This window comes from Dendrobates tinctorius, unplaced genomic scaffold (assembly GCF_039654945.1).
Source record: "Dendrobates tinctorius isolate UK_male_01 unplaced genomic scaffold, ASM3965494v1 ptg000231l, whole genome shotgun sequence".
In the NCBI taxonomy this organism is placed as follows: Eukaryota; Metazoa; Chordata; class Amphibia; order Anura; family Dendrobatidae; genus Dendrobates; species Dendrobates tinctorius.
The window spans coordinates 24,685,675-24,829,853 of record NW_027361898.1 but is presented as its reverse complement, the minus strand read 5'-3'; the positions used below and the strand labels follow the sequence as shown (position 1 = coordinate 24,829,853).

Genomic DNA, 144,179 nt, shown 5'->3' with positions numbered 1-144,179 from the left:
CAATTCTAATTAGTGCGTTTTCCCACTCTGTTTCACTACTGACCAGAAGTCCCTGTTTCAGAAAGTGGTAGGACTTTCATGAGGAACACTACACAGAAGTCAAGGGGTCTTGTAGCAGAAGTCCTAATTGGGCCTACCACATAAAAAAATAATAATACCCACATAAAAGCATATGTAAGGAGGTGGCAGGGACCCTCATGTGCTTCCTCTCTCCTTAACACTGAGCACATGTGTCAACTGCGGCACCCTGACAAGTTATTCATGTTCACTAATGCTAATGTAATGTGCGGTTCATTAATGTGTGTCATGTATTGCAATGTGATGCATTTGTTACATACTGTGTGTAAGCTTGAGACAGTATAGGAACACAGGGGGATTAGAATAGAGTGGGCATGTAGAAATAGCAGGAACGCGGGATGCAGTGACGAGCAGGAGGTGGAGTGTCACGTGCCCAGTCCTGAGTGACGCGGCCCGCAGGCCCGTAACTAATACAACAGGACGTGGCACGTGTAAATGTCCTGTGTGACACGACTCGCAGGCCGGTAACTGATACAACAAGACACGGGGAAAAGGGGAAACAGATACAACGGTGGGCCCTGCGATAGGGAAAGGGGACTTGGAGACTTCCTGCACTCCCCTGAGTCAGTGTCCCTAACACTCCTAGCGTTCCCTATGCCGCTTCCGCACCAGGCAACATTCAGGAACCTGTGACCCTAGCACACCCTACACCTATCCCTTGCTAGGGAGCTGGGTGGTGCAGGCACTGGCCCCACTGCTGCACTAATACACACCAACACAAACAGGGAACACAACTTAGCTTTACCCTGTTGCACTTGCTCCTGGCAACAGAGTCCACCATCAGAATGTAGCTTTCAGGAATAGCTGCCACCCCTCTGTCAGAGCGACATGGAAATCTTCTCTGACCGTGTCCAACACCTGGGTGCCACTTTAGCAACAGCGTCCAGCGCTAGACTGCCACCTTGGAGCCACAGAGTCCTGCACCCGAGTGCAACTGTCCAGCAACCGTGTCCGGCACCTGAGTGCAGCTTTCCAGTGACAGAGTCCAGCAAGCTGAGTGCAGCTCTACACCATAGCTGCCATTCCACCAAGCTTTGCAGGCATTCTTCACTGGCACCATAGCTGCCACTCCACCATGCCTTCCAAGAACTCCTTGCTGACACCATAGCTGCCACTCCAGGACTCTCTTCCAGCTCCTTCCTTCACCCAGGCTTGCTTGAAACTGAGCACTAATAATATCACCAACGTGAGTGAGCACTACAGACACACCTTTATTGAGGAAACACACCTGTTAGTGATTCCCGTGCAGTTACACTCACCATCACCGGGGCAAACTAGAACCAAAAATACAGTGCAATGACCAAAATGGCCACCGGGGGCAAAAACTATCAAAAACACCAGTGCAATGACCATACTGGCCACCGGGGGCAAAAACTATCAAAAACACCAGTGCAATGACCATACTGGCCACTGGGGGCAAAAACTGTCTCCAAGCACAGAGAAAAAAAAGGTTATCAGTGCTTTTAACTGACATGATCCAGCAACGGTCATGACATAGAGCAAGAGTTAAAGAATTTATTACAGGAGACACTCCACGCAGGGAGAAAAAGAGTTAAGAGGGGAGTTCAAACTGAGTATTGTAACAGGGTAAGAACTAATGCTTATGTAACAGGTAAACTTATCAGTCTGATGGCTTCCGGGCAGAGGAAACTTGTAATCCCATGGTGGTGCCGCAAGTGACGTGTGAAGTCTCTGGCCTGATCCTAAAGAAAGTTGAGGCACTGTCTCCTGACAGAAGTGGCATATCCTGGTTCTGCTAGGCGAGGTCCTGCATTCCTGGGGCGACATACATGGTGGGAAGTAGTCTGTGGCACCACCGGAGTGTGACTCAGTTGAGTGGCGGAAGCAGGGGTGAAGTTACCCGGCTCTGATTCACCTGGTGAAACTTAGACAGCGCCCTCGGCAGTCAGTGGGTCAGCGCAAGATGAATTCTCGGTGACAGGGGTGAACGGGCACACAGGTATGAGTTGCTCCCAGTCAGTGTGCTCATGGGCTGGGGAGCTGCAGCGTGGGCCTGGATTATCGCGTAGCTCCATGGAGAGTGAATCAACCTTCTCCTGCTGAGTGCTGTCTTCCCGCCAAGTGTCCAGCTTTCCTGCGCACAGTCTCTTTTATCTCTGTCACGCCCTACAGTCAAGTGCAACGGTCCATCCAGGTCAGAAAGCTTTCCCCCAGCAACAGTGGTGACAGCCCCAATAGTTCCCGAACTGACACGAGAGAAGTACCACCAGCTCGGTCCATCTTCCTACAGGCACATTAGAGATAGAGGCTAGGATAGATAAGAGTGTTGGTTTAGGCACAGGCAGCAAGGAATTAAGTAGATGGAGAGGCACAGAGCAGAGCAGCACAGAGCAGGGAAATATAGGAGAGACACTTCCTGTTTAGAATCAGATGCACGGCAGTCTGCCCAAGGGGCAGAACACATACAGTGAGACTGCAAATGGCAGTAAGGGGCCCCCCGGCTGAAGAATAGTGCAGTCGGGCACCAGCTCAACAGGACCATCCCCAAGAAGGATCCAGGGTCTGGAGCAGGAGCAGCTGATATGGCATAGCGGGCACCATTCCCTATTGGAACTGGACAAGTGGCTGACAGTGAGCTGGTGATGCTGAAGGTACAGATAGAACATGGACTGTCCAAAGAAACTGCCCATATGGCAGAGGAAGGGAAATTACAGGACACGTGGCCCTGTGTGAACTGTGCTGCTGATGTGAAGAATGCAGATCATAAGATGTATCTGTGTTTGAACTGTGCTGCCTGTGAGATGAATATACTGCTGTCTAGCAAAATTCATCTGTTGGAAAAAGACCTCGTCTCTGAAGTGATTTGTGGAGCCGACATGGCAGCAGCTGAGGGGAATTTGACAGAGCCTATGAGTGTGCTCTGGTGCATGCTGCACGTGCAGTACAAGGGACTTTATCTTTTCATGTACAAGGTGCCGGGGTGCTCACTGCCTGTTGCTTAGTGAACTACAGTACCCCTCGCAAAGTATGATATCCCCACAGTGATCCCCAACACAGCATGATAGCCTGGATACAGCCCTCCCTACAATATGATCGCCCCCACAAAGCCATCAATGCAGTATGATTCCACTCCATACAGTATAGTAGCTCTCAATACAGTATAGTGGCCCTCCATAAAGTAGACCTACACACAATATGCTAAGGAAGAAGAACGGCACTCCTGTATAGCTTCTAGATGCATGGATAGGGTCCCAACCCCTTACGTATAAAAAGTCCAAGAATCAATCTCTCAATCTGGTGAATTTCTTTACAGCGTGAAGAAAGTGTACAAAACATTTCAGTCATTAGAACTTGATCAGTGATACTCTGAATGGTTCAAATAGATTCAGAGAGATTCACACATATAGCATATGCGTATCCGGCCCTTTTTGTTTCAAGCATAAGCTTGTGTCTGAGGATGAAGTGAGCTTATGGCAGTCTGCAGGGTGGCGACTCCTTTTGCTTAAAAAACCAGGCCCCCAAACAACTCTCCACACAATATAATGGGCCCCACACAGCCCTCCACACTGTATAGTGACATGCATACAGTATAATTGCCCCCATTAGCCCTCCAAACACTATAATGACCCCCACATAGCTGTCCAAACAATATAATAGTTCCCACCGGTCCTCCAAAGAGTATAATGTCCCCACACAGCCCACCAAACAGTGTAATGGCCACCACAGAGCCCTCCAAGCAGTATAATTTGCCTCAACACTGCCCTGCAAACAGTATAATTGTCCCCACACAGATCTCTAAACAGTATAATTGGCCGAAGCACAGTCCTTCAAACAATATAATAGCTTCCACATAGCCCTCCAAATAATATAATGCCCCCACCCCGTACAGCCCTCCTAACACTATAATGGCCATCACATAGCCCTCCAAACAGTATATTTGGCCTCCACACAGCCATCCAAACAGTATAATGGCCTTCACATAGCCCTCCAAACACTACAACTGACCCCAGTACAACCCTCCAAACAATATAATAGCCCTCACACAGCCATCCAAACAGCATAATGGCCCAAATAACACTCAAAATAGTATGATGACCCCTCCAAATAGTATAATAGTACAGCAAATAGTATGATGACTCCCCAAATGGTCCTCCAAAAAGTATGATGACCCCCTCAAATAGCCCTCTAATTAATATAAATGGCCTCCACACAGCCCTCCAAACAGTCCTCTCCCCACTCCCATCATCCCGTCATTGTCCACTGCCACATCTCATCATTGTCCTCTCCCACATCTCATCATTGTCCTCTCCTCCACACTCATTATTATCCACTCCCTACTCCAATCTTGTCCTCTTCCCACTTCCATCATTGTTCTCTTCCCACTGCCTTCATTTTCCTCTCCCCACTCCCATCACTGTCCTCTACAGACTCCCATCACTGTTTTCTACACACTCCCATCACTGTCCTCTACCTACTCCATCACTTTCCTCTACACACTCCCATCACTGTTTCTACACACTCCCATCACTGTCCTTTCCCCACTCCCATCACTGTCCTCTCCCCACTCTCATCACTGTCCTCTCACCACTCCCACCACTGCCCTCTCGCCACTCCCACCACTGTCCTCTCCCCAGTCCCATCACTGTCCTCTCCCCACTCCCATCACTGTCATCTTCCCACTCCCATCGCTGTTCTCTCCCCACTTCCATTGCTGTTTCTACCAAATCCCATCACTGTCCTCTACCCACTCCCATCACTGTCCTTTTCCTACTCCCATCATTGTCCTCTCCCCAGTCCAAACACTGTCCTCTCCCTGTCACGCAGTGACTGTTTGTGATTAGGGAAAGGGGCACTGAAGTGTGCCTAGGACTGGGACCCTAATTATCCCTGCAGTGAATTGACACGTAAGAAAGACAGGGATAACAGAAAGCAACAAACATACAAAAAACACCAAAGGTAGAGAGGTATATAGGGAGGAATAGGAATGTACCAACCAAATGGGAATAGGACAATGAAGAAAGCATACACCCAAAAACAGCACACAAAAATCTCCAGTAGCAACAACTATCTCCGATTCAGCACAGCATCTCCAATGAGCTAGGAAGCACAGCTTTCACTGGCAAGGAAGAGATTTTATAGGAATAGGAAATGACCAGGTCAGAAAGAGCTGTGAGATGAAGCTTCAAGTTTCTAACCAGCATAGAAAGAGTCGTTCACTTCTTCAACACCAAAGAAAACTAAATCCATTTAATATGAAACACAAACACATTGGCTAAATGGAAAATCTGCAATTCACAACGCATAGTGACTTTCTAACTCGAGATCTCCCAGAAGGACATGACCCTCTCATAACACTCCCCACTCCCATCACTGTCCTCTCAACTCCCATCACTGTCCTCTAGCCATTCCCATCAATGTCCTCTCCTCAGTCCATCCAGGTCCTTACCCCACTCCCATTGTTGCCCTCTCCCCAGTCCCATCACTGTCGTCTCCACACTCCCATCACTGTCCTCTCCCCACTCTCTTCACTGTCCTCTGCCCAGTGTATTTGAAAAAAAAACTCACCTCTCCATCCATTCCCCTGCCACATCAATTCATTCTTCTTCATCACCAACTGTCACAATCCATTTTTGGATCTGTGGCAGATCTGGCTTCTCACATTAAAACTTTTTTCATTTCAGGCCAGCAGTTTTTCCCTGCTTGCGAGCTGGTGTTACTGCAGTGCTGCTGGGTCAGCTGATGTTGCTGGTGACCACTCCCACATCCTTTAAAAGGTCACCTGATGCATCAGCTGACTGTTGGTGATACAGGTCCTTTCTGGAGACCAGCCTAGCAGAAACGACTCTCTGGTGCCTGCCACGTTTGGTGTTAAGAGTCCTGTTGATATCTGCAGTGTGGAGATTTGCAGCGGTGCATAAAAGCTAAAAACCCTGGTGTGGGGCCAATTGATGGGGCCATTCACCTTGGGCTATCATATTCTGTGTGGGGGCCATTAAAGGTGTTTTGTGGTAGGTGAGAACATTAACCCCTTAATGTCCAATGACGTGCACAGTATGTCATCAGACATCTCCCCTGCTTTGATGAGGGCTCTGGCGCTGAGCCCGCATCAAAGCCGGGACATGTCAGCTGTTATGAACAGCTGACATGTGCCCGCAATAGGCGCGAGCAGAATCGCTGTCCGCCTGCGCCTATTAACTAGTTAAATCCCACTGTCAAAGCTGACAGCGGGCATTTAAATAGCATTTCCGGCCGCCGGGCCGGAAATGACCTCATCGCCGACCCCTGTCACGTGATCAGGGGTCGGCGTCATGTTGCCTAGACAATCAGAGGTCTCTATGAGACCTCTATGGTTGTTCCAGGCATATGGCTTTCAGTGCCACCTGGTGGTTGGCGCCGAAAGCACAGCAGTAAATCTGCTACATATGGGCGATCTGCTCATCTCCCATATGTAACAGAGCCGATCGAGTTGCACATGCTTCTAGCCTCTTATGGAGGCTATTGAAGCATGCCAAAAGTAAAAAAAAAAAAAATGTTTAAAAATAAAAAAAATTAAAAAAACCTAAAAATTCAAATCACCCCCCTTTCGCCCCAATCAAAATAAAACAGTAAAAAAAAATCCCACATACACATATTAGGTATCGCCGCGTTCAGAATCGCCTGATCTATCAATAAAAGAAAGCATTAACCCGATCGCTAAACGGCATAGCGAGAAAAAAATTCAAAACGCAAGAATTACGTTTTTTTGGTCGCCAAGACATTGCATTAAAATGCAATAACGGGCAATCAAAAGAACGAATCTGCACAAAAGTGTGTGGTGCAGTGACCGCTGTGTCCGCTAGGGGGCGCTGTGTGGGTGTCCCAGGACAGCCGTATAAGCATTTCCAATACCCTGATAGGTGTAGGATACTGAAAGATCATAATGATCAGCAGAGGTACTGCTGAGTAGTACGTTCCGTTACAATGTGTCAGGGAAGCCTGTGTGTTGCTGTGTGCAGTAGGACCTTGGGTGAGGTCATAGTCATGTGATCACCTGTGGGTGTGGTTATGGACCATATAAGGTACCTGAGGTCTGGTCACATGGGGGTGAATGCTGGGACCTGATTGGTCCAGTTTGGAAGGTCCCGTGAGGAGAAGGATCGCCTCACTAACAGCACGTGTGGACGCTGTGACTAATGGCGATGTGTGCCTGACCGTTCCCAGGGAGAGGGAAGGAACGTTTGCAGTGTAAAGCAGCATGCAAGGTAACCCGGAGACGGGACTGCAACTGAGAGACTGTATAGCCTTCTGGCTAGATGAAGCACAGCCTGTGTGACTAGGAGGGCTATAGAGGAGCAGAGCTCCAGTGTGAAGATACCCTGCTGGCTGCTATAAGACTGTTGCATGTTACTGCTGGAGGTTTATGAAGGATGAATAAACCTCATGGACTATGATTTGTTGAAAATCCTGTGCCGGATGTGTTTTTGATCGCTGCAAGCGAGAACCCCCTACTTACATGACAGCGCTAATTCACAAATGGTGGAGAATTGCTAAGGGCAATATAGTAGCCTTGTTGCTGGGGGCAACGGAAAAGGACTGCAAAAAAAAAAAAACTTTGTTGCTAAGGGCTGCGGTTCCAACAGCACATGTTGCAGTGCTGGCAACGCTGAGCCAGGAGGGCTGACTGTTGTGGAAGCCGTATACTGACAGCAGCTATGAAAGAGACTGGTGATTGCTAGGGTGCCTCTGCGGATAAGAGGTACCCGAGGACCTGTGTGGTTGACACAGGTAACGACAGGTGTTCGTTGTTGTACTGACCTGGATCAGTGAGCAACGTCCTGGAGGGTCAGTGTTGGGAGGTTCTGGGAGAGGAATCGGATCCCTGGAACACGTGATATGACCTTGGACCTGGTGAGGCCGGTGTGTTGGGAGACCCTGGGAGGAGGGTTGGCTCCCTGAATAGCACTCGGTGTGCCCTGTGTGTTGGACGGTCTCAGGCGGAGACGGTACATCCTGAATAGCGCACAGACAAGATACGTGAGTTTTTTGGAGGTTTTCGTGCATGTGTTTTTTCTTTTTTCCTCTGCAAAACCTGAAGGTGCTTGCTGTGGCTCAGTGGGGTCACGAAGGTCTCGCAGCACAGGGACCTGGTGTTTTCCTTTTTTGGGATCTCCTCTTTGAGCATTGGTAGCAGACGCTGTCTGTCTACACCATCCTGCTGCAGCTTTTTTGCATGTGACTAAGCGGATACAGTAGTTGTGGCTTTACACAACTATAAAGGGTGAGTACCCTGTATTATTTCTTTATACCCATTATACTTGCACTGGTAAGGCCCTATGGGAGTGCTTTTGTGGTTTTTTTTATCTTCGAGGGTGACAAGCGGCTTCCGGTAACCCGGCGGGGTTACGAAGGGGACAAGCGGCTTCCAGTGGATCAGCGGGTCCACGAAGATGGCGCAGCAGGAGCTGCAGTGACACCAGCCGCTGTGTGTGCGTGAACAGCAGCCGGTGGTGCCGGTGATCGGTGACAGCAGGAGCTGTGGTGGTGCCAACAGACTTGTGTGGTATCGTAAAAAAAAAAAAAAAAAACTGTACTGTGTGAACTGTGGCATAAGAAGTTCTGCAGAACGGACATGGGGAAATCTCGCAAGGGGGCGGTGACCCAAATTGGTGTGGTAACCCAAAAGGGGGCGGTGACCCAAATCGGGGTGGTAACCCAAAAGGGGGTGGAGTCCCAAATTGGCACGGTAACCCAAAAAGGGGTGGCGTCCCGGGATTGGGCGGCAACCCAAAGTGGGGTGGTGGTCCAGAAAGGGGCCAAGTTTGAAGAAATGACAGCACTGGATGACTCAGTGGGTATGTCTAGAGTACTGCAGTGTGTGTATGACTTGGTCAGAATGTGGGATATCCTTTCCGGATAGTGACGATGGGCCGCAGGTGTGTACTGTGATGCTGCATCGGGAAGGAGTCCCTGGTAGGCTGGACTCAAGGAGTCAGGTGACTCTGACAGGAACTCCGCTCGTTTTATCTCTGACCGAGAAAAACGTCAGAGTTCGCTGGGTCCATGGGGTCGTTGTGAATTATAAAGTGGACAGAGTCCTGATTGAGATGACAAAGGGGGAGTGCCAAGGTGGTAGTATGCCACCAAACTTAGTGCATACCTTTGAGAGGCGCCGGGACTTTGTCAAATTTACAGATGTGGGGCAGGACGATAGAGACGTTTCTACTGTAGGGCTAGCAGACACTGAGACGCTGACGCCTCCTAACGTGGACAGGCCAGACGTAAGGGCGACCGGAGAAAGAATTGCATTAGACGAATTTACTGAACTGACGTCACCTGAAGCTTACCACAGTGTGAATGAGAATGGTGTGGCAAACAAAAAGAGCGGAGCTGACACACGGATAGAGAGTGTCTTGGGGGTTCACCGTACGGTGTGGTGTGACTGTGACGTGTTGTTGCCAGTAGCCACCACTAGGACAGAATCTAATGCTGTGCTGACTGAAACTCGTGACAGGACTGGTGGTAACCTGATCGAGAAGATAACGGGAATAGAAACACAGTCAGAGGGTAACCGGGGGGTTCACTCGACTGATAGGACTGACTCAGTGGTACCCTTTGACGATATAATTAAAGAATTAGTGGTGCGACACGTGCTGGTCAAAAGAGAACAAGATCAGGAGATACAACTAATAAAAGAGACAGTGGAAGAACATGTCAAACAAGAGAGAATCTTGAGACAATTGGCCGAGCACAAGGTGGAGGGGCTCGAGAAAGAAGTCTTGGAGCTCAGAGGTCACCTGTCCACCTGGCAAAGTGTGAACAAGAGCCTTAAGGAAGAGATGGAGGAACTCAGAGGAGTAGCAGAAGGTCTTCTGCGGGAGAAGAGCTTGGACGGAGATGTGCAACGGCTGGGTCTGAGTGATAACAAGACGGAACTGCCGGTACCTATCTTGGCAAAGGCTCGCGAAGAGATAAAATCTCCTGAAGTTGGTGAACAAAGAGCCGAAGAAGACAGTCACCCGGTCGGGTCAACTTTAGTGAGGGAAGTGTCCGTGGTAAAGCCAGAGTCTTCTGTCCAGGAAGAGAGCTAGACCACGACCTTCAAATCTGTGATCGAGGTACCCGAAGACATGCAAGAAGCCTGTGCGGAGGAAGGTGTACATGAGGCTTTCAAAGAGGCGGTCAAAGCGTGTGCGGTGCACTGGGCACCTGAGAATTGGCAGTTGGTGGTAGTATCAGCCAGGGAAGATACATCAAACAGAGTAGCTGTCCTGAAAGAGATGCATTTGCAGTGTCTACGTGTCAAACAATTGGTTAGGCAGAGTAATATGAAGGCTCCTCGACGCCTAGAGATAGCAAGAGAGGCTATGGATCGGTTAGGTTTGAGGAAAGATGTGGTTCCGGTACCCAAAGCTCTGATTGGGAGAATCATTGGAAGGTCCGGGAAGGTAATGCAAGACCTTGTGAATATCTCCGGTGTGGTGAGGGTGAGGATCCCTCCTGATGATGAAGCCCAGGTATCCAGGGAAGTGGCTAGGATTTCCATCATGGTGGTTGGCTACGTGGAAAGCCTGAGAGACTTTCGGATGCTCGTGGAGTACCTGCAAGAAATTGAGCAGTTAAGGCTGGACCGTCGGCGAATTAATAAAGAAATACAGAATACCAGGTGGCGGCCGCCTCCAACCCAAGATGTAAGGACCAGAACGGTTCCTCCAAGAAGTGACATGGCAGGTGGCAGAAGAGTGTCAGCAAGTGGTAGTTCGACTGGCAGGATGACGTTGAAAGACCATAGCTCCTGTGAGACGCTGACTAAGTCAGACTCAGACCAGACAGCAGGCTCTACTTAGACTTATGACCGCACCAACCGAGAGAGACGGTCAGTGAGAGAAAGATCAGGTGACGAAGCGTACTGCAGACAGGTGGAGACTAGAGAATGTCTGATGACGCAGACAAACCGTGACTGGAGGGTCAAAGACAATGACCAGTATTATGACCGCTGGGAGCGGGGAAGGCCTAACGTAGAGATGAGGCCGTATGACAAATGGAGATGGGTCTCTCGACCTGGTGGGCAAGGTGTAGTGAATGTCCAGTCTCGAGAGCCGGGGGTTATGCTGTGTGTTCAACCCCACAGGTTTGAACATAGGGGGGAGGTATGTGGTGCAGTGACCACTGTGTCCGCTAGGGGGCGCTGTGTGGGTGTCCCAGGACAGCCATATAAGCATTTCCATTACCCTGATAGGTGTAGGATACTGAAAGATCATAATGATCAGCAGAGGTACTGCTGAGTAGTACGTTCCGTTACAATGTGTCAGGGAAGCCTGTGTGTTGCTGTGTGCAATAGGACCTTGGGTGAGGTCATAGTCATGTGATCTCCTGTGGGTGTGGTTATGGACCATATAAGGTACCTGAGGTCTGGTCACATGTGGGTGAATGCTGGGACCTGATTGGTCCAGTTTGGAAGGTCCCGTGAGGAGAAGGATCTCCTCACTAACAGCACGTGTGGACACTGTGACTAATGGCGATGTGTGCCTGACCGTTCCCAGGGAGAGGGAAGGAACGTTTGCAGTGTAAAGCAACATGCAAGGTAACCCGGAGACGGGACTGCAACTGAGAGACTGTATAGCCTGCTGGCTAGATGAAGCACAGCCTGTGTGGCTAGGAGGGCTATAGGGGAGCAGAGCTCCGGTGGGAAGATACCCTGCTGTCTGCTATAAGACTGTTGCATATTACTGCTGGAGGTTTATGAAGGATGAATAAACCTCATGGACTATGATTTGTTGAAAATCCTGTGCCGGATGTGTTTTTTGATCGCTGCAAGCGAGAACCCCCTACTTACATGACAACGCTAACTCACAAGTGGTATCATTAAAAACATCAGCCCGGCGTGGAAAAAATAAGCCCTCACCCGACCCCAGATCATGAAAAATGGAGACACTACGAGTCTCGGAAAATTGCGCAATTTTTTTTTTTTTTTTCTTAGCAAACTTTGGAATTTTGTTTCACCACTTAGATAAAAGAGGACATAGACATGTTTGGTGTCTATGAACTCGTAATGACCTGGAGAATCATAATGTCAGGTCAGATTTAGCATCTAGTGAACCTAGCAAAAAAGCCAAGCAAAAAACAAGTGTGGGATTGCACTTTTTTTGGCAATTTCACCGCACTTGGAATTTTTTTCCCGTTTTCGAGTACACGACATGGTAGAACCAATGGTGTCATTTAAAAGTACAACTCATCCCGCAAAAAATAAGCCCTCACATGGCCAAATAGACGTAAAAGTAAAAAAGTTATGGCTCTGGAAAGAAGGGGAGAGAAAAATGAAAATGCAAAACCAAAAATACCCCTGGTCATTAAGGAGTTTCAGCGGGTGCACTATTTCTGTGTACGTGCCAAAATATGCATCCCTCTTCTTGTCTGCGTCTATATGCAGTCATCCCACCTACTCTGCAGATTTTTTTTATTTTGTGGTTTGGGTGTGGGTGTAGTTTGGACTTTTTCTATGGGACTTAATGATTTCTTTATACACTCCTGGTTGCACTGCCCGTATTTACATTCCTGATTTGTGCTGCCGATTATTTTTTGTTTTTTAAGAGATGTTGCGCCTTTTTAACACATTGTAATATTAGGAGTAAAAAGTGACTCATTGTGAACTTCATTAGAGCCTATTGCCCTATCCGTAATGTTTTTTCACACATTTATGGGTGCTACTGAAATGAAAATGAACCAGAAAAACACCATATCGGTTCAGCTCGATGGAAAATCAAGTTCAAGCTGGTGCTTTTCAAATATGTCTATTGCCCTGGTACGTGCCCAACACTAGTCAATAGAACAATTTTTTTTTTTCTTTAATCACAAATGTTTAAACCAACGAGTGGTTACCTGATCCGCTATTAAATAAATTGTCTGCTCAGTTCTCTTTTGAGGCAATCAGACCGTGGGACCAAGCTACTTCATCAGGATGACACGAAGCAGATTTAGTCCCTGGATTAATCTAGATATTGGTTGGCTACGCCTAGCACCTGTTTAGGACTCTGAGCTCATTGAGAAAGGAGTGAATTTACTTTGTGCAGTGTCAGAACTAACTTGCATTATACTATCCAGAAAGCTCCCACCCCTCCAATGCAGAACAGGGAGAAAAAAAGGTGTAAGAATGAGAAGGGGCCAAGGGAACCAGCAACTATGGTATTGCCTGCCAAGTGTAAAATAAGAACAGCGCAGAACCACAGACATTGTATTTAATTAGCCACTAATGCTTTTACTTGGCTTCAAGATGACATTTAGGAAGTAAGGGCCGCTTGTTTGTGATTGCTGAGTGGCTGTGAGACCATACGTGATTAGGAGGTACAATATCAGTGATGGAAGTGTTAAGGTATGAAGGCAGTGACTACTATAACTTCAGCAATTTTGTGCTGCTAAGGTATTTTACAGACTTAAAAATATGGTCACTATAATATTTTTGGGATCGGATGGGCAACTTTTTTCCATTGGGTTGTGATCAGTGATCATAAGATTGTTTCTATTACTTATGATTATCACTACAGTCATAGCATTTTATCTTGTAGAGAGTTTTCCATGAATGACAATGCAGAAATGCAATCAGTTATTTATGACCCAAAAGAGTTTCAATCAATAAAATGCTATTATGACCAAAAATCTTTATATTAAATGCCAGCCAATCTTAATTTTCAGACAAATCAGAGGGGAATGTCCTTCTTTTATGTAAATTCTACCAATGTTATTTACTGTGTGCATCAATTCTCAATCATTTTCAAACTCTGTTAGGGTACAAGAACAATGACCTAGAGTCCTCAAAGTAATTTTTTGAAAAAGTTGCTAAATTTTTGGCGTTTTCATGCCAGTTTTTCCCAGCTTTGCCAAACTGGATGGAGATGAGGAAAGATGAAAGTTTGGCTAGGGCCGTTACACCACTTACAAAGCTTGCCTAAGGCCTCCTTCACAAATCTGTATTTCCAGTACTTGTGGTATGCAGATATCCGTGTTTTTCATGGACCCTGTATCCATACAAAATAAATAGAGACATGTCCGTTTTTTTTCCGGCTGCACAGATGACAGGAGCCAATACAAGTCTAAGTCCATGAAGAATACATACAGCACACAGATGGCATCAGTGTACAATCCGTGTGCTCTCTGTGTTTAACATTGTAAAGTATAGGAGAAGCTTTGTCAATTAATTCTTTCTTTAAACTGACACAGGGATGACACACTCATTCAAAACACTGATTTATTTTATTTATTTTACTCATTTATATAGCGCCATTAATTCCACAGCGCTTTACAGACATTATTTAATTAGCTACTGACGACACCAGTAGCGCATTTTCACTCATATGTTTAAACACAGACATGGAAGGAGGCCTTATTCATGTGTCTTTCCCTATGACAAAAATTCTTATTCCAGTCAGCAACTGGAGTAAGATTTCTCACGTGGTGTACGGAGACGCACACTACTCATCAAACGCTCGAGATTGATGAACAGGCTTGCATTGTCTTCATAAATCCGGAGCTTCTAGTTCTACCGCGCCATCTCATCAAGACCAGAGAGAAAAATCGCAGTTTTTAGTGAATCGAGGACAAAACCTTTTATATCAAGCCTAGGGTTCATTCACCATTCATCCATTTTTCACTAATCCATTCTTAAAAGTCAAAGGATAAATAAAAGTACAGACATATTACCTACTTCAGTTTTTAAACAATGTTTGAAAGAAAATGAAGACAAAACAAATGACACATGAGAGAAACAAATAAATGGATGTAAAAATAGCAACGGATGTGTGAATGTAGCCTTAGGTGACAATTAGCACACAAGTATGAGGACAGTGCTAGTTTCCCAGATAAATACTGAATGTACCCTCTTATATCCTTAGATTCTAGAATTAATGGGGTTGTCCAAACTTGGGAGAAAAATCTACAGTGACAGCATATTGCCGAATCATGTCAGCATGAGACGCGCACACTGTCTCAATTCTCTGATATTGGGAATGATGACAGTGTGCGCCCTACATACTGTCATGATTCAGCAGTCGGCAGTGACTTACATATCACAAACTTTTGGCCCAAGGAAGGACAACTCTTTTAAAATAGAAAAGATGTGTCATAAACCTCACATGTAAAGCGCCATGGAATAAATGGCGCTATAATAATATTTCTCCTTCTTACTTCTGCCGCGGTTCATGCGCAGGCGTACTTTATCTGCCCTGTTAAGGGCAGAGTAAAGTACTGCAGTGCGCAGGCGCCGGGAAAGGTCAGAGAGGTCCGGGGCCTGCACACTGCAGTACTTTACTCTGCCCTCGACAGGACAGATAAAGTACGCCTGCGCAGGAGCCAAGGCAGAAGTAAGAAGGCGGACGTCATCGTATGAAGATGGGAGGCGCCGGACCCGACCGCGACACCCACCGCACCCGACCCTGCCCCCTGTGAGTATAATCTAACTTGTTTTTCTTATCTTTCAGGTTACATCAATGGGCTTATCTACAGCATTATAGAATGCTGTAGATAAGCCCCTGATGGTGGCTGCAGCTCATACAGCAAAAATGGGGTGACAGATTCCCTTTAAACACCTTACCCTGGCTCAGAAGTATATAGCATTCAGCAGGCGGCTGCCTCCTAGATGAGCCTTTAGAAGCACTTTTCAGCAAAAATATCATTACAAAGCAATCTGTTACACAAATATGCTATTTAAGAATTTTGCCCTTTGAATAAATAAAGAAAAAAGAATGCCGTCCACTGTGAATAGCATTGCGAATACACATTGCTGTTATTCGTGTTGCATTAGATTGCAAAAATATGTTGTCGCTCCATAAATAAATGAAGATAGCAGAAGTAATGACATGAGATTTGTAAGCTGCAGCACACCTGGCAGCAGTATAATGCTCGCTCCCTGTGGATAGGCTGCTCTTTATCTTAGGCAGTTATTCCACACAGATGCCGAGGGCTGCAGTAGTAGACAGCACACACCCTACATTATAAGTCTCTGTTTGTGCCACATTGGGTAGTTGTTAGCCATTGGATACAAAATGATCAAACATCATCTGCATGGTTTATTTTTTATGTTTTAAATTAGGCTTAAGACTCCATTAACTGCACACTGGGCAGTTGTTCAAAGCTCCGCAGGGCCCTGTATCAGTACTTTTATGTTATTAGTTTTTAGTATTGCTTAGGTAACGTTTGTTGAGCTCTATTAAGTTGGCTCGTTTTACTGCCTTTAACTCATTGTGCACCACTTGCAAGATTTCCACATTTCAGAAAGGGAGGATTTTCATAAAGAGGTTAGTTATGTTAACTCTTATCACTGAAAATTGGATTGGAGGCTGAAATGTAAAAGAAAATAAGCATAATCTCAAAAGTCATCTTAAAAGAAAAGTTAAATTGTGAGCTCAAGAGCTTGAGTTTTCAAATTGATTGTTAATGCTTCTCAGTTTTGTAAGATGAACTTCTATTTATGTCTGTTTCACGCGTCTTGATATTTCCAGTAATGTAAAAACAGGTACCGGAGATATTCGTGTCCGTGTGTCCGTTAGCACTGTTTCCCAGCGCCGGGTGCTGAAGATGGCTCTCATCACTCTCCTCTGCTGGCGAACAGTGCAAGCAGGGGAGAAGGATGAGAGTTATATTCAACTGATAATAGCGACAGCAGTCGGCGGCTGATGGGACTATTACTCCCATCAGACTACACCTGCTGCCACTAATACCATTGAGAGCAGTCAGTGGCTGATGGGAGTATTCATCAGCCAGCACCTGCGCAATAAATAAATACAAAATCTGACATGAGTTTTCCAGTATTTTCTATAACCAGACAGGCAAAATTGACAGCTGGGGGTTGTTGTCAGCTTCAGCAAGGCTAGTTATCAAGAATAGAGGCACCCTCACACTCTTTTTTTTAATTATTCAAATAATTAAAAATCAGCATGGCTTTCCCCCCATTTTTGACAACCAGACAAACTAAAATTGACAGCTAGGGGCTAGTATTCTCAGGCTGGTAAAGGGCCATGGATATTGAGCTCCCAGCCTAAAAATACCAGCCCGCAGCTGCCCAGAAAAGGCACATCTATTAGATGCGCCAATTCTGGTGCTTTACCCGGCTCTTCCCACTTGCCCTGTAGCAGTGGCAGGTAGGGTTCATATTTGTGGGTTTGATGTCACCAGATGATACAAAGGTGATTTCAACCCCACAAATATGAACCCCACTTGTCGTTGTCCTTAAGGAACATTAAGTTCAAGGTTCCCTCTTGGAAACTGGGTCCCAGGTTCACCAGTCCTTATAAGATTGTGACAGTCGTCAATCCCATAGTATTCTGCCTTGTTTTGCCACCCACTTTTAGGATCCACAGAGTGTTTCATCAATATCTGCTCAAAAAATAAGCTGTGTACTTTGTACCATCACCGCTACCCCAATCTCCAGTCATTGTGGATGGAAATTTGGAATTTCAGATAGCTAAGATAGTTGATTTTTGCTTAGTTCATTAGTCGGTTCAGTATCTTGTACACTGGAAGGGATATTGTCCTGAAGAGAGGATGTGAGTACCAACTTCTGATGTCCATGCAGCCAAGCTGATATGATCTTTTCACGTGGCAACAAACTGATAAACCCATTATTGAGGTTCCAGAGGTCCCTCATAGAAGGGGGTTACTATCATGGGTTTACTGCAACAGAGGAGCCAGAAGACCGCAGCATCTGATTTCTCCTACTCCTGCACCGATTAGAAGCACTTCACCTTCATATTAAACAGTGCAAGTTTCTTTTAGTAGTGCAGGGGTTAATCTGCTCAGTTGAGAGCTCCTGGAAGCTTTCCTGCACTAAGACTCAGCTGTCACTGTTAGCCACTCCCATCTCCTAAATAATCTGGGTCCTGGTTACCACTCATTGTCAGAGTTAACTTTTGCTGCATGGCAGAAGGTTGTTGGCGGTTGTTATTTGAGAAGGCGTTTGGTGGATTTTTCTGTGGCTGTTGCTAGGTTTTTGAGTGTGTTATAATTCCTCTTCTCCTATTTTGGTTTAACCCCATCTTCCTCTCTACAATGCATTCCTCTGTTGTCTGAGTATATTTGTACGATTGGTATTTTTCATTATCCCTGTTTGTTTTACCTTGTTAGTCTGATTGGTGTATTACGGTACCCTACTACTCCCCTCTTATCTTGGTGGGGGAAGGGTGGTACAAAATGAAGGTTGATTCAGGAGCTAAGGCAATGTACATGGCCCAGGAGTCTTCACCATCAGAAGTAATCCAGGGAACAGGGCGAGCTAGGGCACCTGACAACAGTCATGACAAGTTCATTGTGCAGACAATAACTGTATTTTTGGTCCTAGTGCTGTCCTTGGAAAAAGTGTGTACAGCACTCAAACCAATGTTATTCAATGGAACAGTGCAGATGAGCGATTTTTTTCACTTACTGAATCTGTGTGTGAAAATAATGGCAGCGTGCTCTAGTTTCTTCCATTAATCAGATGAGTCTCTATGGATGCACAAAAAAATCGGATGCCACATGGAGCCAGAGAACAACATCTAATTTTACAGATACATCGAAATTATGTAACAAAGGAAACTGTAAATGGTTGTGTAAATGATTAATAACTGCTCCTGTAAAAAAAAATTAACTTCTGATTTTCTCTGAAAAAAATGCATCTATAATTGCATTGGTATTTTTCCAGAAAGCTCTGTATGTAAAACCACACTTAGCGCATGTGCACATGGTGTTATTTAGAAGCCAACGCAGCCTCCAAGTTTTCCTAACCAAAGTCACACCAGGAAAACACCATCAGTTATTTTCCTGAAGTGACTTTGCTGGCAGCTTTGCCTTCATTCCTGCGCTGGTGGCTTTCACTCTATTCAGTATAGAGAATGATAATGTCACTTATTTTAACCCCTTCACCAACTTGGGATTTTCCATTTTTGCGTTTCCATTTATTCGCTCCCCTTCTTTTCAGAGCCATAACTTTTTTATTTTCCGTCAATATGGCCATGTCAGGGCTTGATTTTTGCGGCACAAGTTGTACTTTGGAACGGCGCCATTGGTTTTACCATGTAGTGTACTGGACAACTTTCAAATCCAGTTTTCCAGGGCTTCAACTATAAGCGCCAACTGCGCCACTGACAGTAGGGTAACATGACCATAGCCTATGACTTATGAAGGACAAAAGTCAAACCATTTAAGCCATTAATGTACATTTTATTTTTAACGTAAATATCCATGAACATTTATGGAGGGTTTCTATTTCCTCAAGTGATAATAGTAATGACAATTGTTTCATTTCACCTTTTACCTTCTACACATAAACTGTGTTTTCAGTCACTCTTAATAATGAGTCTTTCCATTTAGCAATGTTCAAGTTGTTTGTGTGGCATCACACAACTTTGTTTTACTAAGCATTTCTTTACTTTTTTGCTCCAACAATGAAAATTCCCTGGGAAGTAAACTGAATTACTAGAACCTTCCAGGCATTTCCTTCCATGTTCGCGGGAGGTCCTCACTACTTCAATGGAGACTTTTGCAATGAATTTGTTTTGGTTAATTGTGGCAAATAAGATTTTGTTTTCTTGCTGCTTCTCAAATGGATTTGAATTAATATATTGTGAATAAGTAAGTTACAATGTATTGATTTTCACACTATCTTTTTTAACTTTTTTTTAATTTGCACCTATTAACTGCGCATGATATTCTGTTTAAAACAACTTATAACAACCTGCACTTGGGTACTTAATTACTAGAGGGGGAGATTTTGTTGATGAGTATCCAATCAGAAAATTTGCATTTTTTTTTTTACAGTATCAGTAAAGTAGATGAGATTTTATTCAATCTTATCCACGTTCTGTATGTAACATTTGCATAGAATCTGCATAGTAATTGACATGGGGTGAAGGTTTTACAGATGTGGCAGTGGGAACTACTATGGAGTTGCTGTTCACTACTCACTAGACATAACTAATGACATCAGCAACACTTTGCTATTAACCATCAAGTTGCAATTTGTCGAAATCTACAACATTTCAATTTATGTTAAGGATTTTCACTGCAAATGTTGAGGATTTTTGGATATCTCCAAATTCTCTGTACAACTTCGAAAAGAAAAAAAACACAAAGTGCTAGAAGTTTCTCTTCAACATCCATCTTGCAAGAGCAAGTATATTTGAAAGTACAGAAAAATAAAACACAGTATTCAGCCCAATCAGGCAACACTTACTGAGTCTATCTAGAAGATCCTCATCAGCTCCAAACCTCTAAAGCATCACTGGATGGTGGAGAGAGAGAAGGTTTCAACGTGTAATATGTCGGGCGGCACGGTGGCTCAGTGGTTAGCCTGGGTTTAAATCCCACCAAGGACAACATCTGCAAGGAGTTTGTATGTTCTCCCTGTGTTTGTGTGGGTTTCCTCCGGGCACTCCAGTTTCCTCCCACATTCCAAAGACATACTGATAGGGAATTTAGATTGTGAGCCCCATTGGGGACAGTGATGATAATGTGTGCAAACTGTAAAGTGCTGCGGAATATGTTAGCGCTATATAAAAATAAAGATTATTATTATATAACACGTCATCTTGATACTGTTATACCGTGATGACTCCGGAGTGGACTCTCTGGGTCGTGGCACCCACCTTCCCTCGGCGAGCTGGCCTAGTGAAGACCACCCCCTATACAGGGAGTGTCAGGGGCAAGCCCAAGGGGGTAAGATACCACGACTGCTGGAACCAGGTGGCTGGCTCACAGGAGACAGGAAGGAGTGTGTTTGCAGGATGCAACGGAGAGTGAACTGGAGACAGGAGAGTGCAAAGCGTGGTCTCAGGAATACGCAGGGTATAGGGCCATACAGAGTATGTACACGGGAGTGCGCTAGATACTGAACCGTGCAAGGCGGGTGTACGAGAACACGTGTGATGCGTATGGGAGAGCACGCCCGGGAGCGGGCAGAGCAGGATGCGTGCAAGGAAGCACACCAAAGAAAGGGACAGACATGGCACAGAGCAGAGCATAGGTACAGAGCAGGTGCCAGGAGGCACGGCAGAGAAAAGCACAGAGACAGGGCAAAAGGCAGAGGACCCGCGTATAGCCCGCAGCCAAGCAAGGACCGAAGCGACCAAGCCAGGAAGCACAACAATAATCAGGCACCTCCCACAGGGGGAGGTAGCCTGATATAACACATGATCACCTGGACTTCCGGGTCAGGTCCTCCAGGACATAGAGAGGATGAGACCAGAGACAGAGCTGAGAAGAGCGCGCGTGCACACAGGAGCGCAGCGCAACCATGGAACTATGTGCGAGAGGTGCGCATAGGCACCCATCAAGACCCCGGAGTGGGCGCGGCACTGGAAGAGGTGACGTTGGACCCGAGGCCCTGCCCCCAGGTGAAAGCGGCGTGACAGATACAATCTTCAGGTCTGAAGAAAGGCATGTCCCTGAAAAGTTGTATCAAGATAGCATGTTGTGTTATGCGTTAAATCTTTTTCCTCTATCTCCACCATGCAACAATGCTTTAGAGGTTTGAGCTGATGAGGATCTTCTATAAGGGGCTCGTGCACATGACATATTTTTGGTCCGAGTGTGATCCGACAAAACATGGTATTGCATTCGAACCAATGTTATTCTATGGACTGTGCAAATATCCAATTTTTTTCTTTGGACGCTGCCCATCCAGGAAAAAAATCACAGCATGCACGAGATGGATTCAGTTATTGGATCATACTTGGCCATGCAAGTCAATGAGTGTGAAAATCATTGGACTGCACTCGGATTACACAATGGAGAAGATGGAGAATTTTTTCCATTTTCTCTTCATCCGAGAAAATCGGATTACACTGTGCTCCCACTCTGATCAAACTTTCATTAGAGTTTGATCAGAGTGTGATTAACACAATCAGCCCAATTCTCTCAGATGAGAGCAAATACGCTGGTGTGACCATAGCCAAAGACTCAGTAATTGTTGCCTCATCAAGGTGAATTTGGATTAAATTACCATTGAAGAGAAACTTTTATCGCCTTGTGTTTTTCTTCTTCTTTGGGTTTCGTTTGCAATCTGTCCCATTCATAAATGACAGGCAGCAGCCAGTTTAAGAAGAGGATATCTGGTTCTGATTTGAGACACGGACAAAACTTGTGAATGAGTCCGTGAACACTTGGACAGCACACTAATGGCAATCTAGATCCATGTTAAAGATGTCTGCTTTGCACTGACTGGAGAATCTTGAGAAACCTCCATCAGGTTTTTGCTGCATATGAGAAATTGATGGTAAAAGTTGACACGCCGACCAAACACTGATAAAGTCAGCGAACTAATAGAGATCCATCTTTTTTTCATGTGCAACAAAAAGCAGATGTCTGAATGAGGTCTCAGTATGAACATCGAGTAAGAGATTGATGTGTTCATATAGTTCCACATTTTGTGTTCTGTAAATTTTTCTTTTATCTGCTACACTGAAGCAATATTTCCAAGGTTTCCATGATTATGATGTCTGTAAAGTGCTGTGGAAATTAATGGGGCTATATAACAGAGTAAAATAAATCAAGTAAAGCAAGCGAGGAGTGGCTAATGGATGCCACAATATAGTTATATGGTTAGGAGAAAAGGAAGTTCCAGCACTCGTCTTCAAAAATATAAAATCTGAATCCTATATTTCATAAGATTAAAATCCAATATGATAAAAAAAATCCTAGTAGATAAGAGTGGCCTTATTACCCTAAACGTTTCGTACTGATATTACTAAATGGGTCTTAATCATAGCTATAGCATATCTTCAGCCACGACAAAGAACCATTTAATAATATTGGTTCAAAACGCATGGCCTCATAAGGCCACTCATTTCTACTTGGATTTCTTTTCATCATATTGGACTTTAATCTTATGAAATAAAGCATTCAATATGTTTTATCTTTGAAGACGAGAGCAGGAACTTATTTTTTTTTATAGACACAATCTATTTGCCCACTGGCTGGTATGGCTTTAAATACATAGTGCTCTTCACTGAAAAACAAAAGAGTCTAGAGAGAATTATCTCATATATCAATGATAAATTATAAAGCATCCATGCACCCTTTAAAGGGAACCTGACATCTTATACATGATGCCTGATCCATGCACAGCATATATCAGAGACAGGCTAAATGTCTTGTGCCATATATGGCCGCAGAAGAACATACATTAATAGCCAGCTGGGAACCAAGCTGCACAGGAGTCTAGTCGAACAGGCAGGTCCTTCGCAGCTTCTCCTTGCCCGCTGCACTAGAGTAACAGGTGTCTACCTGCATGCATCTATAGGGAGGGACCTGTCACTCTAAGGGAGCGGGCGGTGAGATGCAGCAGAGAACCCGCCTGTCCAACTAGTCTCACATTGAAAATGCATTTTGTGGACAATGGACTCCCTTTAAAGTACATTTTTCTCTGAAGCAGCATTTTAAAGACGAGTATACATGACTAAAAGTATGCAGCCAGTGTCTAATATATACTGTCTGTGGACTGGGCATCATGTGTCAGTAGTCAGGTTCCCTTTAACCCCTTTACTCCCAAGGGTGGTTTGCATGTTAATGCCCAGGCCAATTTTGACAATTCTGACCACTGTCCCTTTATGAGGTAATAACTCTGGAACGCTTCCATGGATCCCGGTGATTCTGACAATGTTTTCTCGTGACATATTGTACTTCATGTTAGTGGTAAAATTTCATTCATATAATTATTTGTAAAAAAAAATGGAAATTTGGCAAAAATTTTGAAAATTTCACAATTTTCTAACTTTGAATTTTTATGCTCTTAAATCACAGAGATACGGCACTCAAAAAACAAACTTGAGTAACATTTCCCACATGTTTACTTTACATCAGCACAATTTGGGAACCAAAATTTTTTTTTGTTAGGAAGTTATAAGGGTTAAAAGTTGACCAGCGATTTCTCATTTTTACAACACCATTTTATTTTTAGGGAACACATCACATTTGAAGTCACTTTAAGGGGTCTATATGATAGAAAATACCCAAAGTGACACCAATCTAAAAACTGCACCCCCCAAGGTGCTCAAAACCACATTCAAGAAGTTTATTAACCCTTCAGGTGCTTCACAGGAATTTTTTGAATGTTTAAAAAAATAAACGAATTTTTTTTTCACAAAAAAAATTACTTCAGGTTCAATTTTTTTATTTTACCAAGGGTAACAGGAGAAATTGGACTGGAAAAGTTATTTAGCAATTTGTCCTGAGTACGTCAATACCTGATATGTGGGGGGGAAACCACTGTTTCGGCGCATGGCAGACCTCAGAAGGGAAGGAGCGCCGTTTGACTTTTTCACTGCAAAATTAGCTGGAATTCAGATCGGATGCCATGTCAAGTTTGGAGAGCTCCTGATGTGCCTAAACAGTGGAAACCCCCCACAAGTGACACCATTTTGAAAACTAGACCCCCCAAGGAACTAGCATTTGTTCCGTTTTTTGCCAGATCCGGCGAAAACATGGTGTCCGGCGGCCAGACAGAACGCATACTGTAATGTTTTTTTGTCCGGCGTGGATGCGGCGCTCCCGGCACTGTGTCACAATGAAAGCGAATGAGGACTTCCGGCCACCGGATCAGTCTTTCGCCTGATCCGGCCACCGCTTTCCGGCATTTTCCCTCTGCGCATGCCCGGATCTCTCGCTCTCTCCTTACCCCGTTCAGCACTGCGCAACTTCGTTTCATCCTCAGTGCGACTCATCATGCCCATAACAGAGCGCCGGAACTTCAAACGCATCTCTCTCCGATGCATCCGTTCTGGGCCGCTTCCGGCACTCCGGCTTTTCGCCGCACGCCGCCGGAATAGCAAAAACGGATGTGTAAAAGTAGCCTAACTCTAACCCTAGTCCTAACCCTAGCCCTAATGGGAAAATGGAAATAAATACTTTTTTTTTATTTTATTATTTTTCCCTAACTAAGGGGGTGATAACAGGGGGTTTGATTTACTATTTATAGCGGGTTTTTTTTTTTGGTAGCTGTCGCACGCTAAAAGACGCTTTTTATTGTAAAAATAGTTTATGCATCACCACATTTTGAGAGCTATAGTTTTTCCATATTTTGACCCACCGAGTCATGTGAGGTCTTATTTTTTGCGGGACGAGTTGACGTTTTTATTGGTACCATTTTCAGGCGCGTGACATTTTGTAATCGCTTTTAATTTTGGGACGCAGAATTTTTTTTATAAATTATTTTTACACTTTTTTTTAACTTTATTACAATGTCCCAGGGGGGACATAACTGTCATGTGACAGATCGCTGATCTGTCACATCACAGATCGCTGTGACAGATCAGCGATCTGTCACAGGCAGTGCTGCAGGCTTCCACACAGGGAAGGAGGCCCCCGCAGCAGCGCTGCACATTGCGCTGCTGCGGGAGTCTCAGGGAAGCACGGAGGGAGCCCCCTCCATCCTGATGCTTCCCTATACCCCCGGTACACTGCGATCATGTTTGATCGCAGTGTGCCTGGGGTTAACGTGTCGGGGGCGGTCCGTGACCGCCCCTGACACATAGTGCCGTGTGTCATCTGTGATAATCAGCTGACACCCAGCCGCGATCAACTGCGCTCCCACCGTGAGCACAGCAAATCGTGCTAGACATGCTATTCCGTCCTTGGGACTTGGGTCCCAGGTCACATGGACGGAATAGTACGTCTAATGTAGAAAAGGGGTTAATAAATGTCGTCTCTCCTGCTGTTGTTACATTGTTTGAAACTCCCTTATCTTATAAATAACTATATTGTCACCATTTGGCAGCTCCAAGAAGAAACAGAATTGTGAATCATAAATAGTAATTATTATTACTAATAATAATGCACTGCAAATCACATTATGTTGAAATAAAAATCAAATGAAGCCTACAACCTTAGAGAAACTAATAAACTATGGAATTACATTAAGTTAGCAATTCATATACATAACTATTAACCAACACACTCCCTTTATAAGCGGGAGGAATTCAGGTAATGAGAAGAGGAAATGAAATCCCCGGCAGCTGCTGTGTTCACACTGTCACCCGAGTGCAAGCATTGCTTACAACACCTTTATTCTGTGATGAGAGAGCTGCAGTCTGTTATCCCAGTAATTCTCTACAATGCTGCTCTCCTATTACATCTAAAACATGTCTATAATTAAATAATAGTTAAATGTTCAGAAACTGTTCACAATTCCTTTGCTTAATAAATTCAGGCTACCACAAAAGGTGTAGTTCAATTTAATTAGTCGTCTAAACCTCCGTCACAGGGAAGATCTCAGCATGAACTCAGAGAGAATTCCAACATTTCAAGGTGGCATTTAGAACAGTTGGAAAAAAAAAATGAGACCTAAGAGGCAGAGATGGGCAAAAAGATTTGCAGGACCCTGACGTTGTACGAGACCTCGAAATCACTTGAGTCACCAAAGATGTCGACATTCAAGTGCTAGCCGAGGAATTTCATACTGTCCTGGTCAATGTGGGCACCAGACCAGGGTCCTACAAATATTTTTGCTCAACTCTAGTAAGAAAACGTAACCAACCAGGGCCATGGGTTTCTGTACATGACTTGTGATTGGACCTATGTAAAATAGCTGTTCATGGTAACTTGGCAACTTTTAATAAGCTTTCATGGAGTGACTTTGTCCAAGCCACTCCATCTATCAATTCCCAAAGAAACTCTGTCCTTCACCTTTTAAACTCTTACAGGAATTTTGACTTACGCAGGGTTCCCAAGGTTGAGTCTATAGAGAGACTGATGGCCACTGTATCGCCCTGGAAAAGAAGAGTCTTTTAAGTCAAGTAAAAACTAGAGAGATCAGAAAACTAAGAATTAACAGGAAGAGGAAAGCCCAAAACAATTTGAAGTCAGCGACTGGATAACACACAGGAACCAGGCAGCAATGGTACGAGAACAGAATCTGAAAGCATGGAAGCTAGAGGATTATATAGCAAGTAGTGAGGCCCTGTCCATCCTTTAGAGAAGAGAGTTAATGAGAAAATAATGTGAGCAAGTCCGGTAATACTAGACAAGACTGCATCATTGTCACCTTGCATTGTCGGCACAAAAAAGTGTGGTGCCACCATCCGGTGACAGAGCAGGTACAGGCATGGATGTTACAGTTCAGCTTTGTCATGCACACATGCACTCTGTACATACACATTCATATTCCCATTAGGCACACACACATATATATAGAATTCTGTATATGTACATACAAATACCTTATACCACAAATGTACATGATATGCATGTATATACCTATATATAGTCATGGTCGAAAGTGTTGGCACCCCTGAAATTGTTCCAGAAAATGAATACTATAATATGTATTTCACCCAGAAAATGATTGCAATTACACGTTTTTTTATATGCATGTTTATTTCCTTTGTGTGTATTGGAACAACACAAAAAAAACAGACAATAAAAGGCAAATTGGACATAATTTCACACAAGACCCCAAAAATGGCCCAGACAAACGTGTTGGCGCCTTTCCAAAATTGTGGGTAAACAACGTTCAAATTCACCTGTGGCAGGTAACAGTTGTGGCCAATATGAAAATCACACCTGAAACCAGATTAAAAGGGGAACAGATGACTCAAGCTTTGCATTGTTTGTCTGTGTGTGCCACACTAAGCATTGAGAACTGAAGACTTGAGAGCCAAAATTGTTGAACAATATCAACAATATCAAGGTTATAAGTACATCTCCAGAGATCTTGATGTTCCTTTGTCCATGGTGCACAATCAAGAAGTTTACAGCCCATGGCGCTGTAGTTAATCTCCTTGAATGTGGACAGCAGAGAAAAAAATTGATAAAGGTTGCAACGCAGGATAGTTCAGATGGTGGATAAGCAGCCTCAATCAAGTTCTAAATAAATTCAAGCTGTCCTGCAGGTTCAGGGTGCATCAGTGTTAGTGTAAGCTATCCTTCAACATTTGAATGAAATAAAACTCTATGGTAGGAGACCCAGGAGGACCCCATTGCTGACACAGACATAAAAAGGAGTAGATGACAGTACAGAGCTGGAACACAGGGGACAGGGGTGGAGTAAGACTGTAGACTGGAACGTGGAGGGACTGAAGTGTACATGACAAGACAGAGCTGGAACACAGGGGACAGGAATGGAGTAAGACAGTAGAGTGGAACGTTGAGGGATGGCTGGAGCAGGAACACAGGAGACAGGATTAGAGGAGGACAGAAGGACTGGAGCAGGATGGAACAGGAACACTGGAGGCAGGACTGGAGTAGGATGGCAGGACTGGAGCAGGATGGAACAGGAACACCGGAGGCAGGACTGGAGTAGGATGGCAGGAGAGGAGCAGGATGGAACAGGAACACTGGAGGCAGGACTACAGAATACAGCAGGGATCTTGGATAACAGGACTGAGAGGCTGCTGCAGAGAGCAGACAAGTACGGGACTGCAGGACTGCAGAGAGCACATGATGAAGCGAGGCCCAGTGTGCTAGGAAACACAACGATCAGGCGTCTCCCTCAGGGGGAAGCGGCCCGATATGCCCGTCTGGTCTGCCATTGGTCAGGGGGTGCTTCCGGGTCAGGGCATAGCCGGAGCACAAGAAGCAGAAGGGAGGCGCACTTGTCAGAGGTGACCGCCGTGGCTGACGGGCGGCGAGGGGCTGCGGCGTGGGAGCGATGGCCGGGTGAGTATGCAGAGACTGCGTGACAGTACCCCCTCCCCTAAGCCGCCCTCCCTGGAGATTAACAAGAAATTACTTGAGGATACGACGAGCATTGATATTCTCCCGAGGTTCCCAGGATCTCTCCTCAGGACCAAAGCCCTTCCAGGCAACAAGAAAAAATGTCCTACCTCTAACCTTCTTCATGGCGATAATGTCCTCTACTTCAAAGACATCATCGGCACCCAGTGGCTGAGGACCGGAATCAGGCAAGGAGTGGAAGCGATTCAGCACCACAGGTTTCAGGAGAGAGACGTGGAAGGTGTTCGGGACCCGGAGCGAAGCAGGCAACCTCAATTTGTAGGCGACTTCATTGATACGTCCAAGAATTTCAAACGGACCGATGTAGCGTGGCCCCAACTTGTAGGAAGGCAGTTTCAACCGGATGAATTTGAACGAGAGCCAGACCTTGTCCCCAACACGATAGGGTGGAGGATCCAATCTCTTCTTGTTGGCATAATTCTTCATCCGATCAGCGGACTTCTTGAGAGACGTGTTGGTCTCGGCTCAAATCTTGGAATATTCGGAGGACAAACCGTTGGACACGGGTACCTCGGAGGCAGGGGTTATCGGAAGGGGAACACCAGGATGTCTGCCGAACACAATGAAAAACGGAGACTTGGCCGAGGACTCGCCAGCATGGTTGTTGTAAGCGAACTCTGCCCAGGGAAGTAAGTCAACCCAATCATTCTGGTGGGCGTTGGAGAAATGACGTAGGTACCCAGTCAACGTCTGGTTGGTACGCTCCACCTGCCTGTTGGACTGTAGGCCGAGGAGAAGTCAAGGGCAACGTTCATGAGTTTACAAAGTGATCGCCAGAACTTGGAGGTGAACTGAACCCCTCGGTCTGACACAATGCGTTGAGGTAGTCCATGGAGTCTGAAAATTTGATGGATGAAGACTTTGGCCAGCTATGGAGCCGAGGGGAGACCGGGCAGAGGGACAAAGTGGTCAATCTTGGAAAAACGATCCACCACCACCAAGATGACTGTGCAGCCAGAAAAACAGGGTAGGTCGGTGATGAAATCCAAGGCGATGTTCTCCCAAGGAACCGCAGGGACGGGCAACGGTAGCAACAAGCCCAAGCCGGACGGAGGTCTTCGTGGCACTTTGTTTTTTGCACAGGATGGACAAGCCACAAAATTGAGTACATCTTGGCGAAGCATGGGCCACCAGTAGTGACACGTGATAAGATCCAGGGTCTTCTTAGTCCCAGCATGGCCGGCCAGTTTGGAGGAGTGCCCCCATAGGAGGACTTTTCGCTTGAGGTTCTCAGGCACAATCGTTTTGCCAGGAGGAGGAGCAAGCCAGTTCACTGGAGCCACTGTGATGATCCTAGTGGGGTCAATGATATGCGAGGGTTCCTCCATGGTTTTGAGTGGCTGGAAGACCCTGGACAGAGCGTCGGCTTTGGTATTTTTGTTGCTGGGACGGAAACGGAGCTCGAAGTCAAATCGGGCGAAAAACAAGGACCATCTGGCCTGACGAGGATTGAGTCTCTGGGCAGACTGGAGATAGGCCAGATTCTTGTGATCCGAGATGACAAAGGGATGGACAGATCCTTCCAGGAGGTGACGCCACTCCTCCAAGGCCAACTTGATGGCCAGAAGTTCCTGGTCGCCGATCGAGTAGTTACACTCGGATGGAGAAAAGGCCTTCGAGAAGAAGCCACAAGGGTGCAGACGACCGGAGGCAGATCTCTGGGACAATACTGCCCCGGCACCTGTCGAGGAAGCGTCCACCTCGAGTACAAAAGGTCGGTTGCTCTCCAGGCGATTCAGGACCGGAGCTGTGGAGAAAGCCCGTTTTAGGGTCAGAAATGCCTCTTCAGCCTCCGGAGGCCAATCCTTGGGAGTAGTCCCTTTACGGGTGAGAGCAGAAATAGGTCTTGTGATTGCGGAAAAGTGAGATGAACTGCCGATAATAATTGGCGAATCTGAGAAATCGTTGTATAGCCCTTACCCCGATGGGGCGTGGCCATTTGAGAATGGCAGACTTCTTCTCGGGGTCCATCCTTAGTCCAGCGTCGAAGATAATGCATCCCAGAAATGGCAGGGAGGTCTGTTCAAAGAGACATTTCTCAATTTTCACATACAGGCGGTTTTCCCAAATACGCTGTAACACCAAGCAGACACTCTTTCTGTGGGACGAGAGATCCGGCGAGAAGACGAGGATGTCATCCAAGTACACGACCACACAGGAGTACAAGAGGTCCCGGAAGATCTCATTGACGAACTCTTGAAACACTGCAGGAGCATTGGAGAGACCAAAGGGCATGATCAGGTACTCGTAATGGCCATCTCGAGTGTTGAAGGCCGTCTTCCACTCGTCTCCAGTGCTGATACGGACCAGACTATAGGCTCCTCAGCTTGGAGAAGACCCGGGCTCTTCTGAGATGGTCAAACAGCTCCGAAATGAGTGGAGGAGGGTACCTGTTCTTGATGGTACTTTCATTCAAGCCCCTATAGTCAATGCACGGCCGTAGAGTTCCGTCCTTTTTGACGAAGAAAAACCTGGCTCCCGCGGGTGACGAGATTTCCATATAAATCCTTTGGCAAGGTTCTCATGGACGTGTTCGGACATAGCTGTGGTCTGAGCAGGAGACAGGGGGTAGATTCTGCCCCTTGGGGGGGTTGAACCAGGGACAAGTTCAATTGGGCAGTCAAAAGGCCGGTGTGGAGGAAGGACCTCCACTTCCTTCTTATCAAAGACAGCGGCGTAGGAACTGTAGCCTGGAGGGAGACCCGGAAGGTCTGGGGGAGACCGGGGAGCGGCCGTCAGGCGGATAGGAGTCAGACAGTGAGCTTGACACGGGTGCCCCCAGCAGAGTATCTCCCTAGAATACCAGTCGAGAACAGGCTGATGAGTCCTTAACTATGGGAGACTGAGTAGAATGGCGTGGGAGAGCTTAGGCAAAACGTAAAAGGCTATCTTCTCTCAATGTAAGGCACCAACATGCAACTCCACTTCTTCAGTGACCAAGGTGATGGTCACCTGTCGCTGTTTGCCATCCACCGCGGCAGTCTGGAGAGGGTTAGATAGAGCAACCATGGGAATTTGGTATTTGTCCACCTCTTCTGGCCGAATGAAGTTACCTGCCGAGCCCGAATCCAGGTAGGCCACCTCGGACCCACGTCTCTCCCCTGAAACCAGGAGCACAGAAATAGTAAGAGGTTGAGAGGGATCATCGTCACCTAGGGAGGCCTCTCTTACCTGACCTAGGCAGAGGAGTTTCCCTGTCTCCTAGGACTGGTGCGGATATAGTGCGATGAAGCTCCGCAATAAAGGCACAGACCTTGTGCCCGCCTCTCTTGCTGACGCAACTTGGACAAGTTGAGGTCTATCTGCATGGGCTCGACCGAGGAGGAAGAAGAAGACCCGGCTGCACAAGGACTGGCAGAACTGGTGAAAAAGGGAGCTGGCCTGGTGGATCTCCTGTCTCTCGCTGACTCCCGAGCGCGCTCCTGGAAGCCTAGACCAATGCGGGTCGACAGCGAGATAAGGTCCTCTAAGGTGGGCGGGGTATCTCGACATGCGAGTTCATCTTTTATTCTGCCTGAAAGACCGCGCCAGAACGCCCCTACCAAAGCCGTGTTATTCCAGCCGAGCTCGGAGGAGGTGCGAAAGCGGATAGCGTACTGACCATCCATGAGAGAACCCTGATGTAGGTTAAAGAGTGATTCGGTGAGAGCAGCTAACCAACCCGGCTCATCGAAGGCCCTGCAAAAAGTATCCAAGAAAACCGGAAGACTTGAGACAACGGAATCGTCACGTTCCCAGAGGGGATTCAACCAGGACAGGGCCTCTCCCTCCAGATGGGACCTATTGAAGGCTACTTTGGCCCGGTCAAAGGGATATTGCTGCGGCAACCATTCAAAGTGGAGGCTACACTGATTTAAGAACCCCCATGCAGAGCTTAGGATCCCCAGTGAAGCGAGGCGGTTTGGCGAGTCGGGGCGTCGGGAGATCTGTAGGAGCGGAGGGAGGAGTCAAAGCTGCGGCGGCAGAGTGTATGGCTGACAAGCGGCTATCAAAGGAGCCCATGTGAGACAAAATATGGGCTTGAGTATCTTGTTGCTCCTGTTGAAGACTGGCCAGTAAAGTGGCAGTTCCAGGATTGGCCACCTGCAGGGCCGACAAACGGGTGTCCATAGACTTCATGACAGACATAATGCATCCCTGATTCTCCCACAGGAAGAGTAACTCTTTCTGGGTAGCAGCAGTAGTACCGGCGGAGTCCATGGCCTGATCGTACTGTTAGCGTGGCTGGTCTGGAGCTGGAATCTCCAGGAGTGGACCCTCTGGACCGTGGCACCGAGGGGCCCCAGGCAAACTGCCAGGTGAAACCGACCCCTATAGAGGGACCGTTAGGAGCAGACCCAGGGGTTCGAGTACTACAGTAGCTGGTACCGAGAGGGGTGGCTCAGGATGGACTGGAGTAGGATTGTGGGACTGAAGAGTAGATGACAGTACAGAGCTGGAACACAGGGGACAGGAGTGGAGTAAGACTGTAGACTGGAACGTGGAGGGACTGAAGTGTACATGACAAGACAGAGTTGGAACACAGGGGACAGGAATGGAGTAAGACAGTAGAGTGGAACGTGGAGGGATGGCTGGAGCAGGAACACAGGAGACAGGATTAGAGGACGGAAGGACTGGAGCAGGATGAACTGGATCACCGGAGGCAGGGCTGGTGTAGGACTGAATGGTTGGAGCAGGATGGAACAGGAACACCGGAGGCAGGACTGGAGTAGGATGGCAGGAGTGGAGCAGGATGGAAAGGAACACTGGAGGCAGGACTGGAGTAGGACGGCAGGACTGGAGCAGGATGGAACAGGAATACCAGAGGCAGGACTGGAGTAGGACGGCAGGACTGGAGCAGGATGGAACAGGAATACCAGAGGCAGGACTGGAGTAGGACGGCAAGAGTGGAGCAGGATGGAACAGGAACACTGGAGGCAGGACTGGAGTAGGACGGCAGGACTGGAGCAGGATGGAACAGGAATACCAGAGGCAGGACTGGAGTAGGGAGGCACGGCCGCGGCCTATGGCGCATGCACATTGCCTGCAAAGACGCCGCCGGCCGTGCGCCTGTCAGAGGTGACCGCTGTGGCTGTCGGGCGGCGGGGGGCTGTGGCGTGGGAGCGATGGCCAGGTGAGTATGCAGAGACGGTGTGACAGGAGCCCTGTGTGTACAAAGCGTACAGAGCTGAGCCGTGTGTTTACGGAGCGGAGCCATGTGTGTACGAGGTGTATGGAGCAAAGCCGCAGGTGTACAAGGTTTACGGAGCAGAGCCATGTGTGTACAAGGTGTACAGAGCAGAGCCGCATGTGTAAAAGGTTTACGGAGTGGAGCCATGTGTGTACTGAGTGGAGCCGTGTGTGTGCGAGGTGTACAGAGCGAAGCCATGTGTACGAGGCATACAAAGCGGAACCGTGTGTGTGTATGAGGTGTACGGAGCCATGCATGTACAAGGTGTATGATGGGGAGCATTCATACCTCCCAACCGTCCCAGATTTTGAGAGTATGCCCCACTGCCCCGACCGGGAGCTTATTATTCCCACGGACACAGGAGTGTACGGTGGAGCCCCGAGGAGCACTTGAAAACTCCCACGTGACATTCCATCGGAAGTGACATGCTGGAAGCTGACCAGAGGAGATTGTGATGGAACCATGGAGACACTTCAGAGAATGCTTCAGATCATCACCATGTCCTCCTCAGACAGCGGGATCGCCTTGAACTCGGGGATGTCGGCCATGTGAGTGGATCATGATATGTCCTGCACCAGGAGGCTCACGTGGGCACTACAATGTGAGCCGGGCTGGTATAGTATCTTTATAGAATCTTTCTTTCCTTGTCTTTTTCTCTTTCTTTCTTTCTCTGTTCTCTTTCTTTCTTTCACTTTCTGTTTTTTCTTTCCCCTCTTTCTTTCTCTCTCACTTTGTTCTTTCTTTCTTTCTTTCCCCTTTCTTTTTTTTCTCTCTTTGTTCTTTTTCACCTGTTTTTTTTTCTCTCGCTGTTCTTTCTTTCTCCTCCTTCTTTCTCTCTCCCTTTCAGATCTTTCTTTCTCTCTCCCTCTCTGTTCTCTCTTTCCCCTCTTTCTATTTTTCTCCCTGTTCTTTTTCTGTCCCCTCTTTCTTTCTCTCTGTTCTTTCTTTCTCTCTTTTTCTTTTTTCTCAGTACCAGTCAGTGTGCCCACAGTACCAGCCACTGTACCCTCAGTATCAGTCAGTGTGATCAGCAGTGCTAAATGGGTGTGGTTGGGGCGTGGATATGGGTGTGACTAGTTGTGAAATGGGTGTGGTCGGGCGGCCGGTAACCAGTCATCATAGTTGAAGTCATCTGTTTCCATCAACTTTGTTATATGTGGGCAGTGGGCACCTCTAGTAAGGTGGGCATGAGAAGGCGGGTCTTGTCACCTCTGCCTCACACATAAGTTACTATTAGGTTTACTTTATTCCTGCCACATTTCTTTCTTGGCCTACTGAGAGAAATGTTTTGACCAGTTGAAAGTTATACAACCTGAGGATTGTGCATGTGTTTGCTGCCCGCATGTAGTAATATGTGTGTATATACAGTATATATACTGTATATATTTACTTACTCCGACCACTATTTAAACCCTGCCCCTCCGACCGCCGTCCACTTTCCCATGCTTCTGCTCCAATCCTGGGGTCTTTTTTGGTCCCCCCTTGGCCCTCCACATGCTTAACATCTGGGATATGACTAACATTGCGCAATGTGCGCTGTTGTGAACTCATTTTCTGGTCTGCCCCTGGTTTCTGGTGAGGGAACTGTTTGTGCTGACAGAGGAGCTGTGAGTTCTCTTTCCGGGCTCCCTCTGGTGGTGGCAGGAGGTAATGAAGCTGATCTAATTAACAGAGACCTGCTACCTGATAATGAGGATGACGATTGGACATCTGGAGTCTCAGACTGGATTTAAGACAGCCAACTCCCTATTCCCATGCTGGTGATTTTTTCCTGCCTCCTGAGGTCTTGGTTTCCAGCTCAGTTCCTGTCTCCTCAAGCTAAGTTTTCTCTGCTAATGTTCACATTTGGTTTGGTTTTGTCTATTCAGTTTTTGTGTGGTCAGCCAGACCCGGCTGGGGCTGTGCTGAATTTCCACTCTTATGTTACTGTATGCACCAGTTTGCTTTTTGTCCCTTATTAGACTGACCTCTTTTTGCTCTGTTCTCAGAATATGCCAGAGTGCTGATATAGTAGGTGAAGTCTAGTGACTTCAGGGGTTTTTTTGCTATCAGAAGTGTTGGACATATTTTGCAGGGTTTTTTGGCGTGATTGCAGACAGTATCTTTCCTTTCCTGTCCTTTCTAGTTAGTGTGGGCCCCATCGTTTTCTCAGCCTATTTTCCTACCTGTGTTTGTGCTTTCATCTTGTTTCACTGTCAATGCATGTGTGGGGGCTGTCTATTCCTTTGGGGTCTGCTCTGGGGCAGTTTAGATTTCCCCTTTTTCCTTGCTTTAGGCTTATTTAGTCTCCCGGCTGTGACGAGGCATCTAGAATCATCATAGGTACACTCCACGGCTGCTGTTAGTTGTGTGGTTAGGATCAGGGGTCTGCAATCCATGTAGTTACCAACCTCTCTGGTTTTCTGTCACTTAGCTTGGTTTTGTTTTCCTCCTCGGTGACCCAATCATAACAGTGCGCTTGTTCGTCGCCAGATGCAGCGTCGTGTCCAGTGTGTGAGGAGACGGCGACTTGTCTGTGGCGTTAACCCCTCTGCTGACATGTTGGACACAGCCTGTGACGAGGAGCATCTCTTCCTGTGTATCCTGCCACAGGCTGCACATTGGAGGCTGCTTCTATCTGAGGAAGTTCATGAAGCAGAAGCCTCTGTGTGACTCATGTGAAGTAACTTGTCTGACAGGTCATGGGTCCAGGTCAGCAGGTGATTGCAGACTATTAGCTGGTTTCGATGTTAGGTACAGGTGAGTGAGGACTAGATGTTGGGTGGAAGCCTTCCAGTATTTATAAGGCCTTGTGCACACGCTGAGTATTTGGTGAGTTTTTACCTCATTATTTATAAGGCCTCTTGCACATGCTGAGTATTTGGTGAGTTTTTCACTCAGTATTTGTAAGGCCTCATGGACACGCTGAGCATCTGGTGTTTTTTACCTCAGTATTTGTGAGGCCTCGTGCACATGTTGCGTATTTGCAGAGTTTTTTTACCTTAGTATTTAACCCCTTCCCGCCCCTTGACGCACCGTATGCGTCATGAAAACGAGTTACTTCCCGACCCCGTCACATGACCGGGGGGGCCACAGAGTCTGAACAGCCCGGGGCCCTGGCTACCCTTAATCCACCCCTGGCCCCCATATATGCATTCTGGCCCCCTCATATATATCCATCCTGCCCCCTCCATATAGCCATCCTACTCCCAATATATCCATCCTTGCCCCCTCCCCCCCATTTGTGTATCCATCATGGCCCCCTTCCCCCATATGTGAATCCATCCTGGCCCCCTTCCCCAGCCTTGCAGCACTGGAGTCCTGGGTTCGAATCCCACCAAGGACATATGCAAGGAGTTTGTATGTTCTCCCCGTGTTTGCGTGGATTTCCTCCGGGTACTCCGGTTTCCTCCCACACTCCAAAGACATACTGATAGGGAATTTAGATTGTGAACCCCAACGGGGACAGTGATGATAATGTGTGCAAACTGTAAAGCGCTACGGAATATGTTAGCGCTATAAAAAAATAAAGATTATAAAAATAAAGATTATTATCCATCCTGGCCCCCTTCCTCCGTATGTAAATCCATCCTGGCCCCCTTCCCCCGTATGTGTATCCATCCTGTGCCCCCACCCCCATATGTGAATCCATCCTGGGCCCCCACCCCCATATGTGCATCCATCCTGGGCCCCCACCCCCATATGTACATCCATCCTTGCCCCCTTCCCCCATATGTATATCCATCCTGGCCCCTTCCTCCCATATGAGAAAGAGAAGAAAAAAAACCTTGTTCTTACCTGCCTGTGCTCCCGGCGGTGGCGTCCTCCTCCTCTGCAGGTCCGGCGTGCTCATACTAAAATGGTCACCGACATAGCAGAGGCCAGTGAATGTGTGCGCCCGTCGCATGACACTGGCGTCATACGCCGGGCGCACACTTGCCAGTATCCATGTGGACGCGCGCCGCAGCGGTTCAGGTAATGAACACTGCGTGCGCGCGCCCCTGCACATACACGGCCTGTGCTTTTAAGGGACCCGTGCTCCTAAAAACCACAGACTTTTTTTTCTTCTCTCCTTCTCCTCCTCTCCTTCCCACCACAGCCAAGGGCCCACCGTGGGAATCCCCGGTACCCCACCAGGCCAGCCCGACCCTGAGTCCAGATATAAATACTATTGAACAGTTGTAGAGAGATCTTAAAATTGCTGTTGGGAGAAGGCACCTTCAAATATGAGAGACCTGGAGCAGTTTGCAAAAGAAAAGTGGTTCAAAATTCCAGTTGAGAGGTGTAATACGCTGCTTGATGCTGAAAGGGAGCATTTGATTGCAGTTATTTATTCCAAAAAGTGTGTAACCAAATATTAAGATGAGAGTGCAAACAATTTTGTCAAGCCCATTTTTGGGGGTTTGCGTGAAATTATGTTCAATATGCTTTTTTTCCTCTTTTTTTTTTTTGTTCCAATACACACAAGGGAAATAAATGTGTATAACAAAACATTTAATTGTAGTAATTCTCTGGGAGAAATACTTAATTTTCTGGAACAATTTCAAGGGTGCCAACACTTTCGGCCATGACTGTATGTATTTTACACCTTCTTAGTACTCAACTTGTTACTAGAGTTGAGCGATACCGTCCGATACTTCAAAGTATCGGATCGGAATGGATCGGCAGATCTTAAAAAAAAAAGTATCGGTATCGCCGATTCCGATACCGGAAGTACCATTCAAGTCTATGGGACTTCCGGTATCGGAATAAGAAAAACCCTGTTTTTGCCTTGTACAGCCTCTCTGGGGTCTGTACGGGCCTTTCGGGGGGCTGTGCCGGCCTGCCAGGGGGTCTGTGCAGGCTCCGGTGGTCTGTGCCGGCCTGCCGGGGGGCTGTGCCGGCCTGCCGGTGGTCTGTGCAGGCTCCGGTGGGCTGTGCCGGCCTGCCGGGGGGCTGTGCCGGCCTGCCGGTGGTCTGTGCAGGCTCCGGTGGGCTGTGCCGGCCTGCCGGGGGGCTGTGCCGGCCTGCCGGTGGTCTGTGCAGGCTCCGGTGGTCTGTGCCGGCCTGCCGGGAGGCTGTGCCGGCCTGCCGGAGGGCTGTGCAGGCTTCGGGGGTCTGTGCAGGCATCGTCCGATGGGACTACAAGTCCCATCGGGCGATGCCTGCTACCATGACAGTGATTGACACATTAGCCAATGATGGGACAGTAGTAGTCCCATCATCCGGCTAATGTGTTGAATGTAAAAAAAAAAAAAATTACATGCTACATACATACAACATGCATGCTACATACTACATACATGCTACATTCATACTACATATATACTACATGCAACATACATACTACATATATACTACATGCATGCAACATGCATACTACATATATACTACATGCTACATACATACTACATATATGCTACATACATACTACATGCATGCTACATACATACTGCATGCTACATACATACTACATGCTACATATATGCTACATACATACTACATATATACTACATGCATGCTACATATATACATACTGCATGCTACATACATACTACATGCTACATACATACCACATATATACTACATACATACTACATGCTACATACATACCACATACATACTACATACATACTACATACATACTACATGCATGCTACATGCTACATACATAACACATATATACTACATGCATGCTACATACATACTACATGCTACATACATACCACATACATACTACATACATACTACATGCATGCTACATACATACTACATGCTACATACATACTACATATATACTACATGCATGCTACATACATGCTACATACATACTACATATATACTACATGCATGCTACATACATACTGCATGCTACATGCATACTACATACATACATACATACCACATATATACTACATACATACTACATGCATGCTACATACATACTACATGCTACATACATACCACATATATACTACATACATACTACATACAATACATTCATACAATACATACATAGACATACAGTACATATAACATAGAGTAACATACTTACCAATACTTGTCACATTGTTCCCCGAAGCCATTGTCTTTTACGGAATAAATATTAACATAACAAACCACAAAAATACTCACCCACGATCCGAAGCAGTCCACGAGTGTGTCCCACGACGATCTTGGGTAGAGAACTGCAGCATTAGCTGATGGCTGCCGTTCTCTACGGGCTGCAGGAATCCAATGACGGAAGGTAGGTATCCTTCCGCACTGTATTCCTCCGCCACTTAAAAAAAAAAAAAGTCCCTAGTCTCACTTTATGCCATTGCTGTGTGGGAATTTCCCACGCAGCAATGGCATAAAGTGAGACTAGGGACTTTTTTTTTTTTAAGTGGCGGAGGAATACAGTGCGGAAGGATACCTACCTTCCGTCACTGGATTCCTGCAGCCCGTAGAGAACGGCAGCATCAGCTGATGCTGCAGTTCTCTACCCAAGATCATCATGGGACACACTCGTGGACTGCTTCGGATCGTGGGTGAGTATTTTTGTGGTTTGTTATGTTAATATTTATTCCGTAAAAGACAATGGCTTCGGGGAACAATGTGACAAGTATTGGTAAGTATGTTACTCTATGTTATATGTACAGTATGTCTATGTATGTATTGTATGAATGTATTGTATGTAGTATGTATGTAGTATATATGTGGTATGTATGTAGCATGTAGTATATATGTGGTATGTATGTAGTATGTAGTATGTATGTAGCATGCAGTATGTATGTAGCATGCATGTAGTATATATGTAGTATGTATGTAGCATGTATGTAGTATGTATGTGGTATGTATGTAGCATGCATGTAGTATGTATGTAGTATATATGTAGTATGTATGTAGCATGCATGTAGTATATATGTAGTATGTATGTAGCATGTAGTATGTATGTAGTATGTATGTAGTATGTATGTGGTATGTATGTAGTATGTATGTAGCATGCATGTACTATATATGTGTTATGTATGTAGCATGCATGTAGTATGTATGTAGTATGTATGTAGTATGTATGTGGTATGTATGTAGCATGCATGTAGTATGTATGTAGCATGTATGTAGTATGTATGTAGTATGTATGTAGTATGTATGTAGCATGCAGTATGTATGTAGCATGTATGTAGCATGTATGTATGTAGTATGTATGTAGTATATATGCAGTATGTATGTAGCATGTAGTATGTATGTAGCATGCATGCAGTATATATGTAGTATGTATGTAGTATGCATGTAGTATGTATGTAGTATGTATGTAGTATGTATGTAGCATGTAGTATGTATGTAGCATGCATGTAGTATATATGTAGCATGCATGTAGTATGTATGTAGTATGTATGTAGTATATATGTAGTATGTATGTAGCATGTAGTATGTATGTAGCATGCATGTAGTATGTATGTAGTATATATGTGGTATGTATGTAGTATGTATGTAGCATGTATGTAGTATATATGTGGTATGTATGTATGTAGCATGCATGTAGTATGTATGTAGCATGCATGTAGTATGTATGTAGCATGCATGTAGTATGTATGTAGTATGTATGTAGTATATATGTAGTATGTATGTAGCATGTAGTATGTATGTAGCATGCATGTAGTATGTATGTAGTATGTATGTAGCATGCATGTAGTATGTATGTAGTATTTTTTTTTTTTTTTTTTTTTTTAACATTTAACACATTAGCCGGATGATGGGACTACTACTGTCCTATCATTGGCTAATGTGTCAATCACTGTCATGGTAGCAGGCATCGCCAGATGGGACTTATAGTCCCATCGGACGATGCTTGCACAGACCCCCGGACATCAGCACAGCCCCCCGGCAGGCCGGCACAGCCCCCCGGCAGGCCGGTACAGACCCCCACAGGGTGCACAGACCACCGGCAGGCCGGCACAGCCCCCCGGCAGGCCGGTACAGACCCCGGGCAGTCCACACAGCCCCCCGGCAGGCCGGCAGAGACCCCCGGAAGGCCCGAAATGACGGCGCATCATGATGCGCACACACCGCGCATCATGATGACGTCAGGCTGTCAATCAACTTTGAACTTCCGATTCCGATGCCGACTTCCGATATTGAAAAGATATCGGAAGTCGGTATCGGAATTCCGATACAGCAAGTATCGGCCGATACCCGATACTTGCGGTATCGGAATGCTCAACACTACTTGTTACACTTACTCCCTGGTGTTAGACATGGCTTGGACAATCCCTTAAATGTGTAAAAATGTTGTGAATGCAATATATAGAGACTTACATGAGTAAATGTTCTTATCTTATGACTTTACTGTTTAGATCTCTATAGTGTTTTGTGAATTTAAATTTACAGCTTGAATTGGTAAAACAACACGGTTAGAGAAGATAATTGCTTAATTGGTGCCCTGCTTACATTATGGAGCTTACATAGCTGCTTCACGACAGGGCATAGAATCATAGAAGCTACATTCCCAAATAAAATAATCAAAAGGTCCATTTACAGGGACTGACCGGTGACACCATACAACTGCAGATCGGTAAACCTTTACTGATTGGTGGTTGTTTAAATGTAGGTTAATCCTGAAGACAAAAGTAAACTGTGCGTACTGAGCAATACGTACTACATAAGCCTTGTCTGAGCAGTCAGGGTCAGTATCGTGTAGGTAAGGCTGGTTTCACACTTACGTTTTTTTGCGCTGTTTTTTAGCGCAAAAAAAGCATGCGTTTTTTTCCCCATACTTTAACATGGGTGCGCATAGGTGCGCATACACATGTGTTTGTAAGCGTTTGTATGCACATGCGGTTTTTTGTAGGGTGCACAAAATGCATCCTGTTGCATTTTTTGTGCGTCCGACTTGCCCCCAAAAAAACGCATGCGCACGCAATGAGTTTTTTTTACAGCAAAACACCCATTATTGTCTATGGGTGCGCATTGTAATGCGCACATATGTGCAAAAAAAGCATGCTTTTTTAAAAAAAAACGCACCAAAACCCGCAAAAACGCACACAAATGCATGATGCTTTTTTTCATGCGTTTGTGTGTGCAAAAAACGCACAGCAAAAAAAGTAAGTGTGAAAAGTAAGTGTGAAAGTAACGTAATGAATAACAAAAATTGAGTGTGTGTATATATTAAAAAAGAAAACTCATAATGCTGACGTGTTTCTGGCAAAATAACCATTGATCTAACCTTGATTATTCCAATGGCAACTATCATGCTGCTGACATACAGGTTGGTGCAGGCTCCACAAGATGGCTGCACAGTGGAAACAGGACTGTACCTAAACAAAGCTTGACCTGCAGTGCAGTAGCAAGACTACCATAGGTGGCAGCAGAGTAGTCGATCAAGCCGGGTCAAAGCCTAGACTGTAGCGCAGTACCAAAGGAATAAGCAAACTCACAGTCAGGGACAAGCCAGAGAATCAGCAACAGTCGGAAGCGGATAAGACAAATACAAAAAACAGAAGCAGGTCAGGATGCAAGCAAAGTCAAAACCAAGGAGTCAGCACACTAAAGGGAAACACTGAGTCAGGACGGGAATAGGGGAAAACAGAAACAAGGGATCAGATAGCAAATGTAGAAGGACCAATCAGTCAGCTACTGCAGTCCTAGGCAGGAACTATAACCGACATCACTGGCCGGAAGCAGCAGCAATAAATAGCAAACTTGAATCCAGACTGAGGCTGAAAGAGGTTAACCCCTTCATGACCAGACCGGGAAAAAGGGAATACAGGACTCCAACCCTGGTCTAGATCATGACAGTACCCTCCTCTCAAGAGGGGCCACAGGACCCCAGGTTTCCCAGGATACCGCACATGAAATGCCTGAACCAATCAATCAGCATGAACTGATCGTGCCGGGACCCAGGATCGATCCCCAGGACTGTAGCCCCTCCAATGGACAAAATACTGCAGGGAACTGCGGACCATGCGCAAATCCACAATCTGTTCCCCCTTATACTCCATCTGCCCATCCACAGAAACCGGAGGCGGAGGGGATGGAGACCCTTCAGAGGAAGGTACGAATTACTTCAGGAGAGACTTGTGGAACACATTGGGGATCCGCTGCAACGGATGTAGACGTAGGCAAAAGACAACTGGATTGACAACCTCAATAATAATAATAATAAATTTTATTTCTATAATAAATTTTATTTCTATAGTGCCGACATTTTCCGCAGCACTTTACATTTCAGAGGGGACTTGTACAGACAATAGACATTACAGCATAACAATAATCACATAGATTATAACAAATACCAAGAGGAATGAGGGCCCTGCTCGCAAGCTTACAGTCTATGAGGAAAGAGGTAGACACGAAAGGTGGGTGGTAACAGTTGCCCTGATTGTATGGACCAGCCATAATGTTAAGTGTGTAACAGTACAGACACAGAGGGCTAATGGATGCATAAAGCATGTGGGAACATGATGCGGGGAACCTGGTTATGGTAAAACTTTTGGCTGTGCCACACAGGGATAGATTAGGTTAATTTGTTGAGGCGATAGGCCAGTCTGAATAAATGCATTTTCAGGGCATGCTTAAAATTGTGGGGATTGGGGACTAATCGCATTGACCTGGGAAGTGCATTCCAAAGAATTGGCGCAGCACGTGTAAAGTCTTGGAGACGGGAGTGGGAGGTTCTGATTATTGAGGATGCTAACCTCAGGTAATCAGCAGAATGGAGGGCCCGGGTAGGGTGGTATAGTGAAACAAGGGAGAAGATGTAGGGTGGTGCTGAGCCATGGAGGGCTTTGTGGGTGTGGGTAATAAGTTTATACTGAATTCTGGAGTGGATGGGTAGCCAGTGTAATGACTGGCACAAGGTAGAGGCATCGGTGTAATGATTGGTGAGGAATATGATCCTGGCTGCAGCTTTCAAGACAGATTGGAGAGGCGAGAGTTTGGTAAGAGGGAGACCGATTAGAAGAGAGTTACAATAGTCGAGACGAGAATGAATAAGAGAAACAGTAAGAGTTTTTGGAGAGTCAAAAGTAAGAAAAGGTCGAATTCTAGAAATGTTTTTGAGGTACAGATGACAAGAGCGAGCCAGTGATCAAATGTGCGGGGCAAAGGAAAGCTCGGAGTCAAGTATGACCCCAAGATAGCGGGCATGTTGCTGGGGAGTAATAGTGGAACTACACACAGAAATGGCAATGTCGGGTATAGGTACATTAGTATAGGGAGGAAACATAAGGAGTTCAGTAAACAGGTTCAGTTTCAGATATAGTGAGGACATGATGTTAGATGCAGCGTTTAGACAATCACCGGTGTTTTCTAGAAAGGCTGTCGTGATGTCAGGAGAGGAAGCGTATAATTGGGTGTCATCAGCATAGAGATGGTACTGGAAACCAAATCTACTGATTGTTTGACCAATAGGGGCAGTGTACAAGGAGAAGAGGAGGGGGCCTATAACCGATCCTTGAGGAACCCCAACAGTAAGGGGAAGGTGAGAGGAGGAGGAACCGGCAAAAGATACAGTAAAGGAGCGGCCAGAGAGATAGGAGGAGAACCAGGAGAGAACGGTGTCCTTGAGGCCAATGGAATCGAGCATAGTGAGGAGGAGCTGATGATCCACAGTATCGAATGCTGCAGAGAGATCCAAGACAATTAGCATGGAGTAATGACCATTTGATTTAGCTGTTAGTAGATCATTAGAGACTTTAGTGAGGGCAGTTTCAGTAGAGTGTAAAGAGCGGAAACCGGATTGGAGAGGGTCGAGAAGAGAGTTATCAAAGAGATGACGGATAAGATGGGAGTGGACCAGGCGTTCCAGGAGTTTAGAGATGAAGGGAAGATTAGAGACAGGTCTAGAGTTAGCGGCACACTTTTGGGCAAGGGATGTTTTTTTAAGTAGTGGATGTATGATGGCATGCTTAAATGAGGGAAAGATACCAGAAGAGAGAGAGAGAGGTTAAATATTTTAGTTAGGTGAGGGGTGACAGCAGAGGAAAGGGACTGGAGGAGATGTGACGGAAATGGGTCTCTGGTGCAAGTGGTTGGGCGAGAAGATGCAAGGAGCCTGCTTACTTCTTCTTCTGTGACTGGTTCAAAATCAGAGAGTGAGCTTGATGCAGTGGGGGAGGGAGGATGGTGCATGGTATGAGGTGACTGGGAGATAATTTCCTGTCGGATCTGGTCAATTTTTTCTTTGAAGTAATTGGCCAGATCGTCAGCTCGGAGCTCCGTGGTTGGGGCCTGTACTCTTGGGTTGAGTAGAGAATGAAAAGTGTCAAAGAGACGTTTTGGGTTATTGGACAGTGAGGTGATGAGGGTGTTGAAATAGGTTTGTTTGGAGAGGTGAAGGGCAGCGTTGTATGTTCTAAGCATAAACTTATAATGGATGAAATCTTCGTGTAGATTGGATTTTCTCCAGACGTTCGGCGCACCTGGAGCACTGCTGCAGGAAACGTGTTTGCAGGGTGTGCCAGGGTTGTCGCCGTCTGTGTTGTGATGTTCTATTTATAGGGGGGGCAAATTCATCCAGGGCACTTTGAAGTGTTTTATTGTAATGCTTCAATGCAGATTCAGGACATGAGAGGGAGGAGATAGGGGCCAATGAAGACTGCAAGTTCTTCATAAGTTTCTGGGTGAAAATGGCCTGTATGTTTCTATAAGTATGGACAGTGGGGGTGATCTGAGCAGCCTGGCAGTTCTCAATAACCTCATAAGGACCTATAAACCTGGGAGTCAGCTTAGCGGAAGGAACTTTCAGCCGAATGTTCTTGGTAAACAACCATACCTTATCTCCCACCAGGAACATGGGTCCTGTAGAACGTCGCTTATCCGCAAACTGTTTGTTTGCCCTGAGCTTCCCCAATGTTCCTCTGGACCTCCCTCCATACCTCCCTCAGCCTCTGAATGACCAAATCAGCCCCAGGACAAACCGATTCCTTCCTGGAAAACTCACCAAAATGGGGATGAAAGCCATAATTACAAAAGAATGGAGAGGTACCCGTGGACTGATTAATACGATTATTAAAGGCAAACTCAGCCACTGGTAGTAAAGAACACCAATCATCCTGCTGGGACGTGGCAAGACACCGCAAAATTTGTTCAAGAGACTGATTGGTCCTCTCCATCTGACCATTGGTTTCGGGATGATAGGCCGAGGAGAAGGCCAAAGTAATACGTAACCTTTTAAAAAAGACCTTCAATATTTGGACACAAATTGTACCCTCCTATTTGAAACCGCATTCAAAGACACACCATGCAATCGCACCACATGCTCAACAAACAGCCTAGAAAGAGTTTCAGCATTAGGCAGTCCCACTAAAGGTACAAAATGCACCTGTTTATTGAATCTATCCACCACCACCCAGACCACAGTTTTTTTGGAAGGAGGGGGATCAGTGATAAATTCCATGGATAAATGAGTCCAAGGTAACAAATAGACACAAACACAGCAAGATCAGAGGACATAGAGGACCACCAAAACAGCCTAGCAATAGCTTTTTGAGTGGCTGAGATTCAAGGATGCCCATTAAGAGCAGAATCGTGGAACTTCTGGAGCACCCTCAACCGGTACTGAACCGGAACAAAGAGCTTGTTGTCAGGTAATGACAGAGGAGCAAGAGACTGAGCCTCACGAATCTCCCACTCCAACTCTGAGGACACCCCAGCAATGATCACCCCATGCTGAAGAATGGAGGAAGGAGGTACGGGAGGTGATATCGGATCCAAGCTGCGAGATAAGGCATCCGCCTTTACATTCTTGGAACCTGGCCGACAGATTAGAAAAATTAAAGCGTGAAAGAAAAGTGACCACCTCGCCTGTCTGGGAGTCAAATGTTTGGCGGACTCAATATAAGACAGATTTTCCTGGTCTGTAATCACCATGAACTGATGAACAGCCCCCTCCAAAAAAGTGCCTCCATTCTTCAAAGGCCAACTTAATAGCTAAAAGCTCCCCATTCAGCAGGAGAGAATTTTTTCGAGAAGAAGGCACAGTGCCTCAGGTTAGTCAAAGTGGCGGGTCCTTGGGAAAACATCGCCCTCACCCCCACCTCCGATGCATTCACCTCAACGATGAACGGTTTAGACGGATCAGGCTGGACCAAAACAGGGACAGACATAAAGAATTTCTTTAATAAAGCAAACGCCTCCACAGCCGATGACCAGTTTTTGATATCAGCACCATTACAAGTCAGATCAGTGAGGGGCTTGACCACCTGTGAAAACCCCTTAATAAATTTCCTATAATAATTTGTAAACCCCAAAAAACGTTGAACACCCTTTACGTTTCTGTGTTGCACCCAGTTCACAATGGCCTGTACCTTCCCAAGGTCCATACAAAACCCCTTGTCAGACAGAATTAACCCCAGAAAGGACAATTCTTGGACAAAAAATGTGCATTTTTCAGGTTTAGCAAAAAGTGAAATTCTCACGTAACCTCTGGAGAACCGCACGTAGATGATACATGTGAACATGTTTGTTTGATGAGAACACGAGGATATCATTCAAATACACTACCATAAAGCAACCAATAAAATACATGGTTAATGAAATTCTGAAAAACACATGGTGCATTAGTAAGACCAAATGGCATAATCAAATTCTCAAATAACCCTTTAGAAGTGAGAAATGCTGTTTTCAACTCATCCCTCTCCCGAATACGGATAAGATTATATACCCCCTGAGGTCCAATTTAGAAAACCATTTGGCCCCTGACAATTGGCTGTATAAATCAGGGATGAGCGCGACCGGGGTAGGTGTTTCTCACTGTGGTCTTGTTCCATTCTCGAAAATCGAGGCACGGGCACAAATCCCTATTTTTATTTTTTACAAAAAAGAATCCAGCCACCACAGGAGAGACAGAGGGATGGATGTGGCCTTTACACAGGTTTTCAGAAATATACTCTTTGTTAGTGGTTCGCTCCAGGCCAGAGAGGTTGTACAGACGGGCCTTGGGCAATTTAGCACCCGGAATCAGATTTATAGTACAATCAAAATGGCGGTGTGGTGGTAAGACCTCAGACTCCTTTTCAGAAAAAAAATCCTCAATCCTTCAGGTACTCCGGAATACCTTCCAGATTAACTGATGATACAAGTACAGTAGTAAGGCAACTTCTACTATAATTAGGACCCCATTTAACAAGGTCTCGAGATTCCCAGTCTATCACAGGATTATCCAACTGTAACCAGGAGAACTCCAACACCAGTCCCGCAGGCAGATTGTCTAGAACAAAACATGAAATACGTTCCTGGTGCAAGGAACATGAATAGGAGTCTCCAGACTAACTGTCCCTAACTTACACTTGGTCACCAAGTTAGAATCAATAAAGTTCATGGACGACCCACAGTCCATGAAAGCAGAAGTGGGCATGCAGCAACTCCCACAACTAAGTTCCACTTCCAACAATACTTTAGAAAATGAGGAAAAAGGTACCTGAGAGTTTGGGTGACCTCCATGACAATCACACAGCTTCAGCCGCTTGTTAGTCGGTGGGCAGGAGGGGCAGTCCTTTTTCCAATGTCTGCAGTAAAAGCACAGCTTTCCTTCACATCACCGTCTCCTCTCCTTCTCCTTGAGGTTGCTGGCCCCCACCTCCATAGGTTCAAATGGTGGCAAAACAACAGGAATTGCAGGAAGTAACGGAACCTCTTGCTGTGTAACACCTCTCCCTTAGCCTCCGATCCATACAGATAGCCTGAGTCATAGCCTCCTCCAATGAGCTGGGTGGTGGATGGAGAGCCAGAGAATCCTTCAGGTGATCCAACAGTCCTCTTCTGACATCTCAGCACAGAGTCATCCTAGCCCAGGACACCTCAGTGGACCATCGATGGAACTCGAAGCAATTCCATTCAGCCGAGAGCTTCCAATGAAAGAGACTCATGATTGTGTCCTCTGCCACTCTGACCTGGTCAGGATCATCAAAAATAAGTCCTAAAGCCTCAAAGAACTTATCTACAGCCACACGTTCAGGGGCAGAAGCAGGCAAAAGAGAAAGCCCACGATTTAGGTCTCTCCTGAAGTAAGGAAATTATTATCCCCACCCGCTGACTCTCATCTCCAGATGATCAGGGTCTCAGAGAAAAAAATAGCTTGCAAATCTCCTTAAACTTACAGAACTTCTCCTTTTCTCCGGGGAAGGTATTTGGGAGCCTGACCGTAGGTTCAGGAGATTGCAATGAGACATTAACAATGTTAGAGTGCTTACAGACAGACTGGGAAGAAAATCTCTGCAAAGATTTTAGCGAGTCAGAAAGTTAGCTTTGCAGGTGGTTATGAGACGAGGCCAAGGCCCTATATTCCACAGACAAATCCAGCATCATTTGTGTCAGACTATGCATTTGATCTGCCAATGTATGGAGCGGATCCATAGAAAGCAGAGCAGAGAAAAAAAAACTAGCTGTTTCTGGTCGGTTATAAGATCATGCTGCTGCGATGCAGGTTGGTGCAGGCTCCACAAGATGACAGTAGAGTGGAATGAGGACTGCACCTAAACAAAGCTTGGCCTGCAGTGCAGCAGAAAGGCTACCACAGGTGGCAGCAGAGTAGTCGAACTAGCCGGGTCAAAACCTAGACTGTAGGTGCAGTACCAAAGGAATAAGCAAACTCACAGTCAGGCACAAGTCGGAGAATCAGCAACGGTCAGAAGTGGATAAGACAAAGACAAAAGACAGAAGCAGGTCAGGATGCAAGCCAAGTCAAAACCAGGGAGTCAGGACACTAAAAGGAAACACTGAGTCAGGATAAGAATAGGGGAGAAAAGAGACACGGGATCAGATAGCAAACGTAGCAGGACCAATCACAGCAATCAGAATCAGCTACAGCAGTCCTAGGCAGGAACTATAACAGACATCACAGGCAGGAAGCAGCAGCAATAAATGGCAAACCTGAATCCAGACTGAGACTGAGAAAGGTTATCCCCTTCATGACCAGACCGGGAAAAGGGGAAACAGGACCCCAAACCCAGTCTGGATCATGACAACAACTATGCAGAATATGTGCACATTCCGTTATAACGTTATCATTGCTTATACAAAACATATGAAGCACAGTTGTAACAATTATGTAGGTACAAAGGAATCTGATAGCGTGGGATAAAACCAGTCTGAGAACAAAGCTGCAGCAAAAAGATGTATTTCAACAAAACAGAAATGCAAACAGAACTAACACAGATACTCCTGCAATTGAAACGAGGTGCTCAGCACAATATAGTAAATCACAGCAAACTGAATAGTGGAGCGAGACCGCTAATATGAACCAGTCCAGCAAGGATATGAAGCAGGAGTGCACAAGAACTTAAATGAGGAAGTCCATTAAAGATATGAGTGGGTATGCACACAGTACTTAAACAAGGGAGTCCAGCAATATCTTGATCACACATGTGTATGGCACTTGTTTGTGGGAGTCCAATAATACGTAGAAGAAGACAGGGGAAGGTCTCTAAAGGTACCTTTAAGGGCTGACAAGTCCCGCTCAAGTCCCACACCACAGCCCAACAGAGGTAGTCCAGAAGATATAAAGAAGTTACACTTCTTACTGACCGCAGCAGCTTCTGAGGCGAGAGACAGCACCCATGTATTCCGGTCAATAGGCAACCCCGGTCAGGATCCAGGAGCACACAGAAAATGGAATGCAGCTGAACGAGGCAAGGCAGACCACCGAGTAACGAGCTGTAAGGGTATGACAAAAATGTTATGGTACTGCTACACTTATAGTGTATTACAACTCATATGGAAGGGTATTGCTATACCTACTGGTGTATTACCTTAGAAGTTAAATCTCTAATGTGTATATGTCTTTATGTATACTGTCATATATCTTGTTGCTGCTATTTACAAAGGTTGTGCACTGTGGTTTATAGGGAGAGCATAGTACCTTCATTTGGCCCAAGATGGGGGCTTTTTAGTACACACTGTTCCCAGTATAGTGTAGAATGTAAGTAAATGGTTAAGCACATAGAAGAGGCTGCCGGAAGTTAAGGTTAGAGAGGAACGGAAGTTAGTTCAGACGAGGCCAGGGTGCCCGAAGTGTCCACATGGGCTATAGGCCCAGGTCGGCTCGGCAGCCACGCAACTTTAAGTAACTGCAGCCCACATTATCCACGGCCACTGGGCATCATTGCAGTGGGCCAGTACAGGAGAAGGAAGATGTGGCGACTCATAGCCTGGGGGGATGCATTTAGGGCAGGAGTCGGTTGGAGTGAGGAACTGAAGGAAGTTGGAGCTTGGAAGGGAACAGTACAGAGAGGCAAGATGCTTTACAGGAGACAACCAAACCGGGTGGCTGATGAATTCATGTCTGGTGCGAAGCAGGCAGAAGGATCATGGCGGGGTTAGGCCAGGAACAATCTGGGGTGCAATCTAAGATGGTCCGGTCTGGATGTGTGCCGCACAGAAACATCAGCGAAGTAGGGAAGGATGAGGAAACAAGTGAAGTTGAATGTGAATTCCATGATGTGCCAGCTCTGGATATAATGTGTGAAGCTTTCAGTAAAGAAAACATTCAAGTTATCCTGGACTGTGTCTCTATTACTGGGGGTCGCCTGGAAGAAGGGTCATCACTGCCTGGGAAGCACCCAGGGGGACCTGAACCTGGAGATGCAGGTACGCTGAGAAGTGGAATACAGTTTTCTGTGAGGGAAGGTCGGGACACAGATGTTTCAGTGTCTCTGGCCATGACTACAGTCCTGGCATCCCCTTACAGAGCAGCAGTAGCAGGGAGTTCACCAGCACAACAGGCAGAAGCTCCAGAGCCAACAGCACAAAATACTCAGGCAAGGAGGAACACATGACCCGGACTTAAATAACAGGACAGACAGGAAGTTCCATGACAAGGCGAGATACAAGACTCCATCTTGGATAAGGACAAACAGGCTCAAAAGGGAAATCCAGAATCATTAGAGCAGTGGAATAAGATAGCACTATATAAGCAAAGCATAATAAATATGACCAATACATTCTAATACGTGTTTTGTCAATCAATCAATCAATAGAACCTAGTGGTATGTGATTGGTCCCTAAGTCAGATCCACATGGGGTTGTCTTCTGCTGGACTTTCTGCTGGTACTTTAGTAGGCAAATCTGAACCTGACAATTACTAATATGAAAGAAATATTTTCATGTGAGATTAATCCTTACATCCAATTAAATATCTGTCTTGTTCAGTCATGTTACTATTAATAAAAGTATTGTTTTTGCAAATTGATCATGCTAAGCTCTATACTTACAGTCATCATCGAAAGTGTTGGCACACTTTAAATTGTTCCAGAAAATGAAGTATTTCTGCCAGACAATTATTGCAATTACACGTTTTGTTATATACATGTTTTTTTTCCTTTGTGTGTATTGGAACAGTACAAAAAAAACAGAGAAAAAAGGCAAATGGGACATACTTGTGGGGAATACTTATTTATTCTGAGCACTGTATATCCAAATGACACCCAAATCTACCTCTTTGTTCCAGATGTCACCTCTCTACTATTCAGAATACCAGAGTATCTATCAGTTATCTTCCTCCTTCTTTTCATCATGCTTTCTTAAACTTAATGTGGGCATAATCAAACTCATCATCTTTCCTCCATTCCACTCAACTTCCCTACTTAATCTAAACATCATAATAAATTTTATCATACTTTCCCCTGTCTCACACATCTGCCGTCTCAGTGAAACCCTTGACTCTGCCCTGTGCTCCAAACTGCACATACAAACCAGTACCTACCTGCCCATCCTTTCACAGGCTTCCAATTTCCCAGAGAATCTAGTTTAAATTACTAAATGAATTTCCAGGCCCTCAATGATCTATCGCCTCTACACATTTCCGAACAAATTGTCACAGCGATAACTCGCATGTGTTCCCTGCGCTTTGTTACTGCTTGCATTCGCTGCTCTGCTCCTTCCTGTGTCAGGCTGCCATGCTGAGTCCCATGGGCGTACCCAGGATACAAACTAGTGGGGGGGGGCAAGCCATGGTCATTCAGGTTGTAAAATTTTAGAATGAAAAAGGTAAATGAAACTGTTCCATACAGTATGATGAGCCCCATACCCGTATATACATCATCACCAGCCCCAGCCCACTGAGCCCAGCACCTGTATATAGATCAGCCTAAGCCCACTGAGCCCAGCACCACCTATATATATCATTACCATTCCCAGCCCACTGAGCACAGCACCACCTATATATACACATCACCAGGTCAAGACCCAGCCCACTGAGCCCAGCACCACCTGTATATACATCATCACCAGGTCCAGCCCCAGCCCAGTGAGCTCAGCACCACCTGTATATACATCATCACCAGGTCCAGCCCACTGAGCCGCCCAGCACCACCTGTATATACATCATCACCAGGTCCAGCCCCAGCCCACTGAGCCCAGAACCACCTGTACATCATCACCAGGTTCAGCCCCAGGTAACAGAGCCCAGCACCACCTGTATATACATCATCCCAGCTACAGCCAACCCCCAGCCCAACCTGTATATACATCATCCCAGCCCCAGCCCACTAAGCCCAGCACCTGTATATATATCACCAGCACAAGCCCAGAGCCAAGCACCTGTATATACATCATCACCAGCCCCGGCCCACTGAGCCCAGCACCTGTATATACATCATCACCAGCCTCAGCCCACTAAGCCCAGCACCTGTATATACATTATCACCAGACCCAACCCACTGAGCCCAGTACCTGTATATACATTATCATAAGCCCCAGCCCACTGAGCCCAGCACCGGTATATACATCATCACCTGCCCCAGCCCACTGAGCCCAGCACCACCTGTATTTATCATCAGCAGCCCCAGCCCACTGAGCCCAGCACCTGTATATACATCATCACCAGCCCCAGCCCACGAAGCCCAGAACCTGTATATACATCAGCCCAGCCACAGTCAGCCCCTGTATACATCAGCCCAGCCAGCCCCTGTATACACATCAGCCCAGCCAGCCCCCAGCCTCTGTATACAACAGCCCAGCCAGCCCCCAACCACTGTATACATCAGCCCAGCCAGCCCCCAGCCCCTGTATACATCAGCCCAGCCAGCCCCCAGCCCCTGTATACATCAACCCAGCCAGCCCCTGTATACATCAGCCCAGCCAGCCCCTGTATACATCAGCCCAACCAGCCCCTGTATACATCAGCCCAGCCCCAGACCCCAGCTCAAAACCTGTCCTGTCTCCTGACACTGTAGATTGCCTCAGGAGCACCCGGGTACACTCCTCCAGGTGCCTGAGTCACTGACCTGAAACGTTCAGGTTCAGCGAGCGGCGTGCTGCAGCCAGGGGCAGGAGACAGGGAGAGCAGAGCACTCTCTCTCCAGCCACAAAGAACGTCCTGACATTCTTATTAACCCCCTATGTACAGGGAACCCAGGTCACTGCGCGCACTTGTAAAGCCTCCGGCACCATGCCCCAAGATTTAAAGGGCCGGCGGCAGGATAGGTGTGCAGCGCGCCACTGCTTCTGGGGGGGGGCAGCTGCCCCATGGTGGGTACGCCCATGCTGAGTCCACAAGCAGCACTTCCAATTCTGCTGCTTATTCATGCTGTTTCAACCTGGATATAGGGTGGTGCAGCCAGATCCTGCAGGAATTTTACCCTGCTGTGACCTGCAGTGGGATATACTAGGTTGCTTCTCCTCCTGTTCCCTGCCTGAACTTAGGTTCCTGTTTGTCTCCGGAATTCAGTCAGTGTATTTTCTTATCTCAACTTCCTAGTTATTGACCTGTCTCCTTTACCTGTTCTGTCAGACCTCTCCATTCCTGTCCCTGGCTTTGTACAGTGAGTCTGAGTTACCTGTCCCTACCTCTGATCATCTGACTACACTTTTGTCTCACCCTCCTGTACTTCCCATACCTGCTCTGACCCGTGGGTCTGCTGCTGCAGGTCCAGGGACTGCCCTGGAGTGACACCTGGCAACTGCCTGTGGCCAAGTCTATGTTCACCACCAGAGCCTCTAGCAAAAACCAAGTACTCACGCCCCTGCAGAGTAAGCCCTAATCTTCTGATGTCTTCCTACATGAAATCTTGTGTCACTAGACCTCTTTTTCTCATCCACTCTCGCTCATTCCTCACCCATTTGCCTCCAAGATTTTCCTGAGTATCCCCCACCCTCTGGAATTCAGTACTTCAACACATCCAATTATCTCCTACATTTGTAAAAGATAGATGCAACATGAAAATGCATTTCTTCAAGAGAGCCTACAGCAATGACCCCGCTGCCACCTCACCACCACGAGTTATGCCAACCCCGACCTACATTCTTTTTCCCCATTAACCTGTAGAGTGTAAGTCTGAGAGGGAAGTCCTCTCACTCTCTGTGCCAGTCTGTCAATTTCTTTAATTTTATGTATGTTATATATAACTCTAGTGACATTTAAAGAGTCATGGAATTTATGGTGCTTTGAAAATAATAATAATAATGATATAACATGGATCCCAGGATGCAACATTGGTTCACAATTTCTACTTTTTATCCAACCCCTGTGTAATGCTATAGATAATTATGCATAACTACAACTAAAGGAGTTGAATTCTACACAGCACATTTATTTTAAAAGTTGGCTGTTTTTTATGTATCTATGCTTTCCAAGTATAGTTGCCCTACATGAGAAGAGAATGGGTTAAAGAATTGAAGGTGTGGTGTACCGGAGATCACAATAGGACATGGTGTACTCATTGCTAATTATAGTAAAACTTTTCCTACCTATTTTTAGCATGTTATGTGCCAGTTAGAATTGTTTACATACCTGCCTCACCTTTACTCTTTCCCAGCACATGGTCTGCTCCTTCTGAAAACTTCCATATATTGTTTTGCTTTTACAACACCTATTTTGGACAACAAACTATTTCATCAGATCACCAAACAAATTTAAATATTAGACAAAGAATCATAGAATCATAGAATGTTACCATTGGAAAGGACCTCAAGGGTCATCGTGTTCAACCCCCTGCAAAATGCAGCTCAGGATTCACAAAATCATCGCAGACAGATGTCTGTCCAGCCTCTGTCGCCACCTCTTGTGGCAGTCTGTTCCACTCATTGATCACCCTCACTGTCAAAAAGTTTTTTTCTATCATCTAATCTGTATCTTCTCCCTTTCAGTTTAATTCCATTGCTTCTCCTGTTTTCATGTGCAAATGAAAATAATGATGATCCCTCTACACTGTGATATCCCTTCAGATATTTGTAGACAGCTATTAAGTCTCCATTTAGCCTTCTTTTTTGCAAGCTATACATTTCCAGATCCTTTAACCATTCCTGGGAGAATTTACTTTGCAGTCCACTCAGTAACCTGGTAGCTCTTCTCTGAATTTGCTCCAGTTTTAAATGAGGTGCCCAACACTGGACACAGTATTCTAGATGAGGCCTGACCAATGAGGAGTAGAGAAGGATATTACTTCATGTGATCTAGACACTATGCTTCTCTTAATACATCATAGAACTCTGTTTGCCTTTTTTGCTGCTGCATCACACTGTTGACTCGTGCAGTCTGTGATCTTTTAGTATATCCAAGTTTTTTTCACACGTGCTGTTGCTCAGTTATATTCTTCCCATTCTCTAGATGTTATTGTTGTTAGCTTTGCCCAGGTGTAGAATCTTGCATTTCTCCCTGTTAAATACCATTCTATTAGTCATTGCCCATTGGTCAAGCTTATCTAGATCCTTGGATAACACAAGTAAGCACAAAATTCAGTTTTTAAATGGTCTTTATTAATAAGGGAAAAGGAAATCCAAACCTACAGGGTCCTGTGTGAAAAAGTGATCTTTCCCCTTAAAACAAAAATTAACTGTATTTTATCACATCTTTGGGAAGCTGAGTTCAAATTCCCTAGCCACACCCAGGACTCATTATTGCTACACTTGTTCTAAATCAAGAAATTACTTAAAGAGGACCAGCCTTACAAAATGAAGTAGACCAAAAGTTCCTCAAAACCTAGACATCATGCTGCGATCCTAACAAATTCTGGAACAAATGAGAAACAAACTAATTGGGATATATTAGTCTAGAGAAGATTATAAAGCCATTTCTAAAGCTTTGAACACCAGTGAAGAACAGTGAGAGCCATTATCCACAAATGGCGAAAACATGGAACAGTGGTGAACCTTTCCAGGAGTGGCTGGCCCACCAAAATTACCCCAAGAGCACATCGATGAGTCATCCAAGAGAATTACAAATTGCCAGATGGCAAATAAACCCTAACTTCACAGTGTCTATATTGCTTAGTTAATGTCCAGACTATTGGTATTGGCCTCAGGGGGTATTATTCCTCCCTTCACAGTGAAATTGTGAGCAATTTCACTGTCTAATGACCTTTCATGGGGGTAAGCATTATTTAATGCTTCCCCTCTCAGTGGAATTCCAGTGAACAGTTTCCCTTACTGATTAACCTTTGTTGGGGTATTATTCAATGCTACCCCATGTGTAAAAACTTATCCCTAGGGGATTGAGACTGAATAAAAGACCTACCTTCATCTACTCAGACACTTTCAGATTAGAGTGGGAGCAGATTCTTACACAAAGTTCTTTCAAATTAATGGAGTTGATTATTAAATATGAGGAACTGGAGATGACTTGTGTTAAAGAAGAGATCACTAAGATGCAGACTTCTCTGAACAAACACAATAATGTGAAAGACTTTGACAAATTTAATTCAAGAATGGAAAAAAATCTTTCCAAACTGGAAGAATATATTGCAGATATAAAACGCAGTAAATTCACAAGAGACAAACGCGACTTTGAATTGAACCAGGTCTATTCCTGGAAGAAAAGCCGTCCTTTTCAAGAAGGTAAAAAACGATATCAGCATGGTTTTTCAGGCTTTCACCATAGAGATCGCAGGGTCAGCTTCACCAGGTCTCATGATTCAACAGTGTCTTCCAGTTCTAATCTGAATACGTCAGAAGAGTTCTTAGATGCTTCCTTCAACACTAATCATTCTGAGGATATCCGTAGTGATGGAATTATCGTAAGGAGATCAAAAAACGACGGAGAAGAGCGGGGAGGAAACATAAAAAGAAACTACCATTTCAGAAACAGGAGGAGATATCAACATGCCCTGTAATAAATCTTTCAAGCTATATCCTATCAGAAGCTCATATGACTCTCTTGAGCAAAGGCTTGGGATTTAGTCCAGTCAACAAATTTGATATTTATCAGACTCTTCTAGATGTGAATAAGTTTGCCAGAAATTTAACTTTGAAATGTCATTTTGACTACCAGTCCACCTCTTCAGAGACCTTGTCACTGTCTGGATCTACAAATATTCCTGAGTTAATTTTTCCCTATGGAAATTTTTCTTTTAAAGATCTTATAGGCTATTCCACTCTTAGAGACTTACAATCACATTCCTTACCAAAAAATAGGACTTTAAATGATCTCTTTAAAATGCCCAATCCAGGGTTTTATCCAGTTCAGTCCAGACCTGCTATTCTAGATATATTCCAAGAACTAATAGAGAAAGATTTAGTGGAGCTTGATAAAATAACAGAAATGACATATGACAATTTAACAGCACAAGAGAGAGCAGCTATGAAAGAGTTAAAAGATAATGCTGACATTCTGGTGAGACAGGCAGATAAAGGGGGTGGAGTAGTCGTGCTTAATGCTGGTCTGTATTATTCAGAAAATCTGCGCATTTTGAATGATTCTGCTACCTATTCCAAGATTTCTAGTGATCCCACGTCTAAATTTCAGTGTGATTTGTCAAAATTATTAAACGATGGTTTAGTCACAGGGGCCATAACACAGAAAATTTATGATTATGTTAATATCAAGAACCCTGTGATTCCCATTTATCATGCGTTTCCTAAAATCCACAAGGATTTGTTCCCCCCCCCTTTAGAACTATAATTTCGGGGATAGGGTCTTTTTCAGAGAAATTGGCAGAGTGGGTTGATCATTACCTACAACCTTTGGTCATTGATCTTCCAGGATATATCAGAGACACCAAAATGTTAATCTCTGCCTTGGATGATTATCATTGGTCACCAGAATATTCATGGATTACCTGTGATGTGGTGGGTTTATACCCGTCCATACCACATAATGTGATTATCTCTAGTCTCACATTCTTTTTGGACAAATATAGCACATATGTGATAGAAATTCAATCCTTCATTGTGGATGCAGTTTCCTTTCTTCTCTCACATAATTATTTTTCATTTGATGGAATTTTTTTCTTACAAAAACAAGGAGTAAGTATGGGGGGCAAATGTTCCCCAGCTTTAGCTAATATTACAGTAGCTGTTTGGGAAGAGAAATATATCTTATGTAACAATAATCCCTTTTCACAAAATATACAACTATATGGTCGCTTTATAGATGACCTGATTTTGATTTGGAAGGGAGACATCTCAGGGATTACTGATTTCATTAGCTATATTAATATGAATGACTTTAATCTTTCATTTACATTTACGGTGTCAGATTTTTCTATTAATTATCTGGATGTGACTTTGTCTGTGAATTCTGACAGCCAAAAGGTCTGCGTTTTTCCTTTCAGAAAACCCACAGATACAAATTCAATTTTACAAGCTTATTCTTGTCACCCCAAGCACGTGGTTAAAAACATTCCAGTGGGAGAATTAATTAGGTTAAAAAGAAATTGTAGTTCACCTATAATATTTGCTAAAGAATCAAACAAAACCCTTTCTAGACTTAAGGACAGAGGATATGCTAATTGGATGCTAAGGAAAGCTGATAATATTGTCAGCAGGATCCATAGACACACCCTGCGGAATGAATCTCCTTTGAGCCTTGTACACACTGGAGTTACTGCTAACAAGAAAAAGAATCGCACACGGGCCCCCTGTAACAATCATGATCGTCTTATAGTTAGTTTTTCTACCATGTACAGTCCACAATTCAATAAGATAACGGACATTGTCAAAAAATATTTACCTATTTTACACAATGATAATAAACTTGGTCAAATTCTGGACAATACCCAGATACGATACATAGCCAGGAAAGCTCCTGCTTTGAGCGATATCTTATCCCCCAGTCTGTTTATCAGTAATAGGAGAACTAAAAATAATACTTGGTTGTCATATAAAGGCTTTTCCAAATGTGGACATCATCCCTGTAAAGTCTGCAACTATGTGGTTAAAACCAGCAGATTCACTTCTAGTGTTACTGGCATATCATACCCTATTCAGTCTCACATAAATTGTAATTCAGAAGGAGTAGTATATGTTATTGAATGCGTTTTTTGTAACCTACAATATGTAGGCTGCACAATAGGACCTCTTAAAAAGAGAATTAGGAAACACTTGTCAGAAGCTACTAGTAGCAATTATAATATTTCAGCAGTTTCTTATCATTGTAAAACTGTTCATGGAGGTAAAACTGATAGCCTCAAAATTATAGCAATAGAGAAAGTCTATAGATCTACTAGGGGAGGTGATTTCAGGAGAAAATTATTAAATCGTGAATCCTTTTGGATTTTTAAATTAAATACAAGAGTACCATTAGGTCTGAACAAACGACTTGATTTAATATTGCAATTAGATTGATATTTTCTTCTGTATATTTACATTCTACTTAGTCCTATTCTATTCTGGTTATTCTGATAATTTTTGTGATTGTTATTATATTCTTATGATATCTTTTTATTAGTTTTTTTTTTTTTTTTTTTTTTTTTTTCCTGTTTTTCCGACTAGTTTTTGTTTCAGCTCCACATTAGGCTGAGTGTTTGCAAGAGTTAACTGGTAGGGATACTCCCTATTTTCATTAATTCTTTTGTCCAACACCTGTGATTTACTAGTTTTTGTACTATTTGTAGTCGTCAGTATTGGTCTAGTGTGAACCATGAGTAAGACCCTCTAGGTCGAAACGCGTTGGTTGGAGACCACCAGAGACCCCATCTGCCTGTATGTCCTTATCCACACTTTTTTCTGTTCGATTTTAAGAATTTACAATAAATGATGTATTTTTAACTGAAGTCCAGCGCTGGAGATTCCATCCTTTATTTTGCCCCATGTGTAAGGCATATCATGTAGTATTTGGACATTACCCTCATAGTATTCATTTGAACAACGCTTGGCATAGAGACTGACTGCTCTAAAATATTAAACAGTTGCCTCCCCAACATATATTGCCATTGCTGGCTTCTTCAGGGAAATGCGGCTGCAAATTATTGTTACTCAAACAATCCTGAAGGAGAATGTCCGATCATCTATTCATGGCCTCTAGTTGAAGTACCCTAGGGTTATGCAGCAGGGCAGTGATCCAAAACATACCAGCAAGTCCACCTCTGAATGGCTTAAGAAAACCAAAGTTAAGACTTTGTAGTGGCCTAGTCAAAGTTTTGATCTTAATCCAATTGAGATGCTGTGGCATGACTTAAAAAAGGAAGTTCATGCTTGGAAAGCCTCCAAAGTGGCTGAATTACAACAATTCTGCAAAATTCCTCCAGAGAGTTGTGAAAGACTCATTGCCAGTTATTGCAAACACTTGAAAGCAGTTGTTGCTGCTACGGGTGACCCAATCAGTTATAAGGTTTAGGGGGCAATCACTTTTTCACACAGGACACTGTAGGTTTGGATTTCTTTTTCCCTTAATAATAAAGACCTTCATTTAAAACCTGTGTTTTTTTTACTTGTGTTATCTTCGTCTAATATTTACATTTGACTGATCTGAAACATTTAAGTTTGACAAACATGCAAAAGAATAGGAAATCAGGAAGGGGCAAATACTTTCACACAACTGCACATGTTGGGTGTATTGTATCACATTGATAATGAGTTTTAACAAATAAAAGCAGCAGTAGATGTGTGTTTTATACTTTCCTTCTATATACATGGATCAGAATATTAATGTTCATGTCCCTGATGAGTGGGGTGTTACATTCCTTTGAAAGGACATTAGAATAATTCCAGTGCATTATTCCAATACAAGGTAAGATATGTGATGAGACACAAGTCTCGAAAGTGAAGTATGTCCAAGCTCCTGGAAAAATAACTGGATTAGAAGTAAAATTTTCTTTTTCCACTTCTGTGAACAGCATACATAGACTATGAATTATAACTTCAAGATACCTGTTTATTATGCTTAGTGTAGGCAGCCATGCTTCTGGATATTTAAAGGGAACCAGGCAGTTCAGAAATTCTGTACAATTTATTGGTTGCATTAACGGTGAAAGGATATCCGAACTTCATGAATGGACTAAAATCTTCAAGTTTATTTCAGGAAAAAAAAATGTAGACAGGACAGGTCAGTCATCAAAACTAACACGTTTCGACCAGACTGTCTTGATGATGGTTCATAGTGATAGTTTTCAATGTACTTCATAACCCTGCTTGACATTGATCAATCATAAGCAGACAACAACCCATTGGAGAAAGAGCACAGCCTTACCATAGCTTAGAGCAGGATTCTCAGAGTCACATTTATACAGACAGCCAGCGAGATGTTAGTCAGATTTGCTCTACTCCCAGCACTTTCTAATCATGCAAGAGGTTACGCCAGGAGAGAAGTGCTGTAGCATTACATCTCACACACTGGGAAACCTACCCTAAGCTATGGTGGGTTATGTTCTTTCTCAAGTGTATTGCTGGCTACTTATGATTGGTTAGTGGCTTACAGGGGAAGAGGTAAACATACCCTCAGTGAAAACTCTCTAATAGCACCCACTTGGACTTAAATATATATATATATATATATATATATATATATATATACAGTATATATATATATTATTCCTCTCTGCAGCTACTATTACATCATGTATCCAGTTCAACAAAAAAAATTGGTGAAATATCCTCTTTTAGGGTGCAAACAGATGGCACTATAACTCGTGCGAGGATCACATCACAATCCTCGGACTGGCCATCTGCTCTCCTGAACTGAGCGTGACAGCTACATATAACTACGTCACGCTCAGATCAAGAGAGGTGATGGGCTAGTCCTGCAGTGCGATGCAATCCTTGCACAAGTTATACAGCCATCTGTCTGCGCCATAAGTCTTCAATTATATAGTGAATTACTTACATCCAGCTTTATTTTGCAGCTATTATGACATATTATTGGATCTACATAGCTCGATTACAAATTAATTTCTCAGATATAGATGATTGATTGATTATTGCATAATTAGTATGAAAGATGAAGCTAATGTAGTTTCGTATTACCAGTCCTGTGCCCTACAATTAATTAATTTGTAAAATGAAGCCTGTAATGTTACGTTACTTGGGCCTCATTCAGATGTCTGTATTTCACCTACGTGTTTTATCCATGTTTTCACAGCTAGAATAAGTACTCATTAGCCACGTGTACACTTTAGAGTATTTTGTGAGTTTTTTACATTAGCTTTTGTCAGCCAAAACCAAGAGAGAAACAATCAGCGCAAAAGTATAATAGAAACACGTCACCACTTCCGTATTTATCGCCCACTCCTGGTTTTGGTTACAAATACTGATGTAAAATACTGACCGAATACTGAACGTGTGAACATGGCATATATGGTGAGATTGACATGTCATATTTGCAGATCAGGCTTACCCTTTCAAGTGAATGGGGTCATAAAAAATGGTTAGCACTCAGAAACCAACCACATTATCTGAGTGCTGTCCGTTTTGGACTTGGAAGGTAAAATTATTTTATATTCTTTTAGCCTTTGAAAGAGAAGCATGCCACACTGATGGTAAACATGGACACCAACCAAAAGTGTAAAATGGTCTGTATTTTCTAATGTGTTGGGGAAAAAACAGACGTCTTAATGAGGCATCATATTGTTTCAAGTCTTGGACATTTTCTTCTTCCAGTGGACCAAAAACGATCATATGGGCTTTCTTTTAATATCCACAATAAGTAAGACTCTACTTTGAAGTGACCATTCCAGCTAAATTCCCAGCACAAACTCTACTTATGAGCGTAGACAAAGATTTTCTTTTATCCAAGATACTTTTCCTTGTAGAAATGTGACCACATCAAACTATGAAGATAAACAGCAAGGGAAAGACAGGACACTGAGCTCCCTCGAGTTACCGGCTAATTTCATTACCAGTATTGAGTAATTTTACTGCTCACCGACAGTTGGATGAAAAAGAGTTCGGATTTCCTGTGCAAGCAAGATTTTGGTAATAGACGGAGACACTTCACAGATGCGTTAACCCAAATTCTGAGTTTTGAGGACTTTGCATGTAGCCAACATTTGAGCCTAATCCCTCAGCAGCTGCTCAAATCTTCTAGTGACATTGATTTTCAATGCACAGCAGTAAAATTAATACATTTACCTCAGATTTTGCAGACTCATATTTTACCCTGGTGAAATTAAAAACAAAATTTGTTTCTGAAACTTGGTATTAACCCCTCACAGACAAAGGGACAGCATGTAACATGTAGTACAACTACATAGGACTAGGCGTAAATAAGAAAACAGAGATGTGTATCTTATATCTTGAGTCCGTTGTATTAAAAAAAGTGCATTACAAAAATATGTGTTATTATATCTGCTACAATGAAAGAAACTCAGTAAGATCCTTAAACTGACACTCAATAGTCCAGAAAATCTTAGGCTTCGTTCACACATTGCAGCAACGATGTGGGGTTTTTTTTTCCCGCAATTGATTTGCTGCAATTTTCCAAAATTTTGTGATTGTGGCAAAAAATGCAACACGTTTGCAATAAGTGAGCAAAGCCTTAAGCTATGTGCACACGCTGCGGTTTTTGCTGTGGATCCGCTGCGGTTTTGGCCGCTGCGGATCCGCAGCAGTTCTGCAGACAGTGTACAGTAGCATGTTAGTCTATGTGATTTACATTCTGCTGTGCACATGCTGCGGATTTTTAACTGCGGAAAAGCTGCGGTTTTGAAATCGCAGAAAGAAATGACATGGCACTTCTTTTCTGCGGATTCTGCTGCGGTTTACCATCTCCTCCATGGTAGACGTGATAAACCGCAGGGCAATCCGCAGGTCATTTTACCTGTGGTTTTACCTGAGGATCCGCAGATACAAATCCGCGGGTGAATCCGCAGCGTGTGCACATAGCCTTAAAGTGTCCATGCCCATTAGAGCAATAGCGATTTTGTCGGGACTGGTCAATTATTTCATGTGTATTGGGGCCTCTCGACTCTCCCCTAAATTCATGAGAAGTACAGACATTTTAAATTTCTCAAGGGAGATAAGCTGCCAGTAAATCTGATCGGCAGAAGCTTCCTCACTCAAACTTACTAAGCATGCTCAGTGGAACTGGATGTGGGGTCAAAAGAAATAGTTTTGGACAAATGACAGCTATTGAAAGTGTATGGTCAACTTTGGGGAGTGCACACACATTGATGTTACATTCTGTCAAGTCATCTTAATTCTCCACAAATCATTAGATGAAAGGGGTATTCTCATTGCCAAAATCCCTTCCCAATATGTAGTTAGTGTAATAATAATAAAAGTAGCAAATACCTCTTATTAGAAATGTAGTATAGTTCTTCTGATTCACTATGTCTCTTACCACATGTGTAGGGATTTGCAGTTTTTTGGTATCCATGGTTATGACCACTTATATAGTGAAGGTTAGTTAGTTGTTAGTGCAGCATCCTACCTAGGAAATGCACCCCTGTTGATGACCAAAAACTTCTTATTTTCACTAAAAGTGATGGTGAAGCAGAGACTGATTTCTTTACGAAATAAAGGGGACTAGATATCTTCCATCAAGTGCAGAGCATCATTTCACTAAAGGCAATATTAGACAGTTGGTACAGCTTTAATTGTGGTGACATTGTGGGTTATGGTTAAACTAGTGACAAAATGCACAATTGGTGGAGAAGGACTCCATCTATGGAGAATTGGTTGAACTTGATGGACCTAGGTCTTTTTTCAACCTATGTTAAAATGTGACTTAGACATGTTGGATTTGAGTTTCAACACAAGTGTATGGCAGGAAGCACGTTCCTTGGGCACAAATAAGACATAACAAAATGAAGGAAGAGTACGGAAAGCAGTAGATTAGAATGATGATCAGGACAATGACCAAGCACTACTTGGGGATGTGGCCTGGCTAACAGAAAGATGATTAAGAAGCAGGGCAGCTTGAGCCTTGCTTAAATTGCTGATCGGTTTGCTTTTCCCATGAAACCAGGTGTGAGGGACTAAAAAGATGTCTCTCCACTCCTGAAATGTGGCCCCATCCCATTGGGGTTCCACAGGATCATTGTTTTCCTTCAATTAAACTCCAGGAACAAGCCCTTTGAAGCTCTGTGATTAGCAATTAGCACAAGGGTGTGAGCTCTAGTGCAGCTACAGCCAAACTGGATTCCTTTGTCTAATTCAAGCACCACAGGTCACAGCAAGGCTCTGAGTTATTGAATCTGGAAAATGACCTATAGTAACAAAATGCAACATCTCTGAGCCTAGCCAAGCACATTCTCGAAACCGGCATTCCTTCCCCCACACACCTGTGCCCGGCAACCACCTGTAGCCCTCTGCGTTATGGAGTTATGAAGCATAGCTACCATGAATTACATATGGTAGGCGTATTTGGTCTCAATGCGGGATGGCTTCTACATTATTTTGATCAAAATTATGTTAACTAAATACCCTTATTATTACTATTATTACTACCTTCATGCAATTTTTGCAATATATTTTTTTTACTTTTTTATTCCAGGATATTTGTTTTGTGTTTTGCTTTTGGTTTTCTCTGTGTAAAGGTCATGTGTTCATATGCAATTACATTTTGCATGCACATTAATTTACTTTTTCTGCTCAGACCCAGTTTCTCATTTGTTTCATTGTGCATTCTGTGCATATAAGGGTGTGACCGCCCTGTTTCTGAGTTGGAAAATCCATCCTGTCTGGCCTATACTATTACTGGTGGTTCAGTCCCTCTGTCCTTGTTCACATTCACGTCACTTGACAAGTGGAAAGGTTTTAAATACAAGAGTTAGGACTGTCCCACAAGGGTTGCCGTGACGTGGCAGGATGGCTTCTACATTATTTTGATCAAAATTATGTTAACTAAATACCCTTATTATTACTATTATTACTACCTTCATGCAATTTTTGCAATATATTTTTTTTACTTTTTTATTCCAGGATATTTGTTTTGTGTTTTGCTTTTGGTTTTCTCTGTGTAAAGGTCATGTGTTCATATGCAATTACATTTTGCATGCACATTAATTTACTTTTTCTGCTCAGACCCAGTTTCTCATGAATTACATACGGTAGGCGTATTTGGTCTCAATGCGCAGATAAAATCCAGCAGAATCCTGTGGCACCGCTGCCATTCCATTCAGAGCTTCGGGCGGGAAGTTATGAGCCTCCACGGTTCTGGACAGAGAATCATACTCTCAGATATGGGAGGAGAGAGGCTACACAAGCCCAGGGATGGTCACAGAGTGTGAGAGGGAGCAGTCTAGGAGATAAGAGGCAAATCCTCATTTTGAGCTTAGTTTCCTACTGGCAGGAGGATCCGTTACCAGATGCGGCCAGGAAAGCCGGTAACTAAGATTTGGACCTGTGATCCACAAGCACCTCCCTGTGGTCACATGCTACATAACACGGTAATTTCAGCCTATCTATACCCTATCCTTGTACTACACTATTGATTGTAGACCTGTATATTGTTCTGTAAATATATGCCTGTATATTTCCAGTGCGCCTTTCAGCGATTAAATATAAAATTAATCTTGAGCTGCTCTTTTATCTCGATGCATGAATCCATTGGTTATTATAAGCTACCCAGGTTGGTTTCTGATATAAGCCTGCTGATGGACGGGCTTATTTCAATCGAGGAACTGGTGGCAGCAGACTGTACTGTTTTAGTGAGGAACTCTGGCATTGATGGCTGGGAGGTTTATATATATATATATATTCCCAGCCTGGACTGGTCATATATATCCCCCCTCACTGGGAGCGCCTCAATAACTCGTACCTATAAGGGAAGCCTTTCCGGTGACTATTTGCCCTCGGTGTAGTTCCCTGAATGACCTGGGACAAGTGGTGGTGTCAGAGAGCCGATCCCTGCTGGGTCCTTCTCTCCCCTTCCCCGAGGTGAGTGAAGTCGACACCCCCTTCCCCTGTGCGATCCGTCTCAGATTAGTGGTAGTGGTTGGATATTATGGGATAATAGTGTGCGTGGGATCCCTACACCCAGACACTAAGGACTAAAGGTACTGTCACACTTAGCGATGTACCAGCGATCCCGACCAGCGATATGACGCGGTCAGGATCGCTGGTACATCGCTAAGTGGTCACTAGTGAGCTGCCACACAGGCAGATCTCACCAGCGACATCGCTGGGGACGGGGGTCGCTACTTACCTGTCACACCAGGCGATCCTGCGTCCTCCCGCCCGGCTCCACGCGTCGCTCGTCCTCACAGCAGGAAGCGCCGCAGGAAGCTGACAACGAGAAACGGTCCTGAACGTTCTCGCGCGATCAGCGATAACCAGCGGGGGAGCCGGTCGTAGGTAAGTATCACACATAGCAATATCGCTAGCAATATCGCTATAACGTCACTAGTTATAGCGATATTGCTAGCGATATCTCTTAGTGTGACATGCCCTTAACAGCAGTAAATTTTGTTTAAGGGGTCTTAAGATCAGCTCAGCACTAGACAGTCTGAGTGCAAGTACCGTAGAGGTGTGGGTGCTCGGGTTGCCACTGTGTCCATGACCGAGGACTGAAAAGACTGGCTGCAAGCACTCGAAGTCCGACAAGAATGAGGGCTGCGGAGCTAGCCCGTAATGCAGAGAATGACTGTACTGGTTCCTACGAAGGGGTGAACCGGGGGGGTCCCACACAGGTTCCCCAAGTGTCTCACAGCCAGTGAACTCCACTAAGCTATGTCTCCTAGCTATTGTATAAGAGGATTATCACACCTCAAGAAGATTGATAGTGGATCTCTAGCATGGGACAATAGGATTGTAAGAATATGTAGGGTATGAGTGGATCTGTTCCAAATAATAGGTTATAAAAGCAGTATAACCTTATAGTTGGTAAAGTATAAGGTAAATTTTTTTTTACTCAAAGCTAATGTTGCAATTTTACTCTGTTTTCATCAGTTTAGCTCCAGCATTAAGTCAAATTTAAATAACCGAATGCCATCTCTTTTTTTAAATTCGGCCCAACATTTTGTTCTGATTATTTTCTTTCTGTGTCATTATAGACATAAAATATCAAGTTTCCCTATTTAATTTTATTTAAATGATATAAATGATAGGCGGTATAATTTATTTAAACTATATATATATATATATATATATATATATATATATATATATATATATATATCTGGCTTCTAATTAGGTGATCACCTGAACCAAATCTTATTTTACGAAAGAAAGTATAAAAAACCCTGCTGTGGCGTTCACAATCCTCTTGCAATAGGACTAGCTGGATGGCAAAACAAGTGCTAGTAATATCCCAAAAGTAATAGGAATGAAAAAGTAACTTTTAACCATGCCAAAGGAGTTAAAAAGAAAAGTCTTGAGTGAGGAAAAGAAGGGCTCAATTCTGGCTTTACTAGCAGATGGATACAGTGAGCGTCATGTTGCCTCCATCCTTAAAATTTCCAAGACAGCAGTACATTACAACAAGGTCAAGCATGTGGGGTATCAGGGTACTCAGGACAAATTGGACAACAACTTTTGGGGTCCAATTTCTCCTGGTACCCTTGGGAAAATAAAAAAAATTGGTGACTAAAAGATCATGTTTTCGGAAAAAATACGATTTTTTTATTTTCACGCCCGGGCGTTATAAACTTCTGTGAAGCACTGGAGGGGTCAAAGTGCTCACCACACATCTAGATAAGTTCCTTGGGGGGTCTAGTTTCCAAAATGGTGTCATTTGTGGGGGGTTTTCACTGTTTTGGTACATCAGGGGTTCTCCAAACGCGACATGGTGTCCAATCTCAATTCCAGCCAAAAACGTCAAATGGCGCTGCTTCCCTTCCGAGCTCAGCCATGCACCCAAATAGTGGTTTACCCCCACATGTGGGGTATCAGCGTACTCAGGACAAATTACACAATAACTTTTAGGGTCCTGTTACCCTTGGGAAAATAAAAATTGGGGGTGAAAAGATCATTTTTGTGGAAAAAATATGATATTTTAATTGTACCGCTGTACGTTATAAACTTCTGTGAAGCCCTTGTGGGTTCAAAGTTCTCACCACACATCTAGATAAGTTCCTTGGGGGGTCTAGTTTCCAAAACAGGGTCACTTGTGGGGGGTTTCCACTGTTTAGGTACATCAGGGGCTCTCCAAACGTGACATGGCGTCCGATCAGAATTCCAGCCAATTTTGCATTGAAAAAGTCAAACGGCGCTCCTTCCCTTCTGAGCTCAGCCATGCGCCGAAACAGTGGTCCCCCCACATATCAGGTATCAGCGTACTCAGGACAAATTGCACAATAAATTTTGCAGTCCAATTTCTCCTGTTACCCTTGGTAAAATAAAAAAATTGAACCTGAAGTATTTTTTTTGTGAAAAAAAGTTAAATGTTCATTTTTTTTTAAATATTCAAAAAATTCCTGTGACGCACCTAAAGGGTTAATAAACTTTTTGAATGTGGTTTTGAGCACCTTAAGGGGTGCAGTTTTTAGAATGGTGTCACTTTTGGGTATTTTCTATCATATAGACCCCTCAAAGTGGCTTCAAATGTGATGTGGTCCGTAAAAATAAAATGGTGTTGCAAAAATGAGAAATCGCTGGTCAATTTTTAACCCTTATAACTTCCTAACAATAAAAAAATGTTGGTTCCAAAAATGTGCTGATGTAAAGTAAACATGTGGAAAATGTTACTTATCAAGTTTTTTGTGTGCCACATCTCTGTGATTTAAGGGCATAAAAATTCAAAGTTGGAAAATTGCGATATTTTCAAAATTTTCGCCAAATTTCCGTTTGTTTCACAAATAAGCGCAAGTTATTTGAATGAAATTTTACCACTATCATGAAGTACAATATGTCACGAGAAAACAATGGCAGAATCACCGGGATCCGTGGAAGCGTTTCAGAGTTATTACCTCATAAAGGGACAGTGGTCAGAATTGTAAAAAATGGCCTGGTCATTAACGTGCAAACCACCCTTGGGGCTTAAGGGGGTAAAAAAAAGCCAACACTTGCAACGAGACATTATATTGGAGTTTATGAATGTAAAATTTGACTAGTAAAACAAAAGAATTGATTGTAAAATGCACATTTTGTAAGATATAGTACAGTCACTTGTGACAAGGAGACATAAAATCTAACTAAACCTTTTGAATTTAAATTTTCTTTTTCTGTAAAAAAAAAAATATTGTCACTGCTTTCTAGTGCTTTAATGAAGAAAAAAATGTGTATTTCAAAATGCAGCAGGCTAGATGCCAGCTGCTCCATATCACAGATAAATTACACTGAAGTCTGGCACTGTTGTTGGCACCTCCCCTTCCTTTCTTGCTCTCTGTCAATTGAATCTCTCATCTTCCTCAGGGTTGCAGTTGTATAACACTTTACTGTCTGGAGTCTTTATTTAATGTTTTAGGGCATACTCTTCCTGTCTCTATTGCTGAGATTTGAGTTCTGATGTCTTCTCACTATCATAAATCCTCTTAAAATGGCTGCTGCATTAACTGCCTCGACTTTTACTGGGGCTATGATAGTCCATCCAGATTGGCTGTGCTATACCATGTGATATGATCACTGCGAAGCATTGCAGGGAACCCCACATCCATGCCTGAGTTTATATAAGCTTCCTGTGGCTAATGCAATCTTCTGCAATGTGTAAAATGAAGTCAAGCATTTTTTTAAATTGAATCACAAATAGTTCAAATTAGCTGGGACCTGTACATTTCCTAACATCTGAATTTAACGCCTGCGTTCCCATAGACTATAATGTGTTATTTTGGCGCATTCCGTGCACATTCCGTGCGCATGCGTCTTTTTGACACAGGTTAGACAGACCAAAAATGCAACAGGTTGCGTCCGGCGCACCTAGGCGCACACTCAAAAAAAATGCATGCGCACGAAAACGCATACAAACACGTGCAAATGCTAGACCATGCGCCCCCATGTTAAACATAGGGCACATGGCGCATGTGCACGGACGCGCACGATGCGCTGCGCTAAAAAACGCTAATGTGAAACCAGCCTAACAGGGGAAAACCTTTGTTTTTTCATATTTTTCTTTGTGCTTCAGAACTTATGTTGTTTCATTAAAAAAACTGAATTGAGCTAGCAATGAACTGAGCTTGTTTGCTGCTACTGGTTATTGTTGTACTTACCTGTAAGTCCTTTTTAAATCCATTGTCTTATATCTTCCTTTACGCTGTAAGCATAGCATAGTACGGAGGGGATACAATCTCAGGGACCTGGGCTATATTTGTGCTTAGGGGAGGGAGACACCAGAGTTCTATTCCCTCTGTGATGTCTTTACAGTTGTTACAATGTGTTGTATGTATAAGTTAAATATGGTCAAAATTAGTAACTGGTCCAGTAACTTTGGTGAAACAGACCATGAGTTACATGACAGCTGCAATGGCATCTGCCATGTAACAGTCCGAGGCCACATGCACATTAGATTTTATGAAACTTTTGTGAAAGATATGGAGTGAAAAAAGTTATATAGGTCAAGCACAATGTATACTGCTGAGGCTGGTTCAATAAACTGTGCAGTATTGAATTTACAGCTGTTTCTTATGGCTCATTTCACTAAATGTTGGGTTTACACGATAAATTGTTACTCCCACTGTAATGTTACATTTAATGTTAAATCAGAGTGTACTTTAGGATCTCGGGTTGTGAACAGGGACTCTACCATTATTGCCGAGTTTGCCATCCAAGCTCCTTATAGAGAGAAAAGAGCAGATACTATTCCCCTAGTGCTAGTCACCATTTAACACAAAGTCTCAGATTCTATGTAGCATTTTTTATCTTAGTTCACTCTTTAGGGAATCAGACTAATCACCTTGATGCACTCTGATAGGTGCAGATGAGGTCTCTCGGACCCCCGACCAGCCAAGAATAAGCTGATTTCAGCACCAGCCACTAGAGACATGCAGGCCACATGAACACATTCACTCTCCATTCTACAGACATATCCAGGGTACGTGCACACAGCGACAGTTACACGTCGGTGCAGGCAATAGGATTTCAAAGCAAAGCCCCTTGAGGAAAACGCAGTCTCTTGCAGTAGTTCTTGCTCCGGCTCAGACTTTGTACTCTCAGCATAGTGCGCGGGTGGCTTTAGAGCCGCTCAAAGAATGAATATTTCTTCTCTTAACCGCTTCAGGGTTTCTGAACCCTGAAACAGTTAAAAGAAGCGACATGAGCTGAAACCTATGCACAACCATGTCGATTTGACCTTGCAGAGCTATATGTTCATTTTATGTGGCGCTTTTGCAGCGCTGTTTCACATCATGTGCCACATGACCTCACATGGCATATTTTGTTCGCTATATGCATTGGTAATTGTACACCAAAAAGCGTTAAAAACCCGGAAGACACGAAATTCCTTCCATTATTCTTTTTTCTTTATTTAGATTCCACTCCTGATTTTGTCCTGGAAAAAACTATTTTAAATGTATTCACGGGAAGGTGTCCGAAAGCAAATGGAAAGTTTAAGCAGTTTCTGCTCTACTAATGCCTACGAATAAAACTAATCTGTTGAGCGGTTTATGATGTATTGGATTAACATGCCAGGAAATCCTAGAATGGGGGACACCTCTTTAACATTTGGGCCACTAGTTATTGCCATATTGGAGTCTACTCTGATGATTGCTACTTGCACCAACATTTATACCAATGAAGAGTTGTAGCAATGACAATCCCAGACGGAAATTGCTAACAGCTCGACCGTTGTCTGATGTAAGGGATTAGATTATTTTTTCTATTTACACACAGCAATTATTACTAGAATCAGACATGTAAGCCAAGTCTCAGTCCTCTTTCAGACGCCCAACTTTATTCACTAACACAAAAAAAAAATGGAACGAGCGTCATCAGTGTTTTGTATCCGAGTTTCATCAGTATTTGGTCGGTGTCAGTTTTTACCATCAGAGTTTCATCACATATGGTTGAATAAATGTCTAAGTTTCTCCTTTACATCACGATGTTAATCATGGACAGCACACGGACTGTACACTGATGTCAGCACACAGACAGCGCTTGGCGCTAGAACCAGTGTTATTCATTTGGGCTGTTCAGATGAGACTTTTATTTTTTACGTACGCATATGTGAAGAGATTGCAGCATGCACTAGTTTGTCCCATATGTCGGATGGAGCTCACCTATTGAAGTCTATGGTTATGTAAAAAAAAAATGCATCTCGTACGGATCATTCGTACAGCATCAGATTTTTACAGATACATTACTTTACATAGGAAACTGTATTTGTTCTTAATAACTGCTGATGTATAAAAACAGATGCCTTATGGGTGACATTTGAGAGAAAAATCGACCATTTTTTCTGGACAAAAATTTGGACAATTTTTATATTCTCCTGTGAACTTAACCTGAGAAATATACTAGAAATAGTCCAGAAATCGGTCAGACGGTAAGACTAACCACTGCTTTCTTACTTTACTTGTTTTTTTTTTTACTCTGCTCTTTAACCATGCTCATATTTGCCATCACCGTTTTTGCTACACTAATCTTCACTCTCCTTCGCTAACCCCAAACCCCTGCACCCTCGAACCAAATAACTATCTCGCCCTCTCTCTTACCACCCCACCCCACCTTATCTGCAGACATACTCCTTAACCTCAGACCTCTCCTACTAACATACAATACAAGACGATCACTCTCCTTCACCCACCTGCTCTCCCTTTCTCTGCTTTTTCTCACTGTTGGTGACATATTCCCCAATCCTGGCCCCGCCTGCCTCATACATCCCATTAATCCTCACCCCTATCTTTCTCACACTAATAGAAACTACCGCAATTCCTCACACTTAAAACCTGTGCCACTGACCCCCTCCCTCCCGCACCCTCTTTCTGGAGCACTTTGGAATGCTCGCTCCATCTGCAATAAGCTCCACGTGATCCATGACCTCTTTACCTCCTGCAACCTTTCCTTCCTGGCCCTCACTGAGACCTGATCATTTCAGCCCTAACCCATCTCTTCAACCTATCTCTAACTTCTGATACCTTCCCATCTGCCTTCAAACATGTCACCATAACACCCATCCTCAAAAAATGAAACCTTGACCCAACTGCTATGCCCAGCTATCGCCCCATATCACTGCTCCCGTTTGATTCTAAACTCCTTGAACAGCATGTCCATGCTCAACTTTCCTCCCACCTCTCATCTAACTCCTTCCTTGACATCCTGCAATCTGGCTTCTGCCCCCACCACTCCACTGAAACTGCCCTGACCAAAATTACTAATGACTTACTCACAGCCAAAGCTAACAGACAGTTCTCCATCCTCCTCCTTCTTGACCTGTCCTCTGCCTTTGACACAGTTGACCACTGCCTACTGCTACAGATTCTTTCTTTCCTTGGCATCAAAGACCTTGCCCTGTCCTGGATTTCCTCATACCTTTCTGACCGCAAATTCAGCGTTTCCCACTCCCACACTACCTCCTCATCCCGCCCCCTCTCTGTTGGAGATCCCCAAGGCTCTGTCCTGGGGCCCCTACTTTTTTCCATCTATTCTCTTGGCCTAGGACAACTCATAAAGTCCCATGGCTTCCAGTACCACCTGTATGCAGATGACAATCAGATCTACCTCTTTGGCCCAGATGTCACCTCTCTGCTGTCCAGAATCCCGGAATGTCTATCAGCCACATCCTCCTTTTTCACCTCTCGCTTCCTAAAACTCAACGTAGACAAAACTAAACTCATTATCTTTCCTCCATCTCACGTATCTTCCCTGACTGATCTATCTATTATGGTAAACGGCATCACACTCTCTCCAGCACGTGAAATCCGCTGCCTCGGAGTAACTCTCGACTCTGCCCTGTCCTTCAAACCACACGTCCAATCTCTTGCCACGTCCTGTCGCCTCCAACTCAAAAATATTTCCAGAATCTGTCCCTTCCTCAGTCCTCAATCTACTAAAACTCTTGTACATGCCCTCATCATCTCCCACCTTGACTACTGCAACACTCTCCTCTGTGGCCTCCCTGCTAACTCTCTTGCACCACTCCAGTCTGTCCTCAATTCTGCTGCCCGACTAATCCACCTCTCTCCTCGCTCCTCCTGTCTCCCCCTCTGCAAATCCCTCCTTTGGCTCCCAATTTCCCAACGAATCCAGTTCAAACTACTAACACTGACCTACAAAGCCATCCACAACTTTTCCCCTCCCTATATCCCTTAACTAATCTCCCAATATCTTCCCTCACGTAATCTTCGATCCTCCCAAGAACACCAACTACTCTCCTCCACACTTATTCGTTCCTCACACAACCGCCTCCAAGATTTCTCCCGAATATCCCCTATCCTCTGGAATGCTATGCCTCAACACGTCCGATTATCCACCACCCTTGAATCCTTCAAACGGAACCTGAAAACCCATCTTTTCAAGAAAGCTTACAGGCTGCAATGACCATTCTGCCGCCTCACCGCCGCCTCATCAGCACCAAAGCTGCTGCACCCCCGACCTTCTGTCTCTTCCCCACTATCCCGTAGAATGTAAGTCCGCAAGGACAGGGTCCCTTCCCCTCTGTACCAGTCTGTCATTGTAAATTTGTTTACTGTTAACGATATCTATAACTTTGTATGTAGCCCCCTTCTCATGTACAGCACCATGGAATTAATGGCGCTATATAGATAAATAATAATAATAGCAACCTAAGGCTGGGTTCACACATGCGAGGAACACGGCCGAGTCTCGCATGTTAATACCCAGCGCTGCTGCCGGCACTCAGATCGGAGTGTGCGGCCGCATAGCAATACATCATGGAGCCGCACGCTCAGCTCCTGAGTGCCGGCGGCAGTGCCGGGTATTAACATGCGAGACTCGGCCGTATTCCTCACATATGTGATTCCGGCCTAAGGCCGGCAGCAGACGGGCATTAGAAAACTCATGCCAGTCACCTCTACAAACTACAGACATGACTGGTGTGCATGAGTGCAGCTCTGCGTGCTCTTCTGGATCTCGGATAAGGGCCTCAGCTGCCGCCATTTACACACACTATTCGTGTCCATAAATTGGACCAAAGTAGAGCATGTATCGATTTGTTTTCTCACGGGCAGTTGGATCGAGAGAACAATCGCTCAACTGAAAAACCCTATGTGACGTTCATGTGATATCTGATCGAAAATCCTATCCTTCTTGTCCGATTATGCCCGTCTGCGCCAGCCTGAACAGTGATCAGATACTGAGAATTCAGGCACAGCAGCTCAGATCATAGGAAGTAGAAACGAGGTCCTCAAAATGAGATTTTATACAAGTGCAACCTGACAACATTAAGAAATTCTCTCCTGGATGTGGGTGTAGAGAAATGCAAAGTTCAGCATGTAAATGACATTTCCCCAGTCTAAGGAATGTTCTGTGACTCCTCCCTAGAGACAAAGGGGCCTGCCCTTCTGTCTGAGTTTTGCATATGGGCAGACACCTGATTGCTTCAGGACCCGAGCAGTTCCCAAAAGCGCCGAGGAAGACAAACCTTCTCCAGCAGAGCAGTCTCCTCCGCACACAGGCAGCTCCTACAAGACGCCTGCAGGTGACGCAGCCAACACATGAACAACAGCGCCGTCTAGTGGCCGCATCCTCATCTCGCACTCACTGGTAAGATTATGTGCTAGTTGCTGAGAGTGCAGCGAATAAATGGGGGGTGGGTGCTGATTGCACTAAGTCTTCTACACTACACAGCAAACACACAATGTGCAGAAATACAGCACACATGGTATTGTAAGGGGCATCAAGCACACAAGTCCTGAATGAGGATCTGCTGTAATGAGTAATGACCATGTGTAGAATTGGAGTCAGAATAGTTTCTTCTCCCCATAGGCTTATCACTTGGGATCAATCAGGCACATTATCTGTCTCAGTTTTCCTTCTGTCCTCAGTCTCTTTCTTGAGTTTCTCCAGACAGCTGCAGTCCCAGCCACAGTATCACAGGGCACAAATGATCTGGGGGAAACACCTGTTCTCAGCATGAAAAAGGTGGACAGGCTTCAATCTGTCTCATATATACAGTGTATAATATATATATATATATATATATATACTCTTTCTAGCAAGCCATCAAGTCATGAACTGTGCTCTATGATTGTCCCTATTGCATGCACTTGCCCTGTGCCCTATGATTGTCCCTATTGCATGCACTTGCCCTGTGCCCTATGATTGTCCCCATTGCCTTGCACTTGCCCTGTGCCCTATGATTGTCCCTATTGCCTTGCACTTGCCCTGTGCCCTATGATTGTCCCTATTGCATGCACTTGCCCTGTGCCCTATGATTGTCCCTATTGCATGCACTTGGCCTGTGCCCTATGATTGTCCCTATTGCATGCACTTGCCCTGTGCCCTATGATTGTCCCTATTGCATGCACTTGCCCTGTGCCCTATGATTGTCCCTATTGCATGCACTTGCCCTGTGCCCTGATTGTCCCCATTGCCTTGCACTTGCCCTGTGCCCTATGATTGTCCCTATTGCCTTGCACTTGCCCTGTGCCCTATGATTGTCCCTATTGCATGCACTTGCCCTGTGCCCTATGATTGTCCCTATTGCATGCACTTGCCCTGTGCCCTATGATTGTCCCTATTGCATGCACTTGGCCTGTGCCCTATGATTGTCCCCATTGCCTTGCACTTGCCCTGTGCTCTATGATTGTCCCCATTGCCTTGCACTTGCCCTGTGCCCTATGATTGTCCCCATTGCCTTGCACTTGCCCTGTGCTCTATGATTGTCCCCATTGCCTTGCACTTGCCCTGTGCCCTATGATTGTCCCCATTGCCTTGCACTTGCCCTGTGCTCTATGATTGTCCCCATTGCCTTGCACTTGCCCTGTGCTCTATGATTGTCCCCATTGCCTTGCACTTGCCCTGTGCTCTATGATTGTCCCCATTGCCTTGCACTTGCCCTGTGCTCTATGATTGTCCCCATTGCCTTGCACTTGCCCTGTGCCCTATGATTGTCCGCATTGCCTTGCACTTGCCCTGTGCTCTATGATTGTCCCCATTGCCTTGCACTTGCCCTGTGCTCTGTGATTGTCCCCAATGCCTTGCACTTGCCCTGTGCTCTGTGATTGTCCCCATTGCCTTGCACTTGCCCTGTGCTCTATGATTGTCCCCATTGCCTTGCACTTGCCCTGTGCCCTATGATTGTCCCCATTGCCTTGCACTTGCCCTGTGCTCTATGATTGTCCCCATTGCCTTGCACTTGCCCTGTGCCCTATGATTGTCCGCATTGCCTTGCACTTGCCCTGTGCTCTATGATTGTCCCCATTGCCTTGCACTTGCCCTGTGCTCTGTGATTGTCCCCAATGCCTTGCACTTGCCCTGTGCTCTGTGATTGTCCCCATTGCCTTGCACTTGCCCTGTGCTCTATGATTGTCCCCATTGCCTTGCACTTGCCCTGTGCCCTATGATTGTCCCCATTGCCTTGCACTTGCCCTGTGCCCTGATTGTCCCCATTGCCTTGCACTTGCCCTGTGCCCTATGATTGTCCCCATTGCCTTGCACTTGCCCTGTGCTCTGTGATTGTCCCCATTGCCTTGCACTTGCCCTGTGCTCTATGATTGTCCCCATTGCCTTGCACTTGCCCTGTGCCCTATGATTGTCCGCATTGCCTTGCACTTGCCCTGTGCTCTATGATTGTCCCCATTGCCTTGCACTTGCCCTGTGCTCTGTGATTGTCCCCAATGCCTTGCACTTGCCCTGTGCTCTGTGATTGTCCCCATTGCCTTGCACTTGCCCTGTGCTCTATGATTGTCCCCATTGCCTTGCACTTGCCCTGTGCCCTATGATTGTCCCCATTGCCTTGCACTTGCCCTGTGCCCTGATTGTCCCCATTGCCTTGCACTTGCCCTGTGCCCTATGATTGTCCCCATTGCCTTGCACTTGCCCTGTGCCCTATGATTGTCCCCATTGCCTTGCACTTGCCCTGTGCTCTGTGATTGTCCCCATTGCCTTGCACTTGCCCTGTGCTCTATGATTCTCCCCATTGCGTTGCACTTGCCCTGTGCCCGGCAGTGGTGAGGCTCATCAGATGCTGGCAGTGGTGAGGCTCATCAGATGCTGGCAGTGTGTGAACAGGCACCTATGTGCAGTGTGTGAGTGCATGCTGGTGTGTGTACAACACTCAGGTCACACACACACACACACTCATGATTTCATCAGGGACTTTGCCAGAATCTGTTCTGCCTCACTGCCATGTGCACATTTTTCCTTTCTTATAATAAAGGAGGGAGTGCAACATTTTTTTTCCTTCAAAAAGAACTAAATGGATCAGAGGGGAAAAAAAAAGCTTTAGCCAGGGGGAATAATAATGAGGTGTGGCTTGTATTTAAATATCCAGTAAGTCAATGTTAAGGGGAGTGTGTTATGTATATAAAGTGCAGTTTTCATCTCTTAGCTAGACAGACCCAGCTATGAAAAGCAAGAGGAGATTAATGAAGAGGGACAAGACTTCAATTCCCCATCGGAACAAGGTCACTTGTAGACACATCTACACAGAGGGGCTGCTGGAACCAAGAGGCATTGACAAGTTGATGGAAATCAACAGCACATTACTTATCTGATTCATCCACAAACTTCACTTTCTTGCTTTTCCTAAGAAAAAAGTCAGAGGGACTTTGCATTGACAACACCGTGCCCATCTTTGTCATCTCCTGCAATGGCTGAAGTTGGTGGCTTTTTGGCATCTCTGGATCTAGATTTGCATGGATTTTCTTCATCTCTTGGAAATGTTGCCTTAGCTGACTCTCCTGGGTTTCTGAATGAAAGACTGGGTCAGATAGAAGGGAGGCTGCAGAGAGGATCTCCCACTGATTTTGCTCACCTAAAGGGCATCCTGAGGAGAAGGCAACTCTACTGCAGGACTGGGTTTCACCTGGAGATTTTCCCTAATGGTACCGTGCATGGCACAAGGCAGGACCACAGCAGATTTGGTAAGATTTCTTGGGATTTTTGAGAGATATTGCTATTTTTTTTCTAATATTATTTTCATTTTAGAATTACACATGATTTGCATCTTCAGGGAATATAAGAACCATATTAATAGCCAAGTTAAAGAAATAGATACTTTTGTCTCTTTTAATCCAAACAAAAATGTTACACCTTTTTTTAAGTTTTGGATTCAGCTCAGGTCATAAAATTATAAAATGTTAATCTCTACAACATGCTGGGTGTGTATGATGAGTCCTCATGGGCAAAGAACACACAGGTTGCAATATTATTATTATTATTATTATTATTAATAAATAGGGTGAAATAATCTGGGAAACTATTTTTTTTTTCTACTTTTGTCTCTTTCCAAATGTCGTCTCTATTACAGCTTTGTTGGCTTGGATTACTACTTTTGATCACTTCTACTTTAGAATTTCACTTTTTTCCATTGCCATCATTTTAATTTCTGGGCATGTTCTGATGCTGCAGAATATCCTGGCGTTTTCTGCTATGAGGTAGTAGGCTGACATTGAGTGAAATAAAGGAATATGATGGCATGTTGTGTTTTTAGAGAGATAACCTGACATCTTCTGGTATGGAGGACTATCCTGTAATGTTCTGGTGCAGAGGAATATATTGGCATCATAAAGTCATGACAGCATTATGGGATGTCAGTTTATCATGTTCTTGCTCTGTATTCATTACTGGCTTTCTCACCCATATCAGTTGAAATGTTGATGTAGACTAGAAACAGATGCCCTGCACTGCAAGGTACTATGACCCTTGAGTAAATGACCTTAGTGGAGATGAGGGAACTTTCTTCCTCATCCTTTCTCCATAATTCCTCCAGAAGGCTATTTTTTTTACCTGGGCAGCCTAATCTCTCTAGTTCTAGGTTCCTTGTTGTAAAATATCTTATTTTAATTCTATAGCACCAACATGTTGTACACTCTAATATCCCTAACACATATGCAAATTTCACAGGTACCCAGTAAAGCTCAGGGTGACTTACCCTTGTTAGTATTAGGACAAGTTTTCACTGTCAGTTTTTGTTGAGTTTTTTTACGCTACGTATTTTCGAAAAATGCAAGTTACCTATTTTACTTAATACGCGCAGAAAACCTGCAACATCAAAAACTCACGAAAAGCTCATTGTGGGGACGTAGCCTTAGTGTTTTTTTATTTTTTTATTGGGCATGAAAATGTAAGGGAATGTAGAAGTTCAGGTAGACGGACACGACTTTCTCACCGTTATGATGCTGGATGGGTTGGGTTACTTTTACAGCAAAGCTCAGAGCAGTGACTGCTCCGGGAAATCTATCATTTTATTTTCTTTTGTTACTTTTAATTAGCTGTCAAATATGTAATAGAGGAAATGAATATGACACGTTTGTATCTATGTTTAGCATCACTTGTTAGTTTTCCCTGCAGCTAAAGATAGCAAATCATTTGTTCCCTCACTGCAAGTCATCGTTTCCTTACTCAATTATTGACTTCTTTATATAGCACCAACCCATTCTGTAGTGCTGCACATAATTCATAAGTATTCCCTTTCCCTATCTCAGAGAGACATACAAAAGATTCATTAATTTACCCTGATAAAGTTATTAGTATGTTGTTTTGTTTGTTTTTTTTATTTTAGACAATGTTTTTGTTTATAAATATCCCCTATAAGGCCGGCGTCAGAAACTTTCACGAGTCTCGCATGTTAATACCTGGCACTACCGCCGCCACTCGGGACCGAAGCGTGCGGCTGCATAGAAGTACATGGAACCGCATGCTTCTGTCTGAGTGCCGGCGGCAGTGCCGGATATTGACATGCGAGACTTGTGCGAGTTTCTCGCATGTCTGTCCCCGGCCTTATGTGCATGCTGCTATCAAATCGTCTCATGGCATCGATCCCACACCGGACGTGTGTCAGACATAGCTCTCATAGTTCTGGTGTTTGGCCAGTGATGAAACAGTTAACCTATTTAAGGTGTGCCGTCATTCAAGAGTATTTGCAGTGACCCTCTCCCATGCTCCCATGTCTGCGACCCACCCAAGAGGAAACAGGTGTCCTTCCTCTAGATGTCTGTTCTCACATCACCATCCTGCGATGCCTTGCGGGCCTGGTCTGGCGAGGGAAGGGTTAACCCTTCCTCTGCCAACCTGCATACCATACCCAGAAACACCGCCGCCAGTGCCACATACAAAACTAATTACACGATTAATATAAATCATCTCTCCTTTCCAGTTTCTGCTTGGGTAGAATTGAAATGCTAAACAAATGTGCTCATTTTCAAGAAATGTCAGCTGCTTTTTTTCCAACTTCCCTTTTTTTTCTGCAGGTGCACTAAAAACATTTTCAGGAATGTCTGGGATTAGTCAACTCATCCCAGGTCCTGCCCTCCCGAGATTCCTTTCTGGAATCGCAGAGCAGGGTCCCGGGTTTCCGTCTACGCACCTTCTACATTTCACTTGAGCCTTGGTTTCATCTGTCATTCACGTTCTATCGGGTGGCCGGACTATTCGATGAATAAGATCGATGGTTATGCTACATAAATAACCTGCAGTATTGTAACAGAATGTGAATTGCACTAAAACACCATGTGTGTGTATATATGTAATATATATATATTATATACACAGTGGGGAAAATAAGTATTTGATACACTGCCACTTTTGCAAGTTATGCCATCTACAAAGGATGGAGAGGTCTGTCATTTTTATCATAGGTACACTTCACCTGTGAGAGACAGAATCTAAAAATAAAAAACAGAAAATCACATTGCTTATTTTTTACATTCCCTGACATTGTCAGACTAGATCAATAGAAAGTGGTCAGGATGCGTTAGATGGAAGGCAATATGACTTTGTGGTTGAATGTCAGCATAGTATAGTGTTAGGCCATGTTCACACATTCAGGATTTGGTCAGTATTTTACATCAGTATCTGTAAGCCAAAACCAGGAGTGGTGATAAATACAGAAGTGGTGCCGTGTCTCTATTACACTTTTCCTCTGATCAGCTGCCATGTGCCTCTAACAGTCACGCGTGAAATTGCGATCCACCCGCTCCTGTTAACATGTTAAATGCCGTTGTCATTCTCCAACAGCGGCATTTTACATGATTGTGACAGAAGAGTGTCATTAGCGCCACCCATCGGCAACTTTGTCACATGATTACGGGGCACCAATGGGTTGGCATGACAACTTGGGGTCTGCATGAGACCCTCGTGGTTGTCATTGCCGATCTGCTATGAACGCCGCCTCGTGGCCGGTGTTCATAGCAGATGAGCATTTCTTCTACATATAGCAAGGTTGAAGCCTTACTATGTGTAGCACAAACGATCAGAAGATCGCAGCTTCAAGTCTCCTAAGGAGGCTATTGAAGCAAACAAAAAAAGTGTAAAAATATAAAAAAGTTTTAAAAAATATAAAAAGTTCAAATCACCCTATTTGCCCCATTCAAAATAAAACAATTTAAAAAAATACACGTTTGCTATTGCCACGTTCAGAAATGCCTGACCTATCAAAAAAAAATAAAACCCGCAGAATTAAGGTTTTTTTGGTCGTCACAACATTGCAATAACAGGCGATCAAAAGATCATATTGTGGCGCCCCTGAGGCTCAGTCGCCACAGAGGTACTGCACCTTCTCCTAAGGTGTAGTGCCCCACCAACTAGGTAAGTTGGGAACTCCTTTCCACACTCCAACACCTGCACCCATACACAGGATAGTTCAGCAATGGACCACATTGCGGCTCCATGCTTAGAGGGTAGCAGAGCACCTTTCGTGGGTCCTTGCTTCGTAACACGAGATGTGCTGGGAGGTGGGTGGAGTTAGATATAAAAGAGTGGGAAAGTTTAGAATTAGAGGTGAGTCTGACAGAGGGTCGGAGAGGAAGGAAGCCACTCAGGAGGAGTGGGGATCCCTAGAAGGAGGGATGGAGGAAGGAGTGCTGTAGCTGCCTCAGTGACCTGAGCCAGCTGGCACGGGAAAGGAACAGAAGGAGAAAGACGTAGAACTGCAACCTAAGCTTCCATAAGAGAGAGAAGGAACAGCGCGGAACGAAGGAGTAGGAGAACAGAGAGGAGTTGTGGGTTGGAAGAGGAGCCCTGCCTATAGGTTCTCAGCGCAAGGCCGGGGCCCGGTCCCCGAGGTTGTATGGACACTTATGGTTCTGCAGCAGACACCGGTGGAGTAGTTGGCTGTAAATGCATTACTTCCATCCAAGACTTGGGACACAACAGCAACACGGATAGAGAGCCGGAATCCAGGAGGTCCCTGATCAGGCTACAGTTGTCTGTCATACAAGTAGAGTTGTTAGGAACATCTGACAGGAGGAACTTCAGAGTAACCACGGTACTGGAGCTCTTCACACTAATAGGCGCAATAGAGGAGTCGTTCAGGAAAGATACATGTTGGCGGAGTGTTGGAGAGGAGAAGCCTAACTTGCCCGGGAGGTTGATTGAGTCTCTGCCCCAGAGGACACGGCATGGAAGCGGGCACCAGTGGTTACCAAGAACTGTGAGTAAAGCGTTGAAACTGCAAGCCCTGGTGTCCTCCATTCCTTCTTGCGTCCACCAGCACTGCTACATTCCCTGCGCCGCACACTACACCATCAAGGTGTCCCCACATCTACACTGCCCTGGGACAACAGCCCTGCCTGTGGAGGGCTATACCACCATTGCTGCATCCCACCATCTGTCCCAGAGGATCTGTCTGCAGCGTCGGCTTAACATCTCCCTTGCCGAACACCACAGGTGGCATCACAAACTATTCAATTCCATTAACCACACACCACCATTGACATTGGGCGCCCAGGGCCACGGACCGGGTCTCAGCCACCGTGATACTTTCCCCGGCCCGGTACCGAGTACCCCACAGCCTTGGGAGGGCGACCCAATTTTGGTATCACGAACAGGATGACGAGACCCGATACCATCGGGTTCTGTGTGCCTGAAATTTGTGAGACTTTGTACTTTTGAAAATGTGCAGAAGACCTGATTTAATAGACTGTAAAATGGATATTGGAAATGGCCGCTGGCGTGGAGAAGAAGGGCGTGAAGAGATGGGAGGTCATAGGAAAAGACTGCGAAGAGTATTGGGCCTTCCCTGCCTGAATTACTATGTGACAGCGACATGGCCCACCCCCGAGGGGTTCGTATACTGGCTTGGTATGGAGGCGCTGGAAGAAGACGCCGCCCCCGGAAGGAGGGGCAGAAGAAGCCAGTGGCGGGAAAGGGGCCGAGACAGGAAGAAGAACGCCAGAACGCCATTTTGGAGAGTGACGGAAGGAGGCCTGCGGAGCGCGGGGAAACGGATCTCCCTGGCGCCATGGCTGACGGCTCCAACCTGAGCTCCGGAATGAACCGCCAGCAGCTAGAAGATGAAATTGCTGAACTGACCACCCGTCTGCAGCTGAGGCAGGAGGCCCTGACACCAGCCCGGTACCGAGTACCCCACAGCCCTGGGAGGGCGACCCAATTTCTACACCAAAATAGTATTGATAAAAACAGCAGCTTGGTCCGAAAAAAAATAAGCCTGCACCCAGCCCCAGATCCAAAAAAATGGAGATGCTACGGATCTCTGGAAATGGCATCATTTTTTTTTTCTTTTACAAAAGTTTTTTTCCACTACCTAAATAAAAAAGAATCTAAATATGTTTGGTATCTGTGAGCTCATAATTAGGCCAGGGTCAGACTTGCGAGAAACTCGGACGAATCACGCATCTTAATACCTGGCACTGCCGCCGAAACACTCGGTACCGGAGCGCTCAGCTGCATAGAAATACATGCAGCCACACACTCCGCTCCCGAGTGCCGGCGGTAGTGCCGGGTATTAAGATGCGAGGCTCGTCCGAGTTTCTCGCATGTCTGACCCCGGCCTTACCTGGAGAAACATAATGACAGCAACACTGGTGTATATTCTCTCATGTGAGAGGATCGGGCCAATTATGCTAATGACACAGCTCAAGCTCTGTGTGTGATCTGTGTGTCATCTTACTGTAATCTGATTCTCTTTCATGAGAATTGTATCAAAGGTGAGAACTTAATTCTCCATCTTCTTCATTGTCTCTGTGAGCGTTCATTGGACTGCACTGAGATGACATCTGAGTGCAGTCCGATGTTTCACACGCACTCATAGACTTGTATGAGTGCGAGTGAACTCAATAACAGAGCCACGCACAGCATGCTGCAGTTGATTTCTCATGCTGAATCAGTGCGATCAGATAAAACAACACATAGCACTCGGCCGTGTTATACGCCACTGTGAGCAAACCCTAATACTATTCCTAACAAAGGGCTTGAATGTGATTAAAAGTTTGCTTGCATCTTCGGTTGGTTCCTTGTGGCCTAGCGCGGACGAACCCCAGCTTTTTTCTTCTCTACTATTCCTAACAAAGGGAATACATTGCCGCTTGTCTACGTTTATTTTTACTCCACGCCTCCTTAAAGGGAATCTGCCACCAGGTTTTTGCGATCTAATCGGAGAGCAGCATAATGTAGGGCCCAATGTCCTGATTCCAGTGATGTGTCACTTACTGGGCTGGTTGCTGCAGTTTTGAGAAAATTACTGTTTTATCAGCAGGAAATTTTAATATAGGACAACTTGGCCTTCTGCAAGGTAGTTCGAACACGCCCCACAGCCGATTAGCATCTTTTTGCACATGCACAGTGTGCACACAAATCTGAAAATCAGGAGTGTGGGCGGGGTTATGCAGAGCTCAGCATTCAGAGAACTGGTACATCATCAGAAAATAAAGTCTTTAATCAAAATAATAACACCCGGTAAAGCAAGTGACAAATCACTGGAGTTGGGGTCTCTGCCCCTACATCATGCTCCTCTCAGATTGTATAGCAAAAACCTGGTGACAGACTCCCTTTAAGATCTCTGAACTATAGAGCACCCTTTCTTTATCAATGGAGTGGGTTTTTTTCTAGTGCTATGTGTCCAACTCTTCCCTGAATTTCCCTGAACTCTCCATTATGTCCTCCCAACTCTTCCCTGAATTTTCCTGTACTCTTCCTTATGTCCTCCCAACTGTTCCTTATGTCCTCCCAATTCTTCCCTGAATTTCCCTGAACTCTTCCTTATGTCCTCCCAACTCTTCCTTATGTCCTCCCAACTCTTCCCTGAATTTCCCTGTACTCTTCTTTCTGTCCTCCCAACTGTTCCTTAAATCCTCCCAACTCTTCGTTATGTCTTTCCAACTCGTCCCTGAATTTTCCTGTACTCTTTCTTTTGTCCTCCCAACTGTTCTTTATATCCTCCAAACTCTTCCCTGAATGTCCCTGAACTCTTCCTTATGTCCTTCCAACTCTTCCCTGAATTTCCCTGAACTCTTCTTTATGTCCTCCCAACTATTCTTTATGTTCTCCCAACTCTTATTTATGTCCTCCCAACTGTTCTTTATGTCCTCCCAACTGTTCCTTATGTCCTCCCAACCCTTCCTTATGTCCTCCCAACTCTTCCCTCAACTTCAGTGTCCAAAGCATTTGCTCTTATGGAAGATAAACCAAACAGAACATGCATGCGTATAGAGAGTTGACAGTGGTTGCAGTTATTTAGGCACTATAAGAAGGAAGCCTTCCAATAAATCAGCTGATTGTCAGAATTAGGGACCCTAAGATCGCTGTGTGTGACGGGGATCAGCGACCAGCCCCCCCGCCGGTTATCGCTGATTGTGCTCGAGCGGCCTGGGCCGTTTTTCGATCGCTGGTCTCCCGCTATCCAGCACGCATCGCTGCGTGTGACAGCGAGAGACCAGCGATGCTGGACGCTGGTTTCTAATGTAAACATCGGGTATCCAGGAGCCGTGGCTTCTGGATACCCGCTGTTTACCTTGGAAACCGGCATGTACGCTGGTTTCCAAGGTAAACAGTGGGTATCCAGGAGTCGCGCGGCTCCTAGATACCCAATGTTTACCTCGGAAACCAGCGTGTACGCGGCTCCTGGATACCTGACGTTTACATTAGAAACCAGCGTCCAGCGTCGCTGATCCTGATCGCTGGGGCTGACTAATATGACAGCTCACCAGCGATCAGCCTAACGATGTCCCAGCGATCCCATCCATGTCGGATCGTTGGTGGGATCGCTGGGACATCGTTATGTGTGACGGGGGCTTCAGACAAACTGTAACTGTAGCAATCAGCTAATAGCAATGGGGTCTCAGCATAAAAAATGGTATAATACGTGCATGGTGCCCATTCAGATGCCATTAATATGCCAGAGCAGGAACCTCTATAATGTATTCCTTAATAAGGACAAATAAAAATTATAGGTTTACACCTGAGTTTGAACATCCGATATGAGGATCCTTTGAAAAATCCTTATTTTCCTGCAGCATACTGCACTATTTTTTTCAAATAAAAAAAGGAGAGAAGCCAGCGCTGTTTGTGGTCAGAACGCAATACATAAAGTGCATATGCACATATTAATTTCTAGCTGTATTCAAAATGAGACATTTGGCAAAAAATTGATCAATCATTTGAACATCCGATATGAGAATCCTTTGAAAAATCCTTCATTTTTCCTGAAGCATACTGCACTATTTTTTTCAGCAATATAATAAACTGCCTAACAAAAAATGACAGACCCAATCATAGTCAATAGGGTTTGTCTGACAGTATTTGTGCCTGAACGGATTTGTTAACTAAGCTATAATCTGATTTTTTTTTCCCCCCACATTTAAAAAAACATTTATCACTTGGCCACAGGAAAGCGGTTATTGTGTGTGATTTATATGGAGAAATATCTTACAATATCCTCATCGATTTCCGTGTTATCAGTTAGTACCATGCCCATTGTGCATAAAATATTACATAAAATCGGTAGGAACTGTTGTGTTCGTATGCATCGTTCAGTTATGGCCATTCTTGCTCCAGTGTGAACAGCTTCTGCAATTAATAGGGTTGTTTCCAGCCTTGCTCAATACACTTGCATTGAGCGAGGCTTCACCATCTAGTCGAAATATAACCGGCATTATGCAGTCAGATGGACTGGCACTAGAGAATCCTCGCAGTGTGGACAATGTGAGGATTCCCAAGTATGCAGATTCGACAACCCCTTTGAGGAAATAGGTATTAGGCCGGGTTCATACTACCGACGCAAAATACGGTCCGTATTTTACATGCGTAATACGGATGAATGACCCCTAAATAGTGCTCCGTATGTCATCCGTAAGCAAGGTGTGGTCGCGTATTTTGCGCATGTCAGCATCCGTATGTAATCCGTATGGCATCCGTATGCCGAGATTTTCTCGCCGGCTTGCAAAATGGACATATAATGGAGCCCTATGACAAGGTTTCTAACAGAAACCAAAGAATAGATATAGACACATAGAATGCATATATATATATATACACATACATACATGTCATTGAGACGAACATATATATATTTATATTTCATAGAGTTCTTCATAGCAGAATAGCCGCTAATTCAATTGCCGGCTTCTGTCAAATCATTCCCCAACCCGACATGAAATGACACATGGTTTGCATACAGTAAACCATTTCATTTCATGTTTTTTTATATGTCTGTTATTTCAAGGGGTTAATTCGTTGTAAGAAAATGCGTGGGCTCCCGCTGTAATTTGTCAACCAGAGAGGTTAAGCAGGTGAGTGAGGGCAGATTTTAATAGCCATGAGAGGGACCATTGTTTCCCCCCCCCCGGTTACAAAAATCTGCCCCCAGACACCCCAGAAATGGCGCATCTATAAGATGTGCCAATTCTGGCACTTATCCTCTCTATTCCCATTGCCCTGTAGCGGTGGCGAATGGGTTAATATAGCAAAGGGTTAATGTCACCATTCGATTGTAAGGTGACATTAAGCCGATTAATAACGGAGAGGTGTCAATAAGACACCGATCCATTATTAACCCTATACTAAGAAAGGAAAAAACCACACACAGGCATTAATTAAAAAGTCATTTAATGAAATAAATACACCAAGTTTTTGACAAATTTTTATTAGTCTGGTAATCCCAAAAAAAACATGACCTGCAAAAAAAATAACATAAAAAATCACCAATATCCTTACCTCTCCGCCGTTCAGTCATGTCCCACGCTGCAATCCATCAGAAGGGGTTAAATAGTTTACAATGAGGATCGGTGCTAATGCGACCAGCCTCACTGTAATCTACTACAAAATGAATTGATTCAGCTCTGCACAGCCTCAATGGCTGCCTGTAGATGATCTAATTACTGTGGGAACGTTTCTGACTTTTTTCCCCACGGTCATTAGTTAACTCACAGATCAGCCGGGGCTCCCCGCAGCCTCAGTGACATCAGCGGGAGTCCCCCGGCTGATCTGTGAATGAACTAATGACCGTGGGAAAAAAGTCAGAAACTTTCCCACGGTAATTAGATCATCTACAGGCAGCCATTGAGGCTGCGCAGAGCTGAATCAATTCATTTTGTAGTAGATTACAGTGAGGCTTGTCGCATTAGCATCGGTCCTCATTGTAAACTATTTAACCCCTTCTGATGGATTGCAGCGTGAGACATGACTGAACGGCGGAGAGGTAAGGATATTGGTGATTTTTTATGTTATTTTTTTGCAAGTCATGTTTTTTTTGGGATTACCAGACTAATAAAAATTTGTCAAAAACTTGGTGTATTTATTTCATTAAATGACTTTTTAATTAATGTCTGTGTGTGGTTTTTAACCCTTTCTTAGTATAGGGTTAATAATGGATTGGTGTCTTATTGACACCTCTCCATTATTAATCGGCTTAATGTCACCTTACAATCGAATGGTGACATAACCCTTTGCTATATTAACCCATTCGCCACCACTACAGGGCAATGGGAATAGAGAGGATAAGTGCCAGAATTGGCACATCTTATAGATGCGCCATTTCTGGGGTGTCTGGGGCCAGATTTTTGTAGCCGGGGGGGGCCAAAAACAATGGTCCCTCTCATGGCTATTAAAATCTGCGCTCACTCACCTGCTTAACCTCTCTGGTTGACAAATTACAGCGGGAGCCCACGCATTTTTTTACAACGAATTAACCCCTTAAAATAACACCTACACCTCCCAAATTTTGCACACAAACCCTCACCTAATTATTAGTCAGGGACATATAAAAAAAACATGAAATGAAATGGTTTACTGTATGTAAACCATGTGTCATTTCATGTCGGGTTGGGGAATTATTTGACAGAAGCCGGCAATTGAATTAGCGGCTATTCTGCTATGAAGAACTCTGTGAAATATAAATATATATATGTGTGTCTCAATGACATGTATATATATATATAGATATATATATATATATATATACAGTCATATGTTAAAGTTTGGGCACCCCTATTAATGTTAACCTTTTTTCTTTATAACAATTTTGGTTTTTGCAACAGCTATTTCAGTTTCATATATCTAATAACTGATGGACTCAGTTATATTTCTGGATTCAAATGAGGTTTATTGTACTAACAGAAAATGTGCAATCTGCATTTAAACAAAATTTGACCGGTGCAAAAGTATGGGCACCCTTATCATTTTCTTGATTTGAACACTCCTAACTACTTTTTATTGACTTCCTGAAGCACTAAATTGGTTTTGTAACCTCATTGAGCTTTAAACTTTATAGCCAGGTGTATCAAATCATGAGAAAAGGTATTTAAGGTGGCCACTTGCAAGTAGTTCTCCTATTTGATTCTCCTATGAAGAGTGGCATCATGGGCTCCTCAAAACAACTCTCAAATGATCTGAAAACAAAGATTATTCAACATAGCTTTTCAGGGGAAGGATACAAAAAGTTGTCTCAGAGATTTAACCTGTCAGTTTCCACTGTCAGGAACATAGTAAGGAAATGGAAGAACACAGGTACAGTTCTTGTTAAGCCCAGAAGTGGCAGGCCAAGAAAAATATCAGAAAGGCAGAGAAGAAGAATGGTGAGAACAGTCAAGGACAATCCACAGACCACCTCCAAAGACCTGCAGCATCATCTTGCTGCAGATGGTGTCACTGTGCATCGTTCAACAATACAGCGCACTTTGCACAAGGAGAAGCTGTATGGGAGAGTGATGCGAAAGAAGCCGTTTCTGCAAGCACGCCACAAACAGAGTCGCCTGAGGTATGCAAAAGCACATTTGAACAAGCCAGTTGCATTTTGGAAGAAGGTCCTGTGGACTGATGAAACAAAGATTGAGTTGTTTGGTCATACAAAAAGGCGTTATGCATGGAGGCTAAAAAACACAGCATTCCAAGAAAAACACTTGCTACCCACAGTAAAATTTGGTGGAGGTTCCATCATGCTTTGGGGCTGTGTGGCCAATGCCGGCACCGGGAATCTTGTTAAAGTTGGGGGTCGCATGGATTCAACTCAGTATCAGCAGATTCTTGATAATAATGTGCAAGAATCCTTGAAGAAGTTGAAGTTACGCAGGGGATGGATATTTCAGCAAGACAATGATCCAAAACACTGCTCCAAATCTACTCAGGCATTCATGCAGAGGAACAATTACAATGTTCTGGAATGACCATCCCAGGCCCCAGACATGAATATCATTGAACATCTGTGGGATGATTTGAAGCGGGCTGTCCATGCTCAGCGACCATCAAACTTAACTGAACTGGAATTGTTTTGTAAACAGGAATGGTCACAAATACCTTCATCCAGGATCCAGGAACTCATTATTAGCTACAGGAAGCGACTAGAGACTGTTATTTTTGCAAAAGGAGGATCTACGAAATATTAATGTCACTTTTATGTTGAGGTGCCCATACTTTTGCACTGGTCAAATTTTGTTTAAATGCAGATTGCACATTTTCTGTTAATACAATAAATCTCATTTGAATCCAGAAATATAACTGAGTCCATCAGTTATTAGATATATGAAACTGAAATAGCTGTTGCAAAAAACAAAATTGTTATAAAGAAAAAAGGTTAACATTAATAGGGGTGCCCAAACTTTAACATATGACTGTATATATGTATTCTATGTGTATATATCTATTCTTTCATTTCTTTATTAAACCTGTCAGTGTGAGTTTACTGTATAGCGCACTGAATTGCCGTCTTTTCTAAAAGACGCCGGGTGCGTATTTCTCGCAAGTCACATGTGTGGTCCATGTGTAATGCATATTTTTAGCACACCCATAGACTTTCATTGGCGTACTACAGGCATAGTACGCTGACAATCGCAGCATGCTGCGATTGGCACGGACCGTAGAATACGGATGAGAAATATGCGGCTGTTGGGAGCTGCCCCATAGAGAATCATTTGACCGTGTGTAATGCGTGCTTTTAGCGCCTCTCACTCAGCCGTATTCCTCGCCAGTGTGACCCCGGCCTTAGTCTCACCCTTAGGCCTGGATCACACATGTGAGAAACTCGGACGAGTCTCGCATCTTAATACATAGAAATACATGCAGCCGCACACTCTGTTCCTGAGTGCCGGCGACAGTGCCGGGTATTGAGATGCGATACTCGTCCGAGTTTCTCGCATGTGTGATCCTGGCCTTAAAGGGAACATGTCACCGCTCCACACTTGTCTATGTCAGTAAATATTTGTATTCCCTATGAAATAACAGTTCTAGAAGATCTTCTTTTAGAACGCAGTTACTCGTTTGATATTTTTTCTGAATAACTAAGAAGAAATTGACCACTGGGTGTTACCGTTCCACTTGTCAAAGGGGTGTGTCTCTACATAGTCTAAACACTCATCACGAATTGGACATTGTTATTTTATGGGTATACACCCCCAACATGTAACTCCCAACTGTCAAATACTCATACATTTCTAAGGCTAGTTTCACACTAGCATTTATTCCACACAGCGCACTGCGCCGCTAAGCCCCGCCCCTGCCGGCTCCCTGCCCGCCCCATCCGGTCATCGCCGCCTACTATCACACATGGACGCTTGCAATCTGCGCACCCTATCTTTAGCATAGGGTGCGCAGATCGTGCGCTGGCCGTGGGCTAGTAGGATTTTGGCGTGCGCTGCACACTTTTGAAGGTGCGCCGAGCGCGCCGAAATGCAACATGCTGCGTTCGGCGCACACGGGCGCACCTTAAAAAGTGCGCAGCGCACGCCAAAATCCTACTAGCGCACGATCTGTGCACCCTATGCTAAAGATAGGGTGCGCAGATCGCAAGTGTCCTACTAGCGCACGATCTGTGCACCCTATGCTAAAGATAGGGTGCGCAGATCGCAAGTGTCCATGTGCGATAGTAGGCGGCGATGACCGGATGGGGCGAGCAGGGAGCCGGCAGGGGGCGGGGCTTAGCGGCGCCGTGCGCTGCGTGGAATAAACGCTAGTGTGAAACTAGCCTAAGAGGAATAACAGAGGAACTTCAAAACACAAAATTAGGAAAAGAGGCTCCAGAATTATTTTAGAGAGGTTGGAAATGCAACAGGGTTTCTAGAGTAAATTATTCTGCTATTAGCATTAATAATAAATAAGCACAGCATAGATTTGTCAAAAATATTAATATTTTCTACTGATAAAAAAAACAACTTTCAAATGGCAAAAATTGTACAGAGCATAAGCTTAAAGTAACACAAATTCTGGGGGTGGAGCTAGGTTAGTGAGGAATTGGGTTATATTCTTATTATCTTGTTGTTTTTATGTTGATTATGGTCTAAGACAGTCTGTTCAAGGGGTTGTCTGAGGTCAATGAAGCGAAGTTCTAATGCTAGACATAGACAGGTGGGGCAGTATTTTTGGAAAACAGCTGAACTAAAATTTTCTTTAGTTTCTCAAAAGGACTTCTTACTGTCTTTACCGGAAGACCTGAGTTAGACGGTCACGTGGGGCAATGAATCGCAGGTCTTCCTTTAGAGATAGGGTGATTTGTGTCCCATATTAAATGGATTTTGAAGAGGTTAGTGACCTTTTCTATGCTAGTCATTAACATGCAGCTCCATTTTAGCTGCTTCTGATCTGGTCATTACCTCTTCCTATATAAACTGGTCAGACCTTCTTGTCCCTGCCAGTGAAAGATTCGTCTTCCTGTGCTGTGTGCTAAAACTAAGTGGTTGTAGTAGAGTTGTTGTTGTAGTGTTCTGTGGTTTTCTGTAGTGTGTGTTTATCTCCTGGTCTCTGTTCCCATATAGTTTATTCCTCACTGTCCATAGCCTCCTCCCTATTGTTCCTTAATTCTATCACTAAACTGACCTCAATAACAGGACACATCTTTTGTTACATGAGGAAATATTGTTAAAGCTAACTTTCATGTTGCAGTGTAATTTTTCCTGATTTGATTTCTCTTAAGTGTTGAGTTTTTGGGTGACCATGTTACGAGACTTGACGTATTATAGTCATACGTCTCGATAAATAAGTCACAACCTAATTATGTTTAAAAGGGAAAAAAGACAAATGTGACAGATTGAGAAGGTTTGTGGATGGCACACTGTCAGACCATGTTGCCCCTGACCTGCGCAGTGCAGAGCATATTCATCTTTGCTGAAGACCTAACTCCTTTTTGACAGACTGACTGTTAGTGACATGCTGCCTGACAGCACCATGTAAAAGACTCCAGCTGTTAGTGCATCCCTAGCAACAACTGACTCCAGTAATGTCATTTCCAAGCAATGTTCAACACTGACAAACAATGGAGCATTGTGAACTTGGTCTTAATTAGATTTTTTTTTTACAGATTTAGATGGAGAACCCAAGATTAAAGACTTTGTATAAAAGGACGATTTATCCAGCTATTTATTTTCTGTTTCCAGCTGTTTTCTGTCAATCCTTTTTTGCAATCTATGTTCTTTTATGCCACGCTTACCAATTTTGTAAGAAGTGGGTCAGGCTTAGAGGAGGTTAGAGGCCAACCACGTCCTGAGAGACTAAGGACATTCAGACAGCTGTATAAATTGGACCAATAATTTACTGCAACACACGGACTGGCTAGCAGCTCATCCTAGCATGGCAGCTATATTGAAATTTATGAAGCTGTCATGCTTGGGTCAGGAGAGCTGCCGGCCAGTCCGTGCATTGCGGTCCGATCTCAGTCTGATTTATGCAGCGCGCCCTTATAGAAAATATACACTGGCCGATAATCCGTAAGATTCTAACGGTAATGACTTATTCTCATTGACAGCTGTGTAATATGAATGGATTGAGGGACTGAACCATGTGTCCACATACACTCATTCATTGTGCATAAAATCGTTTAAGTGAGCAAAAAAATCTAATTCATCTTTTAAAGATTGTGTATTGTAAATGGAAAATTTTTGCTCATTCAATGATTACATCGGCATAGAGATTCTGATTTGGCTTTTATCCTAAGTCATGTGACAAGACTCGATAATGGGTCGATATTGACTTTAAGATTACTATTTCTAATAGATGGCACTAGAGTTCAAGTTCTCTTCCCATCTGAAGAGGTAATTTGCATATATATTTTCCCAGAAGAACATTGTATGGCTTATAAGCCTCCTCAGGTTGGCATGCAAGGTGTGTCACTCTCCACAAAGAGAGTACATCAGCATAGTGGAGGAGTGGAACGAACACTATTCAACCATGTTATCCACAGCTATCATCATATGTAAACGATTATCTGCCCATGTAAACCAACCCTTTAGTCGGCTATACACATGAGATAGCTGTCAGCTAAATGATTCTCCAGCTGATCGGCAGTCTGAAATTGGACATATTGAATCTATAACTCCCCCAACAATCAGTTGTCCTCAGCTGCCATACACATTACACAGTTGGCAGCTGACGGCGTCTTTAGCCGACATTAGTCTAATGTGTATGGGGGGGGGGGCTTTAACTTATGCCGGGAATTGGTTTCAATTATATCTAGTATGGATTTCAGTTTCATTCCAAATTCATTAAGAGGCGTGCATCTTTTAATAAATGTAGTGGATTGTTCTCCAGCGGGCTTTTGTTTAGGACTGGCATATAATATACGAATCTTTAAAAGGGTTTTCTCATGCTATTAACCATTGATGCTTTAGTTAGACAGCATGAAAATTAGCAAGTTTGCAATTGACTTGCTTTTTCCGTCGGCTTTTATTCTTATGCTTTAAAGGGAGGGTACCGTGTTTGTAGATCATTAATAAATTAATGTAATGTAGCATAACATGCCATTATAACCAAGTTTTGATTGCATTTGAAAAACATTTTCTGTGTCATAGGAGTTTAAACAAGGCACTGGGGGCTGACATCTTGCTTTCACAGTAGCAGCACGACACTTTCAGTTGCTTACACTATCGGCGCCCCATGGTCATAGGGTCGGTCTCCGTCTGTTATCTCCTATCTAATATAATGGAGATGTCACTGCTGTGAACTGGGCACGCTTCTGTGGGCTGCACAGTTCACAATAGTGGGAGTGTACTGCTGCCATTTTCATGGAGCCCTCGGATCTGCTAACATAAGCAGTACTGCTTCCAGCAGAACAGATCCTAGATTGACAGGAGTAAAATGTGAGAGAAAAGCGTGACAGAGTAGCAAAAACTGCAAAGACATCAAGGAGGAATAGTGGACATCAAGGAGGAACACTCCTCTTATTTGATGCACAAGACTATAATGTGTGTCTCACAGAGGGGCAATGTAAGACCATAGTGTGTCATACTGATACTCTGTAGATTTACATTGTAGAATCAACTTCCAGCTCACAAATAAACCCCAGTGTGATCCGGTAAGATTGCGTTTAAAAAGGTTGTCCGGCCTTAGGGTACAAGTCTGCAGTCACTCTATGTGACTTCAGACTTGTGAATCCACACAGGCACACAGCGTCAGGATCACATGATGAGGATTCTCCAGTGCCAGCGCCAGGAGTGGGTTGTCATGTGATCACAGGTATGTGAATTGCATACTTCCAGCCACATTCCGACATGGAATCTATGCATTGAGCGAGGCCACGTAAGTCTAGTTGGCACATGACCGGATGTATTCAAATTACATATAGAGTGATTGCAGATTATTAGCCTAAGGCCGGACAACCCCTTTAAGTCACATGAGTGAGAGGACAGGAGTGCCAATGAAAAAGTATTTTATTGTACTTGCATTACACGAAACACTTTATAGCAGTCAGGGGTCCTTTTAGTGGTGCAGAACTCCAATTCCCCAGCATAGACATTGTCAGGACTCTAATGTCAGGACCCTGTCAGCGTCGGCAAACTGACACGCAGAGCAGGGTGACTTACCCACACTGTGGGAGAGCACGGGGTCGAACACTGTAGTGATGGTTCAAGCAGACACGACCTGTGGCACTGAAAATAGTAAGGAGTCCCAGGACCTACGATCATGTGACTGCAGGGGGCGGGGCTTAGCGTCCTACTGCTGCAGATGATGTAATGTACCTACTGCAGGGAAACTGTAGTAGAGGAAAACGCAGGTCAGACAAGCAAGGGTTCATACACGAAGAGGGCTGTGCGGTACCAGAGGGATGAGCAGAGAATAGTCAAGTCACAGGCAGAGGGTCATACACAGAGAGGTAGCGCAGTACAAGAGGGACAGGCAGAACTCGTAACAGGGACAGAACCGGGTCAAAACCAAACAAGCAACAAGTTATCATGCACACGTACGCACATGGTCAACTAACTCAGCCGAGGGCAGGAGTATAACTGACACCGGACCTAGGTCAAGTGAGCATTAAATAGCCACCCTCTGCCAGAAAGAGGCAGAAACAATTAACCCCTGTCTGACCAGGACGGGCCAAAGACAAACCCCATCCTGGATCATAACAGACATAGAGCCAAATGACAAGTCATATTGCATGTGGAATACTAGAGTCAAAAGCCATCTGCATGGTGCTTTATGTCTGCGTTCAAGGTATGTAGCTCATAAGCTCCACTAATTAAATTGGTTTTCCAAAACTTTAAAGTAAAAAGTGGGTAATTTAAAAAAAAAAAAAAAAGACCTCTTGTACTCACGTCAAATATCCCAGACCTGCATATCGCTCTTGTGCATTAGCTACTGGGTCCCCTGCGAGTCTTCAGGAATGTCCTGTTTGGATGGAAGGTGAAGGCTGCAGCGGATCAATGGCTGATGTTTGTCTGTAGCCATCACATGACATTATTTCTGGAAGGAGATAGTCAGGCCATGTGCACACATTGAGTATTTAGTGAGTTTTTTACCCCAGTATTTGTAAGCCAAAATAAGGAGTGGAACGGTCAGAGGAAAAGCATAATAGAAACATTTGCACCACTTCTGTATTTATCACCCACTCCTGGTTTTGGCTTACAAATACTGGGGTACAAAAAACTCACCAAATACTGGATGTGTGCATGTGGCCTCAGTCAGTAAATCACAGCTTCTAGAACTATAAATATGTTAATAAATTAGCACAGAACGTGAAGCTTTCTAAATTAAGCACAAAATCAACAAGTGAATATTCACTTTATGGCCAACAATGGCACAATGTGTAGAAAATCGAGTATGTTAGACGGGTGTGAAGTGCTTAAAATGTGAAAGCATTTTGTGTGAAACTGCACACTGTATAAGTTCACTCCAATGAGCTCAAATAGCTCTTTTGTCTTGGAGGCATACAGTATGTGTAACTTATCCTTATATTGATCATACTTGTAGAGTAGTTTGAAGATCAAAGAAAAAAAAATCAGAAAAGTCATGACCAGCAGAAGATGCGTTTGCAGGATCATGATCCTTAAGCAAACACAAAATTGCATAGAGTGCCATTCACAATGCTGCATGGGCACTTTCTGCAAAAAAAATATATTAATATGGTTACATTTCTAGAACCTGAAGATCAAAGAGAACTTATTATATAATCAAAATACTAGATCGGGAAAGCACTGAGCTAGTCAACCACAGAGCCCACTTTACATAATGACAGCGTTAAGGGTTTTGGTATCAGTTGCAGCATTATTTATAAAGTCACCTAACTCCTTACTGGTCCGTTTTTAAGTGTTGTGAAACATAAGGTACAGGTAATAATATAAGGATTTTATCAATCCGCCGGCAAATGTCCTCTATAATGTCAAAGGAATTGTCGAAAATTTAAAAAACATGGCTGTTTTCTTCCAAAATCAGTGGCATACATGTTTTTATAATCCTGGAAGCCCCTTTATTTCTAATTAAAGAAAGATAACCATACAAAGTGATGACAGAATTTGTTTATTACATGGAATCACTTCCCAAGCTATTTATATGCACATGTAGCTCTTTCAAACACAAGTCCAGCAATACCTTTATATGGCCAGTCCGTTCCTCCGTTCATGAGAAATCAGTGTTTGAATTGATATGGCGATGACGCTTAAGGGCTATTGTAGATCTGAAGCCTCTGTCACTCCAGCTCTAATCCCCGCCCAACATTGATTCCTCATGCTTGACTGACTGTCTCTATCCTTTGTGACTTCAGGCAAAGGAGCTGTTAGTCAAGCAGGAGGAGGCAGCAGTGGGCGGGAAATAGAGCTGGAGTGACAGAGGTTTCATTAACAAAAGAATATACTTGCCTTGTAAAGGTATTAGTTGACTTCTCTTTGAAAGACCTACATGCGTATATAAATAAATGGTTAAGAGGAAGAAATACTGCTGACAGATTCCAATTAAGTTATTAATGTTAGTCACATCATTAATATGGGCCTGTTGCAGAATGTTAGTAAAGCAATTGATTAAATGTTACATGTGAGTGACAATTTGAGCACTAAATAATCATGCCTTCATTCACAACAAGAGACTATAGACTTCAAAATCTTCATGCAATCATTGTCTGCACAGTTCAACCATATAATATGTATTATCAAAACGAGCCAACTGTATCAGGGAGTATGTTGCCCACTGTAAATGTGTTTTTAAGGGGTTTGTTCCTGCTCTCCTGTCTCTATGTAGTGCAAGTTCAAAAGCAGATGCAAAGCATTATACAGCAGAACTGAGCAGTGTAGCAGAGAACACAGCTCTGAAGTGGTCTAAACACTTACTAGAAAACAGCATCAGTAGTATGTGTATGTCTGCGGCTCTCTATTTCATTCTTTTTCTCACTCTTCTTTTCTCTCCTTTTTCTTCCTTCTCTATAGACTTTATTAGACATCTGTAATCTGATCCTCAGTGAGTTGGTCGTATGTCTTGTTTTGACCAAAACGGTTTTTAGCTCTTTTTTCAAAATGCATGGTTGATTGAGGAGGTAGGGGAAATGAGATGTGACTCGTAAATGAAGAAAGAAACATATCTCTGTGATAAGGTATATTACATATTTTATTATATTTGATTTCAGTATTAATTTATGCAATATTTGTCAAAAGGACAGTAGTCATTTAAATATTGGGCTTGGTAGAAAATGGATGATTGAAATTGGAGTATGATTTTAAATGTCACAACTAATGTCATCACAGCAAGTCCACGAATGTATCACCCCAACTTTCTTAGCTTTTTTCCAGTGGTCAATGGGCACCAAATATTAAACATGCCCTGAATCATAATGCATGAGGGAGCGCAGCTCTTTATTGGCTAAAGCTCTTAAAAAGCCATGTTCACACTTCTGGGTTTGGTCAGTATTTCACATCAGTATTTGTTTTTAAATGTTTTTATTGAATTTTATAATAAAACCAGGTTAAAGGTGAAAGTGGGGGTGAGAAGGTAAGAGGAAGAGGGAAAAAACTGGGTTCAGTAAAAACTAGAGAACCATATAACATTGGCACATTAACATGAATTAATTACATGAACATAACCATCATGTACAATAGCATATTTTTTGTAAAAATGGTGATATAGAACGGAAGAGATCAGAAGGAAAGAGATGTTGCAGAAGCAACGATATTGTGAACAATATTGTTGCGACGTCACCAGTTTGGTGATGTTGCACCGATGTCGAAACGACATCGTTGCGTGTGACACGTAGCAACGATCAACGATCAGTTGGCTGATCGTTAATCGTTGCATAATGGTCTGGGCCATAAATCTATTGTTGGTCTCTCGCTGGGCAGCACACATCGCTGCTTGTGACAGCGAGAGACCAACGATCAACAAGCTCCCAGCGCCATACAGCAGACACTGTGAGCTGGTAACCAGGGTAAACAGCGGGTAACTAAGAGCTGCGTAGCGCTTAGATACCCGCTGTCTATCCTGGATACCAGCGTGCTCACTGGTCCTGATCGGGTATCCAGGGTAAACAGCGGGTAACTAAAAGCCGCGTGGTGCTTAGATACCCACTATTTACCCTGGATACCAGCGTGCTCACTGGTCCTGATCGCTGGTGAGTCTGCCTATGTGACAGCTTACCAGCGATCAGCTAAATATGTCCCAGCGATCCAATCCATGTCGGATCGTTGGTGGGATCGCTAGACATTGAAGCGTGTAACTGGGCCCTAAGAAACTTGTCATTCCAGACCTTCCATTTTTTATATATTTCTTGATGCCATCTGTATTAACTGTGAGTCTCCACTTCAAAGCGTTGTGTTGGCAGATAAGGTCTAGATAGAATTATTTCAATATTAGGTGGTTCCGATTTTTTTTTCCACAAAAGTGCTAATGTATTTTTAACCACCAAAAATATATGAATTATGATATACTTTACTTTAGGATTCACTCCTTCCATATCCAAAGAAAGCAGGGCCTTCTGTGGAGTAATCACAAAACTATCCACAAATGAACTAATGTATTGTGGAACCTTAGACCAAAGGGGTTTTATTCTAGGACAACCCCAAAGAATGTGATAGAGGTTTCCTTGGAAACCACAGTTCCTCCAGGACGGGGGGTGGGGGGTAATCCAGGAGTATATGTGCCAATCTGGTATAGTACCATCTCGTAATCACCTTGAAGCATGATTCGTGTAAGGCTAACGAGATAGTTGATTTATATGTGGCTTTAATAGCACTGTCCCAAGACTCAGCCCACACAGGCACAGTAAGGCCAGACTCCCATTTCCCCTTGTAGATGTTTTTGGTATCCACATGATCTTTGTTAAAGTGTCTATATAAGTTCTATTCTTGTTTTTAACGTTGCACAGTAGTGAAAAGAGAAGATCTAAGTTAATATGTTTACTGCTTAGTAATTTAAGGATGCTGTCCTTTAAAGTTATAAAAGGTATTCGTTCAGAGGAAGATATTTTAAATTTAGATTTAATCTCGCCTATTCGTTTGATGCCCGCTTTAAACCAAGAGTCTGTTAGTGGAGGTGTAAAAATCTTAATTAGTAGATGCAGGGGGAACCTCATAACTTGTTCGCTTCTATTTATATTCTTCCTTGGGGATTTAACAAGTGTCCTCCATGCTTGAATTATAGCTTTCAGAATGGGATGGGCAGCATCCAAAGGTGATTTATCAAGCAAAAAACTGAAAAAGGTATCTTGAGTAGAAGAAGGATCGCTGGTGTCCCTCTCCATTTGCAACCAGGCTGGGCGTGACCTCCCATCAAACCAATACCAACTCTGATTAGTGAGGCTAAATAGTATGCCTGAAGATTAGGTAGGCCCGCCCCTCCATTACCCCTGTGCCTGCACAGAATGTCCTGAGATATCCTGGCTTTCTTGCTGTTCCAAACAAATGAGTTTATCATTCCTTGAATCTTATCTATGAATTTAAATGAGAATGTCAAGGGAATGGTTCGAAAGAGATAGAGAATTTTGGGTAGAATAAATGTTTTAATTGTCACTATTCTCCCAAAGAGGGAGAGATCTGATTTGGTAAAATGGGAGATGTCAGTGGTGACTATTTTTAAGGTTTTGTCAAAATTTGCTTTGACCATGTGTTTTAGTTTATTTGATATAGTTATTCCCAGATAAGTAATTCATCATTGCCTTCCCAGGCATAATCTGTCTGGTCCTTAATCGCTTTATTTCTTGATCACTTATATTAAAGGTCAAATACTTCGACTTTTGTGAGTTCACTTTAAAATAAGATATTTTGGAAAAGGTGTCCAACTTCAGCGAAAAAGCTCTGATTGAGCTTGTTGGGTTCAGTAGCGTGAGAAAAAGATCATTGGCAAAGAGGCCGATTTTATATTGGCGTCACTTCACCTGTATCCCAAAAATATCTGTATTTGCCCTTATCTTTTCCACAAAAGGCTTCACATCAGTATGTGTAAGCCAAATCCAGGAGTGGGAAAAAAACGAGAAAAAGTGTCATAAAACTATAATAGTAACATTTGCACCACTTTTGTAGTGTAAGGAGGAGGACCGGGCTGCGGGTACCTGTATTGAGCCGGGTCCAGAGCTGTTGAGGCTGTGTCCCATGTTGCCCCAGGGAAGGACAGGCCTCATGACCCGGGAAGACTAGGCGTATTAAACCTGGAAACAGAGCCAAAAGTGCGCGAAGCAGCTGTCTGTTTCCTGCCGTCAGGGAAAGTGCAGGAGAGTAAGCAGCGTGCTCCCCCCCAGCATCAATGTTTTTTTTAATTGTTTTAAACATGTGGTCTGTACCTTGTTTGTGTGATCCTGTGTAATAATGCTTTAATAAAATGTATTGTTTCTAATATTTTAAATTTATTGTAGTGATCCTGGCCATTTTTTTGTAAACACTTCCTTTTTCTTGAGTATTAACATTAACCCCGAGCATCAGCCCTGTGACGTACTGCAGCCAACATCTCCTGGGCACTCCAACAGGATGGTGAGAGTGGAGAGCGCCAAATGCCTGGCTAAAAGAAAGACGATGCTCGTGCAGGGATATGTGGCCATCTGTAGGGCACTAGGTTGCGGTCTCCTTTGCTGGCCAGCATGCAGCAGCCCATGCTTGACACCGGGATTTCTGCAGCTCTTTGCTTTAGCTGCACTGGCCTATGGACTAGGGGCTCAGCGGGCAAAACCGGAGACCGCCCATTGCCACCAGAAGCTGGACCGTTAGTTGTGGGACCCCATTTGAGGACACTACACTGGCCGTTGCTTTTACTACAATCCCAAAGAATTGGGAACCTGAGGAACCTGAAGACATGATAAGGTTTATAACTGGACTGTTGTTACATTGCAATTTCTCCTTTTCAATTTAACTATCTTCCTGCGAGGAGTTCCTTTATTGTTCCAATTAAATTGTTAAACTGTTAACCCTTGCTCTGCCTCCCTTGCGTCACTACATCCCGCAACCTGCTTACAGTACTTTTGACCCACGTCTGCTTTTTGGCTTACAAATATTGATATCATACAACCATGTAAACATGGCCAAAATGAGTGTATTTTACAAGTTTCCTTAACATACTGAGATCTCCTTATCCAAAATATTGGTCTCCGAGCCTAGATGTGGATAAAATAGAGATGCAGAGATATTAAACGGTAGGTAAGTCACTGTGTATGTGAGCAACAATACCAACAACAATACCAACAGCAACAATACCAACATGATTGACTTCATAAGGAGATCAATCCATAATTATAAAGCTTTTTAAGGCCACTTTCAGTATTTGGTCAGTTTTTGGTTGTTTTGTCTTACGAATTACTGATGCAAAATACTGACCAAATACTATAGTGTGAATGAGGCCTAAATACTGGTTCAAATGTAAAATAGAACAGCTTCCCATAGCAGCCAATAAGTCTGCAACATTTATTTTAACTGCCTAAAAAGTGAGGGATGAAATCTATTTGTGTGCCATGGTTATCTGTTACATTTTTCTTTCCAATACTATTTATAAATCTCTCAAAATGTAGTTTTCATTTACATAAGGAATAGATATACATTACAGGAGCTCCTTCGTTACTATATATATTTAAGGTTACGCTCCCAGAGAACATATTTGATGTGGAGGTCAAACGGTAACACCCACCGTGGTATCTACTATATAATCGTCTAATTCTGTTTGTCTGTCCGTCTGTAACGGAAATCCCGCGTCGCTGATTGGTTGCGCCCTGCCGGCCGCCACCAATCAGCGACAGGTTACAGTGCCACATAGTTCAGTCACGTTTACTGAACAAGTTCTGTCAGTCACAGTGCCACATAGTTCAGTCACATTTACTGGACAAGTTCTGTCAGTCACAGTGCCACGTAGCTCAGTCACGTTTACTGGACAAGTTCTGTCAGTCATAGGGCCACATAGTTCAGTCACGTTTACTGTACAAGTTCTGTTAGCCACAGTGCCACATAGTTCAGTCACGTTTACTGAAGACGTTCTGTCAGTCATAATGGCACGTAGTTTAGTCACGTTAACTGAACAAGTTTTACCTGGAAAATCCTGTGTATTTATTGCATTATCCATCTTCATAAATAAACTACATACATATTCTAGAATACCCGATGCATTAGAATAGGGCCACCATCTAGTATAGTATATTGCTGTATATATCATTGCAAAAAAGGTGTGGGGAAGCCAAATAGTATTAGCAGGTTGTACACTTGCTAGAAGAGGTGGTTCTTCAGGTTCCTTTTGAAGGTTTCCATGGTAGGCTAGAATCTGATATGTTGTGGTAGAGAGTTCCAGAGTAGGGGGGATGCGCGGGAGAAATCTAGTATGCAATAGTGGGAAGAGGAGATAAGAGGGGAGTAGAGAAGAAGATCTTGAGGCTTAGAGGTTGTGTCCAGGTAAGTACTGGGAGATTAGGTCACAGATGTATGGAGGAGACAGGTTGTGGATGGCTTTGTATGCCATGGTTAGGGTTTTGAACTGGAGTCTCTGGGTAATGGGGAGCCAGTGAAGAGATTCACAGAGATGAGAGGCCTGGAAATAACGGGGGGACAGGTGGATTAGTCATGTAGCTGAGTTTAGGATAGATTGAAGGGGTGTGAGAGTGTTATAGGGGAGGCCACAGAGTAGACGGTTGACGTAGTTGAGATGGTAGATTGTTGATTAAATAATATACGGATTCGGAAAATATTTTTTAGTCAGCAGGAAGTAGAAATATCTTGGATATGCGGTTTAAAGGAGAGATCAGAGTCGAGGATAACCCAGAGGCAGCGAGCTTGTGGGACTGTGACAAGTGAGCAGCCATTGACTTTGATGGATAGGTCTGTTTCGGGTTTGAATGAGATGGGGGAAAGATGACCAATTTGATTTCATCTGTTAAGTTTTAGAAATTGAGTAGAGAAGGAGGATGAAATAGCGGACAGACATTGTGGGATTCTGCTTAGTAAGGAGGTGATATCGGTCAAGAGAGTTAGATCTGTTGTGAGTTCATTTTCCCCTTCATTACTGAGGCCCGAGGAACTCCCTCTTCTGGTAAAGAAAGGTAGTGAGCCTGATTATCAAACACCTGAGGCTGATGATGATGACTGGCTGAGTGGAGTTACTGACTGGATATAAGGCTGCTGACGCCCTTCTGCCCTGCGGGTGATTTCTCTGTGGGATCCTTGGAGACCAGTCTGAATTCCTGCTCCTCTAAAGCTAAGTTTGCTGCTCGGCCTTTTGCTTTGGTGCTTTGACTTTCTTTTGCTTTGTTTTTCTGGATTTCTGCCATTCCCTGCTGGGGTGTGCTGAATTCATTTAGCTCTGCCTTCTGAAAATACCTGAGTGCTGATTTAGTTTTTGAAGCCTAGCTGCTTCAGGGCCTTTTTCATATCAGCTTGTTGGCTTATGTCTTTGATAGGGTTTTGGCGGATTGCAGACAGCAGCCTTCCTGTCCTTTCCTATGTAGGTAGTTTGGGGCCCCGTCTATCTTTCTGTCTGTGTTAGTATTTTCATCTTGCTTCACCGTCATTATATGTTGGGGGCTGCCTATTGCTTTGGGGTCTGCTCTGGGGCAGTTTAGATTTCCCCTTTCTTTCTTTAGGCCCATGTAATTCTCCGGCTGTGATCGAGGGATCTAGGGCATCGAGGAACCCCCCACGGCTACTGCTAGTTGTGTTTGATAGGTTCAGGGGTCTGCAATCTGATAGTTGCCAACTTCTCTGGTTTTCTGGACTTAGCTTGTATTTCTGCTTTTGCCTCCTACGGAGACTCATTCATAACATAGATCTGTTTGTCATCAGCATAGAGGTGACACTGAAATCCGTGGCACTCTATGAGCTGTCCCAGGCCGAAGGTGTAGATGGAGAAGAGAAGGGGTCGTAGAACTGAACCTTGGAGACACCAACAGAAAGTCCAACTCAGAAATTTCATAAAGTTTTACAAAAGTATCTAAATATGTACCAAATTCATCAGCTGTCAGCCAATGGGGATAACTTGCTGATTGCTAGGGTCAGACAACTGAGACCCCGAGGGATACTGAGATTGGGACTTTATAACACTGAAAATGGGGTTCAGCAGCTCCTTTCTGAATGAAATGGAGATATGTATGTACAGCATCTACTGAAGCATCGCTCAGCTAGTCCCACAGGCAATTAATTGAGGGGAGGGAGCCTAGGGGTCCCAGTAGTCTGACTGCAGTGATCAGCAAGTAATCCCTTATCCAATGGATAAGGGTTAACTTGTTTTTTTTTCATATTAACCCTTAAGTCAGTTTTATTCAATCTGCCCTAGACCTTGTTGTATCCAGTTTTCAGAAAGTATATACTGATACAGATGATTTGAAAGATGTCATCCTGGTTGAGGAAGTAAGCCGAGACACTCCTGAGGTCTCTACAGCGCAAGGCAAGAGTCCAGATAAATATGATCTAAAGTTATTTCAATGTGCGAATATGATCAAAAGTATTCACACCACCTAATTTTACAATGTTGTGAACAAATGTACAACCCACAGGATGCAAATGAAAATCTAGGCAAAAGATCTAGAATAAGGAAGCCATTAGTATCCATGCCAAACCATTAGTTAGGAGCAATACCTTCCTCATCTATCCGCTAAGCATTGGGTTGCATCTGTTACCTGCTCTACCTGGCTATTGTCTTACACTGCTCAGCTCTGCCATTTCCCATTATTCATGTGAGTGAATGTGTCTAGACATCCAATATAAGACATTCTGAGTTTGTACAATACAGAGCTCCCCAAGGCAGTGTTAAAAGAATATTTGTGTGCTGCATTTCAAAGGGAAGTCCAACAGTATTTATTGGAAACCTGTGTCTGTACATAAAATGGAGCTGAATCAGGCAGCTCAAGTCTATAACATTATGTACATGCTACATTCATTTGCTCTTAACTCTTTGCATGACAGAGAAACAAGCAGTTCAGTGCAAAGAATTCAGTCCTCGGGCTGTTTTTCATATGTGACGTAATGTAGTTTGTGGCAGCAAACACAGTGATAGATAAGTCCTATTCTAATTAATATATAAGCATATGATTAGCTCATTCCCATCATGCACCTAGAAACCAAAGAGTCTGCTAGTTTAAAGGGGTTTTCCCACAAGGACATTCTAATTAACATATCTTGGAATAATAATAAGTTCCACTATTGGATGTGTTTAAAAAAATGTTCCTGTGTTGAGATAATCTTATGTGACCCTGCTATGTACTGTGTAGTGCTCCTGGCCAGAGTTGTCACTTATGATAAGTGAGTATACATACATAACAATAGGGGCTCACAGCTACAGCTGCCTGATGTAACACATTTCCCTTCCTGTTTTATGTGTTTCATCCATGTTACCATGTGAGCTCATCATAAATTAAGTCAGTGACCAGTGACCTATAAGCTCAGCTCCTATATCACTGACTTAACTTATGAGTTCAAAGGGCTGGGGATGAGGCAGTAACACACCTGTGTTACCTCATGCAGTGAAATGTGTTACCTAAAAAAGTAGCAGCTGTAAGCCCCTGCTGTTTCATCTGTATACTCGCTTATCATTAGTGACTTATGCCTCCCTCCCCCCATCCCGCCCAGGAGATGTGGTACATTCAGACCATGTTCCTGCATTTTGAGGAGCAGTCATTACACAATACATGGCAGGGGCACATTTATAAGATTATCACAGCACAGGAACATTTTTTAAACACATCCAATTGTGTAACGTATAATTATTCAAATATCTATTAATTAAAATGTTCTTTGTTCCTGGGAAAACGTCTTTAAGGACAGTGAGCAAACTTATACAAATGTTTTATGAGGATGATGTTATATTAAGAGCCATTGGTATCAAAACTTAATTGATGAAGTCTAATGAGCTATGTACAAGTCAGAATATATTGCTCTGTACTTGCTGGCTGAATTGGGATTGATAGCCAACTAAAAGGGCACAAAGGAATAATTTACATGTATCCTCCAATTGTTCTTAATGGGGTTGTTCAGCCTTAGAGTACAAGTGTGTAGTCACTCTACGTGACTCCAGATTTGTGAATACTCACAGTGTGTTGTAAGCGCACTGTGAGAATTCTGCGGTGTCAGAAGCAGGCGGTTGGTCATCTGACCTCCAGCATGTAATTTGCATACTTCCGGCCACATTCTGACTAGACTTCTGTGGCCTCCCTCAATACATTTGCATTGAGCGAGACTGCCCCCATCTAGTAAGCACATGACTGCATGTATGCAAATCACATACTTGTGGTCACATGACCGCCTGCTTCCGACTCCGCAGAATCCTCACAGCACACTGTGAGGATTCACAAATCTACAGTCACATTGAGTGCAGACTTGTACCATAAGGCCGGACAACCCATTTAAATGAGTGTTGATCACCTTGGTATTTTCTTCCATGATTGGATTATGCTATGATAATGCCTTCTGATTTTGGAAAGGCTTCTTGTGACTTCCAGTAGTTAGTGGTATAGTGGATGAATCTCATAATTCCTTCATCTTGTAGCGTTGTAGATTGTGCCTTAATCTAAAAAAAGAAAAAAAAAAGTTTTACTTATTGCCACTACATTTTTATGTTCACCATATTGCAAAATTACGTATTTGTGCAAACAGTCATAGTAGAGCGATAAAAAATAGAGGCCAATATTTTTATGTGTGCTATATGCACTATGAAGGGAAAAGTCTGCCGTATATAAGATTCCTGAATATAATAATATACAAATCACTTTAACAGTGAGATATAGCTGGAATAAGGAGTTTCTCAATGTGCATCAACATCTGGTGGCTGTGGCTGGTATTACACTTTTCCCCCCAACCCTCTTCTCCCACTCTTGACACACTGATAGCAACACCGCAGAAGAAATGCTAGTCTAAGGGGGTCAGATTCCTTGTAGGAATGCTCAGACCTGACACCCATAATGTGGTGGTGCACCATCTTGCTGGAAAAACTCAGGGAACGTGCCATCTTCAGTGCATAAAGAGGGCAACACATCATCACGTGGCAATTTCAGATGTCCAGTGGCATTGAGGTTTCCATTGATGAAGAATGGCCCCATTATTTATTTTATTTATTTATTTTACTCATTTATATAGCGCCATTAATTCCACAGCGCTTTACAGACATTATCATCCCTGTCCCCAATGGGGCTCACAATCTAAATTCCCCAATGTGGGAGGAAACCGGAGAACCCAGACGAAACCCACGCAAACACAGGGAGAACATACAAACTCCTTGCAGATGTTGTCCTTGGTAGGATTTGAACCCAGGGCCCTAGAGTTGCAGTGCTAACCACTGAGCCAATATCCCTTCTGATATGAGCTGCACACAGGTCTCCCCCTAGTGGTGGATGCAGGCATTGGCTAATATGTGCTTTGTGAAGCGCACTGGTATCATCCATGTTGATGGTTTCCATGGAGTAACATTGTAGCATTAGATTCAGTCCGTTATTCGCTCCACTCCTTGCGGATGGTCAGGTTCCACTCCCAGGTTAGATGATTGTGATTGTCATCATCGGTGAAGAACGACTTGTGATAGGTTATCTTTGTACCCCATATACCAAACCATACCATCAATTTATGGGTGTCAGGTCCGAGCATTCCTACATGAACAGTTTCCTGTAAAGTGGATTGGTTATTGTGGACCAGTTGAATGGCCACCAAGGTCTCCTGATCTGACCCCCTTAGACTTTTAACTTTGGGGTCATCTGAAGGCAATTGTCTATGCTGTGAAGATATGAGATGTGCAGTGTCTGAAACAACGAATACTGGAAGCCTGTGCTAGCATTTCTTCTGCGGTGTTGCGATCAGTGTGTCAAGAGTGGGAGAAGAGGGTTGCATTGACAATCCAACACAATGGGCAGCACTTTGAACACATTTTATAAGTGGTCATAAACTTGAAAATAACTCATGAAAGAATAAAATTACATTAAAACCAAGCACACCATTGTTTTTCTTGTGAAATTTTCAATAAGTTTGATGTGTCACATGACCCTCTTCCCATTGAAAAAAATAAAGTTGGATGCAAAATGGCCGACTTCAAAATGGCCGCCATGGTCACCACCCATCTTGAAAAGTTTCCCTCCTCCAATATACTAATGTGCCACAAACAGGAAGCTGATATCACCAACCATTCCCATTTTATTTAGGTGTATCCATATAAATGGCCCACCCTGTTTTATTATATTAGTAGATTTTCAACTTTAAACTTTCATTCAAGAACCGATGTGTGATTTAAGTGCTCCCTTCATTTTTTTGAGGAATGTTTATACATGTATATATTTTCGAGACTGATTTCATGAAACCAACAAATAGACAATTCAAGCAGCAATTCTGAGAAACATTACAATGTCTTTTAGATCACTAAACCTGTTCAAACTTGTCACTAATTCCCATCATAGGAACCTCAAAGTTTGCTAGAATATAATCTGAAAAACTCAAAGCTGCCAACAGGAATCCTTTGATTTATGGGCTCAAATCTTTAAATACAGTGTAATCTGTAGATTGATCGGTGGTTTTAATTCTATAATTTCTTCATTTTACATTCCCTTTCAGCAATTTTTCAAACTCTTGTTGCTTTTTTCTTTCCCATAAACTTATATTTCCTGACATTGTAAACCTTGATTTATATTATCTCCAGATGTATCTATATGTATTTATCCATATATTTTATATTTATTCATTCAGTAATTTTAAAATATGAATTTATACAGTATATAACCTGCATTGCTCCCTATATGGGGAATGTATGGATAAGGGTACTGTCACACTTAGCGATGTACCAGCGATCCCGACCAGCGATATGACGTGGTCAGGATCGCTGGTACATCGCTAAGTGGTCGCTAGTGAGCTGCCACACAGGCAGATATCACAAGCAACATCGCAGGGGTCGGGGGTCGCTACCTACCTGTCACACTAGGCGATCCTGTGTCCTCCCGCCCGGCTCCACGCTCGTCGCTCGTCTCTCCACAGGAAGCGCCGCAGGAAGCTGACGACGAGAAACGGTCCTGGACGTTCTCGCGCGATCAGCGATAACCAGCGGGGGAGCGGGTTGTAGGTATCAGACATAGCGATATCGCTAGCAATATGTCTATAATGTCACAAGTTATAGCGATATTGCTAGCGATATCACTTAGTGTGACAGGCCCTTAACAGAGGCAGAATCCTAGAGTCTGCAACAGGGTCAGATTATGAGGACAACACATGGTCCTATCCAGTTGAGAAGTGGAGGAGAGGAGGCCACCTGCTTGGCTGTCTCCGTAACTTCCATTGACCTTAGTAGAGTAATATGCATGCACTGCCACCTTTCTATATGTTGCTGCAAAGAGGCTGGGTGCAAGTCTCATAGGTGGGATAAGAGGCTTCCAACAACGATAATGGTCGTGCTTCACAGGTGGCAATGGTGGAATACATTGGTCACCAGTTGATCGTCAATTAGCTCCACTTGTGCTGGCACAATTTACATTCTTATAGAAAAAAACTCCAGACGTAAATGGTCAGAAGCCAGAGAATGTCAACGAGTTAATACTGAGTGATGATGAAGATGACCAATATCAGAAAACCTTGAGATCATCAATCCAAAAGCAGTAAAGTCTTAAGGATAAAAGCAATATTAACATCTATTCTCTATTGTATCCATATATATATACTCTATATACACTCACTGTATATGTAACTTATAGATTTTTTTCCTTTCTTGTTAAATCTTGGGCTTCATCATGTTTATAAGCATAGTTGTTAAAGTTTCCATGATTTAATAGACTAAATTGACATATATTTCGCCATATCTTTCCGTAGAGGAGTACTAAAACATATGTGACTAAATTCTTCTAAGCAAAGAACCAATTCCATTTTGGAACACAAATGGAAACTATTGATACATCAAAAAATAGGTTAGATAAATCGATAGATTAAATATTCTCTTCCTCTCTAGTTCTATGAGAACTCCGCTGACTAGCGCCAAATATAAAGAGTGAATATAGAATAATGATCGCTCATGCTTTTTTTAGAGCATATAATTTATTTTACTTTTTACCTTACTTTTTAGTTATCCAAAGCAGTTGACTTATGGGCCATACAGATGTCTGCATAGCTTTAACTAAATATCATTTTGGACCACGTTAAGTACTGTATGTAAAATTAAACTAAAATGGAATGATGCTGTCCATTGGTTTGTCATTATAAAGTCTCAGTATCCTCCTAAGGCTGGGACAATTATAGGGGGGAACTTAACCCTTGCACACTATGCACAATAAATATCCACCTCTCCAAAATGACAATTAGGACCGTTGGACAATATAATTTGGGGAATAAAAAAAACTATTTGTCCTCTGGCTTTCCAGGTAGACAGTAAGTGAATCTGAACTTTAGGTTTTTGGATACTCTCAGTCGGATCAGGCATTTTTGGGGTACCACTATAAACCGTTATATGATGAAATCGCATAATTAGAGAGCAATAGAATAACTAAATATAATTGTCATGATCCATGCGGGATCAGGACAGATAAAAGCACAGGTAACCTTTTTTTATCTCAAGCTGTGCTTAGAGATGTTTTTGCCCCCGGTGGCCATTTGGATTATTGCATTGTGGTGTCGTTTGTTCTAAGTTTGCCCCCGATGGTGGTGAGCGTCATTGCACTCTGTTTCTTTAGTTAAGTGCACATTTATAATGCAGGTGTGATTGCTGGCTCTGCTATAAAAGAGTCACAGGTGTTGCAATCAATGTTGGTGATAGTATTCATTTCAACCATCCTTGGTGGAGGAAGGAGCTGGAGAACGTTCCTTGCAGCACTGTCTTAGCCCTGGTGTGGAAGGAGTCATAGGGGATTTCCTTGTAGCTCTGACAGAGCTTGGTGGCAGCATTTCAGGAGGAGAGCTGCATTCTGGTGGTGGACTCTGTTGCCAGGAGCAAGTGCACAGAGTAAAGCTAAGTGGTGTTCCCCTGCTTGTGTTTTCCCTTCGTGTGTATTAGTACAGTGGTGGGGCCACTGCCTGCGCCACCCAGCTCCCTAGCAAGGGATAGGTGTAGGGTGTGCTAGGGAGACAGGTATCCTGAGCGGGGCCCGGTGCGGAACCGGCATAGGGAACGTTAGGAGCGTTAGAGACACTGACTAAGGGGAGTGCAGGAGGTCTCCACGTCCCCTTTCTCTATCGCAGGGCCCACCGTTGTAACTGTTGTCCCTCCCCTTTGTCTTGTTGTTTACAGTTACCGGCCTGTGGGCCGTGTCACACATGACTGTATCACGTGCCGCGTCTTGTTGTTTACAGTTACCGGCCTGCGGGTCGCGTCACACAGGACGGGTCCGCGTGACAATAATACACTTATATTTAATGTCACATCCATATTATGTGCTAACAATAGGCAATCAATTCTGGGTGGATATTTGAGTGGACTGGACACTACATGTATTTTGGTTCGTCGGTCACATGTATATGGCTTCTGATTAGCTTCCTTCAACCCTTACAATCATGTTCATGTCAAGGTCTCTTAATATTTCCATTGAGTGACATAAGACTAGATGAGGGAAATCCTTAGACTTTTTACGTGATTGTTGTATTCTTATTTTCCACCTGTCAGCGGTAAGTTCTGGAGTTCCCTTTGAATGGAGAGACTTTGCAAGGTCAGTATCAGACAGCTGGGATCTGTCCAGCCTCGACACTTGTGTTTGAGTACGGCTGGAAACACATTTGTATCCAAACTGCTGCCTAATTACTCCATCTGGTGAATGAGTACAAAGGGGCATGACCAGGACTTCATGTACTGTGTTTTGACTGAAATTACTACCAATAAAAGGCTTCCATATGGAGCCAGTGACTCCCTGTGCTCTGTACAGTAAATGGCACAATGCCGCTTTGAGGATCCACTGCAGTCTGTGAAAGATTCATGTATTTGTTATCAGATGTTCTTAAAATATCAGCGTGACACATTACACGTCTTTATTATGATTAATCAGATGAAAATTGATCCCAATTAAAAATGTTTGAAGTAAAACACGAGTAGATTGTTGGAACGCCTTTTTAACAAGCTGCTTGAACGTGAGCCTTCGATCTCTTTCCATTTTTTTATACCAAGCAAATAGTGTAAAAGAAGTGTTGTGAGAAAAGACTGATGGATTTAGGTGGCTATCATGTTTTTTTGACCTTGGAGATGATCGAGTCGGAAATAAAGAGCAGATGTGTCTCACATCAATGAATGTATGGCAACAGGTACACTTGGAAAACCAAAGGAATCCTAGACGGGATCAAATAAGTCTCCACCCCTGGCCCTCAGACAGTGCGCTCCCTGCCAAAGTACAGAATACTCATTAAAAGGTCTTTAATGCTCAAAGGTGAATAGTTAGAGAAGTCTGTAAGATACAATGCCAGCTGCTATTTTGGTGAACAGCATCAGCTCAGCACGAATTGTTCTTTATTTGTTAGAAGATTAATGCGAACTCCCTCCTACTTCATTATTGATTTTGGGTCTGCACCTAATGTGCAACGAATACACACAGTTCTCCATCTCAGGGAGCAGGAGAATCAGGACCTCTGCAATTAGACTTTAATATGCCCAATAGTATGCCCATCATGAGTCCCTTATTCTATTTTACTTTATATCTTCTAGAAAGGTATTCATTTTCTACTATGATTGGGGTAGAGAAGTCCTTCATCATCTGTAGACATCACTGCTCATTTCTCTTAACCACCCTCTGTAGTATATTCAATAGAGCTTGAAAGTTTGTGAACCCTTCAGAATTTTTCACATTTATGCCCAAATTTGACCTAAAAGTACACCAAATTTTCACACAAGTCCTAAAAGTAGATAAAAGGAAGAAATTAAACAAATGAGTTAAATGTATTAGACCTTGCCATTTAAAAAGTGGGAAAAAAACAGGTTGCCCACTCACTTTTGATTGTCATCTTATTGATTAAAAACACTATATTCTAATTTCACCTTTCAATTATCTGCTAATCAAAAAGGTTCACATACTTTTGCCACTCAAGGACATGTGACATTGGATAATTTTTCTGCAAAAAATTACAAAATCTAATAGTCGTAACTCATAAACAAATGAGTCACAACTGTTAGATTTTTGTAATTTTTTGCAGGAAAATTATCCAATGTCACATGTCTGTGAGTAGCAAAAGTATGGTTATCTATCTACTTTTACAAAGTACTGATGGTAGTTTAAGGTCAATTTATGCAAAAATATGGAATATTCTGAAGGGTTCACAAACTTTCACCAGTGTATAAATAGTTTAATTGGTTGTAATTGCTATCATAAAAGCTATAGGGTTCTTAGCGATCCATACTTTAAAGTTTTGGACAATGCCTACTCATTGGTGTCCCTTGAACATAAACTATTCATAAAGACCCCTATTCAACAAAGTGTTTACACCAGAAATCTAATGTAAAACACTTGGAAAAGCCATGCTATTAAGCAAATTTTAACATTTTCACACCAGTTTTGGCTATCTTCGCCAGAATGGATGGAGCTGGGGCGGGATAGAGAATGATGATCCAAGTTCATCCAATTCAAGGTGGGCTGTGGCATGCCTTATGGCACAAGTTTCACTAAAGTTGATGCCTGGAGTAAGATTTGCAGCAAGGCACACATCACTTTTAAGATATACAAAATTAATTAGGATACATGCGTCTCCTAATAAATCAGGAGCTTCTTACTCCACCAGGGTCCCTTATCAAGAACGACATAAGCAACACCGGCCATGGAGAATAGGGACCAAAGTATCCAATGAGGCACAATGATTACACAATGGCCATCCAAATCAATGGGATGTCGGTACAAAGCACTACAAGACAGGAATCACCGTTTTCCACATTGGCCAAAAGATAAGAATCTATGATAACACTAAGATTGTATATGAATATGAGTTTTCTAAACTACCCTTTAATCTATCATGCATACAAGTTGGTGTATACATGTATTTGTTCCCAAACTAAGTATTGAATTCTAAGCGCATAAATTGTAGATGAATCAAGAATTCGAACAGATAAACTTAATTGCATTTTCTCATTCTCCTTTTTTACACTTTTGTAGTTTTTCTCTGACATTTGTAGTCTATGAACCAAGTTTACTGTTTTAAGTGCATCTCTGCCCCGACAATAAATGTATGAATTAATGTTCCTTTTGTTTTAAAGCCCTTATAAATATAAAAGCAGCACAAACCCACCAATTTTGGCAAAACCGGCTAACTAGTAGATGTGTGTAACGTGAAGCGGGGTGGTAGTAATGGGCGAGGTACTCGTCTTAAATGGCCTGACATGCTATATGAAGATGGAAGTCCTGGCTGGGTGTATGGGCTTTGTCTGCAGGGATGCTACACCCTTGCAGATCTTATGATGCCACTGACTTCAGCTGGTCAGGACTAAATGTTAAACAGTTCAATGAGAGAGGCCACAACTCAAAAATAAAAACAGTCTTTTACTTAACATTAACTTGGTGGGAATTATGAACAATAGATAGTGGGTGCATAACTTCACAAATGTTTCCTTTACATTACGGAGCATCTTTTCCACATACCATACCTCTACTTCTTCCAAAGCTTACTTGTTTTTGCCTCATTTCCTCTGTCTTCACCACAACCCAGCACAGTACTACAGTCCAGTAAGTGAGAGTCCTAAACTTCAACCCACAGTTCCGCATCCTGATTTCCTCTTAGGGGAACTAGTTTGCCACTATGGATGACACTTAGCTTCTCACCCACGTCAGGGACACCCACTTCACGTGGCTCTGCTGAGTACTCAGACCAAAGATCTGCTCTAGCTGCAAGCTAGGCTGTCTCTGACCTCCTGACAGGAAACTGTCTCTGTCACTGCACATTAACCCTAACTTTCCCTACAGTCTGTCAAACTACAATGCCATCACATAACTCATGTCACAATACATATTACACATCAGAACAATACGCCTGTCTTCAAGGGAGAATGTGGGCAGTATGGCCATCTCCTTACATTTGCACAGATGGGCATCTAAACTCTAGGGATTGGGCAGTTGAAATTCAAACTCTTAATCCTTAGGTTTTCAGGCTCGTACACATGTTTCTGACTGTCTTTCTCTCTTGAAAACATATTTCAAAAGTACAAGAAATCAGGTGAAATAGTTGTCTCGGATGTGTATGGCCAGTTTTAAAGGGAATCTGAGAGCAGAATAATGTAGGGGCAGAGAGACTTAAGGTCCCGTTACATTTAGCGTTGCACCAGCGATCCCGATAACGATACGACCCAGTCAGGATCGCTGGTGCATCGCTAAATGGTCGCTAGTGAGCTGCCAAACAGGCAGATCTCACCAGCGACGCAGCAGCGGTTGGCAGTCGTTACTTACCTGTCAGACGGCAGCTCTGGTGACGACTTCCTCCCGCATCCATGGAGTCGCTCGTCAGCGCCAGCAGGAAGCCGACGACGAGAAATGGACCTGGACGATCTCGCACGATCAACGATATCCAGTGGGAGGCCAGGTCGGAGGTAAGTGTCACATGTAGCGAGATCGCTAGCGATTTCGCTGTTGCGTCACAAAATCGGTGATGTTTTAGCGATATCGCTAGCAATCTCGCTATGTGTGAAGGGGGCTTTATTCAAGGATATGTTACTTCTTAGGGCCCCATCACACTTACCGACTCACCAGCGATCCCGACAACGATATGAACTTGTCAGGATCGCTGGTGTGTCGCTACATGAGCGCTGGTGAAGCTGCCTGTTTGCTGCGATCAGCACCAGCGATGCTGGTGAAGCTGCGATCAGCACCAGCGACGCCGAGCGGGCGCGTCGCTGTGTACGTTAGTTACCAGCGCGCTGATGCAGGGAGCTGGTAACCAAGGTGCACATTGGGTTTCTAAGTGCCGCGCGCCGCTTAGAAACCCGACGTTTACCTTGGTTACCAGCTAGCCGATTGCTAGTCGTTGCTCTCCCGCCTGCCACATGCAGCGATGCGTGCTGGCCAGCGAGAGACCAACGACCCAAAAAAAGTCCTGACCTTTCATGAACGATCAGCGATACCCGGCAGGGAAGCCGGTCGCTGATAGCTGTCACACACAGCGATCTCACTGGTGAGATCGCTGTTGCGTCATAAAACTTGTGACTCAGCAGAGATCTCGCTAGCGAGATCACTGTGTGTGTGACGGGGGCTTTAGACTATAGTTTAAATACAACCAGTGTTTTATCAGCAAGAGATTATCACTGCTGGATTAGATTTCACATGCAATCCAGTCCAGCTAATCTGTGTATCCCCACCCCCACCACTGAGCAGCTTGCTGAAAATGCATAATGTACACAGAAAGCTGTCAATCAGTGGCATGTGTGGGGTTACATGAAGGGGGCTGCCAGGGCTGTGGGCCAGTTTTGACTTCTCTTCATCCTGAAACCCTTCTCTAAGCAGGAACCTGCCATGTGTGTGTTGTGCTGTGAGATTTGTTCTATACTCAACTGTTTTTCGGGAGTCCTTGTTACCTCTCCATCCTTAGGAACGGATACAGGAAGTGACTAGGAAGTGCTTCCTTTTTTTTTTATCTGATCTAACCTCTCCCAACATGTGGGCTATTCCAAAGCTTTTTACTATACCTTACCCTGACTGCTACTAAACTGTATCCCTATGCCTTGTACTGGTTTCACTATGGACAGCTCTCCTAAATCACCGGGGACAGCCTTGAGGTAAAACCTCCAGGAAAACTGAGATACAACCGGCCGCCAAACATTACTTTACATTACTATACAATTTAACTCTATCTTGACACGGCGCCTTCTTTTTACCCCCCTACAAAAAACTGAACCAAAATCAATTTGTTTACATCAACCACTATGGAAAAGTGCAAATTACAAACTAATAATGGTCTTTCAAAGGTTTATATTGTCCACCTTTTTAAACCACAAAGTCCCATGTTTTACATGATCTTCTCTTTGTAGATTTACAGAACCGGCTAGTCCCATTTACATAACATATATTAATAAAGGTGCGTTTACACCTGACAACTGAGCGCACCAAATAACGGTCAATCAGCTACTTATTTGCTGATAGGCAGTCATTTAATAGCCTGTTTACAGAGGGAGACCACTCTTCAGACTCACACTAAGGCCAGGTTTACATTAGCGTTTCAGTCCGCAGCGTGGTGTTGCAGACTTCTTTCCTTAAGCTCTGCCTACATCCGTATGCGTCCTGCATACCTATTTTTAACATTGTGTATGCAGGGACATGCGTTGTATGTGGATGCGTCCGCGTGCGTCGTTTTGACGTGCCCGCTGAATGCAAGAAAATGCAACATGTTGCGTTTGGAGGGCACTTCAAAACGACGCACCCCGACGCATCCGCATACAACGCATGTCCCTGCGTACACAATGTTAAAGATGCATGTGGAAGTAGGCAGAGCTAGGAAAGAAGTCTGCAGCACCAAGCTGCGGACTCAAACGCTATTGTGAACACAGCCTAAGCCATTTGTAATAGATGGATCAGTTCGCATAGGGTGCTATTTTTCTTGGCAACACAGGACCTATTTACACAGGACAATACGTTGCTGAAAAAAATGATCTGTTGTACAGACCAAATGATCATTTCAAACATTTTTGCTAGTTCATCAGGAGATCGGCTGCCTGTTTAGCCTGTAAGATTATCCTGAAGCAAGCTCTCCTAGGAATTCTAAATCAAGATATTCTTGCCGTGTAAATGGACCTGAAGTGTGATAGTAGTTTTACTTTTTGAATAATTTTTTAATCTTCACCAGAGTCCAAAAAGAATAAATATTTTGAATGTATTAATTAGTGATTAGCAATAAACAAATGTACTAGGACAAATGCTTCAATACATGGAGTATTCTCTCAAAGAATATTTGTCTCTATGTAACTTCTACAAGTAGTAAACAGCCGTGGTTAGCTGAGCCAAGCTTTTTCCGTAACTTTCATAGGAGTCAATGGGAGTTACTTCAACTCTACACTGTTTTTGTAACTCAGAAGTTGTGGGAACTCAGGAGTTTTGGGACAGTGTTGGTTAGTGTGCTTCACTGTTTCTGTAACTGGCATTCACTTTTATGGAAATGAACGTGTAGGACTTGGTTTCTATAGTATCAACCTCCTACAGCCACCATATAGACAGATATTGCCATCTCAGCCATGAAAGGCTAATATAGTTAGACAGGGCAGGAGACAGGTAAGACATTTATATACATCTACTCCCTGTACATTTGGAGTACAACAAATATATACCATATGCATTTGTGTAATTTTTATCCTGGCTGCTGCATTCACACACATCCACCGCCCTGGCATTAACTCTCTACACTCCATCCACATTGGCCCCTCGCTTCTTTCCTCTCCTATGTATAGCACTCATGCTCTTTTCACGTTGTTAAACTGCACAGATCCAGTCGGTCCCACCATTCAACATCAGAGACGCTCTCACAAATCACTTAACCATCTGCTCACTCTTTCTATCCTCCTTCTCCTAGTCGCAGGAGACATTGCTCCCAACCCTGGTCCCCCATGTTATAGAAAGTCAAACCTCCCGACTGCTACACTCAGAAACCCCTCTAATCTTATTAATATTCCCTGCATGCCATCTGTCTCTCTTAATTGTGCACTTTGGAATTCTCGCTCAGTGTGTAACAAACTCTCCTTCATTCATGACTTTTTCCTTTCTAATTCTCTTAACCTCCTGGCTCTTACTGAAACCTGGATCCAGCAGTCAGACACTACCGCTGCTGCTGCTCTTTCATACGGGGGGCTTCACTTCTCTCATACCCCAAGATCAGACAATAGAGCTGGTGGAGGCGTTGGTCTGCTCCTATCACCAAAATGTACCTTTCAGGTTATCCCTCAAGTACCCTCACTTGTCTTCCCTTCTTTTGAGGTCCATGCCGTCAGACTCTACACCCCCCTCTCCATGCGAGTGGCGGTGGTGTATCGTCCTCCCGGCCCCTCCCATCAGTTCCTGGATCATTTTGCCACTTGGCTTCCACATTTTCTCTCCTGTGACATCCCTACCCTCATCATGGGTGATTTCAACATCCCCATTGCTCTTCCCCTCTCACCATCTGCTACTCACCTTTTATCTCTAACCTCCTCATTTGGCCTTTCGCAGCTTACTAATTCTCCAACGCATGAAGACGGAAACTCCCTCGACTTGGTCTTCTCTCGGCTTTGTGCAGTGGATGATTTTGCAAACTCCCCTCTCCCGCTCTCTGACCACAATCTTCTTTCATTCTCTATCAAGAACTGCCATGCTGCTCAGGTCACCCCCACTGTCCATACTTATAGAAACATACAGGCCATTAACACCCAGAAACTTATGAAGAACTTGCAGTCTTCATTGGCCCCTATCTCCTCCCTCTCCTGTCCTGATTCTGTATTGAAGCATTACAATGAAACACTTCAAAGTGCCCTGGATGAATTTGCACCCCCTATAAATAGAACACCACAACGCAGACGGCGACAACCCTGGCACACGGTGCAAACACGTTTCCTGCAGCGGTGCTCCAGGTGCGCCGAACGTCTGTGGAGAAAATACAATCTACCCGAAGATTTCATCCATTTTAAGTTTATGCTTAGAACATACAACACTGCCCTTCACCTCTCCAAACAAACCTATTTCAACACCCTCATCACCTCACTGTCCAATAACCCGAAACGTCTCTTTGACACTTTTCATTCTCTACTCAATCCAAGAGTACAGGCCCCAACCACGGAGCTCCGAGCTGACGATCTGGCCAATTACTTCAAAGAAAAAATTGACCAGATCCGACAGGAAATTATCTCCCAATCACCTCATACCATGCACCGTCCTCCCTCCCCCACTGCATCGAACTCACTCTCTGATTTTGAACCAGTCACAGAAGAAGAAGTAAGCAGGCTCCTTGCATCTTCTCGCCCAACTACTTGCACCAGTGACCCATTTCCGTCACAGCTCCTTCAGTCCCTTTCCCCTGCTGTCACCCCTCACCTAACTAAAATATTTAACCTCTCTCTCTCCTGGTATTTTTCCCTTCTCATTTAAGCATGCCATCATACATCCACTACTTAAAAAACCATCCCTCGACCAAAACTGTGCCGCTAACTATAGACCTGTCTCTAATCTTCCCTTCATCTCTAAACTCCTGGAACGCCTGGTCCACTCCCGTCTTATCCGCTATCTCTCAGAAAACTCTCTTCTCGACCCTCTCCAATCCGGTTTCCGCTCTTTACACTCCACTGAAACTGCCCTCACTAAAGTCTCTAATGATCTGCTAACAGCTAAATCAAATGGTCACTACTCCATGCTAATTCTCTTGGATCTCTCTGCAGCATTCGACACTGTGGATCATCAGCTCCTCCTCACTATGCTCCGTTCCATTGGCCTCAAGGATACCGTTCTCTCCTGGTTCTCCTCCTATCTCTCCGACCGCTCCTTTACTGTATCTTTTGCCAGTTCCTCCTCCTCTCATCTTCCCCTTACTGTTGGGGTCCCCCAAGGATCGGTTCTAGGTCCCCTCCTCTTCTCCTTGTACACTGCCCCTATTGGTCAAACAATCAGTAGATTTGATTTCCAGTACCATCTCTATGCTGATGACACCCAATTATACGCTTCTTCTCCTGACATCACGCCAGCCTTTCTAGAAAACACCGGCGATTGTCTAAACGCTGTGTCTAATATCATGTCCTCACTATATCTGAAACTGAACCTGTCAAAGACTGAACTCCTGGTGTTTCCTCCCTCTACTAATGTACCTATACCCGACATTGCCATTTCTGTGTGTGGTTCCACTATTACTCCCCAGCAACAGGCCCGCTGTCTTGGGGTCATACTTGATTCCGAGCTTTCCTTTGCCCCCCACATTCGATCACTGGCTCGCTCTTGTCATCTGCACCTCAAAAACATTTCTAGAATTCGACCTTTTCTTACCTTTGACTCTGCAAAAACTCTTACTGTTTCTCTTATTCATTCTCGTCTCGACTATTGTAACTCTCTTCTAATCGGTCTCCCTCTTACCAAACTCTCCCCCCTCCAATCTGTCTTGAATGCTGCAGCCAGGATCATATTCCTCACCAATCGTTACACCGATGCCTCTACCTTGTGCCAGTCATTACACTGGCTACCCATCCACTCCAGAATTCAGTATAAACTTATTACCCTCACTCACAAAGCCCTCCATGGCTCAGCACCACCCTACATCTCCTCCCTTGTTTCAGTATACCACCCTACCCGCGCCCTCCGTTCTGCTGATGACCTGAGATTAGCATCCTCAATAGTCAGAACCTCCCACTCCCGTCTCCAAGACTTTACACGTGCCGCGCCAATTCTTTGGAATGCACTTCCCAGGTCAATACGATTAGTCCCCAATCCCCACAATTTTAAGCGTGGCCTGAAAACGCATTTATTCAGACTGGCCTACCACCCCAACACATTAACCTAATCTATCCCTGTGTGGCGGAGCCAAAAGTTTTACCATAACCAGGTTCCCCGCATCATGTTCCCACATGCTTTATGCCTCCATTAGCCCTCTGTGTCTGTACTGTTACACACTTAACATTATGACTGGTCCATACAATCAGGGTAACTGTTACCACCCACCTTTCGTGTCTCCCTCTTTCCTCATAGACTGTAAGCTTGCGAGCAGGGCCCTCTTTCCTCTTGGTATTTGTTATAATCTACTGTATGTGATTATTATGCTGTAATGTCTATTGTCTGTACAAATCCCCTCTGAAATGTAAAGTGCTGCGGAATATGTCGGCGCTATAAAAATAAAATTTATTATTATATTATTATTATTATTATTATTAATATAGGAACAGCCCTTTAAGGTCTGTACATTGTATTAGCGTGGTATTACAGTATCATCCTAGTCGAGTGAAATTGACTGATCTGCAATATCTGGCACTGCCTTTACTTAAAGGGAATCTGTCACCCATCTTTTGTGATATGATGTACAAATATCATTAAATTTAGTGTCACATAAGCATTATAGCAGTACTTTTGATACCCCCTGACTCACCACTTTTGATGTATAAATACCGTTTTTATTCCTGCTGCGGTGTATGTAAATCTCCTCGGTCCGGTCCAAGGGGCCGGGCTTATTCTCCTTCTCTCCCCCCTCATGTCTTGCTCTACCTCTACGCATTTCTTTCTGGTCATTCCTGAGTTCACGCAGAGTTGCCGCACGTGCGCATTGAAATGGGCTCTTGCACTTGCGCAGTATGCTTTGCCCAACTGTAGACAAAGCATAAAATCAGTATTGCACGTGCGCTGGCATTCTTCATTACGTTCTATGCCCCGGAAATCTTGCGATGCAACTTGTGTGTTCCGGGGCATAGAGCAAAATTAAAAATGCCGGCGCATGCGCAATAATGATTTTATGCTTTGCCCACAGTTTGGCAAAGCATACTGCGCAAGCAAAAGAGACCATTTCAATTCACAGATCACAATATGTACAGCAAGCCGAGGAGGGGGGGAGAGAAGGAGAATAAGCCCCGCCCATCGGACCGAACCAAGGAGATTTACATACACCGCAGTCAGGGGGTATCAAAAGTACTGCTACAATGCTTATGTGACACTAAATTGAATGATATTTTTATATCACAAAAAATGGGTGACAGATTCCCTTTAAAGTATAGCATTGAGATGTAAATATTCAATGAAGGTTGCTCAGTGTTCCTTCAGACAGCTGATGAGTGGGGTTGCAATTTTGAATGAACCGAAAACCTCTTTAAATTAAAGAGGATTAACATTACAGCGATATTGATGAATTCTTGTGAGAATAGGTCATTAATATCAGATCAGTATGAGTGAGACACTGGCACCTCCAAACATCAGATGTTACCAGTTCTGGAAGTGGTCAGATGTAAGCATTATAAGTGATGGTGGTGGTGATGATCTCCTCCATATATTGCTTATTGGCCAATCCCAAGCAGAGCATCTCCTCGTTAATGAATACGAGCTGATCTGCAGTACAGTGATGTTTCAATCCATGCACCGTTTACATCTAGCCAGAGCTGGTAACAGATGACGACTGGAGGTGCCGGACCCCAACTGATCTGTGATTGGTGACATAATCTGGTTATGTCAATAATATACCAGGATCAGAAAACCCCTTTGAGCAGTCGAACAAGATAGATCTGGAAGGAGAGACTGCCGTAGCTGTGTATCTAGTTACGAAATCAAAGAGTTTACATTATTTCTCAGTAGACTTTATGACTTAGGTGTGGTTAGGGTGCAGGGTTCTACTAAATATTTGTATTCATGAATGTTGACGAAGTACATTTTGAGTCTGTATAAGATGACTCTTCCTGAAACAAGACATGGTTTGAACATCTAGAAAAGACATTTTACTGATATTATTGAGAAAATTTCAGTTAATAGAGAAGGTTCCCTCAAAACTTTCATTGTCCATAGTGTAAGTCTCGGAGACTAAAAATTGTGTGTCACTTTGGAGGACACAAAAGTGCAATGCATCTTTCTGAGGACTTTAATGACTCCTTTCACTGTTGTAGAATTGAAACTTGCAGGATTCCCCTACAGAATATACCTGATCACCTGATAACTTGCTTTGAAAAGTCACAAATTTTTTGCTCAACGTGGAGTTGCGCAAAAATCTTATTTTTGCCATTTTCATGCCCGTTTTGTCCAGCTCTGCTGAAATGGGTACAGCTAGGGTGGTGGAGGAATGGGGGCTAAGGCTAGTTTCACACTAGCGCTTTTGAGCGCAGCGATGGCCTGCGCACAGCCGCCGCTAAGCCCCGCCCCCTACCGCGCCTCCACCAGTAGCTCTGCCTACCGGCGCATGACGCTGCATGCGTCCTGCGTCCCCTATCTTTATCACTGGGGGCGCAGGCCGTGCGCAGTATGCGTTTGGCGGCGCATGCGCCTTTTTGACGGTGCGCCAAGCGCAACCAAACTGCAGCAGGTTGCGTTTGGCGCAGGTCGGCGCACTGTCAAAAGGACGCATGCGCCGCCAAACGCATACTGCGCACGGCCTGCGCTCCCAGTGATAAAGATAGGGGACGCAAGATGCATGCAGCGTCATGTGCCGGTAGGCGGAGCTACCGGCGGAGGCGCGACAGGGGGCGGGGCTTAGCGGCGGCTGTGCGCAGGCCGTTGCTGCGCTCAAATGCGCTAGTGTGAAACTAGCCTTAGATACCCGATGTGTACGTTAGTTACCAGCTGATCGCTGGTCTCCTGCCTGTCACACGCAGCGATGCATGCTGGCCAGCGGGAGACCAGCGATCAAAGAAATGTCCAGGGCTTTCCAAGAGCGATTAGCGATACCGGCAGGGGGGGCCGGTCGCTGATCGCTGTCACACACAGCGATCTCGCTGGTGAGATCGCTGTTGTGTCATAAAACTTGTGACTCAGCAGCGATCTCGCTAGCGAGATCGCTATGTGTGACGGGGCCCTTACTCCAGAACCTGCAATCTCGGGTGTACACTTGGCATCCACTTGCTAATGAATCCGCAGCTAGTCTTTTCTTTTAGCTTTTATGGCATATCACTGCTAGTATGACACATACCCTACTGTAACAAAAGCCCACAATTCAGTTTATCATTTTTTTTATCTATTTTTTCCAATACTGACCAAGGTTTTTCCCCATACTGACCAAGGTTATTTCTACATTGGAAAACTTTGGAGTGTTTTCCTCATGGATTCAGCATAAATAGATCTTTTTTCTGATTATTATTATTATTTGTTTATATAGCACCATTTATTCCATGGTGCTGTACATGAGAATAGGTTACATACAAATTACAGATATCACTTACAGTAAACAAACTAACAATGACAGACTGATACAGAGGGGAAAGGACCCTGCCCTTTCGGGCTTACATGCTACAGGATGGTGGGGAAGGAGACAGTAGGTTGGTGGGTTGCAGCAGTTCCGGTGTTGGTTGAGGTGACATCACCGGTAGTGATGAGAGAGAAGGAGGTAGCGGGGTCATTGCAGGCTGTAGGCTTTCTTGAAGAGGTGGGTTTTCAGGTTCCGTCTGAAGGATCCAAATGTGGTTGATAGTCGGACTTGTTGAGGCAAAGAATTCCAGAGAATAGGGGCAGTTCGGGAGAAGTCTTGGAGGCGGTTGGGTGAGGAGCGAATAAGTGTGGAGGAGAGAAGGAGGTCTTGGGAGGACCGGAGATGACGTGAGGGAAGGTATTGGGAGATTAGTTCAGAGACATATGGGGGAGACAGGTTATAGATGGCTTTGTAGGTCAGTATTAGTAATTTGAACTGGATACGCTGAGGGAATGGGAGCCAGTGAAGAGATTTGCAGAGGGGAGAAGCGGAGGAGTAGCGAGGAGAAAGATGAATTATTGCTGATAGGAAAAATTGCGGACGGCACCGCTATTACCGTACATCAAACAGTGGCGTGCGGCATGCAGCAAGCTGACATCCAGGACTCCCGGGTGCTTGACCTCGTAGTGATCAAACGGGTGGACCCGTAGAAGCGCTCGAATGGCGTGAAATGGCCGTTGTCAGCCTCTTTGCACTCTTGTTACCACACCTCTGACGTGACATGTAATTATATGTGTCAATAAACATTCACATTTCATCCCGTTGAGTGCGACCATTTTCTACATGGAATCCAAGAGAGATGAATTAGTCGGGCTGCAGAGTTAAGGATGGACTGGAGAGGTGCGAGAGTGTTAGCAGGGAGACCACAGAAAAGTAGTCGAGGCAAGAGATGATGAGGGCATGCACAAGCATTTTAGTAGATTGAGGGTTGAGGAAAGGACGGATTCTGGAAATATTTTTGAGCTGGAGGCGACAGGAAGTAGAAAGAGCTTGGATGTGCAGTTTGAAGGACAGAGCAGAGTCAAAGGTTACTCCGAGGCAGCGGACTTCCGGTACTGGGGAAAGCGTGATGTCATTGTTATAGCTAGGTCGGGTAAGGAAGATCTGTGAGATGGAGGAAAGATGACGAGTTCAGATTTGTCCACATTGAGCTTGAGGAAGCGAGAGGAGAAGAAGGAGGATATGGCTGATAGACACTCTGGGATTCTGGACAGCAGAGAGGTGACGTCTGGGCCAAAGCGGTAGATCTGAGTGTCATCAGCATAAAGGTGGTACTGGAATCTGTGGGAGTTTATGAGTTGCCCCAGAGCAAGTGTATAGATTGAGAAGAGTAGGGGTCCTAAAACAGAGCCTTGGGGGACTCCAACAGAGAGAGGGTGAATGTAAAGTAGTAGGAGGGGATCTTTAAAACAATTCTATTGTTTAGATCCACTATTCAACCTCAGATAAAAGACAGTGCGCTAAAATCACTTCCTGGGCAGATCAATCACAACACAGCGTTTTCTAAAATCTAAAAAATAAATAAAGTGCGGTACCAAATTTGGTTGTACTTGATGGACGTGTCTTTTATCAGTAAATATTTTATTTATTTAATTTACTCACTTTTATAGCACTATCATATTCTGCAGCGCTTTGCAGGCATAGTCGACAGTCTCCGATGGGGCTCACAATCAAGATTCCCTAACACTATATCTTTGGAATGTGGGAGGAAACCGGAGTACCCAGAGGAAACCCATGCAAACACGGGGATAACCTACAAACTACTTGCAGATGTTGTCCTTGGTGGGATTTTAAGCCAGGACCACTGAGCCACCATGCTATCCAGTAGCTATATAACATAATGTAGCCATTAAGTGTCTCAGATTATGCCACTGTCGATGTCACAGGGTTACCTTATAATGAGCCATAGAGAGGACTAAAGAGGTGGCGACTATGCAATTTCTCAAACCCACAAACAGCCACACACACATTCACACACAGAGTTGGGAGAACACTTGAGTTCTACCAGTCTACGACAATAATTCAAGACAGAAGTAATTAAAATATTGTGAAATGTAATCCATCTTTTTATGTTTGAGAAGCTTAAAATAGGTTTGACACAGGACATTGTGACCTGAAACAATAGGACCTTCAAGGATCCTCATTCTCTGAAGAGAGCGCAGTAAGTGCCCGTTTGCACTGGTGATGAGCAGAGTCTAACGACAACCGATCAGCGATGTACATGATAGTCATCAGTCATTTAATAGTCTCCTTACAGAAGATGATCCTGTGTCGTATGTGCCCAGAACCAATAAAAGATCGTGCAGTGCACATAGGCTGATATTGTTTTCCACAGCACAGGACTTGTTTACACAGGATGATGAGCCATAGAAAATAATCAACTTTTGTGCAACTTAAAGGAGCATTTTTATCATCTATCTGGTGATTGTCAACCTGTTTATCCTGCATGAGTATTGGGAAACGAGCATTCCTAGGAATGCTCAATCATGTTAATCGTTCAGTGTAAATGGATGTGAAGCATTTTCTGAGGTTAAGATAGGAGCATGTTTACACTGTTTGACTTGTGGCATTAAAAGGAATCTATCACCACATTTGACATATCTAAACTAATAATATGGACCTACAGGTTATAAACTGCTGAAAACAATCCTACCTGTGTGCCTCATATCAGATGCCTTGTTGTTGAGAAACCATCTTTTATCATTTTATATAAATGACATCTTCCAGGCTCTGGGGAGGGTGCTACCTAGAAGATAATTCTGCCTCCAGAGATAATTTTACATGAAGGAAGAGTTAACAGTGTGAGACAAGTAACTAACACAGAACAGGAGGAATTAAATGTGTCTTCTTACAAACACATTTTTTCTGAGCTCTGCTGTATTGTAACAATATTGTAATCCTTTTTGCCTGTGAGATGAAAGATGAAGCTGAGAGGAACCTGGAGATGTGTCAGGTATAATCACACACAGCTCTGCAGTGAGATCAGAAGAGCAGAGCGGCCATTACACATCACTCTGGCAACTCTCCCTTCATGTAAAACAAGCTCTGGAGGCAGAGTTGTCTTCGAGGCACAGTCCTCCTTGCAGCCTGGAAGATGTCATTTATATAAAGTAATAAAAGATGATTTCTCCACCACAAGGCATCTGATATTAGACATACAGGGAGGACTTTTTTCAGCAGTCTATAGCCTGTATGCCCATATTAATAGTATAGATAGGTAAAATGTGGTGGCAGATTCCCTTTAAATGACCATTAATCAGATACTTGTTTGACTATCGGCAGTCATTTAGTCTCCTATTTAGACATGCAAATAGCATTCCCTATGTGCACTAGATGATCAGTTATAGATGATTCTGTGCAGGTAGGTTGCCACTGTTCTCAGCAAAACATGTCCTATTTACATAAGAGAAAATGATGCCTAGAATGACATTTTTCAGGCCAGCTGAAAAACCATTTCACCTGACGAACGAGCATTGTGCTCGTTCTTTGGGTGATGGGCAGCGAATTTACTCAAAAAAAAACAACAACAAAAGGCTATGTATACCAAACAAAAGTACTATGAGATTCAACTTAGGGATCCATCCCTCTGAAGGTGTATTAAAATGTACCCACTAAATAAGAATTTTTAATAAATACTAATTCAATAATGCAAACACATAAAAATTATCATATAAGAAGAGGCTTCATATTGAGTAGTAATGCTAAGGATCCCTAACAGGTGTGCTCTTGTTTTCACCTTAGGAATTTTGGAGTTCATCAGCTTGGCTGTTGGTCTTGTCAGTATCCGTGGTGTGGACTCTGGACTGTACTTGGGCATGAATGAGAGAGGAGAGCTGTATGGATCGGTAAGTTTGAAAACTTTAGAAACACTATCCTACAATATACTGTACTTACTGTATAAGCAGTAAAAATAAAGGTGAAATGTTGCAGCTGTAAATGAAATCTATATGAAATTTAGAACTAAAGATCAATATTAGAATGATGAAGCTTTTTTCTTGTATTTTTTTTTTCACTTTGACTAAAATATTTTTAAAATCTATATGGAACCTGAGATAATTCACAGTCAATGAGAACATTTTTACAATAGTCGAATTTTGGCATTGATGATGATGTGCAAAGACATATTGAAACAGTTCAGTTGAAAGATAGACTTTGTAAATGAAGTCCCTACATCAGAACATAGGAACATTTCTGTCCTTGATATACAAAAAGATCACCATTCATCAAGACCAGAATTTTCCAAACTCCATTCCTCATGGCCCCCCTACAGGTCATGTTTTCAGGATTTCCTTAATATAGCACAGGTGGTGGAAGCATCATCAAAGCATCAGGAATTTTCTCACCTGTGCAATACTATGGAAATGCTGAAAACATGACCTGTGGAGGTCCGTCAGGCCTGGAGTATGGCAAACACTGATCAAGACCGAAGATTTACTTGCCAGTCTAGATGATCGGATGTGGTGGATCCAGACACTCCTGATTCATGAAGAGGTTCTTCCCTCTTCATAAATCTGGAGTATTTGACCAGTGGCATGCGCCTCCATGTACCACGCAAGAAATCTCACATTTCTGGCATAGAGAACACCACAGCTTATCAAGAATTACATGAGCTGTGGTGTCACAACCCTCCCCTACCAGTCCCCCAGCCATGACACCATCCTTCACCAACTTTGCTAAAAATGCCTTTTAAGAGCTTTTACGAAACTTATCTCAGGATAGATTTTTTTACATTATGGGAAATCTGTAGATGACATGGCGTAGTGGTTTTGGCCAAGAGTTGATGATATCAGTCATATGACCATCAGGACCATACTGTATATACTACAATAGGAAAACTTGTAGACCCTAAATAATTTGTGTGGTCACATTCACAAACAAAGCAAGGCTTTTTTACCTTGGGAATGGTTCACTTTGCTGCTCCAAACCTTTTTCTAAATACCTTGACATCTATACATGCCCCGTACCCCAAGAGCATCAATGACCCGTTATATTTGGTTGTTTATTCTATTTGTCACCTATACAGGTTGACTAATCTTATATTGTGTTTTGGATAATTTCATGTTGCCTAGATGTTACTCATCATGACTCAGAGAAACCCGATTTATCCTGCTGATAAACCATGCCATGCAATGATCCCAGACATCATTGTAACTATTAAAGTCCTTTCTAGTGTGAGGCAGATGGACAAATAGGAAGTTCAGAGATTATGTTCAGTAACACTATGTCCCTTGTGCTAGATTCTAGCACAGCCTCGCCCAGTTTGCACTTCATCAAGCTGTGTTGACTTGTGATAATCACAAGTAAATCTTGATCACTTACGCTGATAAAACCTCTGTAATTGCGTTACGGAGTGAAACCCCACCTCTTGTGTGCCCAAGGGCCTAAGAATGTGCATTTTGTCCATTGGATAATGGGTTGCCTTATTGTGCAGCTCGTCATTAGGGGAGACCTAATATATATGTACAAGTATATCAGAGGGCAATACAGAAATCTCTCCAATGAACTGTTTGTACCAAGGACTGTGACAAGAGCAAGGGGGCATTCTCTTCGTTTGGAGGAAAGACAATTTCTGCCCCAGCATAGAAGAGGGTTCTTCACGGTAAGAGCAGTGAGGCTCTGGAATTCTCTTCCTGAGGAAGTGGTGATGGCCAACTCACTGAATGAATTTAAGAAAGGAATGGATGCTTTTCTTGTGAGTAACAGTATAGAAGGTTATGAATAACATAATATTATAGGTAGATGGTTGACCCAGCTTAGGGGAAGGAATTTTTTTTCCCTATGGAGAAAATTGGCTTCTACTCTGTGGGATTTTTGCCTTCCCCAGGATCAATAATGCAGAACAGCTGCACTAAAAATAGGCTGAACTAGATGGACATAAGGTCTTCCTTCAGCCTTCAAAACTATGTTACTATGTAAATATGTAGGGAAGGTGACCTGACGGACGGACTGACTGGTCAGGTTTCAAAGGGGTTTGCACTTGTCAGGCAGGATGTCAGTTATGACAGAAGGGAAAACAGCTAGGAAAGTGTAGGTGACGTGCAGTACCTGGAATTGACATTAGAGGGCAGGGAGGAGTGTGAGCATAGGACTTGACATCAGCTTAGGGCTAAGAAACCGTTGGTCATGGGGGGCGGAGTTACAGGGAACCGGGAAAGCTATAAATTTGACAGGAGGGTTCCAGAAGATTCTAGTCCCCAGGGGGAGCTCAAGTGACAAGAAGACTGTGACAGTTGGTGCGCTGTGAGGAAAACCTAACTAGGGGACTGAGGAGAAAGGAAGTCAAGGGGGGTGGTCCTGACACGAAGTACCGCAGTATAGACGAGGCTCCGGGTGTAGGACACTGTATTTGGAACGACATATGACCAGTAAAATTACTGTTGGTGTACAGGCCTATGGCAGCCACAGTGACGGAGCTGTCAGAGCGTCACAGAGTGAAAAGGGACGGTACGTATATATACGTCCCCGGAGAAAGTACGCTGTCTCAATGTGTTCTGTAACCCGAGAGCTGTGAAGAGAATCGCGGTGTGTTGTGGGACCGTCAGGCGGACGGTGAAATAAAGAATAAACTTGGACCTGTTGCACCCGAAACGTGCCTCCATCTTGTGTCTGTACGTCACTGCGCGGTATACTGAGGGACCACCCCACAGCTCGGCCCACCGGCGCTACAAATACATACCCTTATATTCATCCCTGAGCAACCATTCAGATAAAGTAACCCTATGATCAAACATGACTGGTAAAAGTGAAACTGGAGATTTTCAATGTGATGCTTAATTTCACTTTAGGTTGCTACAAACATTGATAAAATATGTTGCATAAGTTGTTACAAACAGAAACAACCTGTTTCTTCATATTAGCATTAATTAATAGGAGTCAGTATGCCATTCTCCCTGCGAGCGAAATGTTCCTGGATTATGTAACATCTGCATAGCGCACAGAAACAGTGCCCCTAGTGGCCAGTAGTAAAACATTCTAAAATGTTCATAATTCTAAAAGAAGTGAGGTCTATGACGGTTAGTGTGTCAGTGCTCAGTCCATCCTTTGTGTAGCTCTAGCATAACTATATTTTTAATAGTATGAACATATTTTGGAAGCCACATATGTCACCATTAAGGCTGTGTCACAGCAAAAGCCACACGGAAAACTCCGCAAAGTGTGCACTGCGCTTTTCATTTTGCATAGACTTAAATGGTACTGTACAACACAGCAGAAACTGCTGCGGATCCGCAGGGTCAAATCCGCTGCGGATCCGCAGCAGAATCCGCAACGTGTGCACACACCCTTAGTTTTACATGTTCATCATCACTATAACAATAAATCCTACTAGTAATTCTGTGAATGTGGCAGACTTTGGTTGGCATTGTTACAGTCAGTGTATATGGGCTGCAATCTGTCATTTTTAGATAGACTGATGGCTTTAAGTTTTTGCCAAAAAATATTTAACTAAATTAACCAAGACATTTTCTGTTACCCTGGAAAAATAAGTATCAAGTAGAGTACATGGCAGATCTGACCAATGTGGATCTCCAGAGCATATGCACATGACATTGGCCCCAAAGCCATGTGTGCCTAGCCTTGTCCTACCTCTAGAACCACTATCTTGAGGATGGTGTCCCAACTTGCTGCCTCTCTGAACTGAGAAGTAGCTGAATATAGTAAGAGAATAATTCACTGCCACCTCTGTAAAAAGAAGATTCCCCATGTATATATATATTTTTCATTAAATGTGCATGTGGAGTCAGTCATTGGAGAAATATGCCATGCTTGGATCGGTTAGTGGCAGAAGAAGATGATGGCCATGAACCCGCTGGATGGATACTGTCAAGAGTGACATGGGATTAACTAAAAGAAACAACATGGGATAGAACTGCCTGGTGGTGCGATGATCGATAGAATGACCGATAGATGTACTTGACTGAACGGATGAGAGAGAGTGTGTATATAAGTATGTAATATAGTGTGAGCGTATTAAATACTCATCTTCCTCTGCTCTTTTCAGTGTCCAGCGCTGTTTTTCTCCTCTTCTCAGTGATATCACCGTTCTTCATCCTGTCCGGGTTACGGTGTCCTCTGCAGTGCCTGGAAGTGACTTTTGAGAATCGTGGACACGAACGTGTTATTGGTCCGAGCGTGATCCGACAAAACATCGGATTGCAATCGGATCAATGTTAGTCTATGGGGCAATGCACAAGTCCGATTTTTTTTTTTTTATTTTTTTTTTCACAGAGTCTGTTGAAGGAAAAAATTGCTGCATGCCCGAATTTGATCCGATATTCATATGACACTCAGCCATGCAAGTCAATGAGTGTGGGGGAAACATCAGACGGATGACATATGAGTCCAGTCCATTTTCCATGGACTGCCACAATGGAGAAGATGGAGACATTTTTTCTCCATCTTCTCCTTATGGCCGGGATCACACTACAGCGAGATACGGCCGAGTCTCGCAGGTTAAAACCAAGCTCTGGCGCCGGCACTCCGGAGCGGAGCGTGCAGCCGCACAGCAATACATGGAGTTGCACGCTGCGCTCCAGAGTGCCGGTGCCAGAGCTTGGTTTTAACCTGCGAGACTCGGCCGTATCTCGCTGTAGTGTGACTCCGGCCTATCTGAGAGAATCTGATCCTACTATGCTCACACTCCGATCAGTGTCATTTGCCTAATTGATCCGATTCTCTCGGTTGAATCTATGGCCGTCTGCACCTGCCCTTACAATGTAACATATAGACCATAGTGAGCTGGATAGTCACAATTGAGGTGACGTCTCTGAGAAGAGGAGATGGACACCGTAGAGAGTAGCGGTAGGCGAGTATAATAATACTCTCACAGTACATTACTTACACAATGGCTGAAACAAAGGAATCTGGTTCATGTGATCTATTATGAATCTATTCCCTTAGTTGTATACAGACGTTATATGGTACATACTGAAGTTTAGGGACCTATGCTATTCTAATTTTGAGAAACAATAATTTTATCCAGAATTTGATGCCATGTTCTATTAGATTTGCTATTACAGAGCTAGTCTCCACAAGAACCATAGGGAGGCCCTATACCGCCGTACCCCTCCAGATACCTACACCTCCATAGTAGAGAATTACAGAAACTGTCAATGTGCCATGTGCAGGCGCTGTGCCATGTTGATGTCTGTAATAGCAATATAGATCAATCAGTGATGCAAATATACTTAGCCCTCATGTATGCTATGCTATGGATGTACATAGACAGCCTATAAATGAAATAACCCACATCCTGCAGGCGTGGAGACTTGGAGCTTCTGCTTTACAACCTGAAACCTATGTTCTGTAATTTTATAGTTCAGCACAATAGTCATTCCCGGCCTCTAGACTTTCTACTTTACCTTCATTGAACTCAGTGTTTTGCTAAACTACTGTTCAGAAGAGATTATTTTTGGCACAAAATGGTAATTTAATGGGGGCCTGTACAAGTTCACAACCTGAGCACCTTTTTTCAGCACCTCCTGCCAAATAAGTCATTATATTTAACCTTCCAGGTTTTTTTTCCTGCCAGATTAATACAGAAAAACAAAATATTACAAAAAAAAAATCCCCTTTTCGGACATTAGATATCCAGTCTGTATTATATGTTGCACGGCTCTTTTTTTTTTCTCTGCAAGAAGAAGGTAGATTTTTCTCCTGCGAACTCTCGCTTTTCACAAACGTATATACATATGGTAGTCATTTCATGATTAAAAAAGTGTTTCTACAATAGCCTGCTCTCTTCCCTCTGCGGATTTGAGCTGGCCCTGCGATGTGTCACTTGCAAGCCAGCTTCTTTTATGTCAAAGCTGTAAAATTCATGTTGAAAACATATATTGTCTGTGCCAAGGCATAAGGGAACAATCTTCAAAAAATCTATGTACAGGTGGAGATTTTCCTATTAAAATGATCAAAGACACAATTAGCAACGCTAAAAGAAAAACATTCTTGGCCCAAAGGAAAAAGTCAAAGAATTTTTTTTTTCTTCCCAGAAACCCAGCTGGGTGAATGCTAGGAAAAAAAAATTATAGATAATTAACCCCTACCATGCCAGTACCTTGTACTGGAAAGGTACACTAGCCAGTATAGGGAAGGTAGCGAGGACCAAAAGACGCTAGACTGTTGCTTGCTGTTTCTGTGTCTTCAATCCTAGGCCATCAGTCTGGCTGTTAAAGCTGCTGGAAATCCATCAAGGGTCCCTAAGGCTATGTGGCCCCAAATAGCTTGTAAAAAAAAAAAACATACGGAAAGTAGCATTTCTTCCATCTGAAGTCACGCTAAACCATTAATCACATCTGTCTTTCCCATAGATTAAGATGTATTTAAACACTCAATGACTGAGTTAATTATATATGTTATTTTATATTTGTAGCAACAAAGGCCAATCCAGGTTCTAGTACGGTAAATGTAAAAGCAGAGAATAGCAGGCTGCGGCTATACAAACACTAACAACAGATTCAGTAGGAACCTTCCAATTGATGCATTTGTTGAATTCTCTTTGTAGACCTAGCTATGTATTGCAGACTGATTATTTTACGGCATGGTGACTTGTGTTTTAACACATACTAGAATATCTTGAGTTTCTCACATAGTAATTCCATAATATATGGTTATCATTAGTAAACTGGGCATTCTGGTGACACGGACAAGTCTGGAGAGTGGAGACTACTTTAAAGAGGTCCTGTCTTCAGGTCAAAAGTGGCCAGTTTTTCCTCTTATGTTACTCCCACTGCTCCCATGATAAGTCTGCTTTTTTTTTTTTACAATCCGCCAAACAGTTCCATAGATATGGACATTTTTATTTAGTTCTACGGTGCATCCAGAATTTTTGGGGGCATGTCTTAAGCTACTCAGCATTATTAACAATGAGCAATGCCCCTATGGTAAAGATCGTATAATTAGCAGTAAATAAAAATGCTGATATTTCTGAAATCATATGATGGATTTTAAAAGAAGAAAAAAGTAGAATACTCGGGAGCAGCGGAAATTAAATAAGAGCAAAAATTGACTACTTTTGACCTAGTGACAGGTACTCTTTAAACCATATGATTAACTATTGCCCTGTGAAGCTGCCTATGATCTATTCTTAGGGCAGCAGCCCCGGACATTTCTAACCAGGAGAGCTACATATACTTCTGAGAAAGGGTCACGAGACACATTCACTGCCCTCTACACACCACTCCCACTCCTTATAGGTAGGATATTTTCATCAAATGGTGCCCATTTGACCCCCTTACTCATGCTTGCCATACTATTGCATCCAGCTTCCATCACAACTCTATCTGGCAGTATCATTCTATTCCCATCACCATCCAGTATATGAGCATCCTAATCTGCTCTCCTGTGTGGGGTTACTCAAAAAAGTCACCATCTGGAGACCTGTTCTTTATTGCTGTTTGCCAGACCTGGTGCTAATGCATCAAACTGGCAGACAGCCACAAGCCCCACATCATAGGCTTTTGAGCCACATGTCATTGGCCTGTGAGACACAAATCATTGGCTTGCGAGCTACATGTTGCTCCCAAGTCATAGATTGGGGAACCCTGCCATATGTTGATACAACACCAGTGCATGTCCCTTTTTTTTTAGTACGTTAATAAGTAATGAACTATTATGTTTTCTTTCTAATCACATTCTAATTATTCTTAAAAAAAGACTTGTGTAGAATGTACCATAAAGTTACATTGTTTGACCTTTTCTATTTGATAGTATACTTTCTATCTTTACTATACCAGATGTGTTTCATTTGAACCTCACCAGTGTTTTCTTTTTTCCTCTTGCTTGACAGAAAAAGCTGAACAGGGAATGTGTTTTTCGAGAGCAGTTTGAAGAAAATTGGTACAACACATACGCATCCACCTTGTATAAGCATTTGGATTCCGAGAGACCGGAGAGGCAAGAGAGACCGTATTATGTGGCCCTAAATAAAGATGGGTCTCCAAGAGATGGATATAGGACTAAACGACACCAGAAATTTACACATTTCCTCCCAAGACCTGTGGAACCTTCTAAAATACCAGTCATGTACAGAGACCTTTTTCACTATAGGTGATGTTCCGCTACCTACTGATGCCAATGTACTGTACATACCTGGGACACTTACAGTGGCTGGAGTGCTGTTTAAAATGCTACTTGGCCTCAAGACACAATCTGTCTAAACTGTTGTGAGAGGACCTGTTTAATAGGTTTGCTGTCTAGGAGAATGGCCATCACAATATAGACCACTTTTCCTTTTTATATAAAAGAGATACTTACTTTTGTAAATATAGATAAGACAATAGGTACTTTGTACCATTCTCTACGACAAACGTATACCACTGGTTACCAGTCTCTGGAACCCATTATTCATAAGCATTCCTGACATTGGTTGAGTTAAAGCCTTCAGTAAAGGAAAGGCCTGCAATAATGGCTCTTTATGGTCATTTCGATACTGAAGACTTTAGCCTGAGAGTAATGGTACTGTTCTTGAATGTATGAGAGCATTTATCTTTCTAAGGGGATCATATATTTGTTCCTTTTTTTAAAAAAAAATGAGACAAATTCCTAAAAGGGGATTCTTTTTGGAATCTCGTGAAATAAGATATATTGGTGCAGTGGGCAAACAATTAAACTGCCTGGTGGCTTTTTATGAATTATGTAACCAAACATCAACTCATGTTAGAAATCCACATGTAAAAAAAAATCTAAACGACTGTGAACTATCACTGAAATCTTCCACAAGCCTTAGAACGTGACTAGAAGCTGTAAGGAGCTGATAGGGAATGACATAAATGACATGCACACGTTACAATAGACTTGTGTGTAATATTCTAAAGGATGAGAAATGTTATTAACCACTCTAGCGCCTCAAACCAGCTTCATAATATGATCCCTCAGACACAAACAAAGATCAAGGTGGAGCAAACAGGATGATTGGAAGTCCAACCCGAGTATGCTCCATCTTCTCGTGTGCCTTATAGAAGCATAAATCACTGCCCCACTAACATTTCACACACATATGGATGTGATATAGGCAACTAAGGCCACTTCCCATTAAAAATGTGTATTGGCACATTGGACGCACATATCAACTTCTGAGACCAACATGGATGGATGATGGACACAACCATTGCCATCCTAAGGCAGAAGATCTGAAAACTAAATCAAGAGAAAATTTAATCACCAATCTCTAAAACATTTGGTCAATGCTCTTAAGAAGATGCAAATCTGTGGAACCCCCCCTCCCCTAAACTCACAGTGCTCCTGTTTTCAAGGAACGTTACATAGATGCAAGTATAGATACTGTGCATAAGGATGAAAACTATTTATGAAATGTATATGATATTTATTTTATATATTTATTTATTTCAAATAATTTTATTTTTAATGAGAGATGCCTATGACCAGATTTTTCATCAGGAGGAGAAAACGAAATCCTACTGACGCATAAAAAAAATAAGAATAATTTGGAGTCTTTAAGAGCTTATTGGCAATAAAATTGTCTTTATATTATAATTTGTTTTGTTTTTCATGGGGTTAGGTGGGAAAATGTATTTTATAATTATAAGAAAACTTTGTCGTATACCACTCCAAAGTGTCAATCACTAGGTGTCTTGTCCACTGCCTGTTGTCAAGAGTAATCCACCAAGACAGATTGCTAGACTTTGGGGCAGGTCTTTATTTTTCTGCTCCAGCTCTCTATCCATCAACTATATGTCCATCAGTCAGGCTTTCAGCTTGGAGGTGGTCATCTTTGGACAGTGGCAAGTGCAATACATACCCCCACCCCCCACTGT

The 144,179-nt window shown here is 43.7% G+C and overlaps 1 protein-coding gene across 1 annotated transcript; it reads left to right on the top strand.

Annotated features, from left to right (window-relative positions):
• Window positions 1-78,279: 78,279 nt before the first annotated feature.
• On the top strand, window positions 78,280-143,898 carry FGF16 (fibroblast growth factor 16). The gene is made up of 4 exons (XM_073556202.1): window positions 78,280-78,436; window positions 81,225-81,759; window positions 134,149-134,252; window positions 142,193-143,898. Exons 2-4 carry the CDS (start codon window positions 81,486-81,488, stop codon window positions 142,454-142,456), a joined length of 642 nt encoding a protein of 213 aa, XP_073412303.1. The 5' UTR covers window positions 78,280-78,436; window positions 81,225-81,485; the 3' UTR covers window positions 142,457-143,898.
• Window positions 143,899-144,179: the final 281 nt, after the last annotated feature.

Excerpts from the sequence above, each read along its gene's own strand:
- FGF16 (XM_073556202.1), top strand. The coding sequence starts at position 81,486 with ATGGCTGAAGTTGGTGGCTTTTTGGCATCTCTGGATCTAGATTTGCAT. Across the intron at positions 81,760-134,148 it reads GCAGGACCACAGCAGATTTG|GAATTTTGGAGTTCATCAGC; the intron begins GTAAGATTTCTT and ends TTTTCACCTTAG. Across the intron at positions 134,253-142,192 it reads GAGGAGAGCTGTATGGATCG|AAAAAGCTGAACAGGGAATG; the intron begins GTAAGTTTGAAA and ends CTTGCTTGACAG.